Source organism: Equus asinus, chromosome 7 (genome assembly GCF_041296235.1).
Source record: "Equus asinus isolate D_3611 breed Donkey chromosome 7, EquAss-T2T_v2, whole genome shotgun sequence".
NCBI lineage: Eukaryota > Metazoa > Chordata > Mammalia > Perissodactyla > Equidae > Equus > Equus asinus.
Genome location: NC_091796.1, coordinates 64,234,236 through 64,378,414, shown reverse-complemented (window position 1 = coordinate 64,378,414; position 144,179 = coordinate 64,234,236). Strand labels below are relative to the sequence as shown.

At 40.7% G+C, this 144,179-nt stretch overlaps 1 protein-coding gene and 1 pseudogene across 6 annotated transcripts; one reads left to right on the top strand and one right to left on the bottom strand.

Moving 5' to 3' along the window:
- The first annotated feature begins 60,141 nt into the window (after positions 1-60,141).
- FERMT2 (FERM domain containing kindlin 2) lies at positions 60,142-134,115 on the top strand. Of its 6 annotated transcripts, XM_070513641.1 has the most exons (18): positions 60,147-60,349; positions 60,637-60,802; positions 88,203-88,436; positions 105,621-105,755; positions 111,644-111,676; positions 112,004-112,229; positions 112,341-112,443; positions 114,184-114,291; positions 117,748-117,882; positions 118,844-118,893; positions 119,962-120,086; positions 126,811-126,917; positions 127,048-127,269; positions 129,297-129,320; positions 129,838-129,858; positions 130,751-130,875; positions 131,455-131,596; positions 132,852-134,115. In XM_070513641.1, exons 2-18 carry the CDS (start codon positions 60,646-60,648, stop codon positions 133,023-133,025), a joined length of 2,121 nt encoding a protein of 706 aa, XP_070369742.1. In that variant the 5' UTR covers positions 60,147-60,349; positions 60,637-60,645; the 3' UTR covers positions 133,026-134,115. The 6 variants fall into 6 exon arrangements, with proteins under 6 accessions (XP_070369748.1, XP_070369742.1, XP_070369745.1 ...); XM_070513644.1 differs by lacking the exon at positions 111,644-111,676; XM_070513643.1 differs by lacking the exon at positions 129,297-129,320.
- Positions 120,377-121,473, bottom strand: LOC123286980 (Golgi membrane protein 1 pseudogene; annotated as a pseudogene).
- Positions 134,116-144,179: the final 10,064 nt, after the last annotated feature.

The following is a 144,179-nucleotide window of genomic DNA, read 5'->3' as shown; positions in this document are numbered from 1 at the left end:
CTTGTGAATAGTGCTGCAATGAGCATAGGGGTGCATATGTTACTTTGGATTGCTGATTTTAAGTTGTTTGGGTAGATACCCAGTAGTATCTGGGTCATATAGTAGTACTATTTTTAGTTTTTTGAGGAATCTCCATACTGTTTTCCATAGTGGCTGCACCAGTTTGCATTGCCACCAGCAGGGTTTGAGGTTTCCCTTCTCTCCACACCCTCTCCAGCATTTGTTACTTTTAGTCTTAGTGATTATAGCCATTTTAACAAGTATAAGGTGGTATCTTAGTGTAGTTTTGATTTGCGTTTCCCTGATGATTAGTGATGTTGAACATCTTTCATGTGTTTATTGGCCATCTGTATATCTTCTTTGGAAAAGTGTCTGTTCATATCCTCTGCCTAGTTTTTGATTGGGCTGTTTGCTTTTTTGTTGTTCAGTTGTGTGAGTTCCTTATATATTATGGAGATTAACCCCTTATCAGATATAGGATTTGTAAAAATTTTGTCCCAATTGGTGGATGTCTTTTGGTTTTGATCCTAGGTTTTTTTGCCTTGCAAAAGCTCATTAGTCTGATGAAGTCCCACTTGTTTATTTTTTCTTTTGTTTCCCTTGTCTGAGAAGGCATGGTATTCAAAAAGATCCTTTTAAGTTCAATGCCAAAGAGTATACTACCTATATTATCTTCCAGGAGTTTTAAGGTTTCAGGACTTATCTTCAAGTCTTTGATCCATTTTGAGTTTTTGTGTATGATGTGAGATAGTGGTCTACTTTCATTCTTTTGCACGTGGCTATCCAGTTTTCCCATCACCATTTATTGAAGAGACTATCTTTTCTCCAGTGTATGTTCTTGGCACCTTTGTCAAAGATTAGCTGTCCATAGATGTGCGGTTTTATTTCTGGCCTTTCAGTTCTCTTCTATTGATCGGTGTGCCTGTTTTTGTACCAGTACCATGCTGTTTCAATCACTATGACTTTCTAGTACATTTTGAAGTCCAAGACTCTGACGCCTCCAGCTTTGTTCTTTGTCCTCAGGATTGCTTTGGCAATTCAGGGTCTTTGGTTGCCCCATATGAATTTTAGGATTCTTTGTCCTATTTCCATGAAGAATGTCATTGGGATTCTGATTGGGATAGCGTTGAATCTGTAGATTGCTTTGGGTAGTAAGCACATTTTAACTGTGTTTATTCTCCTGATCCATGTGCATGGAATCTCTTTCCGTCTCTATATGTCATTATCTATTTCTTTCAATAACGTCTTCTAGTTTTCATTATATAAGTCCTTCACCTCCTTAGTTAAATTTATTCCCAGGTACTTTATTCTATTTTTTCTGATTGTAAATGGAATTGTATTCTTGAGTTGTCTTTCTGTAAGTTCGTTATTAGAGTACAGAAATACAACTGATTTTATAGGTTGATTTTGTACCCTGCAACTTTACTGTAATTGTTAATTATGTCTAATACTTTTGCAATGGATTCTTTAGGGTTTTCTCTATATAAGATCATGTCATCTGCAAACAGTGAGAGTTTCACTTATTCATTGCCTATTTGGATTCCTTTTATTCCTTTCTCTGGCTTAATTGCTCTGGCCAAAACCTCCAGTACTATGTTGAATAAGAGTGGTGAGAGTGGGCATCCTTGTCTTGTTCCTGCTCTCAGGGGGATGGCACTCAGTTTTTGCCCATTGAGTATGATGTTGGCTGTGGGTTTGTCATATATGGCCTTTATTATGTTGAGGTAATTTCCTTCTATCCCCTTTTTGTTGAGTTTTTATCATAAATGGCTGTTGGATCTTGTCAGATGCTTTCTCTGCATCTATGGAGATGATCACGTGGTTTTTATTCCTCAATTTGTTAATGTGGTGTATCACGTTGATTGATTTGTGGATATTGAACCATCCCTATGTCCCTGGAATAAATCCCACTTGATCATGATGTATGATCTTTTTGATGTGTTGTTGTATTTGGGTTGCCAAAATTTTGTTGAGACTTTTTGCATCTATGTTCATCAGCAATATTGGCCTGTAGTTTTCCTTTTTTGTGTTGTCCTTGTCAGGCTTTGGTATCAGAGTGGTGTTGGCCTCATAGAATGTGTTAGGAAGCGTTCCATCTTCCCTACTGTTTTGGAATAGCTTGAAAAGGATAGATATTACATCCTCTCAGAATTTGGTAGAATTCCCCAGGGAGGCTGTCTGGTCCTGGGCTTTTATTCTTTGGGACGCTTTTGATTACTCTTTCAATCTCTTTACTTGTGATTGGTCTATTCAGATTCTCTATTTCTTGTTGATTCAGCTTTGGGAGGTTGTAAGAGTCTAAGAATTTATCCATTTCCTCTAGATTGTCCATTTTGTTGGCATACTTTTTTGTAGTATTCTCTTATAATCTGTTGTATTTCTGTGGTATCCATCGTTATTTCCCCCCTTTAATTTCTAATTTTATTTATTTGAGCTTTCTCTCTTTTTTTCTTTGGAAGTCTGGCTAGGGGTTTGTCAATTTTATTTATCTTCTCAAAGAAACAGCTCTTTGTGTCATTGATCCTTTCTACTGCCTTTTTTGTTTCAATAGCATTAATTTCTGCTCTGATTTTTTTTATTTCTCTCCTTCTACTGACTTTGGGCTTTGTTTGTTCTTCTTTTTCTAGTTCAATTAGGTGTAGTTTGATACTGCTTATTTGGGATTTTTCTTGTTTGTTAAGGTGAGCCTGTATTGTGATGAATTTTCCCCTTAATACGGCTTTTGCTGCATCTCATATGAGTTGGTATGGTATGTTTTCATTTTCATTGTCCCAAGATATTTTTGGATTCCTCCTTTAACTTCTTCAACAATGATCCATCACTCACTCAATAGCATGTTGTTTAGTCTCCACATCTTTGTCCTTTTCTCAGCTCTTTTCTTGTAATTAAGTTCTAGCTTTATAGCATTTTGATCGGAAAAGGTGCTTGTTATTATTTCAATCTTCTTAGATTTATAGAGTCTTGCCTTGTTTCCCAACATATGGTCTATTCTTGAGAATGTTCCATGCTCACTTGAGAAGAATGTGTATTCTGCTGTTTTTGGGCGGAGTGTTCTATATATGTCTATTAAGTCCATCAGGTCTAGGTTTTCATTTAATTCCACTGTTTCCTTGTTGATTTTTTCTCTGGCTGATCTATCCACTGATGTGAGTGTAGTGTTGTGGTCTCCTGCTATTATTGTGTTACTATTAATGTCTTCTTTTAGGTTTGTTAATAGTTGCTTTATGTACTTTGGTGCTCCTGTGTTTGGTGCGTAGATATTTGTAAGTGTTATTTCTTCTTGATGGAGTGTCCCTTAGATTGTTATATACTGCCCTTCTTTGTCTCTCTTTACCTTGAAGTCTACTTTGTCTGATATAAGTATGGCAACACCTGCTTTCTTTCATTTGCCATTAGCTTGGAGTATCATCTTCCATCCCTTCACTCTATGCCTGTGCTTTTCATTGGAGCTGAGATGTGTTTCCTGGAGACAGCATACTTTTGGGTCTTGTTCTTTAATCCATCTCACCACTCTGTCTTTTTATTGGAGAATTCAATCCATTTACATTTAGGGTGATTATCAATATATACAGGCTTAATGCTGCCATTTTATCACTCATTTTCTGGTTTTCCTGCACTTCCTTTGTTTCTTGTCCTGTGTTTTTTGGTCTACCTATCGAGCTGTGTAGTTTTTTATGTTGTGTTTCTTTGTTTTCTCATTTATTATTTGTGTCTCTGTTTTGCTTTTTTGTTTAATAGTTACCCTGAGGTTTGTATTCAAGATCTCATGGATAAGATAGTCCCTTTTCTGATGGCCTCTAATTTCCTTAGACTAAACTGATTCAGTCGCTTTCCTCTTCCCCTCCTAAGTTGTTTTTCTCACACCTTATTCCATCTTGTGTTATGAGCTTGTGCTTAAAATGACAAGATTGTCTTTGATTTTGGTGTTTTCCTTCCTTTGTCTTTAATGCTATACTTGAGTATTTGCTATCCTGCTCTAATTCTGTCTACCTATTTAACTCCGTACTCTGTGTTTGGTAGCCCTTTTCTCCCTTTTTTTTCAGGTATGAGGGCCTTCTTGAGGATTTCTTGTAGAGGGGGTCTTGTGACTACAAACTCCCTTAGCTTATGTTTGTCTGGGAAAGTTTTTATTTTTATTTCTCCATCATATCTGAAGGACATTTTCACTGGATACAGTAGTCTTAGCTGAAAGTTTTTGTCCTTCAATGATTTGAATGTCATTCCAGTCTCTCCTAGTCTGTAAGGTTTCTACAGAGAAATCCACTGAAAGCCTGATGGGGGTTCCTTTGTAGGTTATTTTCTCCTGCCTTGCTGCCCTGAGTACTCTTCCTTGTCATTGACTTTTGCCAGTTTTACTACTGTATTCCTTGTGGTAGGTCTTTTTATGTTGGCATATTTATGAGATCTGTCAGCCTCTTCCACTTGGATTTCCTTCCCTAGGTTTGGGAAGTTCTCTGCTATTATTTCTTTGAGCACGCTTTCTGCTCCATTCTCCTTCTCTTCACCTTCTGAGATACCTCTAATTCTTATGCTGCATTTCCTCATTGAGTCGGATATTTCTCAGAGACTTTCTTCATTTCTTTTTAGTCTCAGTTCTCTCTCTTCCTCTGTCTGTAGCAATTCAACATGTTTATCCTTGATTATGCTGATTCACTCCTCTATGGTGTCCACACGAGCTTTCAGGGAATCCGTATTTTGTTTTATCTTTTCCATTGTGTCCTTCAACTCCAATATTTCTGATTGATTCTTCTTTATAGTTTCAATCTCTTTTGTGAAGTAGCTCCTGAACTCATTGAATTGTTTCTCTACATTCTCTTTTACCTCGTTGAGTTTTGTGATGATAGCTGTTTTCAATTCTTTGTCATTTAGATGACATATTTCTGCATTCTCAGGACTGATTTCTGGGTGCTTGATTTCTCTCTGGTCTGGAGATCTAACATAGTGTTCGATGTTGCTAGAGCCTGTTTTTTCACATTCTGCTGTTATTAGGTTGCAGTTACCACCTATCGGATGGGGGTCAAGAGCCCCGTATTCTGAGCCCTCTGCCTTCAGCTGAGATCCCAGGGGCTGGAGCAGCGCTGAGTGGGTGGGGGAGGGGCACTTTCTCCTTCATGCTCTTTGAGGTCATTCCCCGCCCCCCCCACCGCTGCCCACAAAAGCTTTCACCATGGTACAGGGTTTCCCTCTAGGCTGCAAGGGCTCTAGGGATTCCTTGATGTTCCCACAAATGAATGTCCCCTCCCCCATTCCTTCGCTCTAGGAGGCCTCCTGCAGTCCTGATCACAGTCTTTAGGGGAGGGAGCAAAGATCTCTCATCCCATTCCACCTCTGAGGGGGGTCCAGCCTCTATGTCCTCTGTCATATGGCTGTATGGATATCTCTGATGTTTTTTGTGTTGAATTTGGATGTCCTCTGTTGAGTATAGATTTTTTCATTGCATATTGGAGGGGAAAGATTTCTGACAGACCTCACTCCACCATGATGCTGACATCACTTGAGGTTTTAGCCTCTTGATGTCAAAAGGTCATTTATTCAGCATCTGTGTGGGCCCAGTTGATGGGTTGGTGTTTTCAATCAGCCTGAAGTGGACAAGGGGTTCTAATTCCTGAAAAACACCTCACACACCCATTACCATGGTGATGCAGGCTCCAGGGAGATGTTATCTGTAGGAACTTAGTGGGAGTCAGACAGCATATTGCCTAAGCAGCACAGTTAACAATGGGTGGGGGAACCACTAAAAGCTATAATCAGTAATTGCCAAAAAGAAAAAAACTTTAGTTACTAACTACCTAATTATCAATGGCTAACTGTTTACCAGTTTCACTATCAGAGATATCCAAGTAAAAAAGGACACCCCAATGCCCAATGAAATGAACATACCGTTTTTTTTAAATAGTAAGACAAATATTTACCTACAGTAATCAAACATGAAGGGCTTCACCAAATGCCATGAATTCCAATAACTAACTGCTAAATAAGGCTCTTGAGCCATCCACATTCATATTATTAAATCCAAGTTAAAATGATGACTCCTGATTGTTAAATAATCCTAAACTCCAAAGTACCCTCCTTCTACCCCTAAGAGGAGGACACAACTTCCAACTGAGTGAAAGAGAACTGGTTCAGGATGTTTACAAAATTTCAGAAAAGCGGAGCCCAAATATTCTAAGTCTGCATATTGCCTAGTTGATGTCTATCTCCTCCATTCCTTGCCATCACCTCAGGTCACAGAAAAGTGGGAAGATACAAAATTTCCAGCCCTAAAACTGTGGTATAGAGCGCAAAATAAATTGGAACCAACTGGTTTCAGATACTTATAGAGGAAAAGGAATCCTGATTCAAAGCAAATAGAAAGTAGGAAGTCTAGATAGAATGTGAGCAGAATGAGAAAAAATGCAAAGCTATTTTACAAATTACAAGAGATTTTCACATAAATGAGGTATATGGGGTAACTTCTGGTTCAAAACTGATTCAGCCTGGGGCCAGCCCAGTGGTATAGTGGTTGGGTTCGCGCCCTCTGCTTCAGCAGCACTTATCAGGCTGTGCTGTGGTGGTGTCCCACATACAAAATGGAGGAAGATGGACACAGATGTTAGCTCAGGACAATCTACTCACAAAAAACCCACAAAACTTATTCAGCCTGAACTAAAAAGCCTGACATATGGCCTATCAAACTTAGATTGTACATCTGCTTTAACTATTAAAGAATGCACTCTCCTAAGAATGTACACGTCTCCTCCTACACCCTATTAGTAATGCCCTCACCCTGTATTAGTCCCTTTCCCAGATATCAGACATATTGACCTGCTAATTTGCAACTGAATACCTCTTTTAAACTTTGATGAATATGTATCCTGGGTGTGTTTAATCTATGTTCTTTGTTCTAAAAAGGTATAAGACTGTACTGAAAACCATGCTTTTCCAAAATGCTTTCCTCCTTTTTGGAGACTGCCTTCCCAATTATAATCCTCACCCTGGTTCAAGTAAAATTCACCTTATCTCTCCTATCTATAGAATAGTTATTCGTTATTTTATGCCAACACAAATATACTTGCTTTTTTAAAACAATTCAAAGACAGGAAAAGAGCATGAACTTGATAGATAAAGGGCCCAACTTAGAACAACCCTAGAAACAAGGGAATTGCCTACAAACACTTTATACCACAAAACAACATTTTAAGAACATGAATTAAATACAACAAGAGTTCAAATATCCTGTGATAAAAAAACAAGAGTTCAAATATCCTGTGATAAAAAAGTAAAAAGCAGAATGAGCTGAAAGAAAATGAGGACAAAACAACATAATTACAAAACAAAGTAAAAAACAGCAAGGAACAGAGTAGAAAGAGCTAAAACTTGAATTACTAATATAGAGCAACAATTTAAAGCAGTCACAGTAAATCCAGGTTAAAAGAAAAACTAAGAGATTGAAGTAGAAAGGAGATAGTGTTACCAACCCCCAAGAGACTGGTAACCCGCAAGTGCGTCCTTTTGCCTGGAGCCGCCTGTGCCAATGGAACGAGCCCGAGTTCGGAATAGCAGAGCAGAAACATTACTCATTGATCAATGAATGGAGGAGGCAGAGCTCGTGCTCTAAAACACCTTCTCCCAAAAGGGAGGTGAGCAGGGTTCTTATGGGATGTGGAGGGGAAGGTGCCTCTGTGTTATCATTTGGGGTAGGGGCACTTGGGGCATACGCAGATCTTCCCTTCTTGCACATGGCACATTTTGCACACATTTCCTTTTGTGCATGGCAACCCATCACCATCTTGGGACCTTTCTGGTTTCGACTGGTTCTGTGGTTTGGCCATCTTGCAAAATTCTGGCTTGGTTCCTACAAGCAAGCATAACTTTAAAACAAAGGATTAGACATGGAAAATGTTTTAGGGACTTCCCTGATGACAAAATCCCTCCTATGACTATGTCCTGCTCCTCATTCTTGAAGGGCAGTAGGTGAAGATCTGTCTTCTATAACTACTTCCAGCTGGCCAAGGTGGCATCACAGGGGCCCATGGAGGAGCAGAACTTATCCCTAGCAACTTTTAGATATGTTTCCTTGTCATCTGGTTGGACTCTCAATCTCTCATATCCCTGGTTAATACCATTTGGAATTTAATTAGCATTTTTCTAATGAAGGAAACCAGATAGTTTAGGATGCAAGGCCCAAAGAGTAGAAGAAGCAGAATACTCAACAGAGGCCCCAAAAGTGGTAGAAACCAACTCAGGCTGGGAAGAGCCTATTTAACCCCACTCCAGATGTGTTTTGTTGGTCTGATTGGCCTTTTTCCTCTTACCAACTAGCCTCTCTTCGTAGCCAAGTGGTGATGTACATGTAAGCATTCGAGGGGGAGCACAGGTCAGGGTGAGGATAAGTATAGTTATGAGAGATGACAGAAGAAGGAGTCCCAGCACCTCCATGGGGGTGGGATGCCAATGCACCAAGGACTTATTTTTATGTCTCCAGAATAAAAGCTTCAGGTCTGAGAGGGGCTCATAGGAGAAGTCAGGATGGGTTGGAGTTTCCAAGTCTTCTGGTTCAGGGGCTCTCTTGACTTGGGTCTGGAGCACCTGAGGGGTGACTTCCTGAAATTTTAGGGCAGAGTGAGTGGGTAGAATCACCAGATAAGGCCATCCCACTTAGGAGTGAGCTGGTCCTGTGGGCTCCCAGTTTTCCATGTTTTTAGGTATACCAAATCACTGGGCTGGATGGGATGGAGGGCCAGGTCCATGGGGCCAGACAGGACCTGGTTGCCATATGCTGTATGTGCCATCACTGTTTCCCCTATCTGAAGAGCACACTCTAGTTGTTCTCCTGTACTTCCAGTATTCTCCCATTGGCTTTTTGACCAGGAGTGTTGGAGTGTTACCTGTTGAAAGGCGTGGCCTGATGAGGCCATAATCAATCAAGTTCTGTACAACAGGGACTGTGCAATTTAGGGTATCCCAACTGAAAGGATATTCTTTAACATTTGGGTATTTGTGCCCAGGTTTTAGTTTGACAATCATGGGGTCCACTAGGAGAACATGTCCCACTTTTCCTTGAGCTCAAACTTGGGGATTTACCTCTGGTAATCCTGTTAAGCTTCTCTTTAAATCTTTAGACTCAGTTCCTTTTTTGGGGTGCATAATCAGCTGGTGACCAAAGGCTAAGTGGACATTTGCCTCCAATTTGTCCTCTTTCAAATAAATGCAGGCTCCTAATTTATGTGGTATGTCTCTACCCAGCAAAGGGCATTCTGGCACATATAGAAAGGAATAGGTTACCTGTTTTTCACCTAATTTGTAGCTTTAAAGTTTTAATCAGCCACTTGTTCTTTGGGACCCCTAATATACCCACTATATTACATCTCTGGCTTGTAAGTTTGGAAATTTGTAGCCAGATATTTCAGGAAACTAGAAGAATTTAAGATCCAGTCCAGTTTACAGGTAGAAAACAAAAACCTCAAAGATAATGAATAGAACTAGAATCTAATATCCACCAATTGTGTTTTAGTTTCTACTAAAACATAATTTTTTTCTCTCTAAAATCACCCTCATTTTTACGAAAGATAGCCAAATTAAGCCAATGGCAATTGATCATATAGGCTCTTTTAAATCTGCTTTCCTGGAACTTTTTTAAGGAATCTCAGATTGAACTTTAAAGGCCTCTTGAAGCCAGGAAAGCCAGACCAAGAACTTGTCATCAGACTCTGCCTGTAATACCTAGAGATTTGGGTGAATTCCTCTCTTGTCTTAAGGTTCCCCAAAATATCCTAAGGTTCCTTGCACCTGCCAGAGAAGTGACCTTCTTTCTCACCTGATAAGGTTGCTGGGAACCCTGTAAACAAGGTACCAGGCCAGTATTTCCAGGTGGCTTTATTACATAAAGTCAACTTTGTTCCTAAAAAGCTTTCTGCTCATCTGAGTCTGCATGTTTTTCTCAAATATGACATTCCAGTCAAAGTTTTGGTAATATAACCAGTGTTTCCAATTGTGTCCTGTTATAAGGAAAACAGATTCTTACTGAACCTATGTAAATAAATGTATTGCCATGAAAATAACAATATTCACTCACTTAAGAGTTTCCAAATTCTGGAGGGATCAGGTAGGGAGAAAAAGATAATGTTTCAATTCTGCTTACAAAAGTATAATTTATCAAGTTGCCATAAGTCATAGTTTAATAGAAAAGAGAAGGGGGCCGGCTCCGCGGCCGAGTGGTTAAGTTCGTGCGCTCCACTGCAGCAGCCCAGGGTTCGGATCCTGGGTGTGGACATGGCACCACTCATCAGGCCACATTGAGGTGGCGTCCCACATCCCACAACTAGAAGGACCTGCAACTAAGATATACAACTATGTACCAGGGGGGTATGGGAAATAAAGCAGAAAAAAAAAAGAGAAAAGAGAAAAATATTTCCCTCAATCTAAAAAACAAAACATGTAAAAAATCAGCAATATTTCTAATGAAAAGTAATAGAAATTATAATCATCTCTGTAAGTTCATTCAGTCCTATATAACCAAATCTTAATCTTGATCTTTTGTTAGCAGTTTCATGAAGTCATCAGTTTCTCTATTAAAGTTCTGTAATTTCTTACTTAATTCAGGCTTATGATCTTTAAGTTTATCAGAAACCTGTATTCTAGAGCCAGTGTCAGAGTCCTTTCCATGAATCTCTCTGAAGAGGAAACATAAATACAAAAATATCAGAGTAAAACAACTGTCTGCAAATAACAAAACACTCAAAAATAGCAATTGACAGACACCTGACTATTTCTGTGACATACAACACTTTGAGATAATAACTAGAATTATAACCGACAACCAGGACAGATCAGAATTTTTGGAATATTATATAATTTTTAAAAGTTATATTAATAAATTTACCCACAAAATATAACATAGAGAAGTTTATCATCATTGATTTGATAATATTTCCCATGTAATTTAACATACCAAATAAGTCTAATTGGTTTAATAGCCTCTTCTTTATAGAAAGAGAGCATAAATTCTTTGAGAAGTCCCAAGCCTGATTGGAAATTCTCAGTTTCCTTTTTTAAGTCAAAAGAAAGACTCTCATTTGGGGGGAGGTTCATCAAAAAATATCAAAATTTTAAAACACTTGGTCAAATAGGAAACGATTAGTTATCCATTCAAAGTGACAACAGAAAGAGTCAAAAAAAAACCCCTTAATAGAGAGACCTCAGTCTTTTGAACATAGGAAATTCTTTTAGCCAAACATAGATTTTCTGTCTTTTAGGTAGACTTACTCAAAAATAAAGAAAAACCTTTTAACTTCTTTATCAAGAGCAGACCAAAATTTCAAGAAAATTATATTATTAAGAGAGAAATCCAAATTCTAATTTTTGCGCCCGTTTACTTTCTATATTAAAACTCATTTACTTAATTAAATTCATTTCAATCTTAGCCAACTTGACCATGCACAAAACTCCTCAGGGTGTTATTTCCCTTCACCTTCTGTCACTTACTTTTTATATTCAGAATTTGTCCCATGCATTCCTTTTTTTTTAATCATAGTACTTTAAGACAAATTTATCTTTCTTACCAAAACAAACAAAAATATCTCCATTCTTTATACCTTCTATACTGAAAACATATATTTTACTTTCCTTGAATAAAAAGATGTTTTCCTTACTAAATTTTTGGTAGTCCTTGAATACAAAGATGTTTTCTTTATTAAATTTTAGTAGTTTTAATTACATATATTAATTAGAATTCTTAACTCTTACAGACCTTAATTTTTAGTGAAAACTAAAAAGCTAGCAATTATGCACAGTCCTTTACACTAGCATTCTTTGACTTGGCAAATTCATAAATATTTTTTATAATTTCTAGAAACATGTTACCTTTGTCAATGCAAAATAACCAGTAACCATTCTATAGATAAGAGAAATAACGTGAGTTTTATTTGAGTCAGACTGAGGATTATAACCTGGGAAGGCCTTAGAAAGCATTCAAGAAAGCATGGTTTTCAGTACAGTCTTACATTTTTTAGAACAAAGAGCATACATTAAAAACACCCAGGATACCTTTTCATCAAAGTTTCAAAGAGGTACTTAGTTGCAAACTAGCAGGTCAACATGACCCTAACATTGATATCAGGAAAGGGACTAAGCCAGGCAATACCAACAGAGTGTACGTGGGGGAGTGTGCATTCTTATCTTAGAGAGTGCATACTTTATTTTAATGGTTAAGCAAATGTACAATGTATATTTCATAGACCATAAGTCAGGCTTCTTTAGTTCAAGCCAAATCAGTTTTGAACCCTAATAGTTACCCCATATATCTCAATATGTGAACATCTCTTGTCACCTTATAGTACAATTTTTAAAAAAAAAAAAAATACAGGACATGTTGGGGCCTGCCTAGTGGTGCATTGGTTAAGTTCATGCACTCCACTTTGGTGGCCCCAGATTTACCAGTTCACATCCTGGGTGGAGATCTATGCACTGCTATACCAAGCCATGCTGTGGCAGGCATCCCACATACAAAATAGAGGGACATGGGCACAGTTGTTAGCTCAGGGCTAATCTTCCTCAGGAAAAAAAAATACATGACATGTTTACTAACAGACCAAATATCTTTTAGTTTCTCTGTAATAAAAAGCCAAAAGTAGATAAACCTATATTACTGATTACTGTCTAATATTTTATCTTATTTGGAAATGATCTAGATACTTAATGAATTTTTTTATCATTTAAGTTAACCTAGCAAAACTTCAAAGTTTCAAGTTACCAGAGATTTTGGAAGCTGTTTTAGGTATCTGTGTCATAAACTGTCATTATTGATAAAAGTTTATCTATAAACTCTTATCTCACATCTAGACTATTTATTTGTAGCAATCATATTTAGATTACTCACAAAAACTTTATGTGACACTAAAGCAGTTTGCCATCACCTGAAGTTGTTTTAAATACATGCATTGTACCACATAATCATTGTTAGAAAGCTTCTCCAAAAACTTTTACCTTTTTTACACTTATTTAGTTTACCTGTTTCCACTAATTATTTAGATTGCCTATAAAGACTTTGAGACATCAGACAAAATCAGCTATCATCTTAAGCTATTGCTTTGCTGACACATTTGTAACAGGGATACCATGAGCTTATTTGACTGGTAAACCCAGGCCGTATGTCTGCATCATATCCAATGCTGATAACTCATAGGACATGCCTATTTTAATCAAACCAACAAGCTTAAGTTTTTATTTAGCAAAGATTATTTCATATCATGTTAACTTGAAAGACATTTGGGTTAGTTTCTATTACATTTAGAAATAATTTATGAAAGTGCTTACTTTAGGTCAACTAAATAGAGCTCTTAATTTTGGCCATGTGATCCAGGGGTAGAAAAATATCTCACATTTATAACATATGTAGAGAGAGACACACACACATAAACAACAAAGAGATGAAACGAAGATTTTATAGCCTCTGTTTTAAAACTTTTCCTTAGATTTTTGGGCAAGGGTGCTTTCATAGCAGGCTACATCTCCAAAAGCTTCTTTTCCATTTTTTTCTTTCTTTCTTTCCATTTTCTTTTAGTCTTAGGAATCTGAGATGGTCTAGATAACAGCTCCCAGAGAGGTCACAAGTTTTTGAGATTAACAGGGGAGGTTAGTTTCTTATCAAAAGATTGACACACCCATCCGATTACATTATCCTTAATTTGCTTCTTTCCCTGTGGGTGCACAGTTTTATCTTAGTTTAGGGAAGAAGGCCAAAAAAAATTCCTATCAGGTTTTAAATATCAGCTTCTGATTTGGCCACATTTCTGATCATATGTTACTAAATCCTTTCAAACACCTTGTCAAGTTTCAGCTGGGACAAACAGTCATTATTCCTGACAGCATTAAACAACTCCATTAAATTTCTGTTTTTCTTTTTTTTTTTTTTTTAAGTTTCCCCTTGATTGTTTAAGGGTAGCAGTTTCCCAGAAAATCTCTCAGAGTCTCATTAACCCCTGGGAGGGGCTGTATTGGTTCCTCCTTTGAAGGTAGATTATGGGGATGTCTGTAAAGCCATGGCTTAGTAAATGCACTTCTTACCTAAATGGAAGGTTCCTTCTAAGAGCAAACATGCAAATTTTAGAGACTCAAAGGAGGCCAAAGTGACCACTGTAATTTTAAATGATCCCTCTTCTCCCTCAGTCCTGCATGTGCACACCCACCCTGTTCTGATGCTAAACTGAAGGTAGACTGTATGTTGGCTCACAGGAGATCCCCTTTGACTCAACAAAGTCACAGAAGACAAAAGTCTAAATGTGGCCACTGGTGCCAGTTCAGTGAGAGTCAGTAGGGAGAGTCCAGCAGCCAAGCACTGGGCAGGACAGCCCTGGTTTCCCTCCCGTTCACAAGCCTCCAACAACGTAGGCGAGTTAGCCCAGGATGTGCTGCTGCAACCCATTGCTTCATCTGTTGGGAGTCAAGAGGCCAGAATCAGAGGAGCCAGCAACTATTCCAGTCATGCCAGTCACCATATTTTGTTACGAAACCCCAAGGGATGGGGGTATCATACCCAAAAGTGGGTATGATACCAGCTCAACACAAGGTTGACATAAGGGAAGCCACATTGTAGAAATGACCTCTGACTAACTAGCCCAGATATGCTCTGTAGATTTTATGGCCCCTCCCAGCTGCTCTAAGTTGATAACTTTGTTCTTTTGAGTTCCTTAGGAATGTGATGACCCCAGAGCAGAGAGTCTCTGCTGATAGCCATCATCAATGACAACTGAAAGGTGAAGGTATAAGGCATTGCTCCTGTCTCTGATGCATATCCAGTAAAACAAAAGACTATCCAGGAACTCAGAGCAGATGTCTGTCCCTACCTAGAGATCAGATGGATGCCCCATCTGGAGACTAGATGCCTCCCCCACCCAGAGAGCGGCACCCTATATAACTGGCCTATAGTCTTTGTCTTGTAAGATGGTTCTTTCTGACATTAGTCAGCCATCTTCCCTCTTGCTAGCAAGCTGTAATAAAAAGTCCTTTCTCTCCAACCACCTTGCCTCTTGACTACTGGCGTGTCTTGCAGCAGGAGATGACCGCTGCTTGGGCAGTAACACCAATGCAAACTGTTGGACCATCAACGCAGAGAATGTTAATGTTACAAACTCATCAGTATAAAAATCATAATACAAAAGTTGGGGAGCAGGGATGTGAAGATGGGAGAAGGTATGAGAACGTTATTACCCCATCTTTCATAGATTGGATCAGTCAAAGGATGAATTTGAAATATGTGGCTCAAAAAATGCATGACAGGGGCCAGCCCAGTGGCACAGTGGTTAAGTTCACACATTCTGCTTCAGCAGCCCAGGGTTCACTGGTTCGGATCCCAGGTGCAGACATGGCGCCACTTGGCAAGCCATGCTGTGGCAGGCGTCCCACATATAAAGTAGAGGAAGATGGGACCGATGTTAGCTCAGGGCCAGTCTTCCTCAGCAAAAAGAGGAGGATTGGCAGCAGATGTTAGCCCAGGGCTAATCTTCCTCAAAAAAAAATGCATGATGACTTTCAAAATCTCTTCTTAATCTTAAAGAGATCTTTTAGGAGCTAATATTTCTTATAAAGAAAAAGTTGTTTTAAATTTAGCAAGTCTTTTCATTTCACTTCAATTTTGTTTTCTATTAAATCCAAGTTATTTGCTTCTATGAAATTCAAGTAAAACTAAATTGAGTATCATTATTCGTTTGATAGTAAAGGAGCCTTAACATGTGATGATGTCACACCTGTGGGGTTAGGACAATATAGGTGAATATTAAACTCTGTTGATCCCCCTCCTTAAAAAAACGTACATTTATTTCTTTGTGCTCATATTTACTAAGCCAGTGGTTTCAAATTATGCCTTACATGGTACATATATTTGCCAAACTCATCAAATTGTACATTTAAAATGAATGTTTTTTTTTTTTTTTGAGGAAGATTAACCCTGAGCTAACATCCGCTGCCAATCATCCTCTTTTTGCTGAGGAACATTGGCCCTGAGCTAACACGCGTGCCCATCTTCCTCTACTTTATATGTGGGACGCCTACAACAGCATGGCTTGCCAAGTGGTGCGTAGGTCCGCACCCGGGATCCGAACCAGCAAATTCCAGGCTGCTGGAGTGGAACATACAAATTTAACCGCTGCACCACCGGCCAGACCCAAAACGGGTGTGTCTTATTGGATGTAAATTCACCTTGATAAAGTTAATTTAAAAGATTTTCTTTTAATTACGCCCCATTGGAGTCTGCAAAGAAGAGCAGGGAGGAAACGGTGAAGGTCAGTGCGCAGGCTTGCCCCTCCCCTGCCCCCACCCCTTTCTACTGAATTAATCTCGGCAGTTCGGCATTTGTCTCTTTTACACAAAGGCTTCAACATAAGGTTCCATAGCTAGGTTCCATAGCTTTAAGGAAGAGAAAAACACACTACTGTTTTGAAAGTAGATGTCAATTGGCCTGAATATAAACATGTATTGTGTACAGCTGTAGGTGGTGGGGAGGAGGAATAAGCTAACAAAATAATTCCAGTGAATTAAAGGTAAACTATTATTTGAAACAAACATTTCTGGAGTAGACACACATATCTGCTATCCAGAGTGCCTTCAACCCAGTCCTTCCTGAACAGATGGAGATGGTCTCCAGATGGTGTTTGGTGCTTCTGGATGTGTGAATGGGCTTCACTGGGGCTTGACAACCCCCTGACTCAGCCTCCACGGCATCCCCCCGCCCTGCTCCAGTTACCAGCAGGTCCAAACTGGGGAGCGGCTGGCTGGTGTTTTACCAGCAGAAAACCTTTCCAGTTTCCCTAACAATTTTCCCCTCATCCTTGCAATTATTTGGCAGCTGTGGGGACTCTTTTTCTCCTCCCTTTCAACTTGCCTAATGCTTTGAGCCACAGGGGAGCCCCAAACCCTGCAGAACATCCCGGAATGCAAAGCATCTACAATGAGTCACAGCTGCAGAGATGCCAGCGCGCACTGTTCCAGACTTAGAGAGGGAGCGAGGAGGGGTCAGTGGCACAGCTGCAGAGCTGGTGTCAAAGGCTGGACCCAGGACAGAGTGGCAGCAGCACTGGCCGGAATGAGGAAGGAAAACAATGAGGAAAGGCTGCGTGGGACCCCACCTCTGAAACTTCCCCACCTGCTCTGCATGGAGCTGTCAGCTCTTCTGGCCACATTCCCTAACCCTAAACATTTTCACAGGAGAAACAACCTTCTGGAGGAGTAGAGAGGACTGCAAGTCAGCCCTGGAAGATGAGCCCTGACGGCCCTCTAACCAACGGTCACAAAGGCCAAGGCCATGGAGCTTGGAAAGATGCTATTTTAAGACACACTTTAAAGATGGGGGGGGGGGCGCCGCTCCCTCCCACTGTGCCAACAACCGGGCATTCACTGGCTCCTCACCGTCTGAAGGTCCTCCTCCCTTTTAAGTCCTGGAGAGAGCATTCAGGTGCCAGAAGATTCCCTCTTAAATTTTTTTATTAATAACTATGAATAGAGGATACATTCATACTATTCATCTAAAATATTTGAAAAACTATAGAATAAGAAGTGCTCCTCTCGCTTCTGCCCATCCAGGCACCTAGCTCTCCATCCTAGAAGCAAGCTCTGTTGCTCATTTCTTGTGTATTTTCCGGAAGTGTTCTTCACATGTACAAGCATGTCTGATATAAGTAAAGTTTTGTACAAATAGCCCACATTACACAACGTTCCATTCTTTGTTATTAACCACCTTGGACACTGTTTCATATCAGTACAAATAGACCTGTCTTGTTTATTTGTTGATGTTAACTAGATATTTAAACCGTACCCTGTTAATGCACATGTTGGTTATTTTCAATCTTTCCCTGTTACAAACTGTGCTTCAGTGAATGTATTTGAACATATATCATGTGCAGGCACATACAGAGGTCAAATTTCTAGAGGTGAGATCACTATGTCCCGTTTTGACATTTGATAAGATATTTTGTCAAGCCGCCCCCCGTGGAGATGACCCCAATTTACGCTCGCACACCTGAGAGCGTCTGGTCCCCTGTTGCTCAGCACGAGGTTATCCAACGTTCTTACCTTTGCCAGTTGATACTTTAAAAAATGGCAGTTCATTGTAATTTTAATGTGGTTTCTTCTTACTGTAAGCGAGGCTGAGCACCTTTACCTCGGTTTGAGAACCACTGGTACTTTCTGTTCCATGAGCTGTGATCTCTGCCCATTCTGCATCCTATTGTTTGTTCTGACATGTTGAACTCGACATAGTAAGGAAATTAGCCCTTTGTCAAATGTATGTACAGAAAATCTTTTCGTTTGTTTTTCCTTCCTTTTAGCATTTAGATAGTATTTCCACTGAAACTATGAAAATTTCCACCCATATCTTCTACTATAAGATATATTATCTTGTATTTAGCAGTTGAATCTGTGATCCAGTCAGAACTTATTGCAGTGTCAGGATAGATACACAGGGCTCCGTCTGTATCTCTCTCCAGATGGCTATGCAGTTGCTCCAATACCATTTCCCCAATAAGCCAATCCTCCCCCCATTAAGCTGATATGCTACCTTTATCAGAAACTGTTTCCAAATATATTTGTGTAGTAGTTATTTACTGCTGCGTCACAAATCACCACAAATTTAGTGACAAAATAACACACATTTATTACCTCCCAGTTTCTGTGGCTCGGGGATGCAGGCGCAGGTGAGCTGGGCCCTCTGCATTAGGTCTTTCACAAAGGTGCTGTCAATGTGTCAGCTGGGCCTTGGGTCTCATCTGAAGATTTGCTTCCAGGCTCACATGGCTGTTGGCGGATTCGGCTCCTCATAAGATGTCAGACTGAGGCTTCAGCTCCTTGCCAGCGGCTACTCTAAGTTCCTTCCACAGGAGCCTCTCCGTATGGCAGCTTATTTCACCAAAGCCAGCAAGGAAGAGAGTCAACAGAGAGAATCCACCAGCAAGATGGAAGTTACAATCTTATCCAATCTTGTCCCACGCACAGAAGTGACATTCCATCATCTAGGCCATATTCCATCATCAAGGCCATATTCCATCACAAGGCCACATTCATACAGTTAGAAGCAAGTCAGAGGTCCCACTCACACTCAAGGGGAGGGGGTTACACAAAGGAGTGAATACAGGAGGTGGGGATTCATTGGGGGCCATCCTAGAGCCTGTCTGCCCTCTGGCCCCCAATGATTCATGTCCCTCCCACAGGCAAATGTACCCACCACCTCTCAAGTTCTCCAGAAGTCTCCTCCCATCACCGCATCCCTTCAAGATCCAGAATCTGACGATCTAAATCAGGCCCAGGCGTGGCTGAGGTTGCTCAGGTGTAGTTCATTAAGTCCAGTTCCTAGAGCACAATTCCTCTCCATCTGTGCACCTGTGAAACTAATGTGACAAGTTATCTGCCACACACCCAACATACAACCATGCACAGGCAAAGGATAGCAGCTAGAGACGCTCCCATTCAAAAAGGGAGAAAAGAAGAAAATGAGAGGTACGAAGGAGTCACTGTCCTTTCTGTCAATTCACAGGTTTAGGTTTGTTCAAAATTTCCATAGCTCACTAGCAATATTATTTTACCCATTTGTTTTTTCCTGCTCCTTTCTTTATATATACATATCTAGTTCCTTTTTTATTACTCCTCTCTTAATCAGCACCACCATCATCACTTCCATTGTGCCTACTAAGTTCCAAGTAGTGTTCTCAGTGCTCTAGGATGTTAACTGATTTAACCCTCACAACAGCCCTACGAGGGTAGGTGCTCTTATCATCCTTATTTTACATACGAGCAGAATGAAGTACAGGGAAGTTAAACGACTTTCCAGGAGCACACAGGTAATAAGCGGCAGAGCCAGACGTGAGATGACTATTCCCAGAAGAGCGATTTATAGGGGGTTTGAGGGAAGGAGGAAATAAACTAGCGTTCTCAGTTGGCAAAAATTCTTCCCTGTTCCTTGTAACACAAAAGTGTGTGTGATGCTTTAGCCCTTTCTGCTCCCAAGTCAGCAGCGATCAACAACTGTGGGGCTGTTCTCAATTCACAGGTAGCATTTTGCTACCCTCCTTCACTGACAGGCTGCTTCCGGCAAATACAGCAAGAGCGTGTGTTTCTTCATTTAACCCCGCCTCCCCGGCCACTCCGCAGTGCCGCCTGGAGACTCCTGCAGCCCGCCTAAGCATCCTGTTCCCATCGTTTCCAACAAGGGAGTGTTGAGTGCTCCCTGGTGGCCTACCACGGAGGGGGATTTGGCTGAGACTCACACTGCGGCTGTCCCTCCTGGTGTCTTCACTCGCTCTCCTGGATCTTTGCTGCACTCGGCAGCCCTTCCTAGTGTTGTAGGTCAGGGCTGGCAGCGGTCACTTTTGGTTGTGCCCTCCATATCCATTCCCCTTTCCCTCCTTCCTAACAGAGCCCCAGCTTGGTTCAGGCATCCAACACCCGCACATGCAGCCCAGGAGCTCCAGGGGAAGATGGCGCCATTTCCCCTGTTCCCACTCAAGGAATGGACTCCGATCAACCTAAACCGGTTTCAGTAATTCCTTCTCCCCTTTTTGCCAGTGTTTGGTTCAGCAACCAATGTTTGAGGCAAACAGCACATGGCAGTCCCTTGGTGACAGTGACTGATCCAGGGCCAGGCATGTGAACTAAGTCAGCCCATCAGGACTTTTACTTGCTCTCTCACCTAGTGCCTGTGAACAAAGAATCATGCAGTCAGAATTGCCATGGACGGCCACGTTAGGAGCACAAGGAGAACCAGCCTCCAGAGGACTCCTGTGACAAGAGCGAAGAGAGGCAGAAAAACCCGGGTGATGGACAATATTCATGAGCCCGCCCTGTCTTTGGAGTTCCTGTTATATGACTTAATACATTTCCTTATTTTTTAAGCCAGTCTGAGTCAGACTTTCTGTTGCTCAAAGTCAAGAGCTTTCTAATTAGTACAGAATTAAAGCTGTTGCCTAGTTTGATCAAAAATATATCCTGTCTTTTTATTATTTTAGCTTTTTTTGTAACTTCTACATTGGGTTGATTACAGTCATAAGTTTTGAGGATGTTCAAAACTAACTGTTAGTTCTAATGACCCTTGTGAACTCTACTAGCTCATTCAGGATTTTTAACTATCAAGAAGTATGATTATGGGGCCGGCCCATGGCATAGGGGTTGAGTTTGGCATGCTCTGCTTCAGGGGCCTGGGTTCTCGGGTTTGGATCCCAGGCACAGACCTACACCACTTGTCAACGATGCTGAGGCAGCAACCCACATACAAAATGGAGAAAGATTGGCACAGATGTTAACTCAGGGCTAATCTTCCTCAAGCAAAAAAAATAATAGAGGAAGACTGGCAGCAGATGTTAGCTCAGGACGAATCTTCCTCACCAAAAAAAAAAAGAAACATCATGAGTAGCTTCAAAACACAGAGCAAGAGCATTGCCAAGGGGAGGCTCAGCCTTGTACTAATTGTCATACTCAGGGAAGCAGGGGGCATCCACAACATCATGCTTGTATGTCCCTCTTTATCTTCTGTCTATATCTGTCTCTTTACTTGTCAGTCATTCACCACTGGGGGTGTGGGGTGCTTGAGGCAGGAATTGGGTTCTCCTAGTCCAACATCTTAGCATAGTTCCTTCAACTTAAGAATGAATGCTAGGCATGAAACACGCCAATGTTCATTTCCAACTCTCAGAGTCATTCCAACGGCCATTAGGATGCCCTAGGTATAAAAACTGGAATCAGAATGGCACACGGAATAAAAAAATGGGGGGCTGGGTGGCATAAAGACTTCTCTGAATCTTCAAAACCCTCTATGTTGGGAGGGCAGGAGGAAATGTTACGTTAGAATTTTTTCCTCAATCACCCATTGTGTTATATGTGCTAAGTACGTTCTATGTTGATTCTAAATGTCTGAGCGGTCCTTACAACTCTTCTTCTCCCGATGAAAAGTAAAGAGTTTTGCACTTCAGGCCCAGCATAGGCATCGATTTAAGTGAGTCTAGAGGAAGGTGGGATAGAGGCTGGGCTTGGAACACGGCTCTTCTCCAAGCCTGGGTAGCCGGCAAGGAGCAGCTTCTACAGGTTATCTTGAAGTGGCAAAGATGGGACCTCATTGCGTAGTGTCTCAGATAAGGGAAGGCTGAGTCCCTGGGGGTGAATTTAGCCGTTGGCAGAGCGAATCACTGTCAAGAGCCACCCAGTTGGCCCAGCACGCCACAGCTGCAGCAGTGAGAGAAAGGGCAACCTCAACAATGCCAAGCAAATCTGATTTCATCTCAGTTTGAGCTTTTTGCGTTTTAGGAAGTCTTTCCCAGCATGGGTCACAGCAATCTGTATATTTTCAATTAGCTTCATGATAACTTTGAAAATAGATCTTTAACACATGTGGAGCCAACATGTGTCTGTGCAGTAGGTGGGGACTTGGTTGTATTTTTCTCAAAATATGTACTGAGCCAGTTTTCCCATCTACCAAACAGCCCATTCCTTCCTGCACTTACATGAGGGAACCAAGCTCCAGTCTCAACACGGCTCTGCCTCTGAGCCATGTGTTACTCTCTTCCAGTTGTCCATTGTGTCTACTCTTGAACTAGTACATGAGGCTCGAAAGACCACGGCCTAGGAGTATGTCTTAAATATCCCCTCTTCACCTTTTTTTCAAAGCAGATTTAGCTAAATCATGGGCTTGTTTTTCCAAATAAATTTTAGAATAAGTTTTTAATGTTTCTCCAAAAAGCAAAACAAAACAGAAGCTGCCATTTTGATAGAGGTTGAAGTTAATTAATAGATTAATTTGGAGAGAATCTGCATTTTCATAATATTAAGCCATTCTGTTCATGAGCATGAAATATCTCACCATTTATTCAGATCTTCTTTTTTGTCCTTTAAAAGATTTTAAAATTTTTCCTTGTAGAGCTCTAGTGTATTCTTTGTTAGTTCCCAGATACTCTAGTGGTTTTTGTTGCTACTATAAAAAATATCTTATTTTTCTGTTATATATTTTCTAGTTGCATATTGGTAGTGTAAAGAAATGCTATTGAATTTTGTCTCATCTATTATTTATACCTTACTGGGAACAAGTTTTATAGATTCTTCACTGGGAGGAGATTTTAGTAGTTAGAAAGAGAGAGAAGAAAAAGGACATGAAAATGTATGTGTGAGGACGGGAGGCTGTCCAAGAAGCCAAAGGGCAGAGAAGAGAGCTGCCAGCTGCTTTGGAAACCAATTTTATTCTTTTTTTTTAAACATTGGCACCTGAGCTAACAACTGTTGCCAAACTTTTTTTTTTTTCTGCTTTATCTCCCCAAATCCCCCCTGGTACATAGTTGTATATCTTAGTTGCAGATCCTTCTAGTTGTGGCATGTGACGCCACCTCAACGTGGCCTGATGAGCGGTGCCATGTCCGTGCCCAGGATCCTAACCAGTGAAACCCTGGGCTGCCGCAGCGGAGCGCGTGAACTTAACCACTGCGCCCTGGGGCCGGCCCCCATTCTTTCTTCTATGACTGGTCCCACCATCAGAACTGATCTGGAGTCCAGGCACCTCTCAGCACCGTCACCACTCTCTTTCTGATCCCAGCAGTCTCCTATGACAGTAAACCTTCCGGTTGGTCTCCCACGTTCAACACTCTGTCCCATCAAGTCCGTCCTTTCATCTCATCACTCCTCTACTCAAAACTCTGCAGTCTGGATCCGCACCTCATTCAGAAGAGAAGCCAGTCTTTACTGTTGCTCCCAAAACTCTACGTGAGACGGTTGTGCATTTGCTCTCTGACCTCTTCTCCTGCCATATTCCCCCCGCCCACTCTGCTCCAGCCGCATTGGGCCCCTTGCTGTTCCTCTGACTTGGCCAGCAAGTTGCCTCCTCAGGGCCTAAATAAATTACACATTGCTGCGTAACAACTTATCCCAACACTTAGCAGCTTAAAACAACAAAGCTTTATTATTTCTCACAGTTTTTGAGGGTCAGAAACCCTGAAGTGGCTTAGATGGGTGGCTCTGACTCAGGGTCTCTGATGAGATTGCAGTCAAGCTTTTGGCTGTGGCTACTGTCTCGTCTGGAGGTTCACCCTTGGGAAGGATCTGCTTCTCAGCTTACTCACAAGGGTATTGGCAGGCCTCAGAGCCTCACAGATTTTTGGACTGAGGGCCTCATTTCCTCCCTGGTGCTGACCAGCCACTGCCCTCAGTTCCTTGCCACGTATGCCTCTCTGCAGAGCATAGAGGAGCTCTCCTGGCAGCTGGCTTCCCCTAGGGAGAGTGATCTGAGATGAATAAGCACCCAGAATGCAAGCTGTAGCCTTTTTGAAACCTAATCTCAGAAGTAACATACCATCAGTTCTGCCATATTCTATTTATTCAAATCCAGCCCACTCTCAAGGGCAGCGGGTTAAGCTTTCCCTCTTGAAGGGTATCGGCATTCCTAGACATATTTTCATAGCCATCACTTATTCCCTCTGCAGGGACCACTGCATGCCTGGGTCCTCCTCTCACTCAGGTCTCTGCTCATCAGAGAGGCTTCTTGTGACCTTCCTGTCTAAAATAGTATCATTCTCTATCCCCTCCCTCTGTTTTGTTTTAATAGCCCTCATCATCTGACATATTAGCTGACAAATAAAAATGGCAAGCAATAGGATATATTGGAGTATATGAGGAAGGCATTTGGTATAAACCTAATTCGGCCTGACTTTGTTTTTTCCAACAGGGCCTGACTGTGGCCATTGAGCATGCATTGTGTATACATTTCCTATGGCAAGAACAAAGGCCCTTGAGATAAAGGTGCAACTTCCCTCCCCCTCCCAACGTTGGCATTTCCTTAAAGATTAAGCATCTTTCCTTAGGCTAGGAACTGATTGCTGCACTCACCTTTGCCCATCCAGCTCACCTGTGACCACCTGGTTCGAGACAACAGACTGCCACCCTGCTGTGTTCACTGAGACAGCAGACCTACCTGCTGTGTCCATCAATTGCTGTGCCAACAGAGCAGTCTCGCAACTATTGTAAAAGGGACATTTCAATCCTATGTGAAACATCCTCTCTGGGGGTATATAACCATTCTGTGCACCCCACTTCTTTGGTGCCCTTTCTTCCTTTGGGAGGAAAGGCCCCAGGCCATGGTCCTCAGATTTCAGCTCAGAATAAACTCTCCCAAATTTTCATTTATAGATTGGTTATGGATTATTTTCGTCGACATAGCTTTTATTTGTTTATAATTTGTCTTCCCACTAGAATATTAACTTGATAAAGGTAGAAACTTTGTTTTACTTACTGTTAAATCCCCATTAGCCTAGAATTATGACTGGCATATAGTAAGCACTCAATAAGTACTTGTAGGGAGAAGGAGGAGGTGGAAGAATCCAAAAATAGAGGCCCATGTCCTTAGTGTCTTCCAGGTGGAGGCCTGGTTCACTTCCAGAGTATACCCTCCATCTGGCCCAGCCCCTCGGGCGTCTGGGGGAATCCTGGGGGATGATGGCAGGCCAGGGCGGAGCCTGTAGCTTTTCTACACATGGGGATTTGTAGTGGATTGAATTGTGTCACCAACAAAGATACATCCAAGTCCTAACCACTAGTATCTGTGAGTGTGACCTTATTTGAAAGTTAGGTCTTTACAGAGACAATTAAGTTAAGGATCTCAAGATGAGATCTTCCTGGATTTCCAGTGGGCCCTAAATCCAACAGCTGGTGTTCGAGGAGAGGGAAATTTGAAGCACAGAGACACAGAGAGAAGGCCAAGAGCAGACGGAGGCAGCCTGGATTTATGCTGCCACAGCCAAGGAATGCCCAAGGCCACCAGAAGCCAGAGGAGGAAAGGAAAGATTCTCCCTCAGAGCCTTCAGGAGTGCAGCCCTGCCGACATCTTGATTTCAGACTTCTGGCTTCCAGAACGTGAGAGAATAAATTTCTGTTGTTCTAAGGCACCCTGTTTGTGGAAATTTTTTACGGCAGCCCTAGAAAGCTAATACAGGACTTCAGTGCATCTCTGAGCCCCTGGCCCTTGGGTCTCTGATTATAAGTGGTTAAGAAGGATGACTTCATGACTTCCATAAAAATTTATGACTCAGATCGCTTTTTATAATCCTACATACCAAATAAAAACCCTTTAAAATCATGTTGCTAACTACATATGTGTCTTTTAAAAAACAGCTTGTTGGGGCCGGCCTGGTGGTGCAGCGGTTAAGTGTGCACGTTCCGCTTCTGCGGCCTGGGGTTCCCGGGTTCAGGGTTTGCCGGTTCGGATCCCAGGTGTGGACATGGCACCACTTGACAAGCCATGCGGTGGTAGGCATCCCACATATAAGTAGAGGAAGATGGACACAGATGTTAGCTCAGGGCCAGTCTTCCCCAGCCAGAAAAAGAGGAAGATTGGCAGCAGATGTTAGCCCAGGGCTAATCTTCCTTAAAAAAAAAAAAAACAACTTGCTTGTATATGCTTAGAATTCTCTCTAAATTCAGAATATACAAGAAACGGTACCATTGGATGCCTCTGGTGAAGGGGACAAGGATGGAGGAACAAAGGTGGGAGGGAGACATTTTGAAATTTATCCCCTTTTGTGCTATCTGAGGTTTTATTTTGTGCTTTTCTTTTCTTAAACACACACAAACACAACGTGGCATTCCTATTGCTTCTCTGGACAGTGTGGTCGTTTCCACGGAGTTACGGAAAAGTATCTTTTAGCCAACATGGCTTAATCAAATTCACACGTCTACCAAACCGTTACTGTGTTTATATGGAGAACAGTGATAGAAGCAGAGAGGGACCGGTGGTCACCCCAGGAGTGGGGGGTGCTGGCCAAAGCGAACAGTGTCGGTAACTCAGGGCGAGTGAGTCGGGGACAGCGGTGCTCGAGGAGCCGGCAGGACCGTGCTGCGCGTGCCAGAACTCGTTAGGAGGACAGATCCTGTGTTAGAAATTCTTATCCCACACACAAAAAGAGAGGGACGGAGGAAACTTTAGAGGTGATGCATAAGTTTGCACCCTTGTTTATGGTGATATTTTCATGGGTGCCTACTTACCTTCAAACTCAAGATGTATACATTAAATATGTACAGCTTTTTTTGTATGCCAATCATACCTCAATAAAAAAGATATAAAGAAAAATAGAGCAGTGATATCACTAATAACAGTTTGGGAAACTGTTGTGAGATTTTGGTGCGTTGTTATATTGCCATTGCCTAAAATCTGTTTGCAAATCAAATTTGTCTTCCACCACTTGTTTAATTTCTTTGCTACAACTTTGTTTGGAGTTTAGGGTGTGTTCGCACCTTCCTTAACGTGGCTGAGTGAGTGAGGGCAGGCGGAGTGATCGTTACAGCTGGGCTTTCCTTAAAAATACCACAGTGACTCCAGAACCCAGGCATCGTTTTGTTGTTGTTGTTTTTTGGGGTTTTTTTTTTTTCAAATAAGAAGCTGAGACAGGCTTCTGTGTGAATGTTAAATTTAAGGATACTGATTATTATATCTGTCAATAAGTAAGTATTTTTGGAGACCCAAAATAAAAGTGCACTCATTGACACTCATTTATTCTTTCCTTCTTTCAGATGTATGGCCTGCATGCGACTTATACTGTGTTAGAGGCTCAGGAGAAAGCGACAGGGCAGGGGACCCGCTCTCAGGGGGTGACAGAGGTGCAGCTGAGTACGCACGACTCACTGTGACAGCCCCAGTCACAGCACAGGGCAGCCGCAGGCAGGAGGGCAGCGCCACGCGGGGACGTCAGGAGCTTGGCGAGGAGGCTTGTATGGTAAAAGTCACAGAGACAGTGGATTCTGTTAATGGATCTGTGACGGACTGGATGACAACACTATCACTATAGTACCAGGCCATCTAAACAGAACCATTTTTTCCTCTTACGTTATCAAATTCTGTGATTCTTGGCAGTGTCTGTTCCTGGTCTGCTCTTAGCAAGTTTCCAAGACTTGATAGAGCTCATTGGCACGTATTGTGGGAGGAGGACGACCATCAAATAAGAGATATAAATCGGAAGCAAAGAGAGGTTTCCCTATAAAGTAACATAAGGAGCTATAATTTTGAAATGAAAATTTCACAGTCTTGGGGCCAGCACTCTGGAATAGTGGTTAAGTTTGGCATGCTCTGCTTCAGCGGCCTGGGTTCACAGGTTCAGATCCCCAGCACGAGCCTACACCACTCCACGGTGGCCATGCTGGGCCATGACCCACATACAAAATGGAGGAAGACTGGCACAGATGTTAGCTCAGGGCGAATCTTCCTCAGGAAAAAAAAAATTTAACATTCTTGGCCAACCTAGATCTTTAGTGACTTACAGCGTGCCCTACACTTTCCAGTTTTCACTGTTAGGAGCTGGCTGTAAACTCACTGGAACCACTTAGAGAAGTGTGGTTCTATCAAGAGCTTAGTCTGTTACTTAGGACAAACCAGTTTTGCTAAAGGACATTATTTCTGTACAATGGCAGACATGCCAGCTGCTCCTATCATGTCATCCTCTTATTCCTGGGCACATGGCTATACTACATGTCCCCACCTCTCTTGCAGTAGGAGTGGCTTTGTGACTGAGTCCTAGCCAAGGGAACCAGCTGAAGTGGTGTGTGCTGGCTGGAATGGAGATGATCCCAAGGCAACCTTGGAGGCCACCAGGTAAAGACAGAAGGGCCTCCGTCAGCCTAGGTGCTCAAATGACTGCACAAGGAGGCCACCGCTGCCCACGGGGTTTGCCCAGTACCACCATGGGAACAAGAAATAAGCTAAGGTATTTGAGCTGTTAGACATTTTAGGGTCAATTTGTTACACTAGTTAGCCTTTTCTAACTCATAAACTACTTGCCTAGCAAAATTCTTCTCTTGTACCTTTTTTGGGAGGGAGGAGACACACAAGAAAGGATAAGTTGAGGGAAATTTAATTACAATGTTTGTGCTAGGCATCTATCTTTTGCCCCTCTAGGCCGATGCGGCCTCCTCCTGTGCCCTGCTCTCAGGCCCTGCAGACTGACCTACGTCCTGGGCCTCTCAGCCCTGAGTGCCTGGGAGATGAGAGGGCGGGAGGAATCCTGCGCTGTTCACCCCTGGGAGGCCCTGGCCTGGCCTGCAGGACTGTCTCGGCCCCACTGGAGGCGAGGAGCGGTTCCCTGCTCTCATCAGTGTGGCCTTGTCTCAGCACAGCTTTGTCAGCTCAGGCTGCCATAACCAAATACCACTGGGGATGTCGTTGGCGGCGTAAACAACAGACACATTTCTCACAGCTCTGGAGGCTGGAAGTCTGAGATCAGGGTGCCAGCATGGTCAGGTTCTGGTGAGGGCGCTCTTCCTGGTTTTCAGAGGGCTGCCTTCATGCTGTGTCCTCACAGGGCCAGGGAGAGAGAGAGACAGAGAGAGAGAGGGAGGGTGAGAGAGCAAGCTCTCTGGTCGCTTCTCATAAGAGCACTGATCCCATCCTGGGGACCGCACCCTCATGGCCTCATCTAACGTGATCACCTGCCAAAGGCCACCTCTTAAGACTGTCACTTCAGGGGTCAGAGCTTCAACACAGGAATTTGGGGGGACACAGACATTCCTTCATAACAGCCTGGGCGTGTGTTGTTGTCCCGGCTGCTGCAAGACACGGTTACTGCAGCGTCCCCAGCAGCGACTCCGTGCCCACACCTTTGAGTTATCCCTCAGTAAATAAACCCGCCTACAATCATCCTGCTTTGAGTGTTCCATCTATTTCCTGTTAGCGTTCTACTGAAACAATATTGCTTTGTCTTAACTCTCAAAAATAACAGTAAAAAATATTGTACATATAGTAAGGTAGTTGTACATTTCAGTACAATACAATCACAAGCAATAATTCACAAGCAAATCATTACATCTCTCTCTTCCACGACGTCTTGAACTTCTTGGCATCTCCAGGGTCACCACTCTCCACAACCCAAACCTCAGCATGGAAGTCCCCTTAGCCTTTAGGTCAGGATTTTAATCCTTAGCCCGGCATTCAAGGCCCTTCATAATCTGGCCCTTCATAACGCTGTCTCCTCTCCAGCCTTATCATTGCCATTTCCCTTCCCCCTCAACACCCCCATGCCTCAAGCCCGGAGAACCAGGACTCAGTGACTCTGCACATCACAGGTGCTTTCTCTGAATGCGCTCCCACCTTCCTCTTCACTGAACTCCTGGTAGTCTTTCAAAGCTCAGCTCACCTCTCTCCTGCTGGGGGAATCCTTCCCTGACACCTACACCCAGAGCACACCCCCTTCCAACCCACACGCACACACACCTTCCCAGGCTGGAGGAGGTGCTCCCCGATGCTGGTGTCACGTTGTGCTATCACACTGCTTTACTCCCTGCCCCCGGACTCCTGGATGGTGATTCTCTCATGGACTGGAGGCAACTATTGTTAATATCTGTATCCTCATTGTAGGTACTTAATAATGTTTGTTGAATGTCTATCTCCAATGGCTTTTGTTAAAAACTTCCACGTGCACTGGAATTCCTGTAGAGGACCTGGAGAAAGCTGGGGTGAGGACAGGGGCACGTGCCTCTTCTCTTCCCATTCACCCCTCTGCAGCGCTGGGGACTCGGGACAAGAGTCCTGCTTTTCGGAGTCTCTGCTCCTCCCTCCTCCCCATGGAATGAAGAGAGAACTCATCACTCCTGCCTTTACCGTGTTCAATTCACCACAAATTCCCAGTGAGGAGGACCTGAATTACTGAAGTGTTGCTGTTAGACACATTTAATCTTCTTTTTAAGTTTAGTTTTCTGAATAGGTAATATATTCTCATGGGTCAAAACTAAAATGTATGAAAAGTTATATAGTGAAATGTCTCCTCTGCCTCAATCCATGTTTCCATTAGCCCAGTTCCTACGCTCCATGTGTAGCCACTCTTCCCAATCACTTACATATACGTAGTTCCAGAATTGTTTAATGCATATAAAAGCAAATTGCAAATATGTATTCTTGTATTTCTCTCTTCTTTACCTCAGCATGATATACTTTTTTGAACTTTTCTTTTTTTACTTAACGTGTTTTGGAAACCTTCTCTTACCTGTTTGTAACTTGCTGCCTCATTCTTTTGCACAGCTGACTAGTATTCCAGTGTGTGGGTGTATCATAACTCATTTAACCAAACATTTATTGATAGACATTTGGTTGCTCCTAATCTTTTTTTGTAAACAATGCTTATAATGCACATTTAATTTTGATATGATAAGATATGATTCAAGATCTAATTCTTTTAATGTTTTGACTTTATTTCAAAAAACTTTTCTTTTAATCTGTGGACTAATCAACACATGACATTTATTAAAGGATAAATTAAGGTTAGACCATAGATGAGTGACCTGAAAAAGTTACTTAACTTTATGAGTTCATTTCTGGGCGTTTATCCGTTAGAATGTTGGATGATATAGCAGAGCATGAGTTCATCTGAATGGAGCAGGCAGTGTATGTGTAAACTTTGCAGTTCCTGCCAAGGTCATCTGAACAAAGCAGCATTCCGGGGTTCCCCTTGGGAAAATATTCAATCATTTTGGTACCCTTGATGATGAGTAATACTTCAATATTATTTGAGAAGGTAATACATTGTATTCAGCAGAGGTTTACAAAAAAGGGAAGGACTCAGCATGTCTGTCTGCACCCAGAGCACCCGAGGCCTTTGGAGGAAGGCATAGCTCATCATCATCAGGTCCTTGCTCATCCCAGAGGCTGAGAGGTCAGTTCCCTGACTGCTCCCCAGTACAGAACAGACATGTATGGGATTCCATATGTGAATCCTGTTTATACCTGCTGCTGGGGAGGCTGGTGTTCCATCTGGCCAAAGAGGAATTGCATCCGGCTGGCCCCTCCTATGTGGCTGATTGGCATGGTTGCCTAGTGAAGAGAGCCCTCAGGCATGGCACGTGCAACACCTGCTGGAGGGCAGTGATGGGTTGGAAAGGGCCAACTAAATACTGCTAGAACTTACTAAAGGCATGTAAGAGCTCGTTTCCTCAAAGCGGGGCCCTGAGGGTCTTATGAAGCTACTCAGCCTAATGTCTGGGCTTAAGACCAATGCTGTAAGACTAGACACAGCTCCCTTCAGGAATGCTGGACCTCCAGGCCCTCTGAAGCAGAACCACAGAGGATACTCAGCAAGGCCCCAGAACCCTCCACCAAGCCTTGCTGGCGGAGCCTAGAGACATTTAAAGTTTTATCTCCTTTATCTCTTTTATCTCTTTACATGTATATTTTATACTTTCCAATTTGAAGACCTTTTTCTATTTTCTTAAATAAAATATGGGGCCAGCCCAGTGGCGCAGCGGTTGAGTTCGCATGTTCCACTTGTCGGCGGCCCGGGGTTCGCCTGTTGGGATCCCGGGTGTGGACATGGCACCACATGGCACACCACGCTGTGGCAGGCGTCCTGCATATAAAGTAGAGGAAGATGGGCACGGATGTTAGCTCAGGGCCAGTCTTCCTCAGTACAAAGAGGAGGGTTGGCAGCAGATGTTAGCTCAGGGCTAATCTTCCTCAAAAATAAATAAATAAAATAAAATTTAAAAAGTAAAACAAAAGAAAAAAGTGGAGCTAAAAATTAAAAGATCTAAATTAGAGGAAACTATTGCTGAAGAATATAGGTTTAAAGCCTTTTTATGAATAGTTTTCACAAACCTTGGCTTTATTTTGACCTTTAGCCCTCCTAACCCTCTCTGAGTTTCTGGTAATGGCATTATGTCTATTTTATAGATTTCTGGAACTTTCCCTAATTAACTCAGTCTACCTCTTCCCATCTCACCAGTCATCAGTTTGGAAACCTTAAATTGGATGAACTATTCTATTACATATCTGATATTTATTACGTAAATTTTGAAAATTATATGACAGTTTCCATGTGTGTTTGTTTCCTGCCACAAGTTTTCAGTGAGCCTTTTGAGGCAGGCCCGGTTCCAGTCACTTGGGGATGCATCAGTGAGCAAAACCAGGAAGATCACATCCCTTCCAGTTTCTACACAGAAGACTGGAGTGGTAGATGAATGACTTTGTGTGACCAATAGTTGAATGTGTATCAGATTAATACTTATTTCCAATGCTTCTTGAGTTCAAACATGGCCCTGAGAGAAAGATGAGCCCATCTGTTGACTATTTTCCCTATTCTTTTTTCTCCTCCTTTGGTTTTTCAGATATCTCCTTGACCTTCCCCCAACACACAGACACACGCATATGTGCACCTACACACTCACAACTTGTCTTTATCCTGTATTTAATCAAAATACAGTAATAATGATTCATATCTTTATTCCATGGATTTCTTCCATGGTCTGAATTCCTCACTCTTCTTTGGGAGAGTTCCATTTGCTACAGCGTAAGGCCCAGGCAAGCAGAGATATCTCACACACACACACACAATTGTCTTTGCAAACTTCCTGACTGAAACCAAATGCAATTAAGTGCTTAATTAAAAATTTTTATTGTGGGGCTGGCCCCGTGGCCGAGTGGTTAAGTTCACGCGCTCTGCTGCAGGCGGCCCAGTGTTTCGTTGGTTCAAATCCTGGGTGTGGATATGGCACTGCTCATCAAACGACGCTGAGGCAGTGTCCCACATGCCACAACTAGAAGGACCCACAACGAAGAATATACAACTATGTACTGGGGCGCTTTGGGGAGAAGAAGGAAAAAAAAAATTTATTGTGACAATATTTGCACATCTTAGTTATCTATTGCTGTGTAACAAACAACCCCAAAATTTAGTGGGTCTGTGTAGGTTGGTACACAGACCTGTTTGATGTTAGCTGCTAATCCACTCTAAATCCTAGTTCTGGGCAGTAGTAATGAATCTAATGTTAATTTCTTTGTTTTCTCCCTGTACGTCTGTCTTTAGCTTTTTACTAAGAGTACCTTAGCTACAAAGGATGTTTTGAGTATAATCCTGAGTTCCACAGGTATCAGTCAGTACTTTCAGTTCCAACGCACAAGAAGGAATTCTGGCTAACTTAAGCAGAAAGAGAATTCTCAGTGATTTATCAGTTAGTTCACAGAAGATGGGAGGTTGGAGAATTAGACTCAGGACACGGACAGAACCTCGGGGAGGCTGGGTGGGAAGGCATATCCACCGTGACAGCGCAAGGGCACTGCTGCTGGTGCTGCCCGTGCTGGATCGCAGACACGGCTGCCATGGGGCTCCCACTGCCGCTGTGCCTGTGCCCACAGCTTTCATTCTTTCTCCTGTGGCTCCAGGTCCTGAGTGGGAACCACCAGGTGTGCAGCCTGTTTGCTCTCGTTGACCGGGAAGCGGGGAGAGTGCTGGTCCCACTTCACAGGCTGGGGCCCACGGTGTTCCGCCTCCCACCTGGACCACGTGATGGACTGTTCCCTCAGATGTGAAGAGCTGCCCAGTACGGGACGTCCAGGGCTCATCGCTCGAAGCAGCAAATGTCCTGCTCTGGCCCCCGCTGCCTCTCTGACCTCAGCTCCAACTCACTCCACTGCAGCTTCAATGCAACACACCAGGCGCGCTCCGGCCTCAGGGGCCTTGCCCGTGCTACTTTCATATCCGAAGCGCTCTTCCCCAAAGGTCTGCGGGACTCACTGTCAGCTTATTCAAGTCTTTACACGAATGCCACCTTCTCACGAGGCCTTCCACCAGCCAGTCCCTCTAGAATAATGACTCCTCCCCCGCACTTTCTATTCCCCCTCCTTGCTTTTGTCTTCTTTTTAACCCTTGGTGTTATCTAACGCACCATTTGTGTATATTCTCTTCTCCCTAGAATGTAAGCTCCGTGGGGCAAGGATTTCAGTCTGTTTTGGTCAATGTTGTGTCCTCAGAGTCTAGAACAGTGCCTGGAAGATAGTAAGTGTGCGGTAGATAGGCTTTGTAGAAAGGAATCAGAGCCGGTACCTGCAAGAGCCTTTGAAACATATTTATTACATGGCTGACAGCGACTCCTCTTAGAGTTTAATCCTCCTACCAATACATCTGCCTAGAATATGTTTGTGTCATTTTAAGTTGTTATACAAGACAAAATGAAAACTTTTGATAGGTTCAAAAATTGTTTAAATTTATTGCTCCCTTTCCTTCAACCAGGCTTATCCCTCTGCCTAGAAGGAAATTAGATGAGTCAGACAAGGATCATTTCCTACAAAATATACTTTATGCTTCGTTCTCTTCTCAGCATTTCTAAATTGATATTTTGCTGGTTTATTATGCTACTTTTCAGGGTATTGCTGCAAGCTTAATAATTTTCAAGGTCATCCCTTCCATCCTTCATACAGAACGACATTAAGGTGGCCTCTTTCCAGTTTTCAGGAATGTGTTAGTCCTGGGGAGCTGCTGTGAGCGAGGCGGCCCCACAGTGACCTTAACTGATTCACGATCCAGCCCAGAAGGACAGTGTTCAGACAGCCATCAGTGAGTCAAAAGCATCTGCTGAGTGTCTACCAGATGCAAACCCTGCAGTAGCTCTTCCCTTTCTGGGGTTCGAGGGCCTGCCTTCCCACTAGCCCAGGGACATCAGCGGAGGCGTCATCAGCTCTGCCGCGTGCACAGCTCGGCAGACAGGAGCGGAGGGGGGGGAGGCAGACGGGCTCGACCAGCGCTTCACGGCAGTTCACCTTTGTGTCCCTGGCAGGGGCTGAGGTCAAGGGCCTGTTTCAGATGATAGGATTTTCCCTGTTTGCATAATAACTGGTGAAGATGATCTCTCACTCGTTCATTCATGCATGCATTCACGGAACACACACAGAGCCCCTCTCTGCCTCAGGCATTGTGGTTATAACAGTGACCAAAAGAAGTTCCAGCTCCCAGGCAGCTTATGAGTAATTGTACCACCTAGTTTTTACCATTCTTGCTTTAATAACCACCAGTAGACACAGAAGAGTGTTGATGCCTGGCACCCTTACCACCCCCGAAAGCAAAAAGCTTAGGCCAAAGATGAGCAAAAGGGATAAGCGGTGTTAGGTCCCATTCACATTCCCAGCAAGTGTCATCCAGACACACTGAGAAGAGGTGAGCAGATGTGGCTCCACCTGCCCCCTCGCTGCAGGCTCTGTCACACGCAGCACCGCCTCATTGTCACCCATCTTCCCCCAGACGGTGACCCCTGCTGTTCCGGTCCTGAATTGCCGGTGCTGGGATGTGCCCCATGGGCAGGCACTCAAGGGCTGTAATTGTTACAGCATTTGGGGCAGCAGTGCCTCATAAAACTCAAACCCTGAAATGTAAAGCAGAAAGCTTGCAAACCGTTTTCTTCCGTTATTCCCGTCCTGGTCCTGGGTTGGGGCAGCCCGTCGGGTTTCCAGTTTTAGAGCTTGCTTGTTTTCCGTCTGCTATTTCCCATGAGAAGCCCTGCCTGCGGGCCTTGGGAGTTCATCTCCTCCCCAAAGCGGAGGAAGGACATCAACCCCAGGATGTATTAAGAGTTGGCATTCAGTGAGCAGTGAGCGCAGAGAGTGTGAGGCCAGGTATCTTCCAGCATAGGCAGTGAGCAAAAAATGCGACCTCTGAGACCCTGGATAAAAAGGAATTAAAGTCAGGCTGCGTGGCGCACAGCCATCTGTTAGCGCTCCGTTTCAGTGCAGCGCACATTCTCTTTGAACGCTGGCTTTCCCTGGCTTCCGCAGTCCTGTTTCCTGTCCTACCTCTCTGGCTGCTGCTCCTCAGGCTGTGTGGGGGGCTCACTCCTCCGGCATCTGACCCCTACTTGTTGGAGATCCCCATAGCCCAGTCTAAGGCCACTTCTCTTCCCCGTCTGGCTGCACTTTCTCTCTAGGGGATTGCACCACACTCTTGTCTTTAATTACTACACATGATTTGATTTAATTACATTATATATATCTATTATTTTAATTACTATATATATGGGGGAGAGGAAGAAGGGAAAGAGCAAGGGGGAGGGGGAAGCCAATTAATTACTATATATATTACTTTAATTACTATCTAGAGAGAGCAACAAAGGGAAAGAAGAGGGAGAGAGACTGGAGGAGGGGCAGGGAGAGGGAAAGAGGAGAGAGAGGACATATATATATATATGTTGTGCAATGACCCACAAATGCATAGTTTCTGCCCAGCTCTCTCCTCTGAACTCCAGATCCACATATCCAATGCCTTTTTGTTTGTTTACTTACTTATTTATTTTTTGCTGAGGAAGATTGGCCCTGAGCTAACATCTGTGCCCAACTTCCTCTATTTTGTATGTGGGATGCCACCACAGCATGGCTTGACGAGCAGTGTGTAGGTCCTCACCTCAGATCGAAACCTGCGAACCTGGGCCACTGAAGTCAAGCACACCAAAACTTAAGCACCACACCAAGGGGCCAGCCCCCCCAGTGCCTTCTGAACAACTCCACTTGGATGTTTCAAAGGCACAGCAGACTCAACATGTCGAAACTGAACTCCTGTTCTCTCTCAACACCTGGTCTCTCTCTACTCCTGACATCAGTGAGCGAGGCTTCCAAGCTGAAAACCCAGGACTTATTTTGACGCTTCCATCTCTCTTATCCCACGTCCAAACTGTCACCAAGTTTTGACAAGTTTGCCTCCTAAATACCACTCAAATCTGTCCTCTTCTGTCCTCCTCCCATCACTTCACTCCACACAGAGACCATAAATCCTCTGATTTCACTCCTGCTGGTCTACTTGCATCTATTTTTGTCTCCTACAATCCATTTTCTTTTTTGTTGTTGTTGTTGTTGTTTACTTTTTTTTTAAAGATTGGTACCTGGGCTAACAACTATTGCCAATCTTCTTTTTTTTTAGTTCTTTTCCCCCAAAGCCCCCCAGTACATAGCTGTATATCCTAGTTGTGAGTACCTTAGGTTGTGGCATGTGGGACACTGCCTCAGCACGGCTTGATGAGCAGTGCCATGTCTGCGCCCAGGATCTGAACCAGCAAAACTCTGGGCCGCCGAAACAGAGTGTGCCAACTTAACCACTCGGCCACAGGGCCGGCCCCTACAATCCATTTTCCACAGAGCAGTCAAAGAGACCATTCAAAATGCAAAGTCCTCAATGGCACCTCTGCTGCTCTTAGGATAAGTGTGGCCCCTGCCTACTGATAAATAAATGGCAAGCAATAGGATCTATTGGAGTATATGAGGAAGCCATTTGGTGTAAACCTAATTCGGCCTGAACTTGTTTTTCCAAAAAGGCCTGACATGGCCATTGAGCATGCATTGTACATCTGCTTTAAGTATTTGCTGTGTCCCAAAGACAAAAGCAAATGGCCCTGAGATAAAGATGCAACTTACCCCACCTTGGCATGTCCTTAAGGATAAGCATTTCTCCCTAGGCTGGGGATTGATTGCTACACCCACCCTGTGACCACCCAGCTCAAGACAGCAGAACTGCCACCTGCTGTGTGAATAGCTGTGCTGTGTCTGCTGGTCAATCTCATGACTGCTGTAAAAGGGACATTCCTATCATATGTGATGTATACTCTTTGTTCCAAGTATATGGCCACTCTGTGCACCCCACTTCTTTAGTGCCCTTCCCTCCTTGGGGAAGGAAGGCCCCAGGCTAGGCTAGTCCTCAGATCTGGCTCTAATGAACTCACCCCAGTTTTGATTTATACATTGGTTATGGATGATTTTCGTCAACACTACCTGTATCGGCCCTCATCTGATCTATAGTCCCCTCATTCTCTCCAGCCAGCTCCCCAGCCTTCTTTCAAGTCCTCATTTCTTCATGTCCCCCTCCCATTAGGCCTTTATCCTTCAGCCTGGAAATCTGGACCATATCTTCTCGGAGTTTACTCTGATTCATGCTTCGGACCTTGACTGTCTCTCCTCAGCACTTACCACAAAAACATTTGTTAAATGATGTTGGGGTTTGAAGGCAGGGGACCTGTAAGTCAGACTTCTCTTTTCCCTGCCTGGGTTTAGAGGCAGTTAAGCGATAAGATATGGAAGAAACAATAAGATGGAGATGAAAATATCAGTTTTATGATCAATAAAGTTGTTGAAAAATAAAGGTCAGGTGCATAGCAACATTGGTATCCTCAATACAGAACCCCAAATCAGGGAGTCTCATTTACCCAGGCTGCACTGTGCTGGAAAACTCCACACACACACACCCGTGGGACGAGACCCTCACAGAACTCACCTCCTAGAGTAAGAACAGAATGTGTGTCCAAGAGAGGAGAGAAGAAAGAGTCTAGGCTGTGCCCCCCCCCCTTATCCTTAACAGGCTTCCCCAAACTCACCAGTCAGGTAACCCACTCCCGCCCTGCGAGTGGAATAATTGTGCAGCAAGAGGGCGAGCGTGTGGGGAAAATCCTTCCTCATCAAACCAGAGGCGTGGATAAGAAGCAATCTCCTCTGACAAGTCAGCAGGTGGTTGGGTATGTGGTGAATGAAGGAGTGGATGAGCAGGGACTAGCCCTCCACTAAGTGGCAGGCCCAGTGCTAAGCAGTGGAGATACAAAGATAAATAGGAATGTCTGACTTTTATTGAACACACACTACATGCTTGACTCTCTTTTAAGTGCTTTGCCTGTATTAGTTTATCTAATATATTAAATACATTAATATGTATACATTTGTATTAATACATTAATCAAATTTAATTTTATTTATCAATAGAATTTATTTTATTTTGCTATAATTAAATATATTTGTTATATGTTATCATCCTTTATTATATTTTATAATATTAAATATGAAAGTAATTCAATATTTATTGATATTTGTGATATGTTAATATATTTAATCCCCAGAGCAACCCTATGAGGTAGGAATGATTACCCCCATCTTTCTGCCCTCCAGATGGTCTGCTGGGCTGTGGAGAGGGCACCGTGCATGCCCACCACAGCCATCTCTCTCTCCCCTTCATCTCTGCCCACGCACAGAGAGGGTGTATTCTTCTTTGCTCTGCCTGTGCAGTAGGCTCAAAAGCGGCAACCTACAGTTTTGTGGACTTCACTGGCTCTCTTAGTCAAAAAACCCCAACAGATCAAAGTCTCAGATTATGCTCACATTGAATAAAAATCTCACTGAGCATTTGTTGAGCATGATTCTGCAAGGTTAGGCCATTAATAAAAACTCAGCTCTGTCTTCTGCATTACTTAGATCTTTGATAAACAATATTATACCTAGTTTTGATATTATACTTTGAAAAAGATATCATGAATGTGCTTAAGTTTCTAAGAAAAGAGACAAAGATGTCCAAATCAATAGATAATATTATTGCAATGAAAGTTTAACTTAATTCAAGTAGTTAGCTTATAGAAGAAAAGGCTAAGAAATTATTTGATTATGCTTTTCAATTAAATGAAGTGTTTCAATAAGTAGAATGGTCCCTATGTCCACGAGAAGAAATGAGTTAAATTTAAACAGCCGAGTTTTTGGTTTTAGAAATTTTAATTTTTAAACTACAGAAAATTGCAACCAATACAACAAAACCTGTATTCCTACAACCCAGAATTAGCAACTATTACCATTTTGTCTTATTTTGTTTCGAGCCTTAAAAAAATTTAAACAGGGGGCCGGCTCCGTGGCCGAGTGGTTAAGTTCACGCGCTCCGCTGTGGCGGCCCAGGGTTCAGATCCTGGGCGTGGACATGGCACCGCTCATCAAGCCACGTTGAGGCGGCACCCCACATCCCACAACTAGAAGGACCTGCAACTAAGAGATACAACTGTATACAGGGGGGGTTTGGGGAGACAAAGCAGAAAAAAAAAAAAAGATTGGCAACAGTTGTTAGCCCAGGTGCCAATCCTAAAAAAAAAAAAAAAAAAAAAAAAATTAAACAGAAGGTTATACAGTGCATGACAGAAATTAGAATAATGTCCGAGGGTAAAAAGTAAGTCCCCAGTCCCTCAGCCCCTGATCTCCCCCCGCAAAGGCAACCCCTAGTACAGATTTCTTGTATTTCCTTACAGAGATATTCTACGCACATAAAGGCATATATGTAAATATATCCTCCCTTTTTTTTTATTTTTTTATTTTTTTTTTTAAGATTTTATTTTTTCCTTTTTCTCCCCAAAGCCCCCCAGTACATAGTTGTATATCCTTCGTTGTGGGTCCTTCTAGTTGTGGCATGTGGGATGCTGCCCCAGCGTGGTCTGATGAGCAGTGCCATGTCCGCGCCCAGGATTCAAACTAACGAAACACTGGGCCACCTGCAGCGAAGCGTGCGAACTTAACCACTCGGCCACGGGGCCAGCCCCTCCTCCCTTTTTTTTTTTTAAATAAATAGAAGCTCATGATATACATATACAACATTCTGTATCTTGCTTTTTTTGATTACTATATCTCAGAGACCACTGAAACAGGACAGTTTTAAATCTAACATGAGAAAATACTTTTTAGTTGTTGTGATGATGAAATTCTGGAATGAGTCACTAAAACTGATAATATTAGTTTCAGCTCTCTCAAGCTACTTCTGGTACCAAATGCACAGATTGGGGTTCCTGGGAAGCCCACTCTGAAATGGACATTAGTGCACAGGAAGTTATTAGGAAGTGCTCCTTGGATCGACATCTACGGAAGAGAATGGAAGGGGGGGAAAAAAAGCAGACTTGAGCAGAGAGGAAGTTTGGGCTGCAATGCAATCTCAAGAAACACTTCACAACCTCTGGGGGAGCTGGATCTGGAATGGCCTTCTGAGTAGTCCTGAGTCAAGACGGAGTCCAGGCCTTTATACCTCCACATCAATTAGTCATGGGATGCAGACGGCCCCAGGGAGGGTGTGACCTTGGGCTTCACAGACTCTTTGACCAAAACACTTTCCCGAGAAGGCCAACTAAGGGCTATCTGCCAGCGGCACTCCAAAAATATGGGGCAATAAGTTCTTCATCCCTGAACAGGGATCTGAGCAAAGCATCATAGTACCTACTACAAAAAAAAAAAGTCTTTGTTTTTAGGACTACATGCTGTAGTATTTAAGAGTGAAATATCATGACATATATAATTAACTTTCAAATGGTTCAGGAAAATATATTTGTGGGAGTATGAGAAGGGAAAGAGATAAAGCAAATTTACAAAATGCTAACAATTAGTGAATCTAAACAAAGGATATATGGGTATTCACAGTATTGTTCTTGCAACTTTCCTATGGCACTGGTGACATAGCAGGAAATTGTACTTGGAACCCAAATGTTAGAACTAGATGGAATGACTTGTTAAAGGCAGGTTTTGTAACTATCTAGGGCCATCATGCTGGAATGGCAGGGTGACATGATTGGGAGGAACAAAGAACTTGATAAGCCCCCATTGACATCTTCTCCCAACCTGTCGGACCTCATTCTGAACAAAAAGAATTTTCCATTAACCCAAATATGTCTTCAGTAAGGATAGTGGGGAGACTTAAGAAGCCATTCTCTCTGTACATCATCGTGAAGAAAAAGTACCCAAAACCTACAAATAAAACAAAAAGTACCATGAGCCTTTTCAATATTCTACTAGAGCATTGGCTAACAAGATGCCCAACAAGTCTGATTGTCTCGGAAATGTAATTTTGTTTGGTTTACCATTTACTGTCGACTAGAGCCTAGACTCTGTAAAGTTAAATATTACCATAGAAAATTGATAATGATTTTTGTCCAGTCAATAAGGTAACCTCAGAGGTTATGGCTTTACTGCCCTGAGGACATTTACCAGTTTTGTACTAATTTTGCCACCTTATTCCAGTATTTTTTTTTTCACTAATTCCATATATCAGCTCCCCAGATCCTTTTTGGATCCACTTTACCCTCCTGCTGTTTCCTTTGTTAATGAATTAAATACGTTTTTAACATGTGCTCACTATATATTTATATGAAAGCATGTTTTTGAAAATTATACTGACCTCCCCCAGACTTCTAACTCCTAGTATCTTTTGTAAAAATGTGTTCCTTTTGCTTATCATTATAAATTCTCTTCTTAGAATTTATACATCAGAATGCTTTTTTATGCCAAGCCTTCAGCCCTGTCTTACATGGGACAACTTTGACAGAGTCTTCTGTGGCTTGCCACTGACAGCATTCTCCTTGAGATATGAAGCTTATTCCTCTCTCCCATATACTTTAGGGGGATTACAACCCCATTAGGCCTACAAAAAAAATTAGGGAACCAATCGAATCAGCTGTATAATTGTTACCTGGAAAGAAAATATCTAAAAATGATACAAGGCAAATAGCAACATGAGAGAGAGTTATGTAAGAGAGCAGGATTTGCGGAGCAGCTGTGAGGAGTGGTCGGGCCGCACTGTTCTTTACATCTGTCATCCCCTCTGACTGCCCTGAGCTTTGTTCTGAGCACCCAGGGCCCTGCCATTTCAGGCGCTGAATATTTTTAATATCACCCTTGAACTAATACAGCTGTAATAAGCTTAGTGTTATTTTGTCATTATTTAAAATCACTGCATGTTAGAGTTCAGAGGCATCAGTTCCTTCAACAAACGAGAATGAACTTGTATGCAGTGCCTAGAATAGTCAAATTCATAGAGACGGAAAAGAAAGCAGTGCTTGCCAAGGACTGGGGCTTCAGGGACCAGGAGCTCTGTTTAACGGGGACAGAGTTTCAGTTGGGGATGAGAAAAAAGTTCTGGAGCTGGATGGTGGTGATATTATTTTATGTATGTGGTATATTTTACCACAAAAATGTCACTAGAAAAGAATAGTCAATTAAAGAAGAAGGATGAGACTATAAGCAGAAAATAAGTTCATACAGATAATAAAAGGATAGAAAAAATGATAGGCGTTCAGGAAAACAATGTAGCAAATGGTTGGGGGTATTAAATTCTTTGAAGAGACTAAAGAAATAGATTGCCTATGGGAAATTGTTGGCATATTTATACCACATTTGAAAATTTTAACTTTTCAAAGAAAGGAAATACTTAATTTCTAAGAGAACAAGATGAAATTTTAAAATTTGGGTTGATTACTGGAAACACTCCCTGTCTGGGACATAAATATTAAATTACAAAATGGTCTCCTTAGGGAAATTGTGAAAGTCATCATCCGAAATATTAAAAATTAAATCAGATAAAACATTAGACAGGCCTAATGTAGGAAATTATTTTGTTCTGGTTTTGGGGAGACAGACTGGAAGACTTATTGGGGCTTCTCTATTATTTATTTTAAAGATTCCACCAAGAAGAGGAATTCATATGCTCAATTTTAAGCATAAGCTTTGAAATCGCTATTTGGAGTTTTTGAAGAAACGTGCTTTATTAGAGGTTGGAGGTAAGGTTCGGGTCCTCTTTTGAGTGTATTAAGGCCCAGACCCTGCACTGGCAAGTGTCCTTCATCCCCAGTTGACCTGAGCGCATGTAGAGAGGCCTCCAGAGGCCAAGCCCAGCTCCACTTCATGCACAGCTGAGCAAGCACCCCCACCCCACACAGCGGGTCTCCAGCTTGAATGAGATGTGGCTTCTGCGGAAGCTCTAGGTGAAGTCTTATTTCATTCTCCCAAATAGGAAGGACCTGAGTCTCTGGAAGCCACACGGAATGAAAGAGAAGAAGGTGTTGAGCCTGCCCCAGGCTCAAAAAACCCACAGGGCTATATATAGGTGCACATTGTAATGTACAGTAACCTTGCCTGATAACAAAACTGTCCCAACTGATAATCTAGATTCTAAACAACAAAATTAACAATGCCTCTCTTGGGGTATGAAGGCAACAGAGAAGGGCAAAGACTTAAATGTGTGGGGAGAAGAGGAAGTATCCTCTTCCTCATTTTCTCACACACAAAAAAAGTAATTTATAAGAGCTGATTAAATCTCAGAAATGCAAAGTTATTTAATATGTTTTCATATGTTCACCTCCTTTAGAAGTGAGAAGGCTTGGGGCCGGCCCAGTGGTGCAGCGGTTAAGTGCACACGTTCCGCTTCAGTGGGCCAGGGTTTCGCTGGTTCGGATCCTGGGCGCGGACATGGCACCGCTCGTCAGGCCACGTTGAGGTGGCGTCCCACATGCCACAACTAGAAGGACCTGCAACTAAGATATACAACTATGTGTCATGGGGAAATGGGGGAGATAAAGCAGAAAAAAAAGAAAGAAAGAAAAAATTGAACTTTATACAAAGAAAGAGGAGAAGACTAGGAGAAATGTGAAAGAAAAAATATGTTGAAATGTAGACAACAGAAAACCTGAGAATTTCTGAGCTAGCCCTTCAGCAAGTTATGAATGAAAGGGGGTACTATCCACTCCTTGTCATTTGTTCAACAAGCATTTATCGGGTGTCTATTTTTGTGCCAGGCACTGGTAGATTTTGAGGATATAACAAGAGTGAGATAGATACTGTTCCTTCAAGGTGGGGATGGCATACATTAACCAAGGAATCACAAATATCTAAGGATAAACTGTGAAAAGTGCTGTGACGCGAAAGAAGAGAGTGGGAAAAAAAGCATGTAACAGAGTGAACTGACACAGTTTGGGGTGAGGGAAAGCTTCCTTTACATGAGCTATTTGCATTGTGTATCTTAGTCTGGGTTTCCCCAAATACAAGGATTTGGGCAAATACGACTTATTCAAGAGTCGATCCCAGGAAGCTCCGTGAAGGAGTAGGGAAGTGAGACAAGGAAGGGAGGAAAGCCATGAATGAGCAAGTTACCCTGTGGCTAACCAGGGCTCAGTCCTACACGGGCTCTCAGAGAGACTTTGTGGACATCCCTAAGAACCTCTCACTAAGGGGTGTGAGGCTGGGCCATTGATCCCCCAGCTCCCATCCCTCCGAAGTTAAAGGTCACGCCAGGAATGTTAAATTCTCAGCACTTTCCCCCTCCCCCTCAGGCAGAGAGACATAAGACGCTTTTATGGACAGCATAAGCCAGTCATTCTCAAATCATCAGAATCCCCTAGAGGGTTTGAGATAACAGGCTGCAGGGACCTGGCCTGAGTTTCTGATTCAGTAGGTCTGGGTGGGTTTGGAGAATGTATTTCTTATTTTTTTTAAAGATTGGCACCTGAGCCAACATCTGTTGCTAATCTTTCTTCTTCTTCTCCTCCTCCTCCTCCTCCTTCCTCTGCTTCTTCTTCTTCTTCTTTCTCCCCAAAGTATCACTAGGACATAGTTGTATATTCTAGTTGTGGGTCCTTCTAGTCATGGTATGTGGGATGCCACCTCAACACGACCTGATGAGTGGTGCCACGTCCACGCCCAGGATCCAAATTGGCGAAACCCTGGGCCACTGAAGCGGAGTGTGCAAACTTAACCCCTCGGCCACGGGGCAGGCCCCAGAGAATGCGTTTCTAACAAATTTCCAGATGCTGCTGCTGGTTCAGGGACTACACTTTGAGAGCCACTGCTCTAGACCAGCTATGGAGCGGAGCGTCAAAGTATCTGCCACATACTAATATCTAAAGGATAATAGTCATTAACTAGACAAAGGGTCCGAGGAAAACTGTAGATGTCTAGGTAGAAGAAACCCTCTACAAAGACCCTGAGGCTGGAGAGAGTCTGTGGGGTGAGAGGAACTGAAAGGTAGTGCCGAAGAGAGAGAGAGAGCAGAACAAGATGGGGCTGGCAAAGTGTGCAGGGGTCAGATCAGCCGGGGCCTTGGGGGCATAGTAAGGATTTTGGTCTTTTTCATAAGAGAAAAGTAAAGGCATTGAATGGTTTTAAACAGAGGGATGATCAGATCAGATGTGCATTGTTTAAATGTTCATTCTGACTATAGCACTAAAAACAATAGAAGGGGCAAAGGCAGGTGTGGGGACCCTCGTGAGGCTTCTATTGCATATTCAGATGGGAGACCATGGTGGCTTAGACTAAGGTAGTGGCAGTGGAGATGAAGAGAAGCAAATGGATGTGGATCTAGTAAATATATAGGAGGAAAAAAATGAGACGTTGATGGACTAAGAAGAGGAAAGAAGTGAAGAATGTATCAAGAATAACTCTTAAGTGTCTGATCTGTGCAGTGGATTAACAAACAACACAGCAAGAAAAGATCCAGAGTTCAGTTGTGTGCCTGTTGTTTGAGGTTCATGTGGAACATCCAAGTAGAGACCTGGAATAAGCTATTAGGTACACAACTGGAGCTCAGAGAGAGTTCTGGGCTGTTAGGAGTTATTAACATATAGCTGGTATTTGAAGCCATGGGCATTGGTGAAACCCCTCAAAAAAGATCCTCAAACGAGAAGAGAAGGGGATTCAGACAGATCCTCAAAGGCTCCAATAAATCATGGTCATGATGAGGAACATAAGCCAGCAAAGGAATCTGAGAAGAAGCAAGGGAGGATCAGGAAAATATGGTATGACAAGAGGCAAAGGAATTGTTGCAAGGAGGAAATGAGCATCAGTGTTAAGCGCTGCCAAGAAATCAAGTGAGGTGAAGGTTAAAACGTCTTTTGAATTTAGTGACACAGAGGCAATTCATGACCTCATCATGAGACACTCACGTGGAGTAAGGAGGCAGAAACAAGGATGAAATGGGTTCAACAGAAAGACAGAGGTAAGGAAATGGAGATAGTGAGTATGCAGACAATGCTTAAAATGCTTTTGAGAAGTTTTGCTATTTGGAAGGGGAGGATGGCAACTGAGGAGATGGGGAAGTCCAGGGAAGGCTCCCCGACCTGTGCTCCCCCCAGCTTTTCAAATGATGGGACACACTTCAGCATATTTAAATGCTGATAAGAAGTCTCTGGGTTAAGGAGAGAGTCTGAAGACCCTGAGAAGAATAATCAAGAATTTATGAATCGAGAATAGGAGGGAATGGGATGTGGGGCACTGGTGGATTAACCTTTGATAAAAACATGAATGCCTCTTCTGCCTAAGGGCACCAATGGAGGAATGGGCACCGTGTACAGATGCAGGCAGGCTGAAGGTCTGGTAGCATAAGTCTAGGGACTTCTACCCTGATGGCTTCAATGTACAATGGAAAGTAGGAGATGAAGTCATGGGAGAGCAAAGATGGGGCTAGGTTGGAAGGGGTGAGGCCAACTATTCAAGGACAGTGGAGAAGACTGAAGAATCATTTTCCTTTTTTTTTTTAACACTGGAAGAAAAAAGTCATGGCTTGAATTCAAATGATTTTCTCAAAAGGCCTCTCCTGGTGTGAAGATGAGGAGAGTATCTGTGTACATTGATATACTTGTTTACAGCTCAAAGACCAGAGGGACCATGCTACTAAACATGAATGGGGCCCTGAGAAGCACATCCATATTTGTATGCAATGTTGATACTCTTGGTATTAATGGTCTCCAAGAGTTTAAATTTCTTGGAGGTGTGAGGGATTGGAATTGGCCACCCCAAGATATGTCTCTTTGGCATGAGGATTATTTTGGGCTGGTTACTTTTAAAAACTGCAGACATGAGAGAAACTCTGAAAAGTAGAATTTAACCCTTTGTAAAAAGACATATACATTTGTGAAGGAAATCTCCACCTGTAAAGATGTCTCCCTCTGGGTACCAGGAAGAAGGAGGATGACCTTATCTCTAGAAACTCTTATCAATGCAGAAGGTGGGGACTTAAATCTGCATAATAACCTTACTCTTGTTTACTGTGCTTCTCTGGTAATCTCCCAGAACTGATTCCCCCCCACCCCCAACAGCCTCCTTTGTCTTTAGCTGAGGATGGTATTTAAGGTAAGATCTTCTGCCATTTTAGAGCGCTAGTCAGTTTTTCTGACTGTCTCCCATGTATAATGTTATAAAGGTTTGTTTAATTTTCTCCTGTTATTCTGTCTCATGTGAATTTATTTCCATTTTCCAGCCAGAAGGACCCAGAGCAGGCAGAGGAAATGTCTTCCTCCCCTACAAGGCCTATCTTACTGGAGATGGTCAGCGAGAGGTCAGCGAGGTAGGTCAGCCCAGATCCCATGAGGCCTTTTAAGCAATGGTAAGCAATTTGGATTTTATGCTAAGCATGATGGAAAGCTGTTGATGTTTCTAAAGAGAAGAGTAAATGTTGTAATTTACAATTTAAAGGATCATTCTAGCTACTGCATAGGAAATAGACTGGAGCGGGAAAGAGCAGAGACAACTCTTAGGAGGCTATTGGATAAATAATCCAAGTGAGAAGAAAGTGGCCACGACTAGGGTGGTGATGGTGAAGATATAGAGAAGCGGATCAATTTGGGAGCTATTTTAGACACAGACTAGTGTTAAATTAGTCACTGGAGGAAGAGTGGTAAAGGAATGTGGGAAAGCAAGGCTGACTCCTAGTTTTCAGGCTGAGCAAACAGATAAAATGGTGGTGTCATTTCCTGAGGAGGAAAACATTGGAGGGTTACCACTCCAGGAGGGGTCCTTTGCTCCCTGCAAGACATGCCAATAGCCAGGAGACAAGGCGGTAGGAGAGAAAGGACTTTATTACAGCTTGCCAGCAAGAAGGAAGATGGCCGGCTCATGCCTGAAAGAACCATCTTCCCAGAGCAAAGACTACAGGCCAGTTATACAAGGGCCAGTCTCCATGTGGGGGAGGTGGCTGGTCTCTGGGTGGGCCAGACATCTGGTCCCAGTTCCTGCTAGTCCTTTGTTTTACTGGATATGCATCAGAGAATGGAGCAACTGCCCTACACCCTGCTCTTTCAGTTGTCATTGATGATGGCTATCAGCAAAGGCTCTCTGCCTGGGGGTCATCACATTCCTAAGGAACTCAAAAGAACAGAGTTATCATCTTAAAGCAGCTGGGAGGGGCTGGCCTGGTGGCGCAGCGGTTAAGTTCGCACGTTCCACTTCTCGCTGGCCCGGGGTTCGCGGTTCGGATCCCAGGTGCGGACATGGCACTGCTTGGCAAAAGCCATGCTGTGGTAGGTGTCCCATGTATAAAGTAGAGGAAGATGGGCATGATGTTAGCTCAGGGCCAGGCTTCCTCAGCAAAAAAGAGGAAGACTGGCAGTAGTTAGCTCAGGGCTAATCTTCCTCAAAAAAAAATCAAATAAAATAAAGCAGCTGGGAGCGGCCATAATATCTACACAGCATGTCTGGGCTAGTTAGTCAGAGGTCATTTAAAGTTACAATACAGTTTCCTTTCTACAATATGGCTTCCCTTATGCCAACTTGTGCTGAGGGGGCTGGCCCAGTGGCGCAGCGGTTCAGTGCCCACGTTCCACTTCAGCAGCCGGGGGTTTGCTGGTTCAGATCATGTGTGTGGACATGGCACTGCTTGGCAAGCCATGCGGTGGCAGGCATCCCACATGTAAAGTGGAGGAAGATGGGCACCGATGTGAGCTCAGGGACAGTCTTCCTCAGCAAAAAGAGGAGGATTGGCGGCAGATGTTAGCTCAGGGCTAATCTTCCTCAAAAAGAAAAAAAAGAAAACCTTGTGTTGAGCCGGTATCAGGAGCAGGAATAGGTATTAGAGGAAAGTCAGTCTCATGCTGCACATGCTAGTTTGAAATGCCTATTACACATGGATCTCCAAGTTTGGAGCCCTAAGCACAGGTCTGGGCTAGAGATTTGGGAATGCTCAACGTAGGGGTAGTACTTTAAGTCTTGAGGCAGGAGGAGATCAGCTAGAGAGAAACTGCACATAGAGAAGAAAAGAGGCCCCGGACAGATTCCCATACCTACCACGCTGAATTTAGAGACTGGCTAGAGAAGGAGCCAGCAAGGGAGACTGCAAAAAGAGGACAGAGAGTAGAAGAAAAGCAAGGAGACGGCGATTTCCAGCCTCCAAGAAGAGCAAGCCTTTCAGAAAGAGAGCAGACAGGCAGCTACTGCTGCTGAGAGCTTGAGTAAGAAGACGACGAAAGAAGCACCACGTCTTTACAACACTCAGGTCATTAATGATAGTAAAAACCGCTGCAGTGGAGCATGGAAACAAAGACATCAATTTGGGGGTGAGCTAAAAAGTAATGTAGAGTTGAGGGAGAAGAGAGGTTGCATAGGCATCTCATTTAAGGGATCTCGTGTTCAAGGGGACCATAGTGGTAAGCAGGGAGTGGAGGAATATATGTGATCAAGAGAGACCTTCTCTTTCTCTAAATAGGAGATGGTAGTGACAAATAAAAATGGCAAGCAATAGGATATATTGGAATATATGAGGAAGCCATTTGGTGTAAACCTAATTCGGCCTGACCTTGTCTTTCCAAAAGGGCCTGACCGAGGTCGTTGAGCACGCATCGTATATCTGCTTTAGATATTCCCTATGGCAAGAGCCAAGGCCCTTTAGATAAAGGCGCAACTCCCCCCCCGCCCCCCCACCACCAACGCTGGAATTTCCTTAAGGATTAAGGATCTTTCCTTAGGCTAGAAACTGATTGCTGCGCCCACCTGTGATCACCCAGCTCGAGACAATAGACTAGGCTCCTGCTACGCCCACTGAGATAGCAGACCCACTACCTGCTGTGTCCATCAGGCGCTGTGCCGACAGGGCAATCTTGTGACTATTGTGGGAGGGACATTTCAATCATATGTGAAACAGCCTGTTTGGGGGTATATAACCACGCTGTGCACCTCACTTCCTTGGTGCCCTTTCTTCCTTCAGGAAGAAAGGCCCCAGGCCATGGTCCTCAGATTTTAGCTCAGAATAAACTCACCCAAATTTTCATTTATAGATTGGTTATGAATTATTTTTGTCAACAGTAGAGTCTGTTTATAGGGTGATGGCAATGATCTGGAAGCAAGCACAGAATCAGATGAAGCAAGAAAAATTGCTGATATAGGACTAGGGTGGATACCTGCAAGAGCACAGTTCTGCAGAGAGGATGGGATCCAGAAAAGAAGAGTTTATCTTTTAATATGTGCAAGCACACATTTTTCATTTGCTTACCAAGTTCTTAATGATTTATTTGTTGAATTTAGTTCGAGAGAAAAGATTTGCAGTGACACCTCCCAGGCACCAGAGCACAATGTTCAGCTGCTGTCAATCCTCTTTCACGTGAGCACCTTCTTAGGAGCAAGTAGATAGAAAGCACTTTTGTCCTTCCAATTTGGACTGAGTTGGCCCTAGGGCAATTGGCATTGTAGGTGACTTTCTGGTTTGGCTCTTTTAGTGGAACTGCAACTGCTGGTCTGGGAAGAAGAGAGGGTTTATGCACTTGAAGAGGACATTGTGACACAAAGCACAAAGGGTAGAGAGCATTTCTCAGAATGGGGGTTGGGAGTCAGCAGGTTACCTGCGGCCAAAATCTGGGAGCAGCCAGCTAGACAATAAATAACACTGAAACTCAGAGAGACTCTGGCATGTTCATTAACAAGGAAATTCAGATCCCGTCGGAGTTTGTGCTGTGTTGTAGGAATTGACTGCATGAAGGCAGCTGTGGGGATTGGCCTCTTGGCCCGGGGCCTTCTGGTGATTTACAAGTGGTGGCTGTACTGTCCCCAGGCCAGCTGACCCGCAGCAGCACCCATGGGCTGGGCAAGTTGGCATCTGTGCTGTCACCACTGGCTCCCTTACGACCTCTGAATCTCTGCCCTAGTTGTACTGAAATAATCTCTCAGTCACATCCTTCCTTTCTTACATCCTGGCCCCAATCTGACCTCCTGGGAGGACATCCATCTGAGCAGCACAATAACCCAGCCAGCCCCTGTCTCATGGACAAAATGAACCCTGTTTGTCTAATTACGTTTGTGCACTAATTTGTGTATCCTGCTGTGCCTTTGAGCTTGTATAAGACGGTTGGGGCTTCCAATAACCCCATCCTATCCTGCACGCTGCTGTGTACTTCCTCTGCCTTGGCAAGGGCCACTCCAACTTCCCCCTGAACCTTTGGAATTATCCCAGATAATCCCAGAGGGATCCTGGTTTTAGTTTTAAGCAACTATTTCCCCCTTATAGTTTCCGTAAGTCTTTGCACATGCTCAGATCTCAAAGCGTCTTTGCTCCTGCAGCACCTCCAAATTACCATCCTATTTCTTCTTTCCTTTCACTGATACACTTCTCTTCTTTTCTTTGTCTCTTTGAAGCCCATCTTAAGTCAGCTATAAAATTGTCCTCTGCGAGGTAAACAACGATTTTCGCCAGTCCTCACGTTCTGCAATCTTAATTCTCCCGGACTTCTCTGCATCTTGGATACTGCTGACCACCTTTCCTTCCTGAAATGGTTTCTTCCTTCTTTCCTTCTTCCTTCCTCACTCTCTCCTTCCTTCACTTCCTTTCTTTCTCTTTCTTTTTTTGGCTTGCCTAACACGGGACCAACCTGCTTCTTTTCCCACCTCTGATCCTTTCTTCTCCATTGCCTCAGATTACTCTTCTTCTTGCTCCTGCCTTTCAGGAGCAGTTACCCAAGGGTCAGTCTCATTTTGGGGGGTTCAGCCATCCATTATGGCAGCCTCTATGTTAATGATTTCTCTGTGTGATGGTTCCTCTCACAACATTGCCAGGCTTATTTATCTAATTGCCCTCTAAATATTTCCACTGGGATATATGGCCTTCCCTCCAAGTTAAATATTTCTTTTTCAAAACACCTCATCTCTCCCTTGGTCCCTGAAATCCGCTCCTCCCAGCTTCTGTTCTCCAGTTCAGTAACTCCACTGTTCTTCCCAGCCGCCCAAACATGAAAACTTTGAGTCATTTCAAATCTTCTTTTTTCAGACCTGGTTTCTTTTTATTTGTTTGTTTGTTTTGCTGAGGAAGATTTGTCCTGAGCTAATATTTGTTGCCAATCTTCCTCCTTTTGCTTGAGGAAGATTTGCCCTGAGCTAACACCTTTGCCAATCTACCTCTATTTTGTATGTGGGTCACTGCCACAGCATGGCCACTGACAAGTGCTGTAGGTCCACACCCAGGAACCAAACCCTGATTGCATAAGTGGAGTGCACTGAACCTAACCACTAGGCCATAGGCCCAGCCCCTAGACCTGGATTTTAATCCTAGTTCTTCCATATACCAGCTGCATGGTTTAGGACAAATTATGTAACCAGATAACCAATCTGGCCATCAGTTCACTCACGTTAAATGAGGATAATCATAAAACTCAGGGTTGTTGGGAGGAACCGTTAAAATGCCCTGCACAGCACTTAGAACAAAATGTTCAAAAGCTTTTGATAACAATTCTTTTGAAATTCTCTCCATCCCCTACCCCCATTACCTACCTTAGCAGCCAAAGGCTTTTTCTTACATTTAAATTATGGACAGATTCCAAACCAACTTTCTGGATTCTAGTCCCTAGCTCTTCCATTCCATCAGGCATATTTTTACTGGATTAATCTTATTTGAACATTGCTTTCATGATGTTAGTACTGTGCACCAACTTTTTAATGGCTCTCCATTTTCTATCTCCAAGTCTAAACCCCTGTCCCCCGTCTTCTGGCCTCACTCTGTGCTCGCTCTTCCCTAGAGCACCTCCTCGGCATTTCCTCCTTTCTTCTCCCTGGTGGTTGACATGACATGCTCACTTCTGCCTCATGATTTCACACACTCCTCCTCTCAGTAGGCCTCGTCCATCTCCTCCTTCAAACTGCTTTATCTTCTTCATAAAACGTTCCATGACTTCATTCATGAGCTTCTTCCAGAGGCTAAGTTATCACAGTCCTCAAAGTGAGTTTATACTTCACAGTTTAGTCATTAGAGTAACAGTTTTTCTCCCGTCTGTTTTTTTTTTTTTTTTTTTTGAGATTAGCCCTGAGCTAACATCTGCTGCCAATCCTCCTCTTCTTGCTGAGGAAGACTGGCCCTGAGCTAACATCCGTGCCCATCTTCCTCCACTTTACAAGTGGGACACCTGCCACAGCACGGCTTGACAAGCGGTGCCATGTCTGCATCCGGGATCCGAACCGGCGAACCCCGGGCCGCCGAAGTGGAATGTGTGAACTTAACTGCTGTGCCATCGGGCCAGCCCCCTGATTTTTTTTTTATGAATCACTTTTTTAAATACTTGTTTATGAATGTTAAAAATAAACAAAAGATAGAAACAACCCAAATGTCTTTCATTCATTACTTGAAAAACATCTGGGTTGTTTCCATTTTTGGCTATAGTTAATATTTGTATACAACTATTTGTGTGTATATATGTTTTCAATTCTCTTGGATATATACCTAGGGGTAGAATTGCTGGGTTATATGGGAACTGTATTTAATGTTCTGAGGAACTGCCAAATTGTTTTCAAAACAACTGACCATTTTGCACTCCCACCAATAATGTGTGAGGGTTGCAATTTCTCCATATGCTAGCCAGCACTTGTTATCATCTTCTTTTCTTTCATTCTAGTAGATGTGAAGCATTATATCATTGTGGTTTTGATTTGCATTTCCCTGATGCTTCATGATCTTGAGCATCTTATTATGTGCTTATCGGCCATGTACTTTTTGTTGTTGTTGTTTAGATTAGCCCTAAGCTAACATCTGTGCCAATCTTCCTCTATTTTGCATGTGGGACACCACCACAGCATGGCTTGATGAGTGATGTAGGTCTGCGCCCAGGATCCGAACCCATGAACCTGGGCTGCCGAAGCGAAGTGCACTGGACTTAAGCACTATGCCACAGGACTGCCCCCGCTTATTGGCCATTTGTATACCTTCTTTGGAGAACTGTCTATTTAGATCATCTGCCCATTTTTAACTGGGTTGTCTTATTATTGAGTTGTAATAGCTCCTTATATATTCTAGATATGTCTCTCAAAAGATAAATGATTTGCAAATATTTTTTCCCATTCTGAGTTGTTTTTTCACATTTTTGATGTTGTCTTCCGAAATATATGCATTTTTAACTTTGATAAAATCCAACTTAGTTTTTCTTTTGTTGCTTTTGCTTTGATGTCTTATCTAAGAAGCCATTGCCTAATCCAAGGTCACAAAGGTTTACTACTATGTTTTATTCAAAAAGTTTTATAGTTTAGATCTTACATTTAGGTCTATGGTCCATTTTGAGTTAATTTTTGTATGTGGTGTAAGGTAGGGTTCTAATGTTATTCTTTTGGTGTGTGCATATCCTTTCTGAGTTTTTTTTTAAACAAACCATTTTATCTGGCTGTGTACTCTAATTCTAGTCTAAACTTTTTTTTAACTGAACATTTAAATTTAGTGTACAATTTATTTATTTATTTTTTCTTCTTCTTCTCCCCAAAGCCCCCCAGTACATAGTTGTATATTCTAGCTGTAGGTCCTTCTGGCCCTGCTATGTGGGATGCTGCCTCAACATGGCCTGATGAGTGGTGCCACGTCTGTGCCCAGGATCTGAACTGGCAAAACTCCAGGCCGCCGAAGAGGAGCTCCAACTTAACCACTCAGCCATGCGGCCTGCCCCGCTTTCTGATTTTTTAAATAGAAGCTCCCTGCATTAGACAGAATTTCCTTAGGAGCCTGTGACTGTTATATGTCTACATGTCTGTCTCAGTGCCCTGCTCTGTGCTAAGCACACAGTGCTAACTGACTGCCCTGTTTGTCTAAGTGTATGTGTGAACATTTCATATTTTTGTCAGGGGTAGAGCACTTCATAAGCTGCCGTGACGTTTGAACTTAAATCAGAGGAAATTTTTTTTTTAAAGTGTCACCCAGCACAGTTTTCTGCAGTAAACGCAAGCAATGCATTTCTGTCCCCTTGAAGTAGAGATTTCACTGTTCTGTCAGAGCCCCTCTTTACCAGCCCCACTCCTGGCAAATCGTCCCTGTTTCTCAGTTTGCCAGTCCTTTTCTTGCTGTTTACAGTGACTGCCTACTTCTACCAAAAAAAGTGCCCCTGCAACTTGCATTCCCATTCTTAGTCCATACTCCATGGCCCTAGATTTCTACCCCATTAAACCTTAAACTTTCTATCCCCTAAAACCCCAAGACAGAGAATTCTGCCCACTGGGTATTTAACAGAAAGAATTCATTACCTTTTATCTTGCTGGCCTCATATGGCATCTTAAGCACATTTTTAACCACCTGACACATTCACACTCACATAAACCTCTTATTTCTCCTATCCCTCAACCTCCCTTTCTTTCAAACCCAGTGGTTATATTTTTTTATTAACCTCTTAGAAATTCAAAGCACAGTTTAAGTGGGTTCAGAGAAAAAGCTAAAGTCAACCTGCAGATTACCAAGCCCGAGGGCTGCATTTGATGGCAGATCTGTGAGGTATCATTTGGTCTAAATCTAAGTCCAGTGCTTAGTACCTTATTTGGATATTGCTGCTTTCACTGCTTGAGCTGTTCTTCCAAACACTGGAGTTCTCGGCTCCTTTTCAGTATGATGTAAGTTCCATAAGTATTGCATTGTCTTAGAGGTTCCAGTGGGGGATTTCAGATAAGATTCCACATCTGAAAACACTGGAAAATATTAGGTGGAAGTAAACATTTAAGAAATGCACTTGAAGGTCTCACTTGATAAACTAGAAAAAAAATCCCAGTTTCAGAGATTCGAGTCTGACTCCTCTTTAATCTTCAAAGCAAGCAACAGCTTGAAATACTCAAAAAGAGGGCCTGAAGGGACCATCTGCACCCACCCTAATCTAATTATTCTTCCAATGGCACGTAACGGAGGGTCACTGCCTTCCTGTTACTCTGCTCAAACATAAACTGATGATTTTCTAAAGATAGTAAAGTCTCTTATAAAGCTATAATTAAGCTATTTCAGATGTTAAGAAATGAAACTGTTATTTATGATATTAAGCCCCTCGCCCTCTGTCACTAAATGTACGAAACATGGAAGTGGGCAGCAGTGAGAGTAGTAGGCACTGTGGCAGGAGGTTGTTCAGAAAGTAACTCACTGGAGAGAGAGGACAGTTGGCTTCGACAAATTTGTCTGAAGGAAAGAGGCTATTCAGAAAGGACATGGATCTTTTTGGTTCTATAAGGGCTTGTGTGAGAAGCCATAGTTACTCGGAGCTTCTTGGAGCACTTGTGAAGGTCCTTAGGCACAAGTCTTAGCCTCATCCTCAGCTCCATTTTAAATCTCTATCCCTACACCTCCTGCCTTTTTTTTTTCTTGTTCTGTGCCGTTTATAATGTATTTATCTCACAGTTTATGCATCCTTATACATTGCCATACATCTTTTTGGGATAAAGTGTGGAAATAAACACGTAAAATTTAAAAGCCAGGATTTCTCCAATAATGAGCTTTCTCTGTGGGCAGCCCTGCTCTTTCCTTCACATTTGCACCGATTTGGTACCAGCATGTTTTCCATTTTCTTTGTGCCAAACTATTTGTAAATTTGTGGGCAATGCAAAGAATTGGAAGTCCCGGCTCTCACAGAACTCATGTTTTACTGAGGGATATTAAAAAAACACAAAAGGAAAGTCCTCCCAGGAGTCCAGAAACTGCTCTATCAGCTGTGTCTCTCCTCAAGAATGGAATGGCGTGTGCAGAGAAACGGATGCTCCATGCAGTTTGAGGTGGCGATAGAGAAGTCCTGGGTGCAAAGTTTTGGAATGTGTAGGAAATAAAGAAGAACAGAAGGGAAAAAGATGTCCCATGATCTCAACATACAGACAGCTTCTTAACATTTTGATGTATTTCCTTCCAGTCTTTTTTCTGTGAATAAAGATAAGCTTGTGATTCTACAGCCACATGTACAGTTTTATACAGTTTCTTGCCCTAACAGGCAATTCTCCATTTTATTAAAAACATTTTCCTATATGTTTTCAACACCATGATTTACATAAACATTCCCTCCTCTCCAGACATTCCTACTGCTTCCAAGTGAACTATTTGGAACTCCCACGAGTAGAAATAATTGGAGAATGGGCCGGCCGAGGGGCACAGAGGTTAAGTTCACATGTTGCCGCTTTGGCAGCCCGGAGTTCGGTGGTTCGGATCCCAGGTGTGGACATGGCACCACATGGCAAGCCATGCTGTGGCAGGCATCCCACACATAAAGTAGAGGAAGATGGGCACGGACGTTAGCTCAGGGTCAGTCTTCCTCAGCAAAAAGAGGAGGATTGGTGGAAGATGTTAGCTCAGGGCTCATCTTACTCAAAGAAAGAAAGAATTGGAGTGTGAAGAGACTACAAACTCAAGGCATCAACTTCTCCATGATGACTAGCTGAAAATACTCTGGTGGTTTTCCCTATTTTTTGTGCCAAACCTCTGGCATCTGACTAAATTTCTCTACTTTCCTTTCACTTCTTTATGGGTTCCACCCCTTTCTTGAGGCCTCTCTAACCTCGTTTCCCAATTGTGTTGATAAATGATGGGTTATTTGCCTGGTGGGTTCCTCTCCAAAGTGTTTGAGTCTTTTATGGCCCCTGGGATACCTTACTCCTGACCTAAATGTTTTGAGCCATGCTTTTGCCAGCGAGACAGTTTTCCTGGCAAGCTGTTTCCGAACAGAGCGCCCTGGAGAGCGCAGCAGTAGACAGGAAGTGGAAGTAAAGGGGCAAGCAGGACGGTGGTTCTCCATCACTCGTCAGTCCCAACAGGTAAAGTTCTTTAGTTTCTCCCTGTACCTGCTGGCACCGTTCCAGAGTTGTTAAAATTCGTTCTAGGTGTGGCTGAGGGCGGGGTAGAGGATGTATATCCATCTAAAGCCTTAGTAGACTGTTAGTTCTAAGTTGCATATGAAAATACACAAATAGGTGCAGTATAAAGAGCTGGAGAGGCTGGAGAAAGTCTCTGAGTAACGCTCACTACACTGAATTTTTTTCCTCAAACAAGAGCATCGTAGGATGCATTTGACTCGCTGGTTGGAGCTTCCGAATGGGTTAAGAGCGCATGCAGACTCTCGGGAGTCCAGTAGGAGTTGCTGATTGTGCCGGACACTGCTTGCAAAGCAATTTTTGTGGCTCACCTCCCTCTGGGCTTTCGCATTCTTTTGTGGGATGTTCATGGAGCTGGCTTGGGCATTTACTTTTTAAAGATTTTATGCCCCGAGCCCCTCTCTCCAGCTCCCGGAGGGCGACACTTCTCACCGCCCGGAGACTTCTGGACTCGCTCCAGGTGTGGGGAGGAGGCGAGGGGACTTTCTTCCCCCAAAACGACCTTGCCCTGGGAACTTCCTGCGGCCATTTCTCACGGACGAGCCCCCTCCCCCGCCTGGGAGCGCAGACGCCCACCGCCGCGGGGCCTTGCAAAGCCGCAGCCGCGAGCGCCGGAGGGAGTGCCCCGCCGCCCACCCGCGCCCCCCTGAGCCCCCCTCGCTCCCCTCCTCAGGTCCCGCTGCCGAGAGCCCGGATGTTGGATTCCATCCCTGCGCCGGGTCCTTCATTTCCATAAAAGGGCAGTGGCTCGCCGCGGCCGAGATTGCTGCCGCCGCGGCTCCCCGCCTCCCCCGCACAGCTCCCGCGCCGCCCCGCCCCCAGCCCGGGGGCCACGCGGACCCCCGACGCCCCCCGCCCCCCCGAGCGCGGCCCCCAAGGCGCTCCAGCCCCGAGCGCGGCCCCCGCGGCCCCCAGCCCCGAGCGCGGTCCCCGCGGCCCCCCCCGCCCCGAGCGCGGCCCCCGCAGCCCCCCCCCCCCCGCCCCGAGCGCGGCCCCCGCGGACCCCCGCCCTGAGCGCGGCCGCGGGGACGTGGGGGAGGGGCGTGGGCCGCGCGGCCGGGGCGCGGGCGGCGGGGAGGAGGGAGCAGGCGCCCTGCCCGCCGGGCTGGACTGAGGGGCGGGGAGCAGGGGTGGAGCGCGCGGAGGGAGGCGAGGGGCTGCGCGGCCGGACTCCATTAGTCGCTCGGCCGGGAGCAGCGCGTCGCCGGCTGAGGAGGCCCCGGCCCGCCGCCGCGCGAGCCTCTGGCCGGGAGCGCGAGGAGCGCGGTGAGGGCCGGCGGGCCGGGGCGCGCGGCGGCGGGAGGTGCGGGCCCGGGCGGCGCCGCCGGCGGGCGCGGCGCTCGAGGGGCGGGGGCCGCGCGGGCCGCTAGGCTGGGGCGCTGGGCCGGGCGGCGGGCCTGGAGGGGGAGGGCCGCGGGCGCCCCGTCCTGCCCCGCCGCGGCCCGGCTCGGGCGGAGCCCCGGCCTCGCCTCGCGCCGCGCGCGGCCGCCTCGGTGGGCTTTGCCGGCCTGGGGGAGGGACGCTGACGAGATCCGTTTCCTCCGTGCGCGCAGGAAGGAGCCATGGCCCTGGACGGGATCAGGATGCCGGATGGCTGCTACGCGGACGGGACGTGGGAACTGAGCGTGCATGTGACGGACCTGAGCCGCGATGTCACCCTCAGAGTGACCGGGGAGGTGCACATCGGAGGGGTGATGCTCAAGTTGGTGGAGAAGCTTGGTGAGTGCCGGCGGCGACCTTCCGGACGGGGGGAGGGGCGGCCGGCGGTGGGGGAGGGCCGCTTTGGAAATCTGGCTCGGCGTTCCGCAAATACTTCAAGAAAGTAAGAGCTTTCAGTGTTTAAGCAAATGGACCTTTTCCTCTTTGCGTCTTGTTTTGTTTTGTTACTTTCTGAAATATTGATAATGTGGTGATTGCAGCCTCCCCGTTAATAAACTTAATTGCGTAGTTAACGGGAGAAAACACTTAGTTCTTCGCATTAAAAGAAATGGGAATAGCGCGCAAGAGAACGCGACGGGGGTATCACAGGCTTGCGCTTATCAGCGAATCTTCAAAGGATCTGAAAGTTGGTGACGTTTAACATGGAGGATGATGCAAAATCTATTTAAGAAGAAACCGTGGTGGAAAAGTGCGGCTCCGGCGCCGGTGCGGAGCCTGGTCCTCGCGGGCTGCTCTCTCGGGAAGCTGTGTTGAGCGTTCGGTTTTTCTATTAATGACAAGCTAGTGAAAGAATTTTATGTGGAAAAGAAGACAGGATTAAACTAATTCGAGATTGACAGTGTTTGCTCGGGTACAAATATATAGCGGATCGATTTTTAACTGACTCAGTTTTAAATATTCAACAAAATGAGGTATAAGAAAGTTTTGCAGTACATATTTTGTTTGTGATGGATAAAAACATTTTCAGCTGAAAGAATCAACTGAAATGATTCACTGGAGGATTTTATCACAAGATAAATGCCCGGAGGACAGTCTTGCTGAGCTTTAATGTGCCTTTTGTGTGTGATGTAGTTCTGATAAGGTGACGTGTGTGGCCTTGTCTTTTTAAGCTCTTTGCGGGGGATCTTGTTGAAACGCAGCATTCGTTGTTTAAGCTACTCTGGAAGAGTGGCGGAGTGGTTTTTGATCAAGAAATGCATTTTTAACCCGGGGATTGTTGTATACTCTCCATATACACTTACCCAAATAGTGCCCCCATGCAATTTGCAAAATAAGACAGAATTCGTTTCGGTGGACGTTTTTTGTATCCTTGCAGGAAGTTTAATAATTGAAGGACCAAAAAGAAGGTCCTTACAAGACAGCCTCCTGCTTAGGACTCTGCGTTGTTTGACTCTGAGATACAGCCCAGGAAGAGAGCCCTCTGGGAAGTCCCTTGAAAATGAGATGTTGCTGTATTTTTTATACAATTAACTTTTGGTTAACATTGCTCTTAACTGATTTGACTAAATCAGTCGCGGTTTGCAAATATTTGTGAACCTTTTTTGTCCAGCAAGAAAATATCACGTGTAATTGTTGCTGTTTCTTTTGTTTTCAAAGGAAACAATCATTTGCATGGTTTATGCGTGAAAAATGGACCTTATCAATATACTGGTTTCAATAGGAGATATTTCTTATTGTGAGAAAGGAGCTGTTGAAGGTGACTGAGACAACTTCTAGTTCTTGAAAGACAGTTTTTATCTAATTAAGTAATGGCTTCTGTATTTATATTGCATTGATTAGAACTGTTTGTTACAAAATTACAGGCATAAATAGAAATACAGAGAATAAACTACTTGCTGACAGAACTGATACTAATTTTAAGTACCTATAAATCTTTTAATGTTGATGCATTTTTAATTTTTTATGCAGTGAAAAGCCCATTAAGGTAGGAAATGCTGTGTACCTGGAAACCTTGCATCTGTCTTGAACTGAACCAGAACTGACCTTCTTATATTTTGACTTCCAAATAGAAAGTGCTTTTCAGCATAATTCTGACTTTCCTCTTTGGTAAAGTAGAGCTAAACTGTTGCTCCTGACTTTAGGATTAGGTGCTTTGAATGGTAAGCTGTTTTGTTACCTGTTGGCAAGTAAATAGAGGGGAAATTCAGGAGGGCAGCATTTAGAACTTAGGGACCAGGCCAATCAGATCAGAAAAGAACTTTGTAATTCTTCAGAGTTGCCTAAAATTGGCCTGGTCTGCCTTCTGAAAGCTTAAATTGTGTCATTGAAGGTATTAGAGGGCAGACTGGATGGCTACTTGTCAGTAGCTGAAGTCAAAGCAGCTTGCAGTCTAGATGAAAAGAGGAGTAGATGATGATAGGGGTGAGATGGCACGGGGTCTCATGTCTCAAGGGACTGCAGAGCAGGGCTGGACAATTAGCTGAACCAGGCTGTTGTGGCCTTGGAGCAGTTACGGTGCCACGGCACAGAAGGTATCCCAGCATTCACCTACGTCTTCAAACTCCAGATGCCAGTCTGATACCCTTATTCTTATAGGAGTGTGTACGAATACCAAAAGATTTGTGTTTGAAGACTGTCTTCCCATGTAATCAGTGATAGCAGTTATTTCCCTTGGGTCGATAGATTCTGTGATGACTCCTCTCCTCGACATTGTATTCAAATTTTGTCTGTAGTGCATGTGTGGAATTTTCTAGAAAGAGGCCTCTTAGCTTTCGTTAGATTCTCAAAGAGGTCTATGAATAATGCTTCCTTAGTATGTGACAGCAAAATCTTTGTATTTAGTTAGAATTTTATAAAGAATTTTGCACTTTAGTTAAGGTCGTTAAACCTTGGTTCTTAGATTTATGGCTTTAAGTCAAAGATCTGAAAGGTCCCTTTTAAATCAGTATAAAACGCATTTGTCATTCTGCACTAATATTTTAAAAGAAAATAAAGAGTGTATACCGTGAAGAAATGGGCTTTAGGAAATTATATCCTGACGTCACAGAACTTTTTGCATCAGTGACTTAGTCTAGGCTGATACTAGACAAATAGTCTCAACATCAAACCCTTCAGTGTTTAGACCTCATTCAGAAAATGAAAAATTGTTATTTTCACCTTTTTATTTTCTGAAAATCTAGATCAAAAGTTTTAAATAGAATTTCTAAAATTTATTGCAGTTTTTGTTAAAAAATTCAAGCCTGTATATGGCTTTTTATTTTAAAGAAAAGAGTTAAAATATAAAACATCAGGGATAAGGATTATAAAAATAAGAGACCACAGAATAACATTAGAAAATAATTGTATTAAAAGATAAATTTTGTAAGGAAGAGGCCCAATTTTATGAGATTCCCTGATGTTCCTGTGGAGATCATTGAGAAGTATTAAAACTGTTCTCTTCTTTAGGGTTCAGAGCTTAGTCAGTGTTGAGGATTCTAAATGCCAAAGAGATGCTTTGTTTCACTGTATTGTTTTAGTATCACTTTATAAAAATTCTCCTTTTTTTTTTCTCCTGAGGAAGATTCGCCCTGAGCTAACATCTGTGCCAGTCTGCCTCTGTTTTGTATGTGAGCTACCACCACAGCGTGGCTACTGACGAGTGGTGTAGGTCCATGCCGGGAACCAAACCCTGGCGTCTGAAGCAGAGTGCACTGAACTTAACCACTGGGCCATTGGGCTGGCCCCTAAAGATTGTCTTTTTAAAGCCATGTACAATTAAATTTTTACCTTCCTGTAAAAATTCGTATTAGTTGGAGAGTGAGGAATTTATTGTAACGTGGAACTGACTGAATGGAAGTCTCCAGTCAATAGGTCAATGAGCTTAGAGGGAGGGACAGATTATGTGGTTTCTGTTTCCTCTAGCTCTGATTCTATGAGTAGAAGAATGTAGAAAGTTGGGTTAGAGCAAGATAAATAATCCAGAGAAAAAATGCAAGTTTGGGGACTCAGGAGTAATTAAAAAGAAATGTATGGGGGCCATCCCTGTGGCTTAGTGGTTAAGTTCACATGCTCTGCTTTGGCGGTCCAGGGGGGTTTCACAGGTTCAAGATCCTGGGTGCAGACATGGCACCGCTCATCAAGCCATGCTGAGGCAGCGTCCCACATAGCACAACTAGAAGGACCCACAACTAAAAAAAATACACAACTGTGTACCAGGGGGCTTTGGGGAGAAAAAGGAAAAATCTTTAAAAAAAAAAAAAAGTATATGCAGTAGACTTAGATTTGAGGAATAGGTTTCTGAATGTAGCCTTTAGAAAGAAGTCATCCTTGCTGTAAAGTGTGTCATGTTCTTGCCATAGCAGTGAAATAGAGTACCTTTACGTTGGAGTTTCATGTCAGGATTGAGTTAGGTTGTGAAGTTAGCACATGTGACCAAAAAAAATAGGTTTTAATTAAAATTACCCTTAAAAATCCCTTAAAGTGATCATAGATTATGATATACATTCATTCCATCTCACGGAAGTGTAAAACAGCTAGTTTTTCCTTCAGAAACTTAAAAAATAAATTTCTTTAGTTGAGCACCAGATCAAGAAGTTGGCTTGCATTAGGGGCTTTGTTACACAAAAATACTTTAAATTCTAGGATCAGAGCATGGCAAGATGCACACAGGGAGAGAAGCATATGTAACTGGACAGCTCCCTTCTCGTACTTTTGCTTGGTGCTCCATGGGGAAGGTGTGCTTATTTAGTGGAATGGTGTCTAGGCTGTTGAAATCCTGTTTTTCTCCCTGAGTGCTTATGGTTGAATTCATGGAAATAAAATGTCTACATAACGCAACCTCACTGCATTCATAGTGAAATATATTAAAATTATAAGAAAATTTTTAAATCTTTTGAAATAGAGTGGGAGAAACACCTAATGGTGAAATCCTGTATATTAAAGTGAATTACAATTTTAGTTAAATATGTCCTGTCTACTAGCAAGTTTACTCAGTGTTTAGAATACTGTTAATGATCCATAGGAATTGAACATTGAATTTTATCTATTTCTTAGCAAATTTTAAGCTCCTTAAAAATAGAGGACAGCATGTGAATTTTACTAGAATTCTCATAGCACCTAATAAAGTATGGGCTATTCCTTGGATACATTATGTGTTGTTTGCTGTCATGTTTTATACCCTGTTTTAAAAAAAATCAACAAATACCCTTTGATTCCAGCTAGATTTATAAACATAGGCACTGAAAAGACTATGTCTGATAGCTATTGAAAAAAACAGAAAATCTGAAGTTTCACCTTTTATCTTCAACTCTATTTTTTGAAATTTCAGAGTTACAAGTTCAAGAATAATAGTGAACACTGTGTAATCTTCATCTAGATCAGCAGTTAGCATTTCGCCATTTGATTTCTCTGCACACACGTTTTTGAACCATTTGAGTAAGTTGAAGACGTGATAACCCTTCATCCCTAAGTACTTAAAGTATGTATCACTTAAGAACAAGGACTTTCTCTTACATGTTGCCATTCTCAAATTCAGGAAGTTTGACATTGGTTCAATACTATTGTCTAATATGCATCCATTTTGAAATTTGCCAGTTTTTCCAGTACTGTCCTTTGTTTTTTCCCATCCAGGATCTCATTCCACATTTAATTGTCAAAAAATTGGCCTCTACTTAATCTCCTTTAATATACACAATGGCTGCCGAGTTTGGAACCACAGGAGAGTGTGTAATAAGTGGTTTATTACTATTAGATTAATATACGTGTAAAGTAATAGTACCTGTTTGCACACTTTATTGCCACCCTGTAGAGCAGTTCCTTAGCCTTTGTCTCTCAAGACATTGTTTTACCTTTTTTGATAAGATTCTTTACCAGTGTGAGTTTCACTTTAGAATGATACATGTATTTTTTTTAAGATTTTATTTTTCCTTTTTCTCCCCAAAGCCCCCCAGTAAATAGTCGTGTCTTTTTAGTTGTGGGTCCTTCTAGTTGTGGCATGTGGGATGCTGCCTCAGCGTGGCTTGATGAGTGATGCCATGTCTGCGCCCAGGATCTGGACCAGAGAAACCCTGGGCCGCCAAAGCGGAGCACGCGGACTTAACCACTCAGCCACGGAGTCGGCCCCCAGAATGATATTTTTATAGGTTCTTTTTCAATACTTTATCTTTGAATTTCAGTTTTCTTCTTAGCTTACTATTAGATAAGGTATTGATAATATTTTTAGACATCATTGGGTATAGATTTCCTGTAGTGTCGACTGTCTTCATACTGTGGTAGAAGCTAATGGATACACAGAATAGTAGGAAACAACATTCTGGCCTTGCCACTTGCTGGTTTGTGTGATCTGAACAGCTAATCCAACCTGAGTGTGTTTTGACATCTGTAAAATGGCAATTAAAAAAAAACTTTCTCATAGGTCTTGATGAGATAGTACATATGAAAGTACATTATATAATGCGTGTGCTATACAAATGAGAGTGACTATTTTCTCAGTGATGTTGAAAGTCGCTGAGTATACTGAACTGGGGAAAAAAAAACTTTTAAAAGGAGTTAAAATGTAAATTAGACTACTGGACTTTAGTAGGTTTCAGTAGTGGAGGGTGTACTCCTCAGAAGGAGCTTAGTCTGGAACTGCTTCGTGTTCTCACCCCTAATCAACAGAGACATACCTCTCATTCCACCCTTCCTCTCACTTCCAAACACACACCTGCCTCTGTAATGTAGCAAAGAGCTATTTAACTACTGTTTTCATGAGATTTCTGAAATGGAATGGAACTGTAAGTGGATCATGGTATTCCAGAGATTTGAAAAATTTATAGCCATGCAGCCTTTAGTAGTAAATTCTTCACTTCATGCATTTTATAAGAGCAATGTTTTCTATTCAGTTATAACAAAGGAATGATATAAAGATTGTTTCTTGGGGCCGGCCCCGTGGCCGAGTGGTTAAGTTCACATGCTCCGCTTCTGTGGTCCAGGGTTTCACTGGTTCGAATCCTGGACATGGCACTGCTCATCAAGCCATGCTGAGGCAGCATCCCACATGCCACAACTAGAAGGACCCACAAAAAATACACAACTTTGTACCAGGGGGCTTTGGGAGAAAAAGGAAAAAAATAAAACAATCTTTAAAAATAAATTAAAAAAAAAGAAAGATTGTTTCTTGGCACATGAAAACATTGGGCCCATTTAGAAACTAATGAAAGTGGTTTCACAGAAAAGCTAATGTATGCAGTATTTTTATTTCAATAGTTATTTTACTGAAGCAGAAATAATGCTAATACTATGGTACATTACAAAATGGTGTATATATATCCAGTGTGAAGTAAACAAATATTCTAGAAGAGTATTTTAAAGTAATTTTCTTTATTTGAGATGTGACTTTCTACAGTTAAGTTTGTGGTTACAAATTCGTATCCATTATAATTCAGTTGTATCAAATTATTTGCATAAATTTTTTTTGTTTTTTTCTTAATGTCAAGCTTACTGAAGTATAATTTACATACAGTAAAATTCATCCTTTCTAGTATAGTGTGCAGAGTTGTGACAAACATATATGGTCATGTAAAACTACCGCAGTGAACATGCAGTATTTTCCAACACTTCAAAAGGCTTCCTTGTGTTTCTTTACAATCAGCCCATCCCTTCAACCCCAGTTCCTGAAAACCACTGATAGTTTGCCTTTTTAAAAATATATTATAAATTGAGCCATACAGTATGTAGCTTTGAGTCTGGTTTCTTTCACTTAGCATAATACATTTTATTTTATTTAAAAAACTGTTTTTTAGCTTAATACATTTTAGAAGCATTCCTGTGTGTGTGTGAGAGATTTTTTTACTACTGAGTAGTAGTCTCTTCTGTGGATGTACCACAGCTTAGCCATTCACCAATTGAAAGGCATTTGTGTTGTTTCTAGTTTGGGGAGATTATGAAAGGGGCTGCTGTAAACATTTTCATGAACATATGTTTTAACTTCTCTTGGGTAACTTGAGCAGTGCGATTGCCGGATAGTATCCTAAGTATATGCTTAAGTTTATGAGAACTGCCAAACTTTTCCAAAGTGGGCACGTCTTTTTGCATGCCTGTCAGCATTGTATGAGAACTAAGAAAATTTGTCAGAGCTCCGATTGCTCTGAGTCCTCCCTAGCACTTGGTGTTATCAGGTGTTTTCATTTTTGTTTAGTTTTAGTCAATCTGATAGTGGTATCTTGTGATTTTAATGCATGGTTCCCTAATGACTAATGATGTTGGGGAGCTTTTCACATGCTTATATTCCGTCTGTATATCTTTCTAGTGAAGTGTCTTTATATCTTTTGCCTACTTTTTAAAAATTGTATTGTTTTCTTATTGAGTTTAAGAGTTTTTAATATATTTTAGATAGACATCTTTTAACAGATACCTGTTTTGCGGTATTTCCTCCCAGTCTGGCTTGTCTTTTCATTTTTCTTATCACACTGTCTTTCAAAGAGAAGTAGTTCTTTTCATGAAGTCCATTTTATCAATTTTTTTCTTTTGTGGATTGGGCTTTTTAAAAATTGTCGTATGTAAAGAATCTGCCTAATCAAGGTCGCAAAGATTTTGTCCTATAAGTTGTATCGCTTCTATCTCCTTTTATATGTTAACAGGGGGAATATGGGGGTATAGTAATGATTATGTATCAGAAAGGAAATAATTGCATCAGATCAATTTAAAATAATGTAATTACAATTTTAATTTGATAGAATCTGAGGTGTAAAATAGTCCAGTGAAAACTGATTTATCATCATTCTACTAGAAAACTTAGAATTTTAGAACTTTAACCATAAAAATGGACCTGTATTAGAGCATCTTTGATTAGTCAAAAGTTTCAGGGGTTAATGTTATAGAAAGAATTAACTAGGTCTGAGTTCTGGTCCTAGCCGTACCACTTAATAGCTGTGATTTTTTTTTTTGCCTTTTCAAAACAGGGTTTTCACTGTTGAGAATCTCATTGCTTATCTGTACAGTGTAGATTAATACAGAATAAGCCTCATTTAAGTTTATTCCCTTCCTTTTCTAATGTTATTAGAGTTCTTTGAAAATTGTTTTTCAAATATGGCAACTCTAAGCTAGAAGATATTCTAAAACAATACTGTTGTGGATAAAGGGGTCATTATTCAAATCCTGGTCTACTTTTCTTCGTTGAGAATATTACATCATTTATTCATAGTGACTCACCTAGTTACGTAACTACATAGTAAAATGTTGTGAAAATTTGAAATGTGGTATTTTCTCTCAGTTTCAATAATTTCTGCTTCTAAGTCAGTTAGTGTTTATAGGAGAAGCAGATAAGCAATAAATGGTTAAATTGTGAGGTTTACATTTGGATTTCCTTTCCTTTTACAATTCAGTTTTCAGACTTGATTATCTGCTACTATCTGATGGTTGTATGAAGACCAGCCAGCTTCAGAGTCTCCTTAGGCGACCCTTCCACTGTTTTCAAGGTTAGGGAGCTGATAACCTCCCACCCAGAGGAGGTGACATCTGCTTTCGAATCTGTAGTGAATCTTTTCCCTGGTATTTAACTGTCTTATTTTTATATTATGCTGTAACTAAAGACTACATCCAGCATTTTAAAGATCAATTGTAATTTCAAAGCATCAGTGTAGTGATGATTTTGATAGTTTTTTCTTAATGGAACACTCAGGGTTATGAATAAAACACCAATAAAGTACCAGCATTATTGATCGTAGGTGAAGATGTCCACTGGTTACAAACCTCCCAGCTTAATGTTCCTTAATGTAGTTCTTGAATTTTATAACCTTTGAAATTACAAATAACTTCAAAAAAAGCAAACAATTGCTGTGTTGATTTAAAGTTTTGTTAAGTTGTTGATGAACTCTGTTGCTGTGATAGAATGCTCCCGTTGTGGAGCATGGACTGTGGGGGAGGGGGGAGCAGCCTACTGTGTCACAATCCTGACTTGACAGTGTTCTAGCTGAACAGCCTTGCACTGTGTGTGATCTACCTGTCTGTGCCAGGATTGCTCATCTGTAAAGTGAGGATAGTACTAGTACCTTTGTCGTAGAATTATTGTAAGAGTTAATTTAGTTAGTACACATGGAGTGTTGAGAACAGCTTCTGCAGCTGTGACGACGATGATGAGTGCCGTCCAGTCTATTTTAGTGGTATGTGAATTTTCTCCTTTTACTGAGCCAGAGAAATAATAGTATTTTATAAAAAATTGAGAATGTGTCTTTTGTAAAGGTATGTACTTATTCTCTACTACGTTAGGAATGTGTTTTAACTTTATTGTGCTATCCTTTGTCATTATTGGTAATATAAAGTATCACGAAGATGTGTTATATACAAAATTATAGATAAACTATAGTAAAATGAAGGTTATTTCCAATACATTTAATATTTTGGTTTGGTTAAATGACTTCTTTAAAAGGTAAACTTTGTTAGTGTTTAAAGCTTAGTCTAAGATTTGGCCACTTATAGCTATATATGACCTTGGCATGTTATTTTAACCTCTCCTGATTATTTAATCTCACTTAACCTTAGTTTCTTTCTCTGTTTCTTGGAGTTAATGTAAGAACTAAGTATGGTGTTAAAAGGATTAACAGAATCCCTGATAATTAGTAGAATGCCTGCAGGAAGAGCTCAATAAAATGTTATCCTCAGTTATCTTTTAAATACTACTGAAAACGTAATTTTGAATTGTGGACTAAAATAATCTATATAAATAAATTTTCATTGTGTTTAGTATTTAAGTGGAAACCCCTTCTTATTTTCTTGCTTTTGTAAATTTCGTTTACTAGTTCTAAACTCTGAATACATTACCTGAAGCCAGACTGCCTGAGTTTGAATGCTGACTTCATTACACAGAAGCTTTGTGACCTGTGCCAAGTAATTTAACGTGGCTTTGACGTAGTTTCCTTCTAAGTAAAATGGGGATAATAATAGACTGACCTCACAGGGTTGTTGTGAGGATTAAATGAATGTGTGTGTGTGAAGCGCTTAGGACACTTCTTGGCACAGAGTAAGTATTGGTATTTTATTGTTATTTTATTGAGGATCCTAATGAACTGTTGGGGTGTCTCACTGTTGAGTATCTTTATGAATTTGGGGAATAAAAGCCTTAAGAAACTTAGACTAGGAAAGAAGGGCTTTAGAGTGAGACGGGACGTTCATGTGTAGACATACCTGCATAAAGATAGAAATTCTGTACACTCATACTCTGTTTTTGATGGGTTGTAGAGGTATATAGCATGAGACTTCTGTGGGGATAAAAGACATACGTGAACTTGACTTCATCAGTAGTAGCAGCAGCAAACATTTATGGAGAGCCAAGCATTGTGTTACGTAAGGAGGCATAGTCCCCACTCAATGTGAGCAGCTTTCTAGTACCAAAATTAAAACAGAAGATTGCTTTGAGCTGACAGTCTGGTTGTGAAGTGCCGAATAAGTGGTACAGGAAGATGATGGAGAAGCATGAGCCATGACTGGCCTTATATGAAGAGGGCCAGGACGAAAAGTTAGGAGGAAAGGCATTCCAGGTTGAGGATTGCAGTGTTTGTGGTGTATTGAAACTAGATTGGAGAAGCAGAAGATAAGATTATAGAGAGGAAAGATATAGTTAAGTGAGGAAATGATGTTCTCTTTTCTTCCATTATTCCTTCACTCACCCACTTAATATTTTAAATGAAAGCCTACCAAATGCTAGACACTGTACTACAAGTGGGAGAGACAACAAGTGAACAAAATTAGCTTACTCCTTACCCTCACTCAACTTGTAGTCTTAAGGGCAAGACAGTCTTTAAGTAAGTGCGTGCTATAGTGTGAGGGCTGTTGTGATAATTGAAATAGTTATCAGAGTACTACGTACCAGAGAATCTGCCCTGGTATATAAGGAAAGATTTCTGGAGGAAATTACTTTTAAGCTGAGAGCTGAAGGTGGAGTAGGAATTAGCCAGAAGAGTGAGAATGTTAGGATGGGGGCATGGGATGGAAGAACAACAGGTTGAGAGAAGGTAAGTTCCAGCAGGAGAGGTGGAGCAAGGGAGGACGGCTGTTTGAGGAACTGGAAAAAGCCTAATGATGACGGAGGAGCAGTCCTGGGGAAGCAGTGGCCTGACAGGCTTAAGAAACAAGCAAGTGCTTCAAGTCCTTTGTAAGCCAGGTTTTAAAAGATATAGCCTTATACTAAGAGCTGTGAGACGCCAGTAAAAGATATTAAACAGGGAGAGACATCAGATTTTTACAAATTTCGAGTTCATCCATACGTATAAGTCAATAACATAAGATTTAAGTAATAATAAGCCTCTTGGATTCCAATAAATATTTTTTCAGTAGTCTACACTCCAGTCCTGTATTGGGATTTGTTAGTACTTTCTGAGATCAATTTAAAATATCAAGGCAATAAAATACTCTTACTAAGTTAATTCTTTTTTGAACTATAGAATAGCTAGTGCCTTTGATCACCTTTAAAAGACAAATCCAGTTAGTACTTCTGTGACGCAAATACTAACTGATGAATTCAGCCCTGATGGTTATCTCGTAGAATTTCTCAGACATTTGACATCGCATGAACTTTGAGTCCTGTCTTCTAGGAGCTAAGCGAAGTTGAACCAAATTGATAGTAAGCCTTCAGGATTGGATAGGAAGTTACCTAACCTCTGGAAATGAGTAATTGGCATACCTTCTGTTCATGTGCACTGTATAATTGCATGCATGGTTTATGTGATCCAGTAAAGCTTCTCAACTACTTTGAGTTAGTATATTTTGTAGTATCAAATAATAAATTGAAATTGATAGACATTATTATTGGTTTTATGAGTAACTTCAAAAGGCAATTTATCAACTTAATTGATTTTATTTTGTTTTGATGAGTGAGTTCCTAAATTTTCAATGTTAGCTATGTTGAAGAAATATCAATTTGTCACCTTTTTTTTTTTAAGATTTTATTTTTCCTTTTTTTTCCCCAAAGCCCCCTGGTACATAGTTGTGTATTTTTAGTTGTGGGTCCTTCTAGTTGTGGCATGTAGGATGCCGCCTCAGCGTGGCTTGATGAGTGGTGTCCTGTCTGTGCCCAGGAGCTTAACTGGCGAAACCCTGGGCCGCCAAAGCAGAGCACATGAACTTAACCCGTGGCCACGGGGCCAGTCCCTATTTGTCACTTTTTATCAGAAGTTTAGTTCCTAAATGTTTTCCGTAATTAGTTGATTCATATGCTTTAGTCAGTCTTAATGTAAGCCTTACTGTAAAATAACTTTCTTAAGTTAAAATTGAATGAGGTACTTTAATTGCAATATGTTGGCAATTTGAATAATATGTAAACTTTGAAGCAGTTTATAGCTTCTGCTAACAGATTTAAAACATTTTTAAAAAAAATATGACATAGACACATATTTGGAAATCTTTCAATATTACGTATTTCAGTTACCACAGTTTAGTTGAGTAACACCAGTCATCCAACAACACGGTTCACATTTTAGTTATGTGGGGAACTGGAATTGGCCACCCCAAGGTATGTCTCTTTGGCATGAGGATTATTTTGGGCTGGTTACTTTTAAAAACTGCAGACATGAGAGAAACTCTGAAAAGTAGAATTTACTTACCCTTTGTTAAGAGACATTTACGTTTGTAAAGGAAATCTCCATCTGTAAAGATGTCTCCCTCTCTCTCCCAGGAAGAAGGGGGATGACCTTTTCTCTAGAAATTCATCATTGTGGAAGGCAAGGACTCAAGTGTGCATAATAACATGACTCTTGTTTACTGGACTTGTCTGGTAATCTCCCATAACTGACTCCCTCCACCCCCAGCATCCTCCTTTGTATTTAGCTGAGGGTGGTGGTTAAGATGAGAACTTCCGCCATTTTGGGGAGTTGCTCAGTTTGCCTGAGCCTCTCCCATGTGTACATGTTATAAAGCTTTATTTAATTTTCTCCTTTTATTTTGTCTCATGTGAATTGAATTCGTTTTCCAGCCAGAAGGACCCAGAGTGGCTAGAGGAAATGTCTTCCTCCCCTACAGTTACTACCATACGTTTTTTTTTTTCCTTGAGGAAGATCCACCCTGAGCTAACATCTGCCTCCAGTCCTCCTGTTTTTTGCTGAGGAAGACTGGCCCTGAGCTAACATCCGTGCCCTTATTCCTCTACTTTTTATATGTGGGACTCCTGCCACAGTATGGCTTGACAAGCGGTTCTTAGAGCCACACCCAGGATCCAAACCAGCAAACCCCAGGCCACTGAATTGGAACATGTGACCTTAACTCCTGCACCACTGGGTTGGCCCCTACTGCCATACTTTAGCCTTGAGTAATTGCGTGAAGTACAAACTTTGCTTCTAGCTCTTCAGTCCACAGTTCACTGTGTAAATAACAGATGTGCATCATGATCAGTGACCAATCATGTCACTTACTTCAAAGTCTTTCCCTGATTGGTTGCTATATATCCATTATACAGTTCATGCCTAGACAGCAAAGTGTGTAGTTGTGTTGCCTCTTTGTCTTCCACTGATAAACTCATGAGATATTTTACAAAAATGAGTAATTGAAAGAAGAAATTGGCCATCAAAGATAAATGTGCAGGAAAGAAACAAAAAGTGATAATGCTGGAAGTGAAATTTGCATCAAATATGAATGGAGTTATAGAAGAAATAGCTCACTGTAGGAATGTGGGTGCTGTCACCATTTGAGAGACTCTAGATGTACAGCCAAAAGAATTCAGAGAAGGCAGATTTATGGGCATAAATGAGGAAAGTCGTGTGACAGAAAGGATGAGAAGATGTCTCTGAGGACGTAACACCAGTAAAAGCAACTGCATCTTAAAGGAGCTCTCAGAGATGTTTCATGACATTGCAAGTACAAAAGATAAAATGTTGAAAGTTGATCCAGACTTAGAAAGGAGTGTGATAATTTGCCAAGACATAGGCAAGCATTATTTAAACTACCCTGGATAAGGTTTTACAGAGAAGTGTAACACTTCTCAGTGTTTCTAATGTTTTAAATTACAGTGCACTAAATACCAGTTTTACTGTTTTTTCGTTTCCATATATACACTTAAAACCAACAGTAAGATTCTTTTTAATGTTTGGCAAAAATTTTTGTCGTGAAATAATTATAATTTTCCCCATTAATTATTTAGATCTCTTTTATATGTTTCCTGTATATTACAAGTATTTATAGGTTTGATTCCATGTGCAGGCCCTGGGCCCTGCCTTTGAGATACAAGATGAATAAGATCAAAGACCCTTAATCTAGTGGAGGAAGTTAGTTACATAAAATAAATTATAACGAAATGTGATAAATTATTCAGAGTGCTAATATGTACTTACCCACTTTGACAGGATGGTGGGTAAAAACTCGGAGATGGTAAAAGTTGAGCTGATTTTTGTGTAGGATTTTGTCAGCCTGGTGGGGGCTGGGGGGCGTGTAAGGGAAAGGTATCCAATTAAAGAGGCCCAAAACACCAAGTTCTTACACTAGCTAGACCAGTGTGGGGCATAGATGGTTAAGATTTGTATAACCTGTTAAGAGGTTATAAAACACTTCAGCAGCAGAGGGACTTGGAAAGTTAAGTAGAGGAGTAAAATTCTCAATTTTACATTTTAAAGGATAACTCAGTTTTGTAAAAAATGGGATTATAGTAGTTCAGGCAAGAGATGTTGAGGACTTGAACTAAGGCAATGTAAAGGCAGAGGAAGGGACAAATTGAAAGCTACTCCAGTGGTAAATTACTTAGTACTTGGATAGAAAGAAAAAACTGAGAGGAGGAAGGAAAATAGGACTTGGAGATATATCCACTTTCAAGGAGTTAAAGATTAGGTTAATGTAATTGCTGTTTGTATGATCTTGGTAGTCTTCCCTTAAGCTGTTGCATGGGGTGGGTGTGGAGCGGGGGTCAATTACTGAGTTACAAAATATTTGCATGATTCATTGCCAGTGTGCCTTTTTTTCGTTTTATTGATTAACCGAAGTACATGTCAGCTAAATTAGTGTTGGGACTTTTTTTAAGCAGTCTGTTTCTGTTTTTCATGACTGGAAAATCAAGAATATACTTCTTTCTAGTATACTGATAATTGTATGACAGAAACTTTGATTAAGTTGTAGATTATAGTGTTGTAGTGATATAGTGTAGAATGCACTGCTGAGTATTCTATTGGGGGTTATTCCTCTAGAATAAAGGGTAGTTCTGGAAGGGAGGGTCGTCCTTCTAGAATAAGATTAAGAATAATTTAGGAATTTGCCTCTGGTCTCTCTGTCTAGAACAGTCTTACCAAGGAAGAGAGGAATGACTTGGAAAGTATTGCAATTATTTTTAGATGATAGAGTATTCATTTTATAATAATATAAATCTGATTTCTAATATAAAAATAAAACTGGTTACATTGTTTTTCTAGGTTGCTTCTTGGCGTTGATACCTGTTTTTCTTCACTTGTTTTAAGCTCAGTTTAATTTTGCATATTAGAATTACATTTTTAAAAGTTATTTTTTATTTTTTATTTATTTAATTTAATTTTTTTTTTAGGAAGATTAGCCCTGAGCTAACTACTGCCAATCGTCCTCTTTTTGCTGAGGAAGACTGGCCCTGAGTGCACATCCATGCCCATCTTCCTGTACTTTATATGTGGGATGCCTACTACAGCATGGCTTTTGCCAAGTGGTGCCGTGTCCACACCTGGGATCCGAACCGGCCAACCCCGGGCTGCCGAGAAGTGGAACCTGTGAACTTAACTGCTGCACCACCGGGCCAGCCCCTAAAATAGTTACACAGCTGCTAACCATAACCTTTTTGAGTTCTATTGTCTGTAGTTGGCCATTATTAAATCAGTTAAAGACGTGCATAATATAAATATTCCTTCACGTTCGGTATTTTGGCAGTGAGCTCATGAGAAACTTGTGTAGTGTTGACTGGTTCTAGGCCAGGCCTCCTAAAACCAGCTTCTCCCTCACTTGAATTACAATTTCCGTGGTTCAGTCCTGCATTTTCTGGTGTTAATCCCTTATCTTTCTTAGGCTATATCTCGAATTGATTAGCTTCTAATGAACTGATAAGTGTATGGTAGGGGATGGGGTTCATTATGTATAAATAAATTGACATCCCAATGTATGATAGTATCGGACAGAAGAATGGAATGGTTTGAGTGACCCTTCACGGTAGCTCTGGGAGGCCCTAATGGAATAGCAGTCTCTGGTGACAAGGTTTCTGTGTGCCAGGGAGGCAGTGTTTGTTTACCATGAGCAGAGATAGGTGAACATATATTAGTCTATGAACCTATGTTTGCATGCTGACCATCTCTATTCAGTTGATATATCAGTTAGATATCTATGAGAACTAGACTCTGTCACTGAGGAACTGTAGTGCCTCAAGCAAGTTACTGAGCCCACTGGACCTGATTTCCTTATCTGTTGGAAGAATTTCGGTTGGGTTGATTTCTGAGGACCTTTTCACTTGCCAATTTACATGAGCCTCATAGCATCCCGGTGACACTGGTGGTGGGCAGACACATTTACGTGAGCCTCGTGGCATCCTGGTGACACTGGTGGTGGGCAGACACATTTACGTGAGCCTCGTGGCATCCTGGTGACACTGGTGGTGAGAAGATACAAGTTAAGCAAGTTGCAGTAAGATGTGATGATGTCAGACTTGTGCAAAGTTTGTTGAAATGCTCACCAGAATTTTACTCTCTGCTGCAGCCCTTTGCCTTCAAGATTGCTTGAAATCTACCCCACAGTAGTCCTCTTAGCGTGCAGGTCACTTAGCTCTGAATAGGAAAGACAGGTGCTAAGTTAAGGGAAGGAAAGAAATAGAGCCCCTAGGTGAAGCATACTCTCTTTGGCATCCACTTTGCTTAATAATCTCTTTACCTCTCTGTAGATGTCCAGTCTATCTTCTTTCTTAGTCCTGAATACCTGTCTATTTCCTATAAGAAATGTGCAGGGTAATAATCATCAGGATTTTACTGTGAAATATAAGTGAATCTTAGCATTAGTCCTTTGTCCTCAAATTCAACATGTCCAAACCTGCTTTTCTTCTGAATAACTTTATCTTGGTTAATGAAGTGTTATTTAAGAATGCCACTTGTGAAGTCACACTGATCAGGATTTAAATCCTATCTTCTGTGTATACCAGCTTTGTGACCTTTGGCCAAGTTACGTAACTTCTCTGTCCTTTGGTTTTCTCATCTCCAAAACAGGGATTATAATAACTTATTTACCACTTGGCATTTTTGTAAGAATTAAATGAGAATATGTTAGGTGCTACCAATTGGCAATGACATCTCATTAGAAACTTTAGAAGAGTTGTATATTTGTTTCAGGAATTGGAGAGGAAAGCAGAAGCTAACGCCCTTCTATTGTCATTAGCTTAGTAAAGGAATTGTAGCTGAGAAAGAGGAAGGAGGCAGGTGAATTCGTGGAGTTTGGAAAGATGATGAGGGAGCAGCCACGTGCTCTACTTGAGCAGAAATCTGTCTCCCTCACACTTAGCAGCAACATTCCCTTTCTTCTACCCGCTGACCCACGCTCTGCAGATGCCACCCCTAGGAGTTTTCTTTACATCTCAAGTTGAAGCATTCACCATCTATTCTGCAGAAAGCCTTATGGTATGATCAGAGTAGTATATATTGCTAGTAGTACACTTTGGGTTATTTTAGATTTGGTAACAGTCTGATTTGGAACCTTACCATTGCTTATAATGTTTCTCTGTGGTGAATCTGAATTCTAAGGCTTATAAATGAACTTTTGGGATATAATCATTTTGCACAGTAGAGATTGTCTTGACCACAGGAATTCATCATTTTTAGATGTGGGAAAGAAGAACAAGTCAGTTCCATTTGATTCCCCATGTCCAGGGGAATTTCTGCCACACTTCTAGTTAGCATAGAAGCATGTTTTAATTCTGAAGTTGAAGAAGATAAAATGGATTTTTAAACATACAACTAAATTAATAAATCTTACATACTGTTTTTCTTGATGGCTTAAGAATAGTTTCCTTGTTGGGATTAATATTTTCTTAGAATAATGAAGGATCTTTAAAATTTTCAACATGAGGACTCATTAACTTAACTCATTAACTTATTAAATGTTGTGTGCCAGGCACTGTGCTATGTGCTGGATATAATGGTGATCAAAATAGAAATTGTCCTTGTCTTCTCAGAGTTTATAGTCTAATAGGGAAGAAAGACACCTCTGCCCCTCCTGGGAACAGCAAACAAAGTGAATTCAGTTTTGATAAGTCATATCACACTGTACTGAAAGAGAGAAAAATGGAAGGACCTAGGACATTGGAGAGCTCATCTTAGGGTGGTTAAGAAAGGCTTCTCTGAGAACATGGAATTTAAAATTGGAAAGATGAGAGGGAATTAGACATTCAAAGAGTGGAATAGCATGTGCAAAGCCACTGAGGCAGGAAGGAGCTTACTTATTAGACAGTTCTTGGAATAAAAAGAAGGCAAGTGTGGCTGAAGCAGAGGAAGAGCAGCACACACAGGATCAGTTTAGAGGAGTAGATGGACCATATTGTGTGGGGCTTTGTAGACCATGATAAGGCGTTTGGATTTTATTCTCGGTACAATGGGAAGCTGTTAAAGGATTTTCAGCAGAGGTGTGACATGAAAGTGTTGAATAGATCAGTTTGGGTGTTGTGTGGACAGTGCTGAAGGAATCAAGGAGACCAGGTAGGAGGCTGTCGCAGTAGTCATGGAAGAGGTGATGGTGACCTGAAATAGGGTGGTGCCAGTGGAGACTGAAGTGGAGATTTTTGGAGGTGTAACTGAAGGGCTTGCTCATAAACGTGGGGAATAGGGGAAAGAGAAGAATCCATTCTGGGTTTCTGGCTGAGCAACTGGGTTGATGATTAGTGCTCTTTAGTAACAGTAGAGACAGGAGAAAATTGGGTTGTGTTTGGATATATTAAGTTTGAGATGCCTGTGAGACATGCAGGTGGAGATGTAAGATAGGCAGTAGTACGTAAAAGCTGGTGCTCCAAGCAGAAGGTTCGACTGGAGAGAAAAATTAGGAATGTAAGTGTATAAATGCCATTTAAAGCCGTGAGAGGGGCTGGCCCGGTAGCATAGTGCTTAAGTTCGCGTGCTCCGCTTCAGCAGCCCAGGTTCGCTGATTCGGATCCTGGCACAGAGCTATACACCACTCATGAAGCCATGCTGTGGCGGTGTCCAACATACAATGTAGAGGAACATTGGCACAGATGTTAGCTCAGGGCCAATCTTCCTTGAGCAAAAAGAGGAGGATTGGCAACAGATGTTAGCTTAGAGCCAATCTTCCTCACAAAAAAATAATAATATAAATAAATAAATAAAGCCTTGGGAATGGAGGAGATATTCAGGGAGCCAGTGTAAGAAGTGCCTGGTTCCTAGAAGCTGGGAGGTGCAGCAGAGCCTACATAGTAGCGGGATTGGATTCAGATAAATAGGAAGAGAGACATTTCTTTCGTTGTAACGCAAAGGCAGGAGACCCATGCAGGTACAAATGCAAGATTTGTAGATTTGGTTGGCATGCAGGTAAAATAGTCCCATCTGATGGATTCTGTATTTTCTGAAGTAGAATCCACGGTTGTCTCCTGAGAAGGAAGATACTCAGGAATTTGAGGAGTGTTGAGAAGTCTGAAGTACAGTGGTGGCCAGAAGAGAAGAGACGTAGTCGGATTGCCCAGTGGTAGCTTGGACCCTCTTGGCCAGAAATTTATAGTAATTGTTTTAGTCTGCCTGGTTGTGAAATGAAGGAGAGGAAATCGTCTAAGTTTGGTAGATAAGTGACTAGATGGTAAAGGTGAATGGCATGATGGAAGAGGAATTTCAAAGTCTTATTTTGGAGGTCAGGAGGACACCGGCCTGTGACGTTAGCTGGTTTGTCAGTTACAGTTCGCTTGCAGTCGTGTCAGAAGCAGCTGCTCAGTAGCTTTGTTACCAGCACACTAGGCTTGAAGTGCTCTTTGCCATCAGTAAAGACAGGCTAAACTCTTGAATGTGGTATGAGTTATACTATCTAATTTGGGCTTCAAGAGGATCCTAAAATAAAAGGAAACAGCAGAAAGTGTTAAGAATGTTAGCAAAATACAGAAATACCTGTCTACCAAAAATAAGGCGTGTGCCCAGAAAGCTTCTCTGCACTTGCATTTAAAGCAAGATGCTGCCCACCCAGAGACTGTCTCATGCAGTGTAAACGTTGATTCCAGTTTATGGAAGTCAGGAGAATGCCAAACTTTGCATTTTTTTCTGAATGAATATTATTTCTTAAATATACAACTAGAAACCTAAGCCACTTAAAACTAACATCTTCTCTTCTGTTCATTGCAAACTGTTACTAATGCGTTATTTTTTTTAATGTGGGTACCTAAGAAAAAACGTTACTTGGTTAACATTCTATTTAGCATTCTCTTGATTTTTTTAAACAATTAAATTCTTTTTAAAGGAAAGTAAATAATAGCATTTTAGAAGCCTGTATCAAAACTGTTGAGTAGGAATTGGTAGCCCTATTAAGAAAAGATTAAATACGGTTTATCAATAGTGTATCCCCTTTCTTTGTGCTTGTATTTTCTAGACTCTAAGCTAGCCATCATTACATAAATAGGCGCGTAATATTTTCTCTATAGTAGAAAGCTTTTTGAAATATTTGTTTTTCTTTTGTGACTCATGGAGCAGGGGAAAGCTATGATACCAAAAGTTATTTAGTGGAAGAAAACAATTTTTGTATACTAAGGCCCCAGTAGTGAAACCCTAAGCCTTCAGTTCCTTAGAATACACACATGGTATCTTTATAGAATAAATATGCAGCCACTTCTTGAGTTTGAGGAGCATTCTGTTATAGTCAAGGGAGGAGAGTTTTATTTCTTTAGTTAATGTTTTAGCTATTTCCAATTTTAATGATATGAATTTGAGTACCTGTTAGATATTGTTATTTTTATGTGCATCAGAGCACAGCGTGGTTGGATCTGTTAAATAAGAGAAGAACACAGAAATAATTCTTTCCAGAATCCTGGCAAAATATTTTGAAAAATTAACATATTTTACCAAACTTTATTATACAAGTAAGACCTTTGTTAGGTATATTAAACCATAATCCAAGTAGTTCTTAACTTCTAAAAAATTACTAAATAGGCTAAATTTATAAATAATGAAATCCCTTCTTTTCTCTCCCAAAGAAGGAAAGTAAACAATAACTTCATAATAGTACATTTTCTGCCTTAGTTTTTGTTTCTGAGAAAGTTTGTATTTATGGTACGTTGCTTCTGAAAATCTAGAAACACAATTTTAAAATCACAATGTACCAAATAAAAGCTATAGCTTTTTTTAAGCTATAGCTGGAGCATAACTGAAAATCATGAGGTTGGAAAACTTGACTATTAGAGCATGTTGTTGAGCATGGTCTCCCCCTTGAATGGTTTTATAATGTTGATTAAACAAGTCTGGTTTGGTGATGCTTACTAACTACTCCTGTGGCAAGTGCTGGCCTGATTATTCTTATATGTGTCTGAGTGTGTTATTGCATTTACTTGTCTAATGCTGTGTTTGAAACACCAAGGCCGCCATTCTGAAAAAGCAGAAATGTTTGTTTATTTAGAACATGGTCCAGGGTCTAGGTTGTAATATGGAGAGGAGTTACATGCATGGAAAGTTCCAAAATTTTAGATTATGCAGATGTAGGGAACTTCAGTTCCTTTATAAATCCTAATACCACACAAAAATAAACCATTATTTGACTGAGTGGCATTTGCTTTTGCTTGCCATTATTTATTTTCATAATTTCTAGGTGTCCATTTTCCTTTTAAAGTCAGCATAATTTTTTTATGGTTCTACTTAGCCTTTAACTAGAGGAATACATAAATGTGTGTGTTGATATCTGAAATCTGTTGTGCACAGAGTATATATACAAGTTATGGTTGCATAGTGTGTTACGGTTTAACTTGCCGCTGTAGAGTCAAGTATGCTATAATATACTAGATAACTTAAGTACTTTCAAGAGCTATTGCATTGAGATATACTGCTTTACAATTTGTGCACTTAAGTATTTTTGACGTACAGTTGGTTCTTATGTTTGCCTCAGTGAATGATTCTCAGGTGGCATACCATTATTTTTCTTGGGATTTTGATCAGTGTATAAAATTTGTTTTTGCTACTTCTGAATAGTGTAGATATATATTTGTGATAACCTGAGTGGAACCAATTGTGGAACTTGATGTGTAGATATTATTAGTTTCAAACTAGGATCCATTGTATAATACAAAGTCAGCTCCAAAGAAAGATTTTCTAGAAGTTGGGAAAACGTCGTCTTGCATATTTAAGAGAGCTCAATCAAGTCTGTAAAAAGTTTTGAAGTGACACTGACACAGTGACTTTGCTGAGGGACAGTTAAAGAATGATAATAATTGTAAATGTATTTTGAGCTTTACAGGATCACTCCAGTCACTTTAAATAATGCTGTAATAGCTTTCCCTTCTTAAAAACAAAACTAAAAACACTCCGTACACTTGCCATCCCCTTTCTCTCCATCTACCATCCATTATTCTGCTTGCCACTCTAACAAAATACTCAGGAAAAGTTGTCTATATTCCTATTTCTACTTCCTCTCTGCCTAGCCATTGTAATTCAAACTTCATCGTTTCCACTCCCACATTGGCTTCTTGCCTGGTCTCTCGGTTTCACTTGTGCACACCCCTGCCCTGCAATTCTTATAAGTCACCATGAGGTCGGCCCCAGGGCTGAGTGGTTAAGTTCACGCGCTCCACTTTGGCGGCCCAGGGTTTCCCCGGTTCGGATCCTGGGCGCAGACATGGCACCGCTCATCAAGCCATGCTGAGGCGGCATCCCACATGCCACACCTAGAAGGACCCACAACTAAAAATTCACAACTATGTACTGAGGGGCTTTGGGGAGAAAAAGGAAAAATAAAATCTTAAAAAAAAAATTATCATGATTTTGAAACATAAATCACTCCCCTGCTTCAAACCAATTTTCAGACCCACACCGAAAGTGGTTTGGGTTGGGTCCAGGCATTAGTGTATTTGAAAAGTTGCTCAGATGCCAAACAGGCTGAAAACCCACTGCTCTAGTGGCTTCTCTCCTATTGATAATAAAAGCTGATCAGCGTTATGACCTGCAAGGCTTCTTACTAGCTGCCTGATGCCATCTCCTGTTTTCTTCACCTCCTTCACTCTGTTCACATTGGCGTTCTTTGAAGATGCTGGAGCTTTGTTCTCGTCACTGTGTCTCCAGCACTAGAACAGTGCCTTCTGGCAGATAGGACATGTTCGGTAGATATTTATTGAATTAATAAATATCTTATAGATGCTGTTTGTTCTTATTTTGTAGTAGTGATTACTCTATAACTAAAGATGATTAGGTTGAGTCTTCAAGAATGCCACCAAAAATTCTCTATCTGAAAAAATGTCACAGGCTCCCATAGTCCAGCCATTCCATCGTCAACACTGTCTACTTCTTTTGGCATCAGAATGCCTGCTTTTCTCTGTTTTTGTCTCTTGGTACATGCACAGTTGACACCTCATATCTTTTCTGGTGTCCTATTTCTGCTTTTATTTGGTGTAATTTTTCTTTCCTATGTTGTTACTTATTCGCTGTTTTCTGTGGATGAAGATGAGTGGTTGTACCATGTTGTCAGTAAGAGATATTCTTTCCTTTTGGAGGTAAACAAATTGCTCCTCTGGTGTCTAGTACATAATCTTTGAATCGTATGTCCTTCTTGTCTGTGTTTATTCTTGCTGAATTTAGGTGGGCTGCTCCTTTGCTGTGAAAAACCAAGGTGGAATTGATGGGCAGGGTCAGATTTTAAAGGGGAAGATCAAGGGAGGTGCCTGTTTATGAGGTCAGAGTTTGTAATCTAATTGATGGAAAGTTGAGATTTTATTGCATCAGGGGCCTGAAAAGTTTTTCTACAAAAATCCAGATAGTAAATATTTTGGGCTTTGTGAGTTTGCTCTGCCTGAGTGCAGGGTGGCTGCTGGGAAGTGCTGGGAATTTAATGGCCGTAGGAGCAGCCCTCAGCCAAGGAAGTGGGTTGAGACACCAGCCTTCTCCTTTCTTGGTGGGACAGTTCTAAGGCGTGTGCACATGATTCTTCAGAAGGTCTCCCGCAGGACTGCACTCCAGTCGTCCGCACCACTGAAGGAACCGTCCCTCGGCTTTTCTCCCTCCCTTTCACTTTTCCTAATCCCCTCCAGTGTGCTTCCTGGGAGTTCCCTCACCTCAAATAAGCTGCTTGCACCAAGTTCTTATCCCAGGATTGCCTTTTGGGGGAACCCAAGTGATTTAATTATAGGCTGTATTATTATTATTATTATTATCATCATTATTATTAGCAGGAACAGCCTTTTCCTCCTTTTATTATTATTACTCTTAGCAGGGAACAGCCTTGTCCTCCCTTCTCCCTGCTCTGGAACTATATGATGTAGCTCCTTAATGGTTGACACTGGCACCACAGTACAGCAGAAGGGAAGGGAAGAAAGTATTTTGTACTTACCTACCGTTAATTCAGTTCAGCTCAGCCTTACTGTCCTTGGTTACTGTCATTCTCTGCAAGTTATCTTTTTCTGCCATGGGTTCTCTATTCCTTTTTTTTTTTTAAATATTGAAAGGAGCAAATTTATTGATTGTATGTTCCCGCTGTATATCTTTTTTTTTTCTTGCTGAGGAAGATTAGCCCTGAGCTAACATCTGTGCCAGTTTTCCTCTACTTTATATGTGGGTATCTGTGCCAGTTTTCCTCTACTTTATATGTGGGTCACTGCCACAGCGTGACTGACAAGTAGTCTAAGTCCACACCCGGGATCGAAACCCACAAACCCAGGCCACTGAAGCAGAGCATGCTGAACTTAACCACTACACCATGGGCTGGCCCCGGGTTCTGTGTTCGTGAAGAGAAAAGTAAACTATCTGTAACATGTGTGACCATTTATTTCATAGTATATGAAAAGGTCTCAACCTTGGTTGTCTTCTGTAAGCTGGAACAGGTTTGCTATTTCTTTTTCTTTCTTTTTTTTTTTTTTTTTTTTTGAAGAATATTAGCCCTGAGCTAACTACTGCCAGTCCTCCTCTTTTTGCTGAGGAAGACTGGCCCTGAGCTAACATCCATGCCCATCTTCCTCTGCTTTATATGTGGGACACCTGCCACAGCATGGCTTTTGCCAAACGGTGCCATGTCCGCACCTGGGATCTGAACCAGCGAACCCCAGGCCGTGGAGAAGCGGAATGTGCAAACTTAACTGCTGCGCCACCGGGCTGGCCGCCAGATTTGCTATTTCTAAAACTTAGTTGACAAATTCTGTGCTGGAAAGTAATTTAAGATGCAGGGTACTATATACATTGTGTCACAATTAGGTGAGTAGTTGTAAAATAGCAGTTAAGTGTATTTCTGGAGCCACACTTCAAATAACATGATTGACTGGGCTTTTCCAAAACAAACATTAAAATTTCAAAATTGCAGTATCATCACGAGTAACTACAGTTCTCCCATTGAATAGTTACTGATTGAAATGCTTTTTTAATGTCTGGGGAATTGAAAGTCTTTTTCCACTTGTGTCTCTTCCATAGTGAAGAGAAGTTCAGTTATATCAAGTCAATTTCACCATTATAGAATGTGTTTCTAGGCACATAATCAATGTGGAAATTTGATTTTTTACTACCTGGGGCTTTCAGGTAGACAAGTTGTGTTAAAAAAATGTTCCAGATTAGTATATACTTTGAAATTATCTTCTTAAAGTTGATCAGTTCATTTTAAAGCTGTATTAAAATGAGCTTCATATCAGAATCATGATAATAGTTTTTGTTTTTATTTGCAAGAACATTGTTCTCCAGGGTTTTTTCTTCCCTTGGAAGGCTTTGTTTTGGCAATTATTCTTTTTTGAAATATCATATCCCCATTTTTTGGTTCTTAGTTTAACATATAATTGATCTACAAAGTCCCTTTTATTACTATCTTAAAAATGAGATGAAGTGGGATTTTATTTTGCAAGCTTATTGTTATGATGTACCTTATCTGGGGGTAGCCAAATCTTTTGTAAACTGCTTTCTTTTCATTATTTGGTTTCATTTAATTTAATTGCATAAGGCTGTTAAAGACAGTTTAACAGATACTAATGTTTTTTGTTATACTTGTACCAAAATATATTGGGAGGGAAAGTTGGACAGTGTGACTTTGTAAGTTACTTTTCTTGGAATGGATTTTGGACAGCATGTGTGGTTGGGATGTAGTTTGTGTGTGTTTTCTCTTAGGTTATAGAGTATTCCTCATGGAGGTGTGCTTTTCTGTGCTCTCTTCTTCAGTTAGGAGTGTAGGTGTGTGCACTTTGGTTCCCCATCTTATTTTTCACTACTCCTTACCCTCCTCAGCACGCTTCTGTGGCCTCACAATGTCAGCCTTCTCACCTCCTTTATCATCAGAGTATTGTCCATTCCTCAAGGCTGGTCTCAGAACCCACCAACTCCACTTCATTATTAATCCTTCCCATGCCAGTCTCCGGGGTTCTCTGTGTTCCCTGAATGAGTACAGATAGTATTTACTCTCTCTGTCATCCGTGTGTCCCACGTTGTACCTGATTTAAGCATTATTAGTTACCCTGTGTATTCTGCCTCAGCTACCTTGTATACTGACTTTCAAGGGCAGAGAGTGTGTTTTCTTAGCTGTTTAGTATTTCTTTTGTACCTGTCACAAAACAGGCACTTAGTATTTAATTGTTTGTATTAAATACTCATTTATTTAGTTTTCTGCTTGTAATTTCTCTCAAAGTAATCTTGGTGATTTTTAAGTATTTTGTTTGTTTTTCTAATAGATGTGAAGAAAGATTGGTCTGACCATGCTCTCTGGTGGGAAAAGAAAAGAACTTGGCTTCTTAAGACACATTGGACGCTGGATAAGTATGGCATTCAGGCAGATGCAAAGCTTCAGTTCACCCCCCAGCACAAACTTCTTCGCCTGCAGCTTCCCAACATGAAGTATGTGAAGGTGAAAGTGAATTTCTCTGATAGAGTCTTCAAAGCTGTTTCTGACATCTGTAAGACTTTCAGTAAGTATTAGGCAGATTCTTCATGAAAGTAGGAATTGTGTGATGTATATGTAACTGACGACTAACGTGTAGCTTATCTCAAGGATAAGCTTCGAGTTGCTATCTGTGTATGTATGTGTATGTGAAATTTTTGCTTTTTTTTTTAAGTTTTTATATTACTTAAGATAAAGAAATGTTGAGTTAAAGTGGAACAGGAGGAATCTAGTAGAGATTCTTTCCTTATTAGAAGTATATCAGGTATTTATTATTCTATAATACTTTATTCTGATCACTTAATTTGTTTTTATGGGAAGGAGAAGAGAACAGGCATTATTTTCAGAGGGATTTGGCTTTTGCAGTGTTTCCTTCACATGTCACTATTTGATTTTAGTGATTGAGGCAGATTGTATCTCTTCCTCCAGTGAAGGCCTGACACAGCTCCTAAGGAAATGATCATGAGTGTTGTCTTCCTTAACCAATCTGCAATTTGAACACTCTTATGGTAGTTCTTTCTGAAATGGTTATGCTTTCTGAAATGACATCTGGATTACTTTTGGCTGACCCAGTTATGTCATATGACAGGAAGTATTCAGCCATCAGAGAAAGTAGGAACTATTGTCATTATTACTGGTACCTAACTTTCTTGTACCATAGATTTGGGGGAGATACAGGACGTTACTGTTTTGATCTAAAGACTCTGAAATTATAATGTTTTTTATGTTTAGTTGAATTTTTAAGAGAAAATTTTTTAAAGTACAAGAAATTATATAATTAATTACCTAATTCCTATTATCTAGAATTAATAGCTGATATTTTATCATTTTACCAAAGTTTTTCTAAGTCTAAATAGTATAGGGAAAGTTCTTGGGTTACGTTCTCCTAATTTGCCTTCACAAAGCAACTACTGTCATAAGTTTAGTGTGTATCCTTCCAGTACTTTTAAAAATACATAAATACACACACGCATGTATCTATATCTGTGTGTGTGTATATATCCATAAACAATATATGTTGCTGCCATTGCTGTGTAGTTTTCTCGAGTGTTTACGTAGAAGTAGAAAGTAGAAAGTGTTTTAAGTGTACACATAATTTATTTCAGAGTACTGTCAAATTGCTCTCCCAAGTTTACATTCCAGCTGGCAATGTATAAAAGCCCGTTGCCCCAGGGGCTGGCCCCGTGGCCGAGTGGTTAAGTTCATGCGCTCCGCTGCAGGCGGCCCAGTGTTTCGTTGGTTTGAATCCTGGGCGCAGACATGGCACTGCTCATCAAACCACCCTGAGGCAGCATCCCACATGCCACAACTAGAAGGACCCACAACGAAGAATATACAACTATGCACCGGGGGGCTTTGGGGAGAAAAAGGAGAAAATAAAATCTTTAAAAAAAAAAAAAAAAAAGCCCATTGTCCCAAATTGTCACTAACACTTGAATATGGCCAGTTTTTGGTGTTTGCTTCTCTGAGTGGAAAAATACAGTATTTCATTTTAGTTTATAAAGTCACGTATATTTTTATGTCTTTATTGGCCATCTGTTTCTTTTTTGAATTGATATCGTTTGTCTATTTTTTTTTTAAATAATAAACTTTATTTTTCAGAGCAGTTTTAGGTTCACAGCAAAACTGAACAGAAAGTATATACACCAGCATTTGTTGTTATCAGTGTTCTGGGTTGTGGCCAGCCATTGTAATAGATGCGTAGTAGTATGTCGTTGTTTTAATTTGCATTTCCCTGATAACATATGATGTGGCGCATCTTTACATATGCTCAGTTGCCATCTGTACATCTTCTTTGATAAGGTGTCTGTTAAGGTCTTTGGCCTATTTTTTAATCAGGTTGTTTTCTTATTGTTTATTTTAAGAGTTCTTTGTTTATTTTGGATAACAATCCTTTATCAAACATGTCTTTTGCAAGTATTTTATCCTAGGCTGTGGCTTGTCTTTTCATTCTCTTTGACAGTTCTTTCACAGAGCAGAAATTTTTAATGTTAATGAAGTCTAGCTTATCCGTTATTTCTTTAATGGATCATGTGTTTGTTGTATCAAAAAAGTCATTGCCAAACCCAAGGTCATCTGTATTTTTTCCTGTGTTATCTTCTGGGGGTTTTATAATTTTACATGTAAGTCTATGATCCATTTGAGTTAATTTTTGTGAAGGGTGTAAGGTCTGTGTCTAGATTCATTTTTTGGCATGTGGATGTCCAGTTGTCCTAGCGCCTTTCTTTTTTCAATTGAGTTCATAACAGTTTACATCATTGTGAAGTTCCAGTTGTACGTTATTTCTTGTCATATAAGTCTAGCATCATTTTTTGAAAATTATCTTTTTTCCATCGTATTGCGTTTGCTCCTTTGACAAGATCAGTTGACTGTATTTATGTAGGTCTATTCTGGGCTCTATATTCTGTTCCATTGATCTGTTTGCTGTTCTTTTGCCAATAACACTCTCTGTTGATTACTGTAGCTTTATAGCAAGTATTGAAGTCAGGTAGTGTCAGTCCTCCAACTTTGTTCTTCTCTTTCAACATTGTGTTGGCTGTTCTGGGTCTTTTGCCTTTCCATATGAACTTTAGAATTAGTTTGTCAATATCCATAAAATATAACTTGCTGGGATTTTGATTGGGATTGCATTCAATTTGTAGATTAAATCGAGAAGAATTGACATTTTGTCAGTATTGGGTGTTCTTGTCCGTAAACATGGAACATCTCTCCATTTATTTATTTCTTTGATTTCTTTCATCACAGTTTTGTAGTTTTCTTCATATAGATCTTACACATATTTTGTTAGATTTATACCTAAGTATTTCTTTTTGTTTATTTTTTGTTTTTGGTGCTAATGTAAATAGTATTGTGTTTTATATTTCAAATTCTGTTTGTTCATTGCTGGTATATAGAAAAGCAACTTACTTTTATATATTAACCTAGTATCCAACCTTGCTATAATCATTTATTTATCCCAGGAGTTTTTGTCGATACTTCCATATTTTCTGAGAGATGATCATGTCCTCTGCGAGTAAAGACAGTTTTCTTCCTTACCAATCTGTATACCTTTTATTTACTTTTCTCGCGTTAGCTAGAACTTCTAGTACCATGTTGAAAAGCAATGGTGAGAGGGGACATTCTTGCCTTGTTCCTGGTCTTAATGGGAAAACCTCAAGTTTCTCACCAGTAAGTGTATTTTCACCTGAAGGTTTTTTGTAGATATTCTTTGTCAAGTTGAGGAAGTTCCCCTTTATTCTAGTTTATTGAGTTTTTATGAATGAATGAATCCAACACTTGAATGAATGTTGGATTTTTGTCATGGTTTTTTTTACATCTGTTGATATGATCATGTGACTTTTCTTTATAGCCTTTTGATGTAATAAATTATGCTGATTTTTGGATGTTGAACTACCCTTGCATACTTGGTATACATCTTACTTGGTCACAGTGTATAATTTTCTTTATACATTATTGCATTCGATTTGCTAATATTTTGTTCGAGATTTTTGCATGTATGTTCACGATATATATTGTCTATAGTTTTGTTTTCTTATAATGTCTTCATTTGGTTTTAGTATTAGAGTAAGGCTGGCCTCATATAATGAATTAGGAAGTATTGCCTTTGCTTCTGTCTTCTGAAAGAGATTGTAGAGAATTAGTGTAATTTCTTCCTTAAATGTTTGGTAGATAGGAAAAAAGCTCTTAACGTGGGTCTTGGCAATGATGTTTTGGATATAACATCTAAAGCACAAGCAAGAATAAACAAGTGGGATTAGATGAAACCAAGAAATTGTGCACAGCAAAAAAAAAACAGTCAACAAAATGAAAACGTATGGAATAGGCAAAAGGATTTACAAATCGTATGTCTGATAAGGAGTTAATATCCAAAATATATAAAGAACTCATACAACTCAGTAACTGAAAACCAAATAATCCAATTAAAAAATGGGCAGAGGACCTGAATAGACGTTTTCCCAAAGAAGATATACAGATGGTCAACAGTATATGAAAAAGCACTCAAAATCACTAATCACTAGGGAAATACAAATCAAAACCACAATGAGATATCCCCTCATATCTATTAGAATAGCGATGATCAAAAAGATAAGAGATGAATTCTGGCGAGGGTGTGGAGAAAAAGGAACTCTCGTATACTCTCGGTGGTATTGTAAACTGGTACAGCCACTGTGGAAACCAGTTTGAAGTTTCCTCAGAAAGTTAAAAATAGAACTACCATATGATCCGGCAGTTCCTCTTCTGGGAATATATCCAAAGGAAACAGAAACACTGTGTCAAAGAGATACTGCACCCCCATGTTCATAGCAGCATGATTTATGGTAGCTAACACGTGGAAACAACCTAAGTGTCCATCAACAGGTGAATGGACAAAGAGGTTGTGGTATGTATATACAGTGGAATATTATCCAGCCATGAAAAACAAGGAAATCTGCCATTTGCAACAATGTGGTTGGATCTTGAGGGCATTTTGCTAAGTGAAATAGTCAGAAAAAGACAAATGCTGTGTGATTTCACTTATATATGGAATCTAAAAACCAAAGCAAAACAAACAAAAAACCAAACTCACAGAAAGAGAGATCAGATTTGTGGTTAACAGAGGCAAGCAGTGGGGAGTAGAGAAATTGGGTAAACGCAATCAAAAGGTACAAACATACAGTTATAAGATAAATACTGGGGATATGATGTACAACATGATGACTATAGCTAACACTGCCGTATGATATATAGGAAGGTTGTTAGAGTAAATCCTAAGAGTTATCATCACAAGGGAGAAGAACATTTTCTTATATCTATATGAGATGGTGCATGTTAGTTAACTAAACTTATTGTGGTAATCACTTGACAGTATATCTAAGTCCAGTCATTATGCTGTACACTTTAAACTTAACACAGTGCTGTATGTCAATTATATCTCAATAAAACTACAAAAAAAATGTTTGGTAGAATTTACCAGTGAACCCATGTGGGCCTAGTGCTTTCTGTTTTGGAAGATTATTAATTATTGATTCAATTTCTTTAATAGATATAGGCCTATTCAGATTGTGTATTTCTTCTTATGTGAGTTTTGGCAGATGGCTTTTTATGTTTTTTGTTTGGTAAAAATTATCTTGTTTTCCTTTTACAATTTTAACTCTTAAGAAAATGCTTCTGTGTAATGATTTTAAGTGATGTTTTTAGTTATGTTTTCCTTTCCTTTTTGAAAGAAACACTGTTGGCAAAGCATGCTAAGTTCTTTCATGTAACGTGTTCTGACATGCAGGTTTTACAAATGAAGAGCCTTATTAAAAGGAAATGGAAATTCTCCCCAAGTTTGATTGACAAATTATGTAGAGCTACTATAAAAGAATATATTCTGTGTTTAGAGCTTGCTGCCATTTCATATCATCAATATGACCTATAATTTGGGTAGTGCTATACATATACTAATTCATTCACATTTTTTCTCTTTATTTTCTACTCCAGAGAACATAAATTCTGAAGAAGAATCTCTATTTGGCTTAAAGTCTGCTTTGTCTGATATAAGTATGGCAACACCTGCTTTCTTTTGTTTGCTGTTAGCTTGCAGTATCATCTTCCATCCCGTCACTCTAACCCTGTGTTTGTGTTTAGAGCTGAGATGTGTTTCCTGGAGGCAGCATCTTGGTGGGTCTGTTCTTTAATCCATCCTGCCACTCTATGTCTTTTGATTGGAGAATTCAATCTGTTTACATTTAGAGTGATTATTGATATATGAGGACTTAATACTGCCATCTTACCGCTCGTTGTCCAGTTCTTCTGCATATCCTTTGTTTCTCATCCTGTCTGTTTTGGACTACCAGTTTGATTAGGTAGTTTTCTACGGTGGTTTTCTTCATTTTCTCATTGTTTATCATATATGTCTCTGTTCTAACTTTTTTTTTAGTGGTTACCATTAGGTTTATATAAAAATCTCGTAGATGAGACAGTCCATTTTGTGATAGACTCTTATTTCTTTCGACTGCTGATTCTACCCGTCTCCTCTTCCCCTTCTAAATTATTTTTGTTGTATCTTAGAAATAGCTCTATTTGCTAGGGAAGAGAAGCACACACTGGTAGTGGAACAGAACTCAAATTAACTGAAGCTCAGTTGTGTTTAAAAATTTTTTTTAATACAAAAGTTTGTTTTAGGAGTAACAGTGAAGATTACTTTTTCTGTAAAGATGAAAAGGAAATGGAGAATCATGTAAACTACTTGCAACATTGTCTAGTTTGGCGGTTCTAGTGGATCTGGGGTGATATCTCCTTGTGGCTTCATTTTGCAATACCCTAATGACTAATGATGTTGAACATCTTTTCATGTGCTTAATTGCCACCAATGTATCTTCTTTGGTAAAGTGTCTGTTTGAATCTTTTGCCTCCCTTTTTTAAAAAAGAATTAGGTTGTTGTCACCTTATTGAGTTGTAAGCATTTTTTTCTTTTTTTCTTTTTTCTTTTTTGCTTATTCTGGATATGGAAAATTTATTGGATATGTATTTTGCAAATATTTTCTCACTGTCTATGGCTTACCTTTTTATTTCATTAAGTGTCTTTTCAAGAACAAAAGTTTTAATTTTGATGAAGACTAGTTTATGATCTCTTTATATTTTTGTTGGTAGACAAAAAACTCTGTAACAAAATTTTAGCAAATTGAATCTAGCAATATATAAGAAAGATTAAACACATCATGATCAAGTGAGTTTTATCCCAAGAACACAAACCTTGATGTGCATGTGAAAAGAATGTATATTATATTGTCATTGGGTGGGAATGTTCTATAAATGATAGGTCAATTGGTTGGTTTAGAGAAGGATGTTAAAATTTTCAACTGTAATTGTTGTTTTGTTCTTCCTCCTTTCACTTGTATCAGTTTTATTGGAGTATTCTTAGTAGTATGTGCACATATTCTTAGTAGGATTTAGATTGTTATGTCCTCTTGAAGAATTTACTCTGTCACTATGAGATGACCCTCTAGATCCCTGATAATCTTTTTTGCTTTGAAATATACCTTGTCTGGTATTAAAATAATACTATAGCTATCTTTTGATTAGTATTAGCATAGTGTATCTTTTTCTGTACTGTTTATTTTAATCTGTATTTAAACTAGGTTTCTTGTAAGCAGCATGTAGCAAGGGCTTTTAAAATTTATTCTGACAATCCCTGCCCTTTTATAAACTGGGCCATTTATATTTAATGTGATTATCAATGTGGTTGGGTTTAAAACTAGCATCTTGGTGTTTGTTTTTTGTATGGTATTTATTTTTTATTTTCTGTTTGTTCTATTTTTTTTCTTTTTCCTTTTCTTTTGGATTGAGGGGGGTTTATATTGATTACGCTTATCTCCACTTGTGACTTACTAGCTATTGCCACTTTTATTTTGTCGTTTTAGTGGTTACTCTAGGATTTACAATGTGTGACTTTAACTTATTCACAGTCTATGTTCAACAATATACCATTTCATACATAGTATAACAATCTTACAACAGAATAGTTGTTTCCCTGTTTCTCTCCTTTGTGTTATTGTTTTATGGTTTACTTTCAAATATACTAAACTCACAATATGTTATTATTTTCCCCTTAGACAATAACTCTCTTTTTAAAAGTATTAGAAAATAAGGAAAATGGTCTTTTGTAATTGCACACACATTTACCATTTTTTAGTGTTCTTTGTGAGGAGTCTTTCCATATGGTATCTTTTTTCTTCTATCTAAAGAACATCCCATGACCCTCTTTTTATAATGGTGACGTTTTTCACCTTTTGTTTGTCTACAGCAGTCTCAGTTCTGCCTTGATTTTTGAAAGATACTGCAGCTGGTTGAAGAACTCTAGATATGTTTTCCTCCTCCAGTAATTGTCAGGTGTCTTTCTGTTTTCTTCTGCTTTGCTTAATTTCAGAGAAGTCTGTTATTGGTCTTTTATTTGTTTCTCTGTCTGTTTTCTCTGTTACATTTAGGAATTTATCTTTATCTTGGTTTTTAGCAGTTTAATTCTGATGTGTCCTGGCATAGTTTTCTTTAGGTTTATTCTGTTCTAGGTTCATTGTTTTTCTTAGATCTGTGTGTTTATGATTTTCATCAAATCTGGATAATTTTCAACCATTAGTTCTTCAGTTAGTTTTTGGTGTCCTTTCCTACACTTCTCATCCTTTGTGGGATGCTAGTTTCATGTTTGTTAGATCGATTGTTATTGTTCCACAGGTCACTGGCGCTCTATTTCTGTTTCAGTTTATATTCTCTTGCTTCCCTTTGGATAGTGTCGCTTTGGATCGCTATGTCTTCAAGTTCATTGATCTTTCTTCTGCTAATTTGCTTTAATCCCACCCAGGGTATTTTTCATAAGAAATGTATTTTTCATCACCAGAAGTTTGAGTTGGGCCTTTTAAAAATACATAAATCTTTCATTTTTCTCCTCGTTATGTTTTCTTTTGCTTTCTTAAACATAGAGTATATTTATAATACCTATTTTAATATCTGATTACTGATTCATCACAGTTATTTCTGCTTCTGTTACTTTCTTTTTTTCCCTTTACTCTTAGTAATGTGTCTATTTTCCTGCCTCTTTTTTGCCTGGTAATTTTGGATCGAATGCTGGACTTGATTAAGTTTACCTTGGTGGTGGTGGTGGTGGCTTTTTTTCTGGTCAGCAGTCAGATTACTTGGAATCAGTTGGATCCTTTTGATACCTGTTTTTAAGTTTTGTTAGGGTAGGACCAGAGCTACCATTATTCTGGGGCTAATTTCCTTCTGGGGATTCTTCTGAATGCCCTGTGTATTAGGAGACCTTAGTATTCAGCCAGACTCCAGCAGCTAACTGCAAATCTCCACAGCTGTCTGTGGAGCTCTCTTCTCCCTTGTCCTCTGACCCACGAATTCTAGCCATCTTGGCCCCTCTGAATTGCATCTCAGATCTCTCAGCGCAGCAAGACCTGCCTCTCTTGGCCACTCCCTGCCCTGAACTATTTCTAGGCAGTAAGTTGGTACCCCCAAAAGTCTCATCATATTTTTTTCTATTCTCTCCTCTGTTCCTTGTTGTCTAGTGTCTGAAAACCTTTCATTTCCTTTCCTTTCTTGTTGTTTAAATAAAGCAGGAGGGTAAATCAAGTTCCTGGTACTTCCTCTTAGTTGAGGCCCTCCATTCGTAATTTGTCCTTGATTTTCTTCTAACCTTAGACCTTTTTTAGAAAGCCATCATTTGCTCATCGAATCATTATTTACATTAATAAAAGCTTTTCCTTCAAAGTAATTTCAAATTGAACATGTTCAAAACTGAGCTCATGGTATTTGTTCCCAAATCCCGGTGCTCCCACCTCCACACTGCGTCCCTCATAAGTCTCCATAGCAGTAAAAGGCACCACCATCCCAGATACACATACCAGAAACTGGGGAGTCAGCCTTAGCACCACTCTCCTCCTTACCTGCACGTCTTATCAGCCACCCAGAAGGGTTCATTTTACCCCCAGGATACGTCTTGAATCTTTTCACATCTTTCTGTCTCTACCACCCCTACTGCTCCATTAGACCACACTGCCACCATCTCTCCCCTGGACTGTTCCATCAGCCTCCCAAACAGTCTCCTTTATCCATTCCAATTCCTTCCAATACATTCTTTACACAGTAAACAGATTTTGAAATTATTTTTTTATCATAGCAATAGATGCAGAGTTAAAGTTAAAGAGGCTTATAAAATAAAACCACTTTTGTGTCCTGTTTCTCCTCAGCCTCTCATCACATTCTTACCACTTTCTACTCTTCTAGTGTTTCTGACTTTTAGTTCCATGATTCTAAATAATGTGCTTGTACTGTTATTTCTTGATTTATCAGTTTTAGATATCTGTTCACTTCTTTTTACTCAACTTTTTCTTTTTCCCTTCATTATAACTGTCATAACTTTTGGCTAAATCATTATTGTTGTCTACATTATTTTAACAAGGTAAACATTCTTACCTGTTGAACGTGAGTATATATTTTTACCTTTCCTATCTCATATGCCTTTTTGTTTATCCTTTGCTTAGTTTTCAACCTGTGTCTGTCACTGATTCTTCTTCATTCTACCTTCCCTATAGTTTTCATGATCAAATATGTTATCCGATAATAATCTCCTTCCTCCCCCCTTTTTTCTTCCTACACACACTCCTGCTCCTGTCAAGTGGATGGAAAGACCACAGTATACAGGCATTCCTTCCCCATTGTCCAAGGAAAATGTCTTCTCTCTCATGTCCGATCCTTGCATTTTCCTTAGTGTCAATTTGCTTCCTTATTTTGGTGGACTGTGTCCTCCCATCAGCATACTAAGAAAAAGGTGAATGGGGTGTCAATTTTTGAGATATTGTATTTGAAAATGTCTTTATTTTGCCCTTTAATAGAATTGTTGAGTTGAAAATTATTTTCCCTCAGAATTGGGAAGTCATTTTAGCTTCCAGTGTTTTAGCTTCCAGTGTTGCTATTAACAGTCCTGATAGCGTTCTTAATTTTTATTTTCAACCCTTCTTTGTAGACTGCTGTCTCTCTCTGGAAATTTTTAGGATCTTTTCTTTTCCCTTCCATTTTGAAATTTCATAGTGATGCACCCACTTCCTCCCTCGTTTTCTCTACTACTAGTGATTAGTCAGGCCTTGTGATTGGATTGATCCTCTTACTTGACTTTCTCTTTCTTCTGTGGGATTTTTTTTTTTTTAAAGATTTTATTTTTCCTTTTTCTGCCAAAGCCCCCCGGTACATAGTTGTATATTCTCAGTTGTGGGTCCTTCTAGTTGTGGCATGTGGGACGCTGCCTCAACGTGGCCCGACAAGCGGTGCCATGTCCCCGCTCAGGATCTGAACCGGTGAAACCCTGGGCCACCAAAGGACAGCACGTGAACTTAACCACTCAGCCAAGGGGCTGGCCCCTGTTTCTTTATTTTTTGTATGATTTTGGGAAGGAGTGAAAATTAATGTACAAGCTCAATATACATGTTTAACCAGAAACTCTCAAGAAAAATTTATTTTTAAGCTAAAATCTGATTATCTTACCTGAGAACCCTTCTCTGCCCCTCAGTTTCCTACTTTCTCACCCCCATAGTTTTTGAGGTATATATATACACACACATATATTGTTAATGTAGTCTGTCTTCTACTAGATTTGTCAAAATCAACGTTATTTTGATTTTGAACATTAAATTTCATTGCTGTATGGTGTATCTTTCTGTTATAAAGAGGTCCTGGATCACTGCTGGATTTGAGTGGGGACTCATAAATGCTAGTTTATCCTTATTAGTGAACTGTAAAATTTAGCCTAAATGAAAGATAGCATTGTATTTTGGTGTACCCATTTTCAAGTTCTTATATCTTATAATCCTCTAGGAGTATTATTTTAGTATGAACCTTGTTTAATTATTTATGCTCTTCACCAGGCCCACACTTCTACATGTGATTCTGATTCCTAAATGCACTAGTATAATTCTTTCTTGATACAAGACACAGAGTAAATCAGTAGGTCCTGAATTCCTGTATCAGTGAAATAATTAGCATCTTATGTGACAGGGTAGGTTTACTTGACTTTTTTGTTATTGTAATGAAATGAAAACCAGTTATTCACAGACTTCATTTGTAGCCAGTGGCTACCCTGTTCCAAAATAGAACCACCTACATTAGAGAAATAAGATGTCACTCTTTTCCCCTCCCCCCTTTCCCTAAGCTACTAGTTCTCCAGAAGTTGGAATCGGAAGTACCTATAGAGCTTTTTTTAAAAATTGAGATATAATTGACATATAACATTATGTTAGTTTCAGGGTACAACATAATCATTTGATATTTGTATATATTATGAAATGATCACCACATTAAGTCTAGTTAACATCCATCACTAGAGCTTTTTTAAAACAAGCTGTTGGAAGCCCTGAGTCACTAAGAGTATCTGGGGGTGTGGCCCAAGCATGTATTTTTAATATTATTATTTTTAACCTCACTGGCAATTCTCATGGGCCTGTCTAGTTAAGAACTACTTCATCTGCTTATGACTGACCAAAATGCTAGTTAACAGTATTCATTCTTCTAGTAACATTAATGCCTGGTTTGTGAGCTGGACAGGAAATGACCTAGGAACAAAAATCTCGAAGGATGAGTCATGTAGTGCAGTGGTTCTCAAGCAGAAGGGACGTGCCAGAAACATTTGGGAGGCCTTTTCAAGGACGTATACATGGCTTGCTTTCCCCTCTCCCACTCAACTGGACCATAGAGGGTGAGGTGATAGAAGCACGTCCTCTCTCCCAGGCATGATTCATTTTAGGTCCTTCCACGCTTTTTGGATTTTTCACCCTGTGCCAGTACATGATCGACTTGGGAGGAACAAATGGGTGGAGAGAGATCACCACCACCACCCTGCCCCTACTGATCCTGAAGTGGTGTAGATAACTGATTATTCAGAAGCTTAGAATTTTCTAATGCCTTTCTTTTCTCCCAACATGGCAGTGTTAACATTTAAAGCTGAGGGAACACTGAAAATTGAAAGTGCAACTCCTAAATTGTTAGGTCTATTAGATGTTAAATCTTGTTTCTTTTAAAAGCCTAGGAAATGATGATTCGGTTCTGTTAATTAGATAAATATGGCTCAAAAGATATACTTGAAATATCTTCTGAGTTTCTGAATCTATGGAATCATAGCAATGCATCAAAGCCCCCAAAATACATCAAACCCCAAAAGGTAGATTTGAGAATAAGTATGTTAATGTCTTTATACCTTGACTATACAACAGTGAAGGAAATCTTTGATTTTCATTGTGTAACTTTAGCTAAAGAATTTGCTGTACTATTTTTAACTTAAAAAAGAAATCAGGGGAGCCGGCCCCGTGACCAAGTGGTTAAGTTCATCCCCAGTACCTTGGCAGCCCAGGGTTCACCAGTTCAGATCCTCCGTGTGGAACTACACACCGCTCATCAAGCCATGCTGTGATGGCCTCCCACATAGAAGAACTAGAATGGCCTACAACTAGGATATACAACTATGTGTTGTGGTTTTGGGGGGAGGGGGGAAGAGGAAGATTGGCAACAGATGTTAGCTCAGGGCCACTCTTCCTCACCAAAAAAAAAAGATAAAAAACAAAAAAATCATATTTGCCTGGAAGCTTTTAAGAAAGTGACAGAATTTAAGGAGCAAGCATTCTTTTTTTTTTTTAAAGTTCTTTTTTAATGAATGTTTTTTCATTTTTATTTTTTTTAAAGATTTTATTTTTCCTTTCTCTCCCCAAAGCTCCCTGGTACGTAGTTGTATATTTTTTTTAGTTGTGGGTCCCTCTAGTTGTGGCATGTGGGGTGCCACCTAACGTGGCCTGATGAGCGGTGCCATGTCCGCGCCCAGGATCCTAACTGGCGAAACCCTGGGCTGCTGCAGCACAGTGCTCGAACTTAACTCGGCCACGGGGCTGGCCATGCATTCATTTTTAACATGATTTCTGCTATTTAGTACTTGAGATGTACTTACCCCAAATTTATTAATAATTCATAGAAGTTATGTTTACCTACTCTCTGGTAACATAATCTATTCAGGATAGTTTTCCTGGTAATTCTATTCTCATGTTTCAGAAGAACATTCCCCAGAAAATAGTCCATAAAATACAGAACAGAACAAAACCCTAATGTGTACCAGAGTGTTCCTAATAGTAAAATTCAAATATCCAACAGAGAAACAAACAAAAAACCCATATAGTTATTAAAAGATTCTTTTGGCCGTTTCTTTTAAACATGGGACAAGGTGTATATAAGATAAAAATTTTTTAGCAGTTTGTTTTTTTTAAAGATTGACACCTGAGCTAATATCTGTTGCCAGTCTTCTTTTTTTTCTTCTTCTTCTTCTCCCCCCCAAAGCATCCCAGTGCATAGCTGTGTATCCTAGTTGTGGGTCCTTCTGGCTCTGCTATGTGGGATGCCACCTCAGCATGGCTTGATGAGCAGTGTGTAAGTCCATGCCCAGGATCTGAACTTGCAAAACCCTGGGCCACCGAAGCAGAGCACACAAACTTAACCACTCGGCCACGGGGCTGGCCCCTAAAATAAATTCCTTTAAAAAAGAAGGTGCAGTGTGGTTTGCAGTGATTGCTACCATGCTAATTTTTACACGCAAGTTAACTTTTATTTGAAGAACTCTAATAGAAAAATTAGCAAAGGAAGTAAATATATATAAGTAGTTAAAAATCCACGAGGAACTGTACATCATCACTAGTAATCAAAGAAATTTAAATTAAAACAAGGAGATAATCATACTGTTTTTAAAATAAGCAAAGCTTTGAAAAATAACATGTGCCCATCTTGGTCCACTTCTGCCCTAAAATTATTATAACCTCTGATCCAGTTAATTTTACTTCTACTCCAGTGAATTCCTAAACAAATGTGGAAAAATCTGTGCAAAGATAGATGTTTGTAGAACCATTGTTTATAATGGGCTCAGTATTAGAATGGTTAAATTATGATATAGTTACACAGTAGAATTTTATACGTCTATTAAAGTGATCACCTGTATATAAAGTCATATTCTATTTTTCAAGAACATGTTTTAAATGACTCAATTATTTATACTTTTTTGTCATTTTCAGATTTCTACCATGATTGTATATTTTTTAAATTAGGAAAAGACATTAATACCTAATACTTAAGGAGTACTTGTTATGTGCCAGGCCCTGTTCAAAGAACTTTACCCATATTAATCATTTAATTTTCACAATGACCTCCTGAGGTTCTGTTTTTCTCATTTTACATTGAGGAAACTCGGACACTGACAGGCTGAGTATCTTATCCAAAGTCATGGCTAATGAATAGTGGAGCTGAGATTTGAATCCAGGTAGTTTGCATGTGTGTTTCTGTGCCAAATTGTGCCTCATCAGCTCTGCAGCAGTAGGGTCCATCCTAGTGCCGGGTCCCCTACGAACAACAAACTTCCTGAGTTTATAACACTGGATTCAGTCGTGGGCTCCTGAAGGTGCGAGATGCCGCATGTGCAACTTTGATCCTGTAACTTAGTCTGTCGCATCACAGGTTACACAGTGCTTTGCATATGTTGTGGTCTGTTCTGCTCATACCGTGCCATTGAGTGCTGTGCTGCCACACTTAGGATTTATAGGCCTAGTGCTTCTCCTTTTGGCTACTTTTTTCTTGGCTCTCCCTCTCTTTATGCTTGTTTATTTTTAAATTAACTTTATTTTGGTGTAATTGATGTGCAATACACCGTGCCCATTTAAAGTGTACGGTTAGGTGAGTTTTCACAAATGTTTACATCTTTGAAACTACCACCATCAGGATACAGAACATTTTTGTTAGCCCTCAAAATTTAGACACCCACCCATTGATCTGCTCTGTCACTGTAGATTTGTTGTCATTTTCTGGAATTTTATGAATGGAATCATACAATATATACCCTCTTCTAATGGGCTCCTTCCACTTAGTATAATGGTCTTGAGATATATTCATGTTATTGCATCTATCAGTAGTTGGTTTCTTTTTACTTATGAGTTGTGTTCCATTGTGAGTAGTATTCCACTGTTATGAAAATACCACATTTTGTTTATCCATTTGGATTATTTCTAGTTTTGGCTTTTATGAGTAAAGCTATTACAAATGTGCTTTCCACTTTGTTGAGTAAATAGCTAGGATTAGAATGTCTGAATTTTATATATTTAAGGTTTTAAGAAATTGCCAAACTGTTTTCAAAAATTGTCTCATTTCACATTCCCACCAGCTAGGAATGAGAGTTCCAGTTCCTCTGCATCCTCACCAACACTGGATATTATCAGGCTTGTTAATGTTGGCCACTCTGATAGGTGTATCGTGGTTTTAATTTGTATTCCCCTGACCACTAATATTGAAGATCTCTTCATGTGCTTCTTGGCCGTTATTATGTATTCTCTGTTGAAGTCTTTGTTCAAATCTTGAGCCCCTTGATCTGCTTATTATTGAGTTGTATGGTGCTTTATATATTTTGGATACAAGTCCTTTGTCAGATACACATAATATGTTTTGCGAGTATTTTGTCTGTGTAGCTTGCCGTTTTCTTTTCTCAGCAGGATCTTTTATTTGTTTTTAATAAAGGGCATTTTTTTGGTGGTGTGTGTGTATTTCCTATCTAAGAAATCTTTATCTACTTATATTTTCTTTTAGTCCATGGTCCATTCAGAATTAATTTTTGCATATTGAGTAAGAGCTAATATTCTTTTTTTAAAACTATATGAATCTCTTGTTCAGCATTGTTAGAGTTGGAAAGATTTCCCTTTCCCCTTGAATTGCCGTGGCACCTTTGTCCAGAATAATTGCCCACCTATATGTGGCTCTGTTTCTGGGCCCTCTCTTCTGTTCCCTTCATCGAGATGTCTTATCATTGAGCCAGTAGTTGTACGGTCTGGATTGCTGTAGCTTTTTGATGTCTTGAAATCAGGTAGTTAAGTCCTCCAACTTCATTCTTCTTTTTAAAAGTTGCTTTGAGCTTTATACTGCATGGTAGCCCTCATTCATCCTGTATGTCCTAAGTTCCACATGATACATGAAGTAAATGTACTGCAAATGCTTTCAGATCATTACTAAATCTCAAAATTTTAATTGATTCCAACTTTCTGCATTGTATTGAATGGCTACAAGTTTCTCTGTTTCTCCTCTTCATTTTCATGTGAGGCATCTGCTAAGTGGCAAAATACTTAAATGAAAGTAACAAAAAAGAATTAAAGGTGACCCAAATAAATACATATTACCTTACATTATATATCATATATATTACACTCCATGTCCGTGAATTGCAAGAATTAAGAAGTGAGCTCTCCCCAAATTGAGCTAAAGATCCAGTGGAATCCCAGTAAAAGTTCCAACTTGCTCTTTTGTACAAGTTGACATGTTGGTTGTAAAATTTATATGGAAATGAGAACAGTCCTAGAATACTCAATTTCATATTATGGTTTTAGATAAAAAATATATAAATAAGAATTCTAAGAATTTCTTTCTGTCAGTTGTCAATTGTTATCTCTCCACTTTGAGATCACTGCATTTATTAGATAGTTATGAATTCAGAGTGCTTTGGTAGATTATTTTTAAAAGTGTCATACTTCAGTCTTCTGCATGGCATTAATATCTGCCCAAATACAAATACACATACACAGAAGGAAATTACAAATTTATATCTGAAAGTGGATTAGTAGACGACTTTACCAAGTGTAAAGTGTTTAAATTTTCCATTATTCTAGTAAAATAATTTTTCTTATTTTAACAGATATCAGACACCCTGAAGAACTCTCTCTATTGAAAAAACCCAGAGATCCAACAAAGAAAAAAAAGAAAAAGCTAGATGACCAGTCTGAAGATGAGGCACTTGAATTAGAGGGGCCTCTCATCACTCCTGGATCAGGTGAGACTTTGACTAAGCAGGGGCTCAATGGGAGAACCATGGGCTGTATGCCTGGGTCTTTTTGATAGTGGATAGATGGATTATGAAGCTGAGGAGAGGGGTCAAGTTGAAAAAAACGCCCCTTCAGTATCTTTCCCCTCGATCAAAAAATTACCACCAGAGTCTGTCATGTGCAAATCATTATGTCAGGTGTTCATCATTGAATCAGTAAAAAGGAAGACAGGTTCTCTGCTCAGGACAAGTCAGAAAGGGGCAGTACCTTAACTGAGTTCATTGCTTTGCTTTGCAGACATTGGACGTCCTTAATTTAGTTCCTTTTTTCTGTATGCTATGGAAACCACCATTATTGAGTTAAGGCGTTATTACTTCTGTCAGGTTACTTAAACCTTCTCTGTGCTTTGCATATGCCCATCCCTTTGCCTCTCTACCTTTTCCCTTTAAGGTGTGCTACTTTAAGAAGCCTTCTCAGATTTCCTCCCATTACCTCCCCAACCTGAATTAGATATCCTTCTGTCGTAAGTCATCAGACATTTCTGTGTTTGGTGTTATACTGCGTGTTCTCCCCTAATAATTGTGAGCTCCCTGCGTGACAGGACTATCTCTCGCCTTTTTGTTACCAGAACCTAACTCAGCATATGGCATCCGGCAGGCACCTAGGCGCTGCCTTTTGGGTAGCTAGATGGCTAAGTAATTAGATTACATAGTTCTTTAGTCCTGAGCGTAGACATGGACTGGCCATACAGCTTGCCGTGTTTCCATTGGCCACAGTTTATAAGTCCATTTCTTAGGATGAATCCCTCAAGCAAATATGTAAACTGATTTGACTAGTTCAGTTCCTTCCTGGTTTTTAAATTCTGGGGTGGTGATGATAATAATGAAAGCAAATAATTAATATAGTGCTTACTTATGCCCAGAACTATTTCATACCCTTTACCCATGAAACCTCATTTAATTCTCACTATAACCCATTGAAGTGGATTATGTTATTACTCATATTTTAAGGATGATGAAATTATGGTACAGTAAGGTGAGGAAAATCTAAGGTCACGTACCTTGTAACTTTTATGTCACTCTTCATGAACTGATAGCATTTGGGAGATAGCAAAAAATAAGACAGTCCTTACTCTTAAGTAGTCTATAGGGTAGTTGAAAAACACAGTTACTGTACTTAAGGAGGTAATATATAAATGCTAAGTGAATGTTGTAGAAACTAATGTTACAGGAATTCAGAAGACAAGACAATTCCAAATAGGTATATTCAGTTTATGGGCTGGAGAAGTAAGTTTGCGAATGAAGCTTTTAAGTTCCAGTGGCTAGGATTTTGATGGGAAGAAAAGGCAGTCTAAGAAGAAAGAATGATATTGACAGTACGGTAAAATGAACACATTTTAAATTACAGATGAATATTTACAGATCTGTATGTCTTGTAACCACCCAGAACATGATCCTCGCACCCCCGAAGGCCTCCCACATGCTTTTTCCCACTCAGTATCCCACAGTGTCCCTCTGTCACTACAGATTAGTGTTGCCTATTGAATGCCTGTAAGAGTGGAATCGTACACTGTGTGCTCTCTTGTGTCTGTGAAGTGATTGTGTTTTGAATGAGGGACTTGAAAAACAGGTTTTAGTTGTCTACACCCAAACAGTTTAATTAAAACAAAAACATCTGAGGAGTTCCAAGAAGTTGATGAGATGAAATGCTAAGAAAGTACAGAGTAGATACATAGAGAGTCTGGTGATCTGTAGAGAAGTCCACTGAGTGCCATATGCACATAAAAAGTAATGTGAAGTTAATTTTTAAAAGAAATATTAAATAATCTAGTTTACCTGCTTTTATGATTTGTCAGCACTTTAGTTAATTATTGGACCAAATACTGAAAAATATGATCAGTTGCATCTTGGGTCCATAATAAATAGCAACAGGTCCGGATATATCTCAATACGTGACACCTTTGGGATGTCAAACTCTGTGCTCGGTGCTTCACAGATGCTCCTCTCCTGCAGAGTGTGGTGAGCATTAGATAGAATGTTCATTTTACTGAGGAGGAAACAGGCTCAGTTTTCCTTAGTTTCTACAAGCTTCTTGAATTGTGAGCATCTCAGTGTGAGCATGGCCAATAATTACATGTATTCAATTAGTGATAACTATTTAATATGTAAATTATCTTTCATTTGATCCTCACAGAACCCCTGTGATTTTGGTGGCATTATCTCTGTTTTACTTGTAAGTAAAGTAATTTGTTGAAGATCACCAAGCCATTAGGGGCAGAGTTAGAATTCAAATCCAGGTCTGTCTGACTCCAGCATTCATGTTTCTAACCATTACGTAGTATCATCTCTAGTTATAATATTTAGAGTAAATCTTTTGTGAATTCTAATAGGAACATTTGATTAAAATATTAGTCTGTAAATTATACCTCAACAAAGTTTGGTTTTTTTAAAAGTAATGTTTCAAGAGGTAAAGGATCATGAGCGAATTAATGATTCTCAGACTTTAGTCAAATTCTTAACATTATCATAGAATTCTGTGAGTTCTTAAATACCTTGCTTACACAGCTGTGCTCAGCTGACCTGCTATTGAGGGCTTTGCCACTTCCTAGCTGTAACTAGGTTAAATATCTAATCTTTAATTACCTATGAGGAGGAAACCAGTTGAACTCTAGCCTGATCCCGTCTGGGGAAAGTAATTTTTCCCAGTAAGAATTATTCTACAGTATAGTACTGACTTAAAAATTACTAATTTTAGGATCTGTAATGTAAGTAGAAATAGGAAATTCTTGTTTTACTTGCTTGGCACAGGAAAGTTGCTTATGCAGGATGCCATTTTTTGTAACTGTAACATGCTATTTTAAGCATCAAAAAAATTTTTTTAACTATTCTTTAATTATAAAATTAATGTATGCTCATAGGAAAAATTCAAATATTACAGATTTATGTATTCATCTTTGTTTTTAATGAAAGTGGGACTGTGTTATACACACATTTGTAATTTGTTTTTTTTCAATTGATGATACATACTAATGGACCTCATATCTTTTTTTAATTACAGAAGTCATACGTTAATATAGTCTAACTATAAAAAATCAAATAGTACAGAAAATGTACTAAACTGAAGGTGAAACCTGCACTTCAGCTTTTTCTCTTGCTACTCTGTCAAGAAGAAGCCATTTCTTTCTTTTTTCTTTCTTTCCCTCCTTCCTTTTTTTTTTTTTTTTTTTTTGCTAAGGAAGATTTGTCCTGAGCTAACACCTGTGCCAGTCTTTGTCTGTTTTGTAAGTGGGTCACTGCCACAGCATGGCTGCCAACCAGTGGTGTAGGTCCATGCCCAGGAACTGAACCCAGGCCACTGAAGCAGAGCTTGCCAAAGTTAACCACTAGGCCATGGGGCCAGCCCCAAGAAGAAGCCATTTCTTGATCGCTGTGTATGACAATATTGTAAGCAGTTGTGGTACAACTTGTCAGCAACTTTTCTGTGTATATCCTCTGACTCAGCAGTGGTGCTAGAATTGGGAAATAAGTACAAGACGTTTATTGGAAGGCATTGTTTGCAGTAGCAGTGGTGGTGACATCAGTAACAAAACTCTAAACAAACGCACACCAACTTAGATAAGTCACAAAGCTAGGAGGCAGTGGTGTAGTGCGGCAGACTGGCTCATTCATCGTTGGCTCTGCAGCTGTTGAGCTCTTGACATTGTGCAAGTTCTTTAACCTTGCTGCGCCTCAGTTCGCTCCTCTAAGATAAGGGTAATAGGGTTGTTGGGAACACTAAGTGAGTTATTGCCGCGGAGTGCCTAACAAATAGGGACAATGCAGTGATCAGATATGAAGTGTAGAAAACATGAAGTACAGGAAGTTGAGAGGGCAGAGAATGGATTGGGTGGCTGAATCTATTAAATGTTGTGTGATTTAGGGCAATATATTTTCTGTTTTAGAAACTTCATAAAGGAAATTGTCAATTCTAACTTTACTCCGTTCTGAGTAGTTATTATATAGATCATCATACTAGGAATGATGTTTCAGTGTTCTGATGTTCTTAAAGATTTATTCACTAGATCTTTGAAATAAACAGGAGATTCTGCCTAGAAGATAATGTTTTCCACACCTTATTTGCATGTATATTCTGTATAGCAGAATTAGTCTTTGCCCAGCTGAGCTGGAGCAGTGTTTTCAGCTATTTTACTAAGTGTGGGTGACCACATGACTCTTTCACAAAATGCCCTCACAGGTTAAGGTTCTAGCTTTTAAAGCTACCACTAAATGTCCTAATATTCCTCTTTAAAGGCTAAAAAAAGGAGAGTTCACAGCTTTTTTTGTTGCTTATTCGAGTTCAACAATGTTGATTCTATGAGGTGTTTTAGTACTCACGTTGGAAGAACACATTTTGGGGACATCAAATCAGATACCCTGTGGCTAGTAAGAGTTTTGTTTTTGTTTTTATTTTCTTTTACTTTGTGTCCTCTTCCTGAAATAGGTCATGATGACTACAGAAATCTCTCTCTTTACTACCACTTTCTCATAGGTTTTGTTTCTATCCTTGCACGAGGGCAGGGGGTTTAGAGAGGAAAGGAGAGAGATTCCTAAGCATATTCCTAAATAGGGTAAGGGAAGCAGCCATTCTCTTTCCATCATCCGATAATGTTGTGATACCCACTTACATATTTTCTTTTTAAAAATTATGACTGCGGGGCCAGCCTGGTGGCACAGCAGTTGGGTTCGCACATTCCACTTCGGTGGCCCAGGGTTCGCCGGTTCGGATCCTGGGTGTGGACATGGCACTGCATGGCAAGCCATGCTGTGGCAGGCATCCCACATATAAAGTGGAAGAGGATGGGCACGGATGTTAGCTCAGGGCCAGTTTTCCTCAGCAAAAAGAGGAGGATTGGCAGCAGATGTTAGCTCAGGGCTAATCTTCCTCAAAAATAAAAAAATTATGACTGAAAGACAAAATATGGTTAATAGAGTTAGGACTTTAGAGGGTGGTGCTTTGTACTTAATATAATTCCGAACCTTTTTTTCCCCAAAAAGTCTTAATTTAGTATCCTTAATTTTTAGAGTTTAAATAATGAAAGCTATATCATCAGTTGACTAAGTCAACAAATTTTTATTTGTGTAGCCTCTCTATGTCTAGCCCTTTAATAATTAACCAAGCAATCAGAAGATTAAAAGGACAATATCCCTGCCTTCAGGGGGTTTAATTATAACGTGTACCTTTGTTAGACTCTTTCTAGGGCAAAATTGTATTGCCCCTTTGCTTTAAAGATTTTATTTTTCCTTTTTCTCCCCAAAGCCTCCCGGTACATAATTGTGTATTTTCAGTTGTGGGTCCTTCTGGTTGTGCTGTGTGGGACGCCACCTCATCATGGCCTGATGAGCGGTGCCATGTCGGCGCCTGGGATCCGAACCGGCAAAAGCCTGGGCAGCTGAAGTGGAGCGCGCAAAGCCAACCACGTGGCCACAGGGCGGCCCCCATGCCTCTTTGCTTTAATGCTTTATTTATAAATCTGCTGGGACCAGTGTAGCTGTGCACTGAGAAAGCATTAACATAAAATTGCTCTCTTAATTCAAGTGAATGTATTCCTTTACATTGAGCTGCCTTAAAACAGGGCGTGGGTTTCGGAGAGTGATGGTGTGGACATGATTGTCTCACTAGACACTTCACTGGAGCACAGCTTCCTTCTTTTGAATTGGACAGAAAACTTACTTTACTTATGTTATAGCTTCTAAGGTTCTTCACTTTTAAATCCACTTGAAATATTTATTTCAGTTTATGGTTCACAATTAGGAAAAATCTGCTTTTCTTTTTCTCATTTCCTTTTCGTTCTTTTGTTTTTGTCTTCTGTTGTTGCCTTTCCTTTACCTTCTGAATTCCTTTCTTTCCTTTCCTGTAGGCACCGATGTTCTTTACATTGGCCCTCTGAAAGGTGAGCCTTGCCACAATTAAAAACAGAAAGTTGGTCTGTCTGCTTCAGCTATATCCTTAACTTACCTTCTAATTCTCTTGAACTGATTTTTTCCCAGAATTTTCACCAACTTAATTCTTTTGATCTTGTTTACATGTTCTTAATGTTATACAAGTAGAGTTAAAGTTCATTTCACATATTTTCAAGACAGGTGAAATAATGTACTAAGCTTTCCTTCCAGAATGAAGCTTGTGTTTCACAATGTGCTTTATGTCATTTTAGCATGTATTCTTCGAAAGTAAGATCTGCACTTCATACTTACTACCTATTTTTCGTGTTATTTGTTAGGAAGTATATATTCAAGCCCAGGACTTTATAGTAAAACAATGACCCCCACTTACGATGCTCATGATGGAAGCCCCTTGTCACCGACTTCAGCTTGGTTTGGTGACAGTGCTTTGTCAGAAGGCAATCCTGGTATCCTTGCTGTCAGTCAGCCAATCACATCACCAGAAATCTTGGCAAAAATGTTCAAGCCTCAAGCTCTTCTTGACAAAGCGAAAATCAACCAAGGGTAGGTTTTAAAATATAGATACAATTGAAGAATTTCTTTATCTGATTAGAGTTAGAAATATTTCATTAATTCTGTCTTGGTCTGTTCCACTGCTCTTGTTAATTTGTCTAGATGGCTTGATTCCTCAAGATCTCTCATGGAACAAGATGTGAAGGAAAATGAGGCCTTGCTGCTCCGGTTCAAGTATTACAGCTTTTTTGATTTGAATCCAAAGGTACCTAGGGTTTAGAGGGATCTCTTCTTTTGTTCCGTTTGGTTTGTTTGTTCATGTGGATGTTCGTTTCTTGAAAGTTGGTGGAGCAAGGAATTATTTGTGTATAGCAAGTCTTGAGTAATATTAAAAACCCAAAGCTTTAAGCAAAAGCATCTGTATTTTAAATAAGTTTATTGTTTAGTAAGTTGGAAACATAACTGAATCTTTCTCTTTTTTGTTAAGGTAATTGAATTTTTGATTGATTTGTATTTTAAAGGCACTAGTTTGGTATCGCAGAATTGGTAACATTAGTTCTGGGGTTTGTTGTTTTTTTTTTTTACGCCTCTCTTCACTTGTACTTTAGGTGAAAGAAAAGTTTGCTGCCAGATTACCTTTTCAGTTACTTTCAGATTTCTAATTGTATACCAAAAGATGTTGCTTCAAAAAAGCTGTTTTTGTGCCTACATTTCTTGCTGTTTAGTAACCATCATTGTAATATGTTTTTACTATCAAATGATTGGCATCATTTATGCTACTAAAGTACTTTGCTTTTCTGATAAGGTTTAAATTTGCTATAAAAATCTGGAGTATTTCCCCCCAGGAAACACATGGTACAGAGATTTGAATCTTTTGCTTCCCTGTCATCTTCGGAGGGGGAACAAACCTCTCTTGACTACCTTCTATCCTTTTCATGTCTAGATTTTAATATGCATATTTACCATTTTTTTATTATGTGCTTAATTCTTTATACAACAGTAAAATGTATATAATAGGACTATTAAAGAAACCATTTTAATCCCTTTTCAGGCCATATCCTATCTAATTTTAGTGAAATTACCAAAGTAATTATTTGGGAACATAATTACATTTGGGGAGGGGGTTATTTATTTTTAACATTCTATGATAGTGTTGTTAAGACATTAAGACGTCACTGTTGATTTTTATTAACATAACTACATGGATAATTCAAAACATCTAAGTAAATCTATTTCACAAGTAATATACATGTACCCTATATTTTAAATTTTTAAAATAACTACTGTTTCCAAGGACCTGCCACTTCGTCTGTGTATGCTTTTCCACGATGAGTAAGGTGTTCCCCCAAATAAATAATTTACTCTGATTATGACATTTTGGTGTGGCAGGTTGAAATAACAATACTGAAAAGCAATCAGTTCTACCTTACCTTTTCTTTTTTTAAAGATTTTATTTTTCCTTTTTCTCCCAAATACCCCCAGTACATAGTTGTGTATTTTTAGTTGTGGGTCCCTCTAGTTGTGGCATGTGGGACGCCGCCTCAGCATGGCCTGATGAGCGGTGCCATGTCTGCGCCTAGGATTTGAACCGACAAAACCCTGGGCCACTGAAGCAGAGCGCATGAACTTAACCACTCGGCGACGGGGCTGGCCCCCATCTGCTTTACTTTAATGTCTTCAAGTTAGACTCTGTTTGTTGAGGGTTATAATATTTAATGGTTATTTCCCTCAAAAATAACATACAGAATCTGTTTCTAATACTGAATAATAACCTTTGGTATATTTTAATGTCATTTTTAATGGAAAATTAGATGTGGGTATATATAGGTATACCTAACCAGATAGACATCTTTCTTCTTGAGTATTCGATAGGGAATAAAAATCCCAGAAAAAAATTTGTATATTAAGTTTTTCTTGTCAGGCTTTAAAAGTGAATATTAAGAGTTTTCAAACTTTTTGATGTTAAAGGTGATATATTACAAAAGAGTTGTCTCTTTTGCTGCAGTATGATGCAATCAGAATCAATCAGCTTTATGAGCAGGCCAAATGGGCGATTCTCCTAGAAGAAATTGAATGCACGGAAGAAGAAATGATGATGTTTGCAGCCTTGCAGGTAGTGGAGAGTATTGGTAAATAGCACTTTTGGGGGGAAAGGGTAGGGAATTATTTTTAACTAGTAAAGTGGCGTAGTAATCCTAATAGCATTTTGATAAACAACTTTTGCTTTTCGCTATGTAGAAAATGAGTGGACACTTAGGAAAGCAAAATAAACACATCAATTTAGTTTAATTTTTGTCTTATGTAAGAATTTAGTATATGGGATACTTAATAGTTATTTTTCTGTATCCTGTAGGAGAAAAAGTATCCTCCCACCCCTAGATGTATATTAGCTTAAAAATGCCCAATTTTCCCTTGGAAATGAAATCTATGTTAAAAAATCAGATTTCTGAAATGAATCTTGCTGGCATATAATTTCATAAGTAGCTGGGGATGGTAATATTTGTGAAATGGACCGTGGCAGAAATAACCCCTTTAAAGATGATAAAATTTTAAGAGACTAGTGAAACTAAACATAAATTAGTTTTTAGAACGATAATCCTTAAGAAGTGGGTAGGTAACCTTTTCCTTAGATCAAGCCAGTGTTTTTCCAAATGTGGTTCTGGCACACCACCTGCTTCACAGTTACACAGGAGGCCTTGCAAAAGTGTTTACTTCATTACTGCTGCCCCTCTGGGAAAATAATTTTAGGGTGGCATCCACACAATCAGCATTCTTAGAGACCCTGAGGGCCAATGACCACTAGATTAATCTTCCTTACATTTCAGACATCTGAGCGAGGCTTTGGTAAGTGTTCTCAGATCGTGGTGGAATTCCGGTCTGCCTAAAGTACTGATAAAGTTGATGTTCTTTAAGTAACAAAAATACAAGAAGCAAAGTTGCTGTTCAGTTATGAAAAGCTTTCACTATAAAAATGATTTCATTTTTTCCTTAGAACACAAAAATGCTCTCAGTCTTTCAAATGCTTTTATGCACCCAGAAAAGTTTTCCAGTTAGGACTCAGAAAGTTGTCCTTAAGAGGAAGTACAGCTAATTTCTCCTTCGTTTACATGATGAAAGAAGGGAATTGAAATGAAGCTCAGACGAGGAAAATCTTGGATGGCGGATGAATTCGTTTAATCAGTCATTTTCTAGAGACTTGCGTAATCAACCAGTTAGGAATGTTCTCTTGTGTTTCTGGATGATTCAGACTATCTGAGGAATTTCTCAAATTAAATTCTGGAGCACTATTATTGAAAGTCACACGCTTGGTTATGGCTTTCTACCTGCATCTTTCTCACTTAGAATACAGGCTCGTAATTTTCCATTGAAGGTTTTGCCAAGATAGAATAATAAAACATATATGGGAAAAACTCATGGATCTTATTGTATAGCATTTCTTTTTATTACAAAAATAATTCCTAATTTTGTTTTTAATCCAACAAATACATACAGTGCCTGGCACCTAGTAGGTGCTCAAAAAATATTTGAGTGAGTCATATTTTCAGAGAAATGGGATTATTCTGCAGCTTTCCCCCACCCCCACTCTCTCCCAATGTACAGAAGATACTCCATTTCACTGCAGTAGAAAACACCTCAGAAACCATAGATTTTAATTTGTGGAGACTGAATGTCCTAGAGCGTAGCTCTCCTGCACCATTTCAGGATCTAGATTTAATGACAGAATTTTGAACTGCAGATCACCTGAATTGTTAGGAGCCTTCCCAGAGACTGACATGAAGGGGTGGGGGGGTATTTTGAAAGAGATGCCTACTATTTTTTGTTTCAAACATAGCCTGTACTCTGAACTATTCTTCATGGGATTTCTGGTTACTTGTGTAAAATAAATCTACAGTTAGTAAAATAAATAAATAATAACAATTCAAAGAAAGAAGCTGTGGATAAAAAATGTTGTAGGTAAGTTAGGAACACTGTTTCTTTTTAAAGCATTTAGGTCCAAGTACATATTGTAACAGTTAACAGATATCCCGTGTACCTTGGAAAGCAGAGCTGGAGTTTAGGACCAGTCTTATTCACAGCCAGGGTTTCTCCTGTGTAACTTAAAAGGACCTTTTACATCAGAATTACCGAAGGCACTTAGTAAAAATGCAGATCCCAGGCTTGACTCCAGATTTGCTGAATGAAAATCTCTGGGGGTGAACCTAAGAATGTGTATTTTTAACCAACTCTCCACATTTTTTATTAATTTTTTTTTTTTTGAGGAAGATTAGCCCTGAGCTAACTACTGCCAGTCCTCCTTTTTTTGCTGAGGAAGCCTGGCCCTGAGCTAACATCCATGCCCATCCTCCTCTACTTTATATGTGGGATGCCTACCACAGCATGGCATGCCAAGCAGTCCCATGTCCACACCTGGGATCCAAACTGGCAAATCCCGGGCCGCTGAGAAGCGGAACGTACCAACTTCACTGCTGTGCCACCGACCCGGCCCCCCATGTGATTCTTAATATACTCTGACATTTGAGGCTGCTGGCTGAGGGACTCAGCCCACCTCATTCCCCATGATTTGTAAACCTGGAAGTGTCTACCACTTTAAGGATCTCATTTCAGTACAACTTTAGGTATAGCCAGAGACTATTCATTACTAGTTCACTAAATCTTACAGAAGGACATTGATAATTGCCCTCATGAATAGATTGTGTTCAGTGAATGAATACTTCAGAAGTTTGGAGTGCTGCTTAGTGCTTTGAAAGGTAACTGATTAAATGATTTAAAAGTTTTGCTTACCTTTGTATAAAACCTCTCTAAGGTTTAGCATCAAAATAATAAATATTAATATTTGTTCCAAGTCACTTACCCTAGGTGTATTTAAAATTGGCTAGTTATTCTTAGGGACTTCTCTATCTGCGTATAGGGTAGTTATCTACATGTAGCACTACATAGAGTAGTTATCACTACTCATACACACACACACACACACCTGTGAGTCTTCGTGTGCGTGTACTCAGATATGAACGTAACCTGTCGTGTCACCTTCCTGTAACTGAGAACATAAACATCGCCTCCCTCTGCTCGTGTCTTAGCGTTGAAGGGGTCTGGGGAAGTAGAGCTTTAGCTCTCCACGTGGTAGTGATGACTGCTTCCCCCTTCTGGCTGGTCTAGTAGTAATGGAAGGGAATCAGTGTTAGTCCATTTCTATAAAAGACCTTATGCATATCTTTTCACTTCTTCAATATTCATTGGTTCCAGGCCCCCTTGTAGACACAGGGAGTACTGCGGTGAGTGAAAAAAAGTAAAAAATCTCTGCTCATTAACACATCTAACACATCTCTCTCCGTCCTAGGGCCTCCCAGGCTATGAATTCATTTGTATATGTCCAAAGACCCTACTTTTTTTTGGATTAATATTTATTAAGACATTGATTTCAGATGACATGTCTTTCATTTTCCTACCTGGAAACTTTTATCTTTTCAAATTAGGTGATGAAAAACATTCAACATAGATGCAGATCATAGTCTCATTTTGAAGTTTTACAGTTAGAACAATCATTTAAATAAAATATTTCTGGTTTCAGTATCATATCAATAAGCTGTCAATCATGACATCAGAGAATCATTTGAACAACAGTGACAAAGAAGTTGATGAAGTCGATGCTGCTCTTTCAGACCTGGAGATTACTTTGGAAGGGGGTAAAACATCAACAATTTTGGTAGGGTAACTCTTTTTACCTACTTAACTTAGTTTGAATTGATTCTCACCTGTTTGTCAGTTTAGGTTCTCATGAAGTCTTTGGGGGATGTAGAGAAATATTTAATACTTTGGAGAATTCAGACACTGATTTTTCAGAAACTTTCAGGGAAAGTTTTAAAATTAGTATTGTTGTAGTCTCTAGTGCTTCTAATACGTAAAGACGATCTTCTGATACTCTGACAAGTGGTGGGAGAGCATTTCTGCAGAGGAAAAGTTAATCTCGAGTCACGGTAAAATCCATTTAGTGATCTCCAAATCTGCAATGTTACAAAAAGAAGAGAAAAATAGATCTCAGGAAAAATTTTAAATGCTAAGTTTAGTTTTTTTGTTTTTTTTTTTAAGATTTTTTTTTTTAGTTTTTTCCTGTTTCTCCCCAAAGCCCCCTGGTACATAGTTGTATATTCTTCGTTGTGGGTCGTTGTAGTTGTGGCATGTGGGACGCTGCCTCAGCGTGGTTTGATGAGCAGTGCCATGTCCACGCCCAGGATTCAAACCAACGAAACACTGGGCCACCTGCAGTGGAGCTCATGAACTTAACCACTCGGCCACGGGGCCAGCCCCTAAGTTTAGTTTTAAAGCTTGGGACTTAGTTATTACAGAAGAGTCACTTATCTGAGGGCTGTTATGATTTACAAAATTTCTATATGCAGGTACCAACAGTTCTAGATTTTAGAATCAATGGTATATTCTTGTGGCTTGTATAAATTGCCATGTCGATCAGATTTTTATACCATTTGAAAATGCCTGTGTGCCATATAATGACCATATAATATAATATGATGGTACTTTTAAAATCTTTATAATCTATTTTATATAATTTTCTTTCTTTATTAAGTAAGCTAGTTCTTGATATCAGATACCAAACAGAGTTTCACATTTCAAGAAAAATAAGAAAAAAAATGATTTCATTCTTTCCCTAGGGTGACATCACTTCCATTCCTGAACTTGCTGACTATATTAAAGTTTTCAAGTAAGTACAAAAAGGGGAGGGATTCCAAATATTAATGAATAATAAGTGCTAGGTTTATAGTCATGTTCACATTATTGGAATTTACTGTAAATTTGGCATATGCATCTGTAAAGGCATTTACGAATTAGGTGAACACTAAATTTTAATGAGGGAAAATAACCATCTTTACCAAATTAAAATCACAGTACTCATTAAATTGTTTTATCTGATAAATAGTTTAAGAGAAAAAAAAAGACTGTAACCTAGATTGCACTGTTGAAGTTTCTGAGACGTGAAGCAGCCTATCTGTATAAAGCATCCCCTCTGGGTGAAAGCAGTGGATAGTGAACTGTTAATGCCAGTGGCGATTTCCTTGTTCAGAGCCCCAGATTCTATTGAGTTCTATTCTCTTCTATTCTAAACATAGAACAGCTCAACATGTAACATTTTTGAGATAAGGGCACAATTTCAGATGCCACTTCCTACCTACCTTCTCTCTTCTCCCTTTACACACCTTTTTCATCTACGTCTCCCCTTCTTTATCCACTCTCTCAGGACTGCCGTGTCTTCTTTATGTTTGACTTTGAAATGGCAAGTTAAGTCACCACTGAAACACATCCTTGAGAGAGAAGCACCTCCCCCACTCTGCATGCCATCTGCACTTGCTTGTTCAGAGAGGCACCAACCGAAGGCAGCCCTGCAGACATCCATGAACCTGCAGGTCGTTGGGAGACTAGGAACCTTGCGGTTATTGATAGTTACTTCACCTTTATTTTCCTGTCCTTTCCATGTGGCCTGCTAGTAGTAGCGATGGCTGCGGTGGACAGAAAGACTGACTGTTGGCCCTCCTGTCTTTCTCCTTTGCCCACTCAACTGTTTGTGAGATCTTCCTGAGTAGATTGATTGAGAAGGAAGGGGCAAATCCAGTAACAGCAGCATTGAAGTGAACACACTGGCCAAAGGGAACTGAACTCAGCAGATGTAAAACTTGGCCTCAGACTTTTAATATTGTGACACTTTACTGCTAAACATAGCATTGATAAAGTTACATCAAACTTGGTTTTTCTTTCAATTCTATTTGACACATAGGCCAAAAAAGCTGACTCTCAAAGGTTACAAGCAATATTGGTGCACCTTCAAAGATACATCTATTTCTTGCTATAAGAGCAAAGAAGAATCCAGTGGCACACCAGCTCATCAGATGAACTTAAGAGGTAAGGAATGCCTTGGAGCACCAGTGTCAATAGTGGAATGTCTACTAAGTAATATTCAATGAACTTCACTTTGCTGGGGGAGAAAGGTTTTCAGCAGTTTCTGTACTCCTTTAGGTTCTTTTTTGTGTTTAGATATTATTTTTTCAACTTAGTTCTTGTCACAGTTTTAAGTACAGTCATGTGCCACAAAACAACGTTTCAGTCAACAGCAGACCACATATATGGCAGTCATCCCATAAGATTAGTACCATGTAGCCTAGGTGTGTAGTAGGCTACACCATCTAGGTTTGTGTAAGTGCACTCTGTGACGTTCACACAAGGACAAAATCACCTACAGATGCATTTCTTTGAATGTGTCCCTGTCATTAAGCGATGCATGACTATAATCAATTTCACACGAATATTTTGTTGTAATCTCTTAACATGGTCCTCACTTAAAGTGTGTGATGCTGCTTTTCTCACTTGTCAAGTAAATTTGTGGTGTCTCTTTTCTCCTAATCCTTCAGCATTAGGATGTGTGGGTTTTCCTCAGTCTGCAGGAGCGAGCTGCCTGCTTCTCTCTTTCAGATTCTATCTCAGTCCCATCTGTGCTGTAGTCATCTCCTCCCAGTTTTTGCTGATTTCTCCCTTCCTCGTCAACACCCACTCCTCTTCCTGACCTTCACTGGTGACAAGCTGGTCCCCCTCAGGGTCCCCAGTCTCTTGATTTTCCTGGCTCACCAGTAGGGTAGCTGGCACCTCTGGGGTTTGGCCATGTTCTTCTTCCCCAGCCCTTCTTCCCTGCGCATTTTTGTCGTTTTCAACACTCTCCTCTCTGCTGGTTCCTGGGGCAGCCCCAAGATCCTCCTCTGAGGCCCTTCCTAGCTGACAACCTGAATCTCATTGGTTTTCTCTCGTCTCTTCAAATCCAAAGCTGTCTCGGAACTAGGGTCTGGTGTTTGAGACACGTACTGCTGGACAGGTTTCCACTCTCTTGTGGCAACTGTGGCTGGCTTGCTTCCTGTGGCCGGGGCTGAGCCTGGCTCAGGGCTCAGAGCTCCTGGCTTTGGTCTTTTTTTCCCATTCAGTTCTTTGGACTACAGCTTCATTTCCCGTTTTGGTGACTTCTTTTGGTTCTTCACACTACTCCTTCATCTCTTCCATCTGATTGGTATACTGTTCAGGTGGTAGAAGAATTTCCTCTCCAGGTTGGTGTGGTTCTTCTGCAGCTGAAGGCATCCTACTGCAGCTTGCCACGATTTCTCTGCAGGGCAGTTAGCTGGTCTTGTAGATTGCCGATGCACTTCTCACTTGTGGTGACATTATTCACTGAAACCACCTGGCTGACTTCCAGTCTAGTTATCAGTTTGTCTAGGAAGCCGTACCCCTGAGAACCATTCCTATGAACTCACAGCACTCGCTCCACCCGGCGCACTTGGTGGAGGCTGCAGTAGATTGGCTCCTCGCTGTTCCACACTCCTTTTGATGTGCCTTACCTTACAGCAAAGGCTAGAAAACCAGAATGCATTTTCCAGACTCATTTCCAGGGAGATTTAGATTCCAGTCAGATGCATTCATAGGAGACTTGTATACCCAACTCAGTGAAGGGTTTGGAGAGGCAGAATTGAGAAAGGAGTGAGGCGCTTCTGGGCTGTGGAGCTGCAGCTGTGGCAGCAGCCTCCTGGTTTCCCAGACTCTTGATTGTAGCGAAGCCTGCACCTCCCTGGGAAGGCCACTGCTGGGGTAGCACTCAGGGAGTTATTGCTATCAGCTGAGCCCATCTATCCTTTGGGTTACATCTTGCATGCATGTTTATTATTATACATAAAGCAATACGCCGTTCTAACTAAAAATGTTCATATTTGGACAGAAGTACCCAAAAACAGCCTCTGACTCATTTCACAAAAATGTTTCCCAAAGTAAGATCACTTGAAATACAGAGGTGTTTTTCCTGATCTATACTCTGAAGTCGTCTTAGTACATTTTACATTAGGATATTTTTCGTATATTTCAACAAAGTGTCCAAATCTCTACCGTGTCTCTGTTCTGCCCAGTAGCCATCTAAACGGTGGCTTTGTAGTTATATGCACTGTGAACAATAGAAAACCTCTGTCCTGAGTAGAAGATTGCTGTGCCCATGTGTTGGAATTCTGTAATTTCCTTAGAACTTTTAATTAAGCTTATTGCCTTTCTCTCTAAGTCTCATGAGTTTAACTTTTGGGTCTCTATCATTATTTGTACTTTCAGAATCCATCGCAGCTTTCTTCTCGATTAGCTCCTAAACTACCCAGGACCAGCTAGGTTATCGACTCTTGATTTAGAGACTAGATCTGTCCTCTGGCCCCTGTCTTACCTGTCTTTATTACATCCTTAACCTTCTCCCTGTGCAGCTGAGAAGTCAAGTTCTCGTATGGATAATAGCTTCCAAGGTGGCCTCATCCCACCTTTCTCAGGTCCTCCCAAAGGAGCACTTTTTCCAGCACCTCACACTGACACTAGCGTGAGACTCAAATGGCGTAGCTTTTGCTCTGCCACTAAACATGCCCTATGATTTTGGCAAAATAGCCCATCTGAATGTCAGTGTCTTCCCTTGAGAACTGAGAGTATTAGCCTAGGTGCTCTCTAAGGCCCCTTGGAGATCTAAAATGTAAAATTCTAAAAAATTCAGCTTAGCCAATACTAATTGAACTCGTATGCTGCAAACTGTGCTACCTGCTAGAGAGATAAATAAGAATAAATTACAGTTCCCATCTCTCAAGATGTTTAGAGCATGTGGCAGGGTGAGGGGAGATAAACAGTTAGAATTTGGGCAATAAATAGTAGTCTAAAAAGTAAGAAACAGGTCACAGGAGCAGGGTTAAGGGTGCTCTATCCAGTGACAGTGGGGAGAATGAAGAGAGACTTCATGGGGAAATAATGTCAGAGTTAAGATCCGAAAGAGAAAAATTGAGATCTGCGAAAGGAAAGAGGAGAGTTGGTAACAGGGCCCTCCAGGCAGAGACTGGTGTGCAGGAATACCTGGAGAGCAGCCTCAGCCACAGGAGGCTTGTTCTGGAAGGTGGAGTTTAAGGGGAGAGGATGAGTACTTCCTTAATAGCTGTTGAATCTGATTCCTCCTAACATGAGAGAGAAGAGCAGAAGAAATTGGCAGGAATTAGAGGATAAAATGTGAAGGAGATTGTTTTTTTAAACTGGCAGCAGTGAAGTGTCACTGAAACATTCTTGACATGAAAATGACAGGATCCATCATATTTATATTGGCTATAATATAAAGGAGTAATTCTATAGCAGTGTAGTGATCCGAATTAAGGTTATCAATATGGATGGAGAACAGGGCACAAATTCAGTCAATGCTGAGGGAGTTCAGTCAACAGAGATTGTTTTGGGAGAGGCTAAACGGGAGGGACTTGTTTCTGGCTTGTGTAGCTGGGTGGATTGGGTGATCTGGAGGTTGGGAATATAGAAAAGCTGAGTTTGGGGAGAAAGGCAGTTTAATTCTGGGGTATTTTAAATTTGAGGTACCTGTGGGATATCTATTTGGAGATAGGCCGTTGAACCACCAGAGAGATTCGTGCTACAGATACTGATATGCTAGCAGTTAGCATTAATGGTAAGTGTAGCTGTTGGAATGGTTGTCTGTAACATAAGAAGGCTAAGAACAGAATCCTGCAGAATACCCATGTTCAAGAGAGAGGGCAGATTAGAGGAAGAGGAGTTTGCAAAGGAAGCAACCAAAAAATGCATAGGAAGACCATGGAGATGAGGTATGATGGAAGCTAAGGTCAAAGTTGTTTCAGAAAGGACAGAGTAGTTAGTGTCAAATGCTACAGAAAAGTAAGATAGAGATCGTTAAGCCACCATAGGATTTAGCCACCTGGAGGTGGTTAGTGGCCTTGATTAAGAACAGATTCCACAGGGGCTGGCCCCGTGGCTGAGTGGCTAAGTTCACACACACTGCTTCGGTGGCCAGGGTTTCTCTGGTTCGGATCCTGGGCACAGACATGGCACCACTCATCAAGCCATGCTGATGTGGCATCCCACAGAGCACAACCAGAAGAACCTACAACTAGAATATACAACTATATACTGGGCGGCTTTGGGGAGAAGAGGAAGAAGAAAAAGTAAAAATTAAGAAAATTTAAAAAGAACAAATTCTGCAGATTTGAGTGGCATTTTGAGTATGGGAGTCAAAGTAGTGTCAATGAGACATAAATAGGAAACAAAGATCTTTTAATGAACCATATCTGTAACAAGGAGGGAGGAAAGAGGGCAGTAATGAAGACAGAGGAACAAAGTGGAGGCGAGGGGGTACTTTGTGGTTTAAAATGGGGGAGACTCAAGGAAGTTAAATGCTAATAGAAATGTCACAGTTACAGAAAGAAATCTAGTGTCTGGAAGAGGGAGAGGAACTCATTGATGAGGCAAGCTTCCTGGGGTCCTGGGAAACTCAGCCCACTTGGGTAGAAGAGCCGTAGGAGGAGAGATGCCTCTTCCACTGTGTGGATCCCTGAATTCTTAGTGAAACCCGTCTGCTTGGCTTTGTGAATTTTCCCCCTTGCCCTCTTAGAGAGCTCAGCAGCCTGAGGATAGGCAAGTAAAAAGTAGATGGTTGGATTGAGCCAGGGTTAGGGTTAGGGTTTTGCTAAATGTATATAATGGAAAGACAGTGAACCTGGGGAGTTGGAGTCCAGGCTGGACTGGGGAGAAGGAAGAGGTGAAACGTGTTGCTGATGGGGAAAAAGTTCAGGGGTTGAAGATAGAGTTCCTCAGAGTTAGAAGAGACTTAGGATTAAGGATTGTGATAAGAATGGGCTGTTTGCTCTTAACGTTTCAGAGGAATAGTGATTGGGTTACAGAAGTGTAGCATGTCACCACTGGAAGCAGGTAGCCAAGGTGGCGTGGAGTGAATATTGTCTGAGATGTGGTCCAGTAAGTGCCTCTGTGCCTACACTAGCACCTGAGTTTCCACTCATTTTGTCTCTCCCTTTTTAGTTTTCTTGGTATTGTACTTTTAAAAGAGGCCTTATTAGCGTGGAATTATATACTTTAAATCCACTTGAATGGTTAATGAAATTTATGCCAAGGATTGTCAGTCTTCAAACATCTGCTCTTTGTTTTAACTTTGCAGGTTAAACACATTGCCAACACCTTCCTCGTGGCTTCTGATGCTTGTATAGAAGGAGTTAAATGCTTTAGCTGTTTGTATGTAGTACATATTTTTAAAAGGAAAGCGAAGAAGGGGAGACTGTCCACCAAATTCACGATAGGAGTTGCTTCTGGAGAGGAGAGGATCTCCCCTTCATCTAAAATGTTCTGTTTCTTTTATTTAATACTTAAAACATTTATGTGGAGGGAAAATTGGCAGTGTTAATTAACATTTTTCTTTTTGTGTGGTAGAGGTTTATTATCTTGTTCCTTGTGCTCTGTGCCGAGAGGCTGCTCCGGTACAGAGAGCGAGTCAGCAGCACGCCCTGCTCACAGTTACAGTTCTCCTCTGGAGCCGACTGGATGGTCTTGAGACACATTGAGGGTGACAAACCAAGTACAAACAACTGGAATAGCCTTTAGGAGCTTTGACATGTGCATTATCTTACTTACCTTTACAGCGTCCCCATGAGGTAGGGTTTAAGGTCAGGAAATTGGGCTTAGAGATGTTACTTAAATTGACCATAATTATTGAGTGATAGAGAAAAGTCTGGAACCCAAATCTGTCTGATTCAGAGCTCTTGGTTACTACCTACTTCTGTCAACCATTACCCCATTGTCTAACTGGGTGTATGTTCAGTAAATCTGTGTTCTCTTCTATAAGCCACCAGCTAATGCTTAACAGAGTTAGTTTAGATGGATTTTTGTAACCATAAATGTATGTATTCCTGAAAACTTGTATGTAAAGTGAAATTCTGAATACCAGTTATTTTCGTACTGACTTCCTCAAGTATATATGTAACCTTCTATAGCAGGTATGCTCCTAAAATATTGTGCATAAAGTTAATTTATGAGTTGAGTCAGATTTATGAAGCAGTTCAGTTTAAAGAAACAATGTGCAAGTGGTCACCCTCTGAATTGAACTGTTGGTAAGTATGAATATTTAAGTGTTCCAACAGCCTGGAGTTGTGGAAGGAGGCGTGTGCCGGGAGCATCCAGCTGGAGCAGGAGAGCAGAGCCTGTGCCTCCCCCTGTGCCCTTAGGCTTCCTCCCTCCACGCAGGAGCAGGGGTCCCTGAAGAGGCTCATATAGCACTCTAGCTCAGACGGGGTAACCCCACGCACACTTTTTTAAGGCATCATAAAAGCCGTTTATTCCTACCAAAACACAATTAAGTTAGAATTTAATTATAGAAAGATATTTAAAACTTCCTATACATTTAAAAATCCCAAGTAACTTAACATTCAGAGAACTGAATGATGTTAAAATAACACATGAAACTTGTGGGATGCAGTGCAAGTGGTGTTTTGTGGTAATATGCTTTTAACAGAACCCTGTCTTTTTCTTTTCGGTCAAGTTTTGTGAACTGTGAGTGCCACAAACTCTGTGTCATTACCTCTGTTCTATATTAGACCTCTCTGACTCTTTGTTCCACCCCAAACAAAATTACTGAGCCTAAAGAATTGATTTCCCGACTTAGAGATTCCATAACAGCGAAATTCAACATGTTGAGATGCCATAAAATCATGGCTGCCTGTATTGGCTTGGGATGTCTTAAAAGTAAATTTGACAGTGTTAATAATTAATTTTCTTATTACAGGATGTGAAGTTACCCCAGATGTAAACATTTCAGGCCAGAAATTTAACATTAAACTCCTGATTCCAGTTGCAGACGGCATGAATGAAATCTGGCTTCGTTGTGACAATGTAAGTTTTCCAGTTAAAAGTAAACCTCAATTTTCTTTGATTCCTTAGTGAGTTGACCAGTCATCCTTAGATTTTATACTCAAAGGACTCGGCATCTGATACATTTCGTACTCTTGTGTTTTTTCAACAGGAGAAACAGTATGCACATTGGATGGCAGCCTGCAGGTTAGCCTCCAAAGGCAAGACGATGGCAGACAGCTCCTACAACCCAGAGGTGCAGAATATTCTCTCCTTCCTGAAAATGCAGCACTTAAACCCAGATCCTCAGTTCATACCGGAGCAGATCACAGCTGATATCAATCCTGAGTGTCTGGTGTCCCCTCGCTATCTGAAAAAGTACAAGAACAAGCAGGTACTGGGTTCATTTTACTTTCATCTACCATTTTCTGCTGGTTTGTTTCATAATTTTGTACAGACACTTTAAATTTAGTTGCCCCTCTTAAAACTTTTTGGTCTTAGTTGGTAGCCCTAATTTCCTCTCAGGTGGTTAGAATACAAAATAGCAAATAAATAGCCTTCAGTCAGTTTAAATTGGTCATTTATAAAAACCTATTAAAAATAGGACAGGTAATGAGGTGGAATAGCTGGGAACATATTTATTCTGAACAACCTGAGGAAATTGCTCTGTTAGCATGATGTTCTTTCAGGGAATTGAATGTAGTCTTAATGCTTTGTCTTCCTTAGTTCAGGCAGTTTTATTCCTTGCATAATTAAGTAAGTGTGATATAAAGCACAGCCACCGTTTCCCAACAAATCTACAAGGACTCTTGCTGCTGTCGAAGTGGACTTCACCAGCTCCAGAAATAAGCTTTACGAGGGTAGAAATAGTCTACATTTTAGCTTTGTCTTTTCTTAGCATTAACAGTCAAAACCTAACCAGGATTTGCATAAAGTGACAAAGTTTGGTCAATTTTCATTGAAATTCACTGCTTTTGTTCACTCTTTTTAGAATTCCTTTCCTGGAAATTAATATCATAAAAGGATCACTATTTGAGAAAGTGGTGCTTTGGGGTAACATAAAACGTTCCTTGCAGGGGAATGTCACTTGGGATTGCCCCCAGTATTCTCTACACCAACCATCACGCTGTAAAAGGGAAAAGCTTCAGTTGAGGAGGGGTGGTACTAAAAAGGACCTTTAAAATAAATATTTGATGTTTGTCTAATTTCATTTTTATCTTTATTGATAGGAGTAATTTAAAAACATACTGAAAAGGCCCAACGAAATACCCAGAAGCCTTATTAATTCTTAACTTTAAATGTCATGTTTGTCATATGGGTCTGAAGTCACTTCGCTAGAAATGTTCAGAAGTTGTAATCACTAAGTATTTGTCTTTAGGTTTCAGAGGTTGTGTAAGCAACACGGAAATTGTTTATCCCACAGTCAGATGATGTGGGAGTAGTAAGGACTGGAGGAAATGCTGCCCTGGGGAGCTTTGTGGAATGTAGATTGTAAGTTAAAAAGGGAAAGCAAATGAAGCATTGAGTTCATTTTATATTCTTCAGTATTTCATATAAAAATTATTTGTGAAGAAATTCATTTCTAAAAGTGGATTCCTTTGCCTTAAAAAGCAATGAATAATTTCAAATCTTAGCAATCTTATAATTTCACTATCAGATATCAAGGACAAAAGATCTTAAAGCATAATTGTGAAGATTGCCAAATGTTGGTTTAGCTATCAAAGATAGGTATTGACTTGTTTTCTTAGAAGCCTTTAACATGATAGTTTTCACTTTAGATGTTTCCAATCCCTGAGCTCTCAACTAGGTTGTCAGCGGAAAGTTCTCTGGAGGACACAGACAATGAACGTTTGTCTTTAACTCGCAGGATGTGTGTGGCTTATGTGCGGTTAAGGATCCATCTAGCCTTGTCTTCCACACCTTGGCATCTTACCAGATGCACGTTGTTTTTAATCCTCCTTTCTCTGACTGGACTGAAAGGTTGTTCACAGAAGGTAGAGACCCTGTATTGCCCTGAGGCCCAGTAAGTGCCGATGGGCAGAAGTGTAGTAGTTGCTGTGTCTCAGCTGCCGAGCTGATCCTGGATATGGTGCTTAGTAATTGTTAGACCATGTAGCCCAGTGGCATTCAGGAGCCAGGTAGGAAGATGTGCAGGCGATGGGGTCGTTCTTCCCTACCAGGGCATCAGCACATGGTTTGCCTTTGGGTCCATCAATATAACCTTTGTTATATTTAATCTACTTTAATTCCCCCCAAACTAAATATGAATTAAACTTACATGAATATGACTCTCAAATTGGATTTTTACAATTTAAAGAAAAGAGTTGTCCTACGTTTTATCCATGTTAATCCAAAGTGAAATGGACTGCTGTGTTTATAGCCACCATTCCTAGTGTAGTATCTCTTTATTTTCCCTTCCAGGAAAAAGGATGCAAAAAACAGATGGTAATTGAGGGGTTTGCTTTTCTTATGTAAATAAACAGATGGGCAGTGCACTTATTTTATGCCTTCAACTTATTTCTGAAAAGCAGTGCATGGATCATAGGATATGATGCCATCCGAGTCAGCGTTAAAGGCTTCTGAGTATTACCTTTGGTTTCGCTACTAAAATCATGAGCTTTGCCCTAACCAGTAAGAATTAGTAGACCAGGGGGAAGAAGGGTATTCGTTCTTTTTATTTCCTCCCTGCAAATCTCTACCCTTAATTTTAGTAAAGCCTAACAGTCTAAAATAATGTGGAGTGTTCTTCAGTATTCTAAACAGAAGGTATCGCTGCTTCCTGGTTTTCATGCCTGCATTTACTTGCTTGGTTTCCACCTAAAGTAATTTTTTGCATGGTTTTCGGCTGGAATTTTGGTTTGCAGGTTACCGCAACTTTTTCTTTGCTTCATTGCCATTTTTTCTGATTGCCTTTTTTTTTTCTTTCTGCTTCCTTTTTCTTTCCTCGCATTGCCATCTACAGCCAGGCTATATAAGAGATTTGGTAAGTTCTCCATATTAACCAAAAAAAAAAAAAAAGAGAGAGAAAGAAAACAAATAAATAAAAATATTTAAAGCCCTAGCCACAGCCTCCCCTCATGGATTAATTTCCTTCCACTCCTTGTGGGAGTAGTCATCCCAAAGTGAGTGTAATTTAAATTAAAATATAACTTTTCTAATGATTCCTTTAAAAAAGTTCTTAAAGTAATATGGTGATTTCAAGTACTCTAAGCTGCTAATAAATGTTCCTACTAGAAATTTGTGTTCCAGGTACTCGTTCTGATCTCGGTGCTAGAAATTTAGCACTCGTTATGTGCGTGAGGCTGGGAACGTGCATTTTATAACAGCAGTATCGTGTATGTGAGGACTCAGAATATGTCTCAAGAGTGGCAGTTACGTATTCCTAATAGCAGTTTTTGTTTCTTGATATATGGAAACTAAAATTAAGAAGAAATGTATCGGGGCCAGCCTGGTGGCACAGCGGTTAAATTCGCACATTCCACTTCAGTGGCTGGTGTTCACTGGTTCAGATCCCAGGTGTGCACGTGGCACCGATTGTCAAGCCATGCTGTGGCAGGCGTCCCACATATAAAGTAGAGGAAGATGGGCATGGATCTTAGCTCAGGGCCAGGCTTCCTCAGCAAAAAGAGGAGGATTGGCAGCAGATGTTAGCTCAGGGCTAATCTTCAAAAAAAAAGGAAATGTCTCAGGGTTTACTTTGAAAAGTCATTGTTTTACTAAAATTCCCAAATGTAGCTTTAGATACTTTCTAACTCCAGCTCTCGCAGTACATGATTTTGGGATGGGGCACATAATTCAACTTTTTTATCTTTTTGTTTTGATTCTACCATGAAGGAATAATGTCTAATGGTAAGGTGATGTTTAATCATGTTTAGATAACAGCAAGAATCCTGGAGGCCCATCAGAACGTAGCTCAGATGAGTCTAATTGAAGCCAAGATGAGATTTATTCAAGCGTGGCAGTCGCTACCAGAATTCGGCATCACACACTTTATTGCAAGGTAAGCACCTGTATGTAAACCTTAATCTGTGCCTTTTTATTTAATTTGCTTCATGTAATTAGAAATTAAATAATTAAGGCCAACTACTGAGACCCATTAACTTATTTTACAGTAAACTTTAAACAGTGTTGGGATGGGGGCGGGCCCGGTTTAGCGGCGGTTAAATTTGCACGTTCCGCTTCAGCGGCCTGGGGTTCGCCAGTTGGGATCCTGCGTGCAGACATGGCACTGCTTGTCAAGGCATGCTGTGGCAGCGTCCCACATACAAAGTAGAGGAAGATGGGCACGGATGTTAGCTCAGGGCCAGGCTTCCTCAGCAAGAAAGAGGGGGATTGGCAGTAGTTAGCTCAGGGCTAATCTTCCTCAAAAAAACATTAAAATTAATGTTGGGATGTATTTTCTATACTTGTAATTTTTACATTAAAAATTCAAAATGATTGCAATTCTGTTTTTACTCGTATAAAAATAGCACTTTCTTTAGAGTTCAAGAAGCACATATCTTGAAGAAAAACAGACCAGTATGTCCCCCAGCCCCAGCATGTTTTTAAACATGTATTTATTCTGTTTTGAATGCTATAGGTTCCAAGGGGGAAAAAAAGAAGAACTTATTGGCATTGCGTACAACAGACTGATTAGGATGGATGCTGGCACAGGAGACGCAATTAAAACATGGCGTTTCAGTAACATGAAACAGTGGAATGTTAACTGGGAAATAAAAATGGTAAGCTGTAGGGCCAGCCCAGGAGCACAGTAGTTAAGTGTGCACGTTCTGCTTTTGCAGCCCAGGGTTTGCTAGTTCGGATCCCAGGCGCGGACCTACGCACTGCTTGTCAGGCCACGCTGTGGCAGGCGTCCCACTAGTAGAGGAAGATGGCCACGGATGTTAGCTCAGGGCCAGTCTTCCTCAGCAAAAAGAGGAGGATTGGCTGCAGATGTTAGCTCAGGGCTAATCTTCCTCCAAAAAAGAAAAATGGCAAGCTATAACAGTGTTACTTGAATATATATATAGTCCTGCTAAAAATGAGCAAATTAAGAATAGAAAGTCCTATAAATTCTGAAGATTTGTACAGTTACCTCTTAAAGTATAGAACATGGTTGGATATTCGTTTCCAACTTAAACTTTGGCCTGTTTCCTAATTAGCCCAGTTATTAAACTTAGTAGAACAGAATTACCTGCTTAGAATATTCTTTTTCGAGGTTATCTTTCTATAGTGGATGAGTTCCTCACCTCACAGCAGCAGCTACTGTTTCTTGAACACCTGCTCTGCCGGGCGTGACACCAGATGTTTTCCCGTGGCGCCCTCTCTCTGACCCTCATCACAGCCTGTGAGCTGCTAACGCATGGTGAGGACGCTAGAATTAGAGGCCTGAGGGCCTCATCGTCCCTGATCACACACCTAGTAACAGAATCAGGATTCAAACTCAGAGGCTTGGGGCTCTGAGACCTGGCACACCTACTGTGCGTCGTGCTGCCCCAAGCCTGGAGTCCAGGAGTCTCATTTAAACTAAACAGAATCTTTTACTAATAAGTATTTGTTTTAGGATATTGGGTTTGTTATATCAATTCCTGTTACTTCATAGACTCTTCAGAACATTTCTGAAATACTCAGACATGATACCTAAAGGTTAAATATCTAACGCAAATATTAAATTAAACACAGGAAATAGGTTTTCTCCTGGGACTTGCAGAGACATTCTCACTAACTGAGTCCCCAGAGGCCATTTGGGAACTGAACGACCTAAATCCCTTGCCTTCAGTCGTCCTTTCTGGAGCGTGAAAACTGAGGAGGAGTATGGGGGGCGGTGCTGGCAAGCTTTTTGTATTCTTTTGGGCTTGAGGCAGTATTAGGGTAGGATTTAAAAAGGGTGTTTGCGCGTCAACGAGTATTTTGTGATGAACGTTACACAGGACAGTAGCTTTGCTTGCACCCAGCCGTCTGGAGTTCTGGGGTGACAGGTCTTTGTCTTTGCTCCAGGTCACCGTAGAGTTTGCAGACGAAGTACGATTGTCCTTCATCTGTACTGAAGTAGATTGCAAGGTGGTTCATGAATTCATCGGTGGCTACATATTTCTCTCAACGCGTGCAAAAGACCAAAATGAGAGTCTGGATGAAGAGATGTTCTACAAACTTACCAGTGGCTGGGTGTGAGGAGAAGTGCGTGGTGAAACTCTGTGGCCATACTGATATTTAACTTTCAGAGCTGTTGTTCGTTATATGCTGCTTAATAAAGTAAGCTTGAAATTCCTCATTTTATCATGAAAACTCTTTTTGCCTTACCAGACCAGTTAATATGTGCACTAACAACACGACTGTTAATCTGCTATCATGATACAGTGTATGGACTCGAACAGTCACACATTCCTTAGGCCATGAATTGAAAACTGAAGTAGTGGGCAAGTCAGGAACAAACATCCCCGATTGAAGCTAGCCAACTTGCGAGAAACTCAAGCCATCTACTTTACAGCTATCCAGGGCTTAAACTATATGAAGTCTATTTATCATGTTTAATGCATGTGTTTTAATGTATGTTTAATTTGACCTCGTGTTTTAAAAATATCCTACTTCTGGTGGCCATTTGATTCCCTCCCCTGCACTCCTTACATAATCCAGGCTCGCAAAAGATGCCTGATATTTAATAATGTTACTGTTTGACCTTGAAGGAAAATGCTGTTAGTCCGTTATGCTTGGTTGGTTTTTGTTCTTGAATAAGCATGTATGTATATTGTCTTGTTTTTATTTTTACACCATATTGTATTAGAACACTTTTTAGTATTCACCAGCATATTCACTGTCTGCCTAAAATATGCAACTTTTGCATTACAGTATGAAGTAAAGGTCTCTGAAGTGTGCATTTTATGTAACTAATGTACAAACACAAATTTTATAAAATTGTACAGTTTTTTAAAAAACTACTCACAGTTAGCAAATGGCTTAGACGTATCATCTTTGCATTAAATGCTTTTAAAAGTATAATTAATGTGCAGTTTTAATATCTGCTAAATTAAGAATGACTTCATTACAGTCGTGATTTGCCACAGTGCCCTTAACTCTGCCGCCCGCGCCGGCCGTGCTCCAGTCTGCTGCGCTGTCACGACCCACGTTGGTGCTAGTCAGACAACTCATAGCTCACGTAGCCCGAGAGGGTGCGGGGAGGGACGGGTTACAAGTATTGTCCAATACCCCATGGTTTAAAGACTGTATAAATGCATTTTATTTTAAATAAAAGCAAAATCTTTTATTTAATGTTTCCTTTTGTACTTCTAGTTTTTGCTTTAGAAATGCTTTGCCTGTATCTTGTGTTATGAGAACAACTTAGCTAGTATTCCAAAGTGTCACCAGATAGAAATACTTAATCACTTAGATTGTTCCACTTAAATTGAGAACCCCTTATTTTTCCTGCTACTTAAAAATGAATATTTAAGTGTTAGAAATGTAGTTATAAACAGAAATACATTGTTGACTTGGGCAGAATTTGTGTTAAACAGCAAAATGATTCGATTTTTTAAAACACAACGGGCTGGCCCGGTGGCGCAGTGGTTAAGTTCGTACGTTCCACTTTGGTGGCCCAGGGTTCACCCGTTCAGATCCCAGGTGCAGACATGGCACCGCTTGGCAAGCCATGCTGTGGGTAGGCGTCCCACATATAAAGTAGAGGAAGATGGGCATGGTTGTTAGCTCAGGGCCAGTCTTCCTCAGCAAAAAGAGGAGGATTGGCAGCAATTAGCTCAGGGCTAATCTTCCTCAAAAAGAAAAAAAAAAACCCACAACAGCGATTTATGAGCTTACTCCCTATTGTTACTGCTGTCATATCATCATTCAGAATTCAGACTCAGAACTTCAGTTCTGGACTTTCTCTCTTACCTCCTGCAGTTAATTAGGCCAAGTCCTGTCGATTTTTCCCTCATGCAAACTTGTGTCTTTCTTTTGTCATTGCTCTCACCATCACCTGAATTCGGGTCTTTGTGCTGTGCCTGCCATAATGCAACAGCCAGATGCCATTCTCCACAGCTTTTCTTTGTACTCTAAGGCCAGATCATAACAGGCTTTCCTCCAAAACTTAACAGCTCCTTCTCATTAAAAAAAGTTTTAATAATATATTCCCTTTCCTCTTCTTAAGAACAGGTCACCAACTTAAATAGTCATTTGCTAAAAAGCCCTAAGATGTGTCTAGACTATGGTAAACCTGAGTCTGTATAGTCCCAGGCCTCCTCACAAGTGAGACCAGCCTCTCTGCTGATTTCTTCCTCTGGTTTGCCCCACTGCCCCCGCCGGCAGCCTCAAGATCAAGTCGGCCCCAGTGCAGCACCGGCTGTGTTTCAGCTCTAATGACTCCTGGTTGCTACAGCAGAAAAGCCAAAGTCCCCAGTCAGGCACTCAGAGGTCTTCCACGGTCTGTTTCCCAGCTCATGTTTCCATCTTTACCTCTCAGCAGCCTTCTGCATTCCACTCAAACTGTGCGCTCACATTCCCCAGGCGCGCTTTGAATTCGCCCATCTCCATGGCATTCCCCAAACCTGGAATGTCTTCATCCCCAAACCTTCCAGTCTCCACCTCTCCAAATGTCACAATTCCAGCATTTTAGAAAGAGCTCGAGTGTTCTTTATCCCATGAACACTTTCAAGTTTGCTCACAGCCAAAGATTTTCTCTTAGTCCTCTGAACTGCCATTGAATTTGGTCCTTTTGGAACTTAAGAGCAATCATCCTTATGTTGAGTATATCCTATTGCCCCTGATAAATTATTTCCTGAAGTCTGAGTCTGAGCTTCATGGTCTCTATCTAGGATCAATTAACACATTTTTTTATTGAAGATAATAATGGTTATTTTGGAAATCCAGGAGTTATTGCTACGTGGAAGTTTTACAGCCTCAGCATAGTTTAATATGGAGGAATCAAATGTTTTTTGCATACCAATTATGTGTTAAGAAGCATGCCGAGTACTTTCACATACATTCTCTCTTCTAAAGATTCATACGCTCCAGCTGCCTCGTCGTTTTATAGACGAGGCTCAGAGAGGCCAAGTGAGCTGTTTAAAGTCACACAGCTGTAGTTAATTAGTGCCAAGGCAGCGCTAGAAGTGGAAAGCAGGTTTCCGTCTCCCTATTCAGCAATGTCAGACACAAACCCTTCGTGAATCCCAAGGAGCTCTGTTGGTAGAGGTCTCACAGAGGCAGCATTGGTCCGTGAGAAGAACCCCAGCCAGGGCCTCCAGAGAGGCACTTGCAGGTTTCTGCTGTGTCTTAATTTCACGTGGACATGAAAGCCCTGGAGACAGGAAACCACCCAAGCTCCCCTCCCCGTCTGTTCCTCTCCAATCAGCGGATGAGCGACCTGCTGGAGGCCCTGATGCAGTTAATCAGCAATCTGGGTACAAATTCATTTTTGCACAACCTTGAACTTCAACACTCAGGGACCTAGGGACATGAACTTGTTTGTTTTCCAGCTTTATCGAGGTATAATTGACAAAACTAAGACATTTGAAGCGTACATCTTGGTGATTCGATACACAAGCGTATTATGAAAGGACTCCCAGCATCTAGTCAGCGCCCTAGAGACATGAACTTTGTGGACAGAAGGCCACTTGGAGTTCTTGGCCTTTTGCTCTTGGCCAAAAAGCAACAATGTGGCAGATGATAGCTTTTTCATTCTTTATACCAGTTTCTGTTTTTTTTATGTTGAAAGTCTTATTAAGGTGCTTTTAATTAGTTCTCAGTTAGTGAAGTAGTGGGATCAGACCAACCTGGGTTTTTGACCCTTTATCTGGAGAAATTTATGTGGTATCTGGAGAAATCTCACACAGATAAATAAATGTTTTAATGTCCAATGTTGTACCTGCATGGATAGTTTCCCAATACAGCAAAATGTTGGTTTTTTAACTCAGAATTTTTTCTGGTCCTTTGGAACTCATTCCTATCCTGTGTCGTTCGTAACTATTTCTACCACCTGTAATAAAGTTTGTCAAGGGCTGCTGCTGTTTGTAGACTAATCACCTAAAAACAGGGCAACGTCTTCCCAGTGGTGACAATTCAGAGACCAGGGCTTTCTGAGCCTCCTGTTGTGACGTGGTCCTAAATGGAGGCCCTGCACCGCTCCTGCTCCACTCTGCTCTGCTCCAAAAATGTCGATGCTGATTCAAAGCCATTCTGCCGTCCCCAAAGACAATTTATAGCTATTGCACTTATTCCCTCTTTTTGTAGCTATCTAGTTGCGAAGAAACAAGGATGAGTTGATGCGCTGTATGGCTGTGGACCTGATAGACATGGTACGATCACAAACCGATGCGGCTCTTCCTATGTTGATCAAGTTCAGTCATTCTCACACAGTAAAATCCAGGAAGAAGTCGTTTACTGAAAGCTCTGTGCTCGTCAACAAATGAACTGTGTGTCTGTTTGCACTGCTTTGGTTTGGCAGCTCGAGCAGGGGAGGCGGTGGAGGGGCAGGAAATGGGAAGTGTGCAGTCTGGGGAGGAGCAGTGAAGTTCTCAGGGTGGACTGCAGAGCCGCCCAGAGCAGGAAACAGGAGCAAAAAGAGCCTTATCTGGTGACCTGATTTCCCACTGTGCTGATTCTTCACTTGCTTTCTCTGCTTTATTTAATAAACAAGACAAAGTTTCCCAGGCTGAATGTGTATATTAAAATCCTCTGTTCCCTTCAGAAACAGTTATCAGTGCACACCCCTCGTTGAGTTTCCCTGTTGGTATCTGTGCTTGGGTCTGCTTATTACTAAAAATTACAAGCACTTAAAATAGTTTAAAACCATTATTTCATGAGATCTAATTATAGTCTCACGTGGCTTCATTGGCCAGGCATCCAAGTTCAATGTTAATTAAATTTGTGATTAAAAATACCACAACCAACCAACCAATTTTAACATATCTGCATTAATATGGTTTGTAGATATTGCATGATAAAGAAGAAAACACTTTTTATGAGCATAAATTCTCATCTCAAATCTAAATTTTGTGAACTTTATTTTTATGACCAAGTAAAATTCAAGTAAGCATTTACTCTCAGATTTACTGCTCAGAATATCTAAGCCTTGTTTCTGTCTTCCTTGCCTAGTTATAAATTCAGTTAGCTCTTAGAAGGAGCATTCAGCAAACAGACAGCATTTCTTCTATTCCGGGAGAGCAAGGGCCCAAGAATAGCCAGAATATCCTAAAGAACAACGGGCAAGGAACTAGCTCACCGAACAGCAAGAAGTCACGTACACTCTGCTGAAAATGTAGTGTGGGCACAGGGATAAATGAAATAATCAAACAACCCAAACATGCACGCATATGGGAAGTCGATCTCTCCTGAGAGCTGGCCTTGCAGATCGGCATGAAAGAAATTTCCCAATGAGTGGTGCTCGTGGTTATCTTTATAAAACTAACGGATTTGCATCACTACCCCATATATGTACGCAGTAGTTTAAATCAATTCCAAATGAATTAGAGACTTAAGTGTGAAAAGCAAAACTATAAAACTTAAAAGATGACATAAAAGAGCGTTCACGTGATATTGAGGAAAGATTTTGTGTATTAACAAGACACAAAAAGTAGAAACTAACGATGTTAAAATGAGAACTATAAAGGTATCATAAAGTGTAAAAAGGCATATCAAATTTGGAGAAGGTATTTGCCAGACAATTGACAAGGGATTACCGTCTAGATTATGAATACGCACTCATGCTCACTGATCAAGTCAAAAGAAAACAGACAAAACACTGGAATGGATAGTTCACAAAAGAAGAAAACTGAATAGCCCATACATGCACTAAGTACTGTTTAACTTCACTAGTATTCTAGAAAACGGGAACAAACAAATTTTAAATACAATTAAAATATGGTTTCACACCTACCATATTAGTAAACTTTCAAAGTCTGACAATACCAAGTATTGAGCAGGGCGTGGAATCGTTGGAGTACTTATTACGGGTGGGGCTATAAATCAGAACAGAGCACTTTGACGTCATCTGGTAAAATTAAAGATATATCCTGTGACGCAGCCATGTCTTCCTAGGCATGGGTACACCCTGGAGAAACCTGCACGTGCATTCCAGGAGACGTGCACAGGAAGATGCAGAGCAGAACTACTCATAACGCAAAACACTGGATACAAATTTCCATCCCAGTAGAACGCAGACATTATAACACAGCTGTGAAATGGAGTCAAGTAGCAGTGAATAAACGCCAGCAACAAACAACATGGGCGAGTCTCACCCTAACACGAGCCGAAAATAGAGCTGCAGAACACAGAGCATGAGTCAAGTTTAAAAATGTGCAAGATTTTTAAACACTAAAAAAAATAGAAGCGGCAAATATTTTTCTCTTCTGTTTGTAGAGTAAAAGCTGCATTTTTCAAAAGCACATTGTTGGTGATTCTAAAGTCCAGTGTGAAACCATTTGACACTAAAAGTCGCTGCGGCCTAATAGAAGCAAGTGAGTCTTGCTCTTGACAGCTGCCACTCTGCTCTTCGATAGACCTTCCTGGGTCTGGACTAGCTCAGCACGTGAGTGTGGCCCCTGCTGCCAAGTGAATCACTAATTGGCTGACCGGCTGCCCTGGTTTGAGAATGGAGCTAATGAGGGTCAGGGGTTCAGTCCCCTTGTGGTCCGGTTGGCTCTGCTCTATTTCATGCTCACAGGCTGCACTGTTATTCTGTAAACGTGCGGAGTTAATCACAAGAGGGACTGGACAAGAGACGGACAGATCCAGCAGCTCAATTAGAAAATCAACTTTAAGCTCAATGCTCTGGTCAGTATACAAATAACAGCATTGTTACTCATAAGCAATTGTGAAGATGTCAACCCAAATCTTATTAAACCATCCGAGTCAAAGCAGAGGAGTGAGGGACTTACCGACCGACACCTTCTCTTGCTGCCTGGATTAGTGTCAAAGGTGTTCCTATACTTTGGATTCAGCCTTCTGTAGATGTTGACTTTATGAGACAGGAATTCTGAACGAGATGTTGATTCTTAAGAAATTAGGCTTTTGTGATTTGAAAGTGCTTTATAAATGTACGAACATGAAGTCAACAGGACAGGCAAGGTAGGCAGATTTAAAAAACCCACTGTATATAGCAGGACAATCTTGAAAATGGCTAGAATCTATTTTTATTTGTTTGCTTTAAAAATGTCCCTGGTTCATAGAGAAAGTACTAGAGTAAGGAGTGATTACAGGTAAGTAAAACCATCAGGTGGCTTTTTAAAAAAAATTGATCAGTAAAACTAGTTCAGCACGGCTTCAGTGAGAACGGAAACGACCCAGCGAGATAAGTGTAAAGGTTTCTGACACGGATTCATTTTGAAAAGCCATCATTTGTACCAGGGTGTGACAATACCAGTTGATCTGTACCAGAGATGGGGAAAAGGAAGCTGGCTCTCCGAAAACAGCCTCAACAGGGAAGAAACTTACTAACAAGAGCAGAGACTAGGCAGCAAAAGGGAGACTGTTTTGAGGTCATCTTTGTCACTCAGGTTAGACTTTTATTTCTAAACCTCATACTCAAGAAATAACTTTGTGTAATCAGCCTATACATATATGCCTGACCGTCTTGTCCTAAATATGTTATGTTTCTTTTTTGATTGAGTTTTAGTCTTGTTTCAGCGCTCCAAGTACTTGCCCTCTGGCAATTGTTTAGAAACTTCCTTTTGCTTTCTCATAAATTTTGTTGAAAGCAACCACATAATGAAGAATAAATGCCTTCTACTTATGCTTAGCAGGAAGCCAGGGCTCAGTTCCGTGCCCTGCCCTGCCCAGGCCCTGCTGCCTGTAGACAGAGGCCCACACTGTGAACTTGACTCCTTTCACATGCCCGGAACTCCTCCTATTAAGATCTTTAAAGAGGGAACGGGACAGATGTTTTCTTTAATCTTCACTGGTTAAGACAAATCTATGGAATGTAGAACTTCCAGAGGGTTGTTTTCAGGCAAACAACATGAGTTAACAACGTTTGCTGTAGTCCCAAGAACTGCTTGAGATCAAATTGTGTTGACTTCTAAATAAAAAGGATTCTCAACCCATGAGATGAATTGTAAACCTCGCCCTTGGGTGATGGTGTGAGAGGCTGAAGAAGATGTGTTCCGCAGGAGGCTGGGGCATACATAGTCTTTTGCAATCTGTTAGGCAACTGTTTAAAAGGGGGGGAAATGTATAATAACGAATTGTTTGGTTCATAATTAATTGAGTTCTGTCTCTAAGTAAGAGGTCACAAGTCGCTGGAGGCAGTCAGCTCACCTTGTTCCAAGAGATCTACAGATTCAGACGTGTTCCTCAGCGGGGCAAGGAAAGCCACAGGACTGCCTCCTCTTTTGAGAAAGGGAAGAATGTCTTCTTGGAGAGCTGAAAACCAGAGGAGGTTACTGGAGATGAAGATGGAGAAGGAGAAAGCAAGGAGCTATCTCTTTTTAATAAACCTAGTATTTTGAGTGCTCAGAAGTAAGAGAACACTACAGTAAGTGATGTAGGGCCCAGAGATGGACAGACTCATAATCGTGTGGAAGACAGTGTGTGACGAGTTGGATACGTGTCACATGGCTGTTCATGACTAACTGCCAAGTGAGTGATGGAGGTGATAAGTGCTCCTGAGTCAGAGAACGCTGGCCCCGAGGACACACCAGCGGGGCCTTAAAGGATGTGGAAAGAAGCCAGGCAGGGATGAAGGCAGGAGGGTTAGAAGCAAGGCTCCAGATCCACGAGAAAACCCCAGTCCTGACACCAGGAAATGGTAGGTACTCCGTAAATATTTCTGAAAACCTAAAAGACGGATTTTTTGTTTAAAGAAACTGATTAAAATATTCAAACAGAGAAATCATGTGGAGTACTGTGGTATGTGTTTGAGTTGTTCAAATGAAGCTAAATTTTGCCAACTATTTCAGAAGTACAGACAGGGAAACCAGAATGTGATGGAGATAAGCCATGAAAAATCATCCTGAAGGAACACAGAAAATAATATGCACATGTGAAGCATCAGCTGTGACCTTAATTAGTTTAAATGCTTATATTTTTCAAAAGCAGTGGAGGAACAAAGATGAGAAAGCAACAAGAAGGTTTTACAAAAGCACAAGATAAAGGAGTATAACACATTGAAGCTTCCAGAAACAGGACGTCATGGAGAAGACCCGTGGAAAGGCCAGCTTCCGTTTTCAAAGATGCTCCTGACATTTCAGGATTCAGAGGGAGACAGGCATGTGAGCACGTCCTCAGGGGAGGATGGAAGGGAAGGAGAGCAAGCACAGCCCCCAGCAAGAGAGCTGAAGCGTGGGAATCTCTACCGCAACGCTGTAAGGGCTGTGCGGAGAAGTTCAACCCCCAGCAGATGTCCCAAAACCTGATTTTCTAAAACAAAAATATGCTGTGGTGCTCAGAAAAACTTCTGTGGAGGGATGGGGAAAGACTGTCACCACAATGTTTTCAAAGACAGCTCTTTCTGGAAAATTCCATTTAGGCCCTCTAAGGAAAAATGACACCAAAAGCCAAGAGTATGTAAAGCAAGAAAAAGAGACCAAGGAAGCCCTTCTCACCCAACAGGGTCCGAGCTCATGACACCTTGGAGGGGCCTTGCCCGACAGCCCCTGCGCCCCCACAAGTTTCCCTTGGTTTCCTAAATGTCTCCCAGCCCAGGAACTAGGAGAGCAGCGCTCATCTCCCCAGGCCTCCTCAGGGCCTAGCCAGGTGCGGCAGAGAAGGGGCTCGGACGCATTCCTTGAATGAAGAGGGCGAGAATCTCCGCGCCGAAGGGAAGAGCTAGCCTTTAACAAGGCGAAAGACTGGAGGGGAAAGTTGCTCACAAAAGAGACTCAGAGGGAGCTGTCCCCCAGGCCTGAGATTGAACACGGGCATATGCTTGGTTTTTTATTAACCAGCTGGGGATTATTTATTTTGCTATTTTTAGGTCCAAAAAGCATAGCCTTCTCTCCCTACCACGAGCTGTTTTGAAGTTAGAAAACAGAGCCAATTCAAACATTGGTCCAAGCAAAACATCCCAGAGACAGGTGATCTCAAAAAAACAAAAAAAGCTCAAATTTAAAAAGCGAGCAAACAAGAAAAGAGATTTCGAGATTGTCTGCGTTATCATTTCGTGTGTTTTACGTTAGGAATACGAAGACAGTCTCGTGGAGATAGAGTTGTAGGTGTTAATTCTCACATTAAACATGACGTGGAGAGTTCACCGCAGGCAGGAGCCTCGTTTCTTCTCAGCCAGACCTTCCCCAGTGTGACCCATTGTGTCGATTCCCAGATATCAGACAGTCACAGTCAAATGAAACAAAAAAGGATTTTTTCAAAGTCAAATGAAAATAAAATTTTTAAAGTGATCTCTGCCACATTTTCCCTCCACTAATAATAATAACTAACATTTATTGAGCAAGAACTTGGCAAAGCACTTGACATGTATTTCACCTCATTTAAACCACACAAAGCCCTTTGAGGTATCTGAACTATGGAGAAATCAAGGAATTTTCTCAGAGCTGCATAGCTATTAAACGTTTCCAAAGCTTGTAATCTTAAACCACTGTGTTCTGCCCCATTAATATGGATAACAGAACATTGCCCAGGAAAAGTACAGCAACGAGAGCAATCCATGATCCATCTGGTCAATTCACTTTTTATATTTTGTAAATACTTTTTAGAAATGTTTTATTATGGAAAAATTCAAACAGATGTAAAGAAAATAGGACAGAATCCCCACGTACCCATCACACTATTTTAACAATTACCAATATCTTGCCATTCTTGCCTCATCTTTACCTCTACCTACTCCTCCTTCAGTTATTTTTTTGCTGAGTTTTTTTGATATAAAATGCACGTACACTGAAATGTACCAATCTTCGCTGCGCAATTTGACAAATGAACACATGCATGTAATCCACACTCCTCTGATGATTCAGAGCAGGGCTGTCTCCCCAGAAAGTGCCTCCATGTCCCTTCCCAGTCATTCCTCCCCACCCCCAGAAGCAACCACTCTTACTGTTTTTTGTTTTTCCACCTTAGATTACTTTTGCCCCTTCTAGAATTTCTATAAATGGAATCACACAGTTTGTCCTCTTGTCTGGCTTCTGCTCAGCATGTTTTTGAGATTTATCCAATGTTGTGGAATGTATCCATTCTTCTGTTCATGCACATATGGGATGCTTTCATTCCGGAGCTATTATGAATACAGCTACTATGAACACTTCTGGATAAGCCTTTTTGTGAATGTGCGGTTCATTTCTCTTAGCAGTGGAATTTCTAAGTCAAAGGGTAGGTATATGTTTGATTTTTATGTGAAACTGTTGAACCTTTTTCCAAAGTGGATATACTATTTTATATTTCCACTAGCAA

Bases quoted from the DNA above. Each gene is read 5' to 3' on its own strand.
- FERMT2 (XM_070513641.1), top strand. From the start codon at position 60,646: ATGGCCCTGGACGGGATCAGGATGCCGGATGGCTGCTACGCGGACGGG. The intron at 114,292-117,747 runs GTAGTGGAGAGT...TTCTGGTTTCAG, and splicing joins TGATGTTTGCAGCCTTGCAG to TATCATATCAATAAGCTGTC. The intron at 127,270-129,296 runs GTACTGGGTTCA...TTTCCCTTCCAG, and splicing joins AAAAGTACAAGAACAAGCAG to GAAAAAGGATGCAAAAAACA.